This window comes from Antechinus flavipes, chromosome 5 (assembly GCF_016432865.1).
Source record: "Antechinus flavipes isolate AdamAnt ecotype Samford, QLD, Australia chromosome 5, AdamAnt_v2, whole genome shotgun sequence".
In the NCBI taxonomy this organism is placed as follows: domain Eukaryota; kingdom Metazoa; phylum Chordata; class Mammalia; order Dasyuromorphia; family Dasyuridae; genus Antechinus; species Antechinus flavipes.
The window spans coordinates 70151155-70294347 of record NC_067402.1 but is presented as its reverse complement, the minus strand read 5'-3'; the positions used below and the strand labels follow the sequence as shown (position 1 = coordinate 70294347).

At 33.5% G+C, this 143193-nt stretch overlaps 1 protein-coding gene across 2 annotated transcripts; it reads left to right on the top strand.

Moving 5' to 3' along the window:
• Positions 1-24818: 24818 nt before the first annotated feature.
• Positions 24819-125274, top strand: CUL2 (cullin 2). 2 transcript variants are annotated; one of them, XM_052000530.1, is made up of 22 exons: positions 24819-25010; positions 43922-43973; positions 44537-44677; positions 55896-55998; positions 58587-58681; positions 62910-63015; positions 64419-64501; positions 84068-84164; positions 84264-84374; positions 90223-90385; positions 90645-90769; positions 97935-98042; positions 101368-101427; positions 102190-102318; positions 102431-102517; positions 104450-104602; positions 105652-105729; positions 113107-113173; positions 117692-117894; positions 120555-120656; positions 123766-123882; positions 124694-125274. In XM_052000530.1, the coding sequence occupies exons 3-22, from the start codon at positions 44559-44561 to the stop codon at positions 124823-124825; spliced, it is 2238 nt and encodes a 745-aa protein (XP_051856490.1). In that variant the 5' UTR covers positions 24819-25010; positions 43922-43973; positions 44537-44558; the 3' UTR covers positions 124826-125274. The 2 variants fall into 2 exon arrangements, with proteins under 2 accessions (XP_051856490.1, XP_051856489.1); XM_052000529.1 differs by lacking the exon at positions 43922-43973.
• Positions 125275-143193: the final 17919 nt, after the last annotated feature.

Sequence of the window (143193 nt, the reverse complement as noted above, 5' to 3'; positions counted from 1 at the left end):
AATAAGTGAAAAATGAAACAAATTTGCTAATAAGACATAAAAAGGGGTGAAGTATGCTCACAAAAAATGTTTCCTCTGTCATGAAGGATGCCTGTGGAGATTGCAACAACCCAGCTCATCAGGTGTGATTTCCTTATGCTATAGTTGCACCTATTGGCTGATGGCATTGTGATGATTACATTAAATCTTATCATGCTACAAGATCTCATCAACAAATTTCATGATTCCTAGATACATATCGACATAAATAATCTACATAGAAAGAACTAATAAAATAGTGAATGCCTATTGTTCAAACTGGATGAGCAATCTATCAGGTTAGTCCAAGTGAATACATCTTGGACAAGCCTTATACATTGACAATGGGGCCCCAGAAAATAATAGGAAAAAAAGAAAAATCTGGACGGTATTTAAGAAACTGTACAATGATACTAAGGTCAGAATAAAAACAGAAAATTGGAGAAGGAGGAAAATCTTAGTCAGTTTCTCAGACTAAGATCTCATATCTCAAATACATAAAGAACTTTTAATGTTTTCTACTTTGAATTTGATTTTATTTTAATCAATTTATTTAATTTTTATTTAATTCTACTTTTCATGAATTTATAATAAACATATTAAAATATAGAATAATGCTTTATTTTTAATCTATTCAAATCTTTTTATGAGTAGGTTTCCTATAAATAACATATTGCTAGACTCTTATTTTTAATGCATTAAGATATTTTGTTTTTTTAACCAGCAAAATCAACAGTACAATTTTAAATTAGTATTTTCTCCTATCATTTTATTTATTTAGTTTTAAGTTGTTGGAAGAAAAAAGAATCTTTTTTCTTATAATACTTGTCAGCCCAAACTAACAAAATTAATCTAAAAAAATCTGTCTGCTATAAATATTAATGATATGTTTCTTTAACTATTGTAATTTCTTCTATTGCACTTTTCACCTGTTTTTATCTATCTTTGTTTTTGTGAAACATCCTTGCAATTTTTATCAGTTTAATTAATAAACTCTTAAGGTTTTCATAGTTAGCAACTGACTTATATTTATTTGAAAATGTGAATTGTTTTAAAGACTTATCTTAGACTATACTCAAAAAGTTATCAAATTGTGCATACCCTTTGATTCAGCAGTGTTATTACTGGGCTTAGATCCCAAAGAAATATTAAAGAAGGGAAAGGGATTTGTATGTGCAAAAATGTTTGTGGCAGCCCTTTTCGTAGTGGCTAGAAATTGGAAATTGAATGGATGCTCATCAATTGGAGAATGAGTAAATTGTGGTATATGAATGTTATGGAATATTATTGTTCTGTTAGAAATGATCAGCAGCATGAATATAGAGAGGCTTGGAGAGACTTACATGAACTGATGCTAAGTGAAATGAGCAGAACCAGGAGATCATAATACACTTCAACAACAATATTATATGAGGATCAATTCTGATGGAAGTGGCTATCTTTGGCAATGAGAGGATCCAAATCAGTTCCAATTGATCAGTAATGAACAGAACCAGTTACAGCCAGCTAAAGAACACTGGGAAATGAGTGTGGACCACAACATAGCATTTCCACTCTTTCTGTTATTGTTTGCTTGCATTTTTGTTTTTTCTTCTCAGATTATTTTTACCTTTTTTCTAAATCCAATTTTTCTTGTGCAGCAAGATAACTGTATAAATATGTATACATATATTGTATTTAACATATACTTTAAGATATTTAACATGTATGGGATTATCTATCATCTAGGGAAGGAGGTGGAGGGAAGGAGGGGAAAAATTGGAACAGAAGTTTTTGCAAGGGTCAATGTTGAAAAATTACCCATGCATATGTTTTGTCAATAAAAAGCTATAATAATTTAAAAAGATAAAGACTTATCTTTTGGTTTTGAGGCTTGTTTTTGTTTAACAGCTTTGAAATTTACATATGCTTTTTCAGATTTGTCATACTCTAAATGCTTTGGAAATCTCCACTTAATTGCCTTAGAACAGAATACTGTTTTCTGGGACAGATGATTCAGCATTTGTTGCTTTTGCTTCTTACTTTTGTATATTTCATATTCCAGTCTGCATTCACTATCTTCTTCAGAAAGCTTGCTATGATTCTGATAAAACATCGATTGTTATGTTCTTTCTTTTTTCTTACAAAATACAGAGATTTTTACTTCTCATTTTAGTGCTCAACTATATTTGATTTGTTGAAGTAAATTTCATTTTCCTTGACATTTTAAATGTTGGAGGTTAATTGTTGTATATCTAACAGAGTTGAATGTGGAATTTTTCCCCCCCAAACAATCTTGTGAAATACATATATGCTTTTATTTTTCCTGTTGTTCTGGGATATTAATTTCTGATCTAATTTCCAGGTATGTCACTTAATCTGCATATTTTTAATCTCTTTAATAATTTTTGTTCTCTTGTTTTCTACATAATCCATAATGTATTTTATTTTACTTTTTTCTATAGTAAATGTAGTAAATAAGGTTTGTTTGTTTGTTTGTTCTTAGGGTTTCTATTAAATTTTCCCTAATGGTTATTTTCCTCCTATTATGTCTTCCTGATATTTATAGGATTCAATTCAGTTCAATAAATAGTTGTTAAGTACCTACTATATGGCAGGCACTGTGTTAAAACAGTCCCTTCCCCCAAGGAGCTTATAACCTAATGAATAGGATAATAAATTTAAAACTAGGGTGTGTTTTAAATATTATTTACTCCACTCTTAATATTGAAGATGAACAAACTGAAATCTAGGGAAGTGCCAAATCCAAGGTCACAGAGTAAGTTGCTGGTGAAAATTTGAACTCTTTTTTTAACAGCTCATTTCATCCCAAGAACTCCCCTTTCAGTTACTCTACATTTTTCTTATGTTAACATTTTTAATTCTTTTTTTTTTAATTTTGTTGAATTTTGATTATCTAGTATGGAACTTTTAAAAACTAATTTTTCCTCTTTGTTTTTGTTATTTTGTTTTTAAGGTATATAAGGAGGCTGATGCCTCTGAATTTCTTACTCTGCCATCTTGAGTATATATTTCTTTAATTCCCTTATCAAGAAATATTTTGCAATATAGGTACAGTACCTACCCACCACTAAAGCCTTGTTCTGATGTATAACGTTTGTAGCTATAGTCTCACTTGACTCTGGATTTCAAGTTGTTCTGGGTAATCACGATTCTGCATGTGTGATTGCCTTACTTTCTTTCTCTTAGAATCTTTACTTTTTTTCAAAACTCAGCTTAAATAGCTAAATGAAGCTTTTCCTGATGTCCCAAGCACTGCTTCTCACAACAAATTAATTTATTTTGCTTCTCTTCCTATACAATGTAAACTCCTTGAGGGCAGGGATTATTTCATTTTTAACTTTATTTCCCAACACAAGGCCTAGCATATAGCAGGTATTTAATAAAGACTGCTGATTGATAGATTGATTGCTTGAAGTTCTTATCCAGGGCTTTTTTACTAAGAGACTAGGCAGAAATTGATAATAAATAGCAAAGCATTTCATTAGGACAGAATAGTAAAGTGATTAACAAAGGAAAATTCTCAATGTTTTCAGTTTATGTCATTTTATTTTCACATCACGGAAACCACAGGAGCCCTTAAGGCTTGATAGAATTATAGCTTTAGAGCTGTGAGGACCTCAGAGGCCATGTTGTTCAACGGTCTTATTTTACAGAAAAAGAAACTGAGATGAAAATGAATGACTTACCCAGTCAAACAGTAAGCAAAATCATTCCTGACCCATTCTTGACAGCTTAAAAAGGGAAGTCGCTGCTCAGATCAGATAACTCACTTGCTTAGGATTCTGCAGCAGGTGAACACCTTTTATAGTTCTGACTCCCAACAGCCTCTTGTGTCTTACTGATGCTTTTTGTTCTCCCTTACATAATAATAACTAAGATTTATACAGCACTTACTATGTGCCAAGCTCTGTACCAAGCATTTTTCAATCATTATCTCATTTAATCCTCACAACTCTGAGAAGGGAGTTAACTGACTTGCCCAGAGTCATGCAGCTAATGGACGTCTGAGCTCAAACTTGAACTCAGGTCTTCTTGACTCCAGACAGTGTTCCACCTAGTTCTCTATAATGTTCGTTCCTCTCTGCCTCCAAACCTGACATTTATTGTTTTTTTTTGCCAAAATGTTCTAAACTGATATGTTATGCCAAAGCTTCTTCCTCAAGGGAAGTATTTCCCCTTTTCAGTAGTATTGCTTAGACCAGTATGCTTAAAGGTTAATAACACATTTTTTAGTTAGCCAAACACAACACAAGGACTTGTGGGACTCAGATCTTTTTCTGGTCACTTACACCCACAATTTCCCTTCCCAGAAAGTTCCTAAACCCCCTGTTTTAGTTGGATTAGGGTGAGTGAATTTATTTCAACTCCCACCACACTTTTTCTAGGTAGTACTTGAGTCATGCTAATTATTTTGCATTAATAAACTTCAAGAAAGAGTGGACAGAATAGATCATAGGATCATAGATCGAGAGTTGGAAGGGATATCAAAGACTATCTAGTCCAGTTCCCTCAGTTAATAAATGAGGAAATTACCCAAAGTCATACTAACAATACATAATAATAATTCCATCAAAGATAGAATTTGAACCCCTATATCCTGACTCCAGAACTAATGCTCTTTCGGGTATATAATGCTTAGCAAATACATTCTGCCTCTTCTGCAAGATTTCTGCCTTCTTCACATGTAAAAGAAATGGATAAAATACATTACCAAGGAGATACAGGTTCAGAAGAGGAAGGAACAGACCCTCCAAGAAAGATATTCTAAGAGGTGAAAGTGAGAGAAGGATGAATTCAATTTAGGTATGGGGGGAGGAGGGGACAATCTGTGCAAAATCACAGAAACTATTTATGGGACTATCAAATTTGGAGATTAGGAATTAGATCATCTTGGCTGGAATACAGTGTGTGAAACAAAATTATACATAATGAACCTAGAAAAGCAGCATAGACTCAGACAGTGAAAGCCTTTGAATGTTAAGTTGAGAAATGTATATTTTCCTTCTGGAGAAAATTGGAAGCTGTTGAAAATTTTTGAGCAGGAGAGTGAAATGATCAGATTGATACCTTGAGAAATTTATTTTGGATGACAATACTACCTAAATTAATCTATTTATTTAGTGCCACAATCAAACTCCCAAGAAATTATTTTACATACCTAGAAAAAATAATAACAAAGTTCATTTGGAAGAACAAAAGGTCAAGAATTTCAAGGGAATTAATGAAAAAAAAATGCCAATGAAAGTAGCTTAGCTGTGCCAGATCTAAAACTACATTATAAAGCATCAGTCATCAAAACCATTTGGTACTGGATAAGAAATAGAGTACTTGATCAGTGGAATAGGTTAGGATCACAGGACAAAATAGTCAATAATTATAGCAATCTAGTGTTTGACAAACCCAAACACCCCAGCTTTGAGATTAAGAACTTGCTATTTGACAAAAACTGCAGGGAAAATTGGAAACTAGTATGGAAGAAACTAGGCATTGACCTAATACCAAGATAAGGTCAAAATGGGTTCATGATTTAGACATAGTGATATTATAAGCAAATTAGAAGAACATTGTATAGTTTACCTATCAGATCTGTGGAGAAGGAAAAAATTTGTGTCCAAAAAAGAACCAGAACTCATCATTGAACACCAAATAGATCATTTTGACTATATTAAGTTAAAAGTTTTTATACAAACAAAACAAATGCAGACAAGATTAGAAGGGAAGCAATAAATTGGGAAAACATTTTTACATTTAAGGGTTCTGATAAAAGTCTCATTTGTAAATTATATAGAGAATTGACTCAAATTTGTAAGAATTCAAGCCATTCTCCAATTGATAAATGGTCAAAGGATATGAACACATAATTTTCAGATGAAGAAATTGAAACCATTTCTAGTCATATGAAAAGGAGTTCCAAATCACTATTGATCAAGACATGCAAATTAAGACAACTCTGAGATACCACTACACACCTGTCAGATTGGCTAAGTGATAGGAAAAAATAATGATGAAGGTTGGAGGGGATGCGGGAAAACTGGGACACTGATGCATTGTTGGTGGAGTTGTGAACGAATCCAACCATTCTGGAGAGCAATCTGGAATTATGTCCAAAAAGTTATCAAATTGTGCATACCCTTTGACCCAGCAGTGTTTCTATTAAGCCTATATCCCAAAGAGATCTTAAAGGAAGAAAATGGACCCACATATGCAAAAATGTTTGTGGCAGCCCTTTTCATGATGGCAAGAAACTGGAAAATGAGTGGATGCTCATCAATTGGTGAGTTGTACAGGGCCAGAACTCTGGAGAAGTATACTTGAAACAAGGTGTTAACTCAGTGGAATTGATGATATAATGGTTCTCTAGTTCACATATACTTAGTGTAATGTAATGACGTAATTGCTCTAGTTGGCATATACTTAGTGTGATATGGTGATGTAATGGTTCTGTAGTTGGCACATGCTCAGTGTGCTGTAAGTGATGTAATCGTACTAAGGTATTTAAGAGCTGAGAGGACTGGAGACGAGAGAGTGTGTGCTGGAGCTTGATCTCAGACTCAGAGACGCCAGACTCCAGACTCTAGACTCCATCCTTGACCATCCTTGTAGTGACCCTCCTGTCTTCATCACTTCTCTACCTAAGACGAAGGCCCATCTAGAGATCCTCCAGAAAGCTAGTCCAGACATTACAGAGAATGGCTGAATAAGTTGTGATATATGAATGTAATGGAATCTTATTGTTCTACAAGAAAAGATCAGCAGGAGGATTTCAGATAGGCCTGCGAGACTTACATGAACTGATGCTGAGTGAAATGAGCAGGACCAAGAGATCATTATACACTTCAACAACAATATTATATGATGATCAATTCTGATGAATGTGACTCTTTCCAATAATGAGATGATTGCTGCCAGTTACAATGATCTTGTGATGAAGAGAGCCATCTACACCCAGAGAGAGGACTGCGGGAACTGAATGAGGATCAATCATAACATTCTCATTCTTTTTGTTGTTGTTCGCATGCATTTTGTTTTCTTACTCATTTTCTTTTCTTTTTGATCTGATTTTTCTTGTGCAGCAAGAGAATTGTTGTATAAATATGTTTATACATATTGGATTTAACATATATTTTAACATATATAATATATATTGGATTACCTACCATCTGGGGGTGGGGGTGGAGGAAAGGAGGGGAAAATCTGAAACACAAGGCTATGCAAAGGTTAATGTTGAAAAAATTATCCATGCATATGTTTTGAAAATAAAAAGCTTTAATTTTTTAAAAAGTAAATCAACACAATCTATGTTCAAATAAATGAATTTTTTTAAAGTAAAAAAAAGAGAAATTTATTTTGATAGCTGAATGGATGATGATATAGGAAAGGCTGAAAATGGAAGTAAAATTGGGAATTTGTTTTAATAATTAATAGTGCCTGAACTAGTTTTGTTACCTAATAAATGGAGAGAAGAAAACAGATATGAGCAATGTTGTAAAAGTAGAACCAATAAAATGTGGCAACTCATTGGATATGGAGGAATGTGGTGAGGGAGAGGGAAGACTCTTGGAGATTTTTAAGGATGATGGCTATCCTCAATAAAGAAAAGGAAAATGTGAGAAGAGCTGGATTTTTTTTTCATTTTTTAAATAAAACTTTTAATTTTCAAAACATATGCATAATTTTCAACATTTACCTTGCAAAACCATGTGTTCCAAATTTTTTTCTCTCTCCCTTCCCCCATCTCCTTCCTAGATGGCAAGTAATTCAATATATGTTAAATATGGGCAATGAAAAAGATAGCTGAGTTCTTTTTGATATATTGAGTTTGGGATATCTTTGGGACATCCAGAGAAGAACAGCAGACAATTAAATGGTGATATAGGCCTGGAAGTCAGGACTATGACTAGGTCTAAATTTATAGATATGTGAGTTTTCTGCAGAGAAATGATCATTGGACCTATATGAACCAAAAAGTTTGCCAAAAGAGTATAAGAGAGAGAAGAGGTTCTAATATGGAGCCTTGGGGATACACTCATGCATAACAGGTGACACAAGTGATGATACAGCAAACGAGAGAATGTACCTCTTTTTCTTATCTTATCTTGTTGGCTCGTTTTCTTCTTCTTGGAAATGGCATTGGATTCTAGCCAAGCTGCTTAACTTGACATCCTCAGATAATTAATGTTAAACATTCTTGTTTTATAAGTCTTGCATTTATCTTGAATGTTGACCCTAAGTATGGCATGGCAGTCTGGAAAAGTAGGCATTCTATTATTATTTATTGATGGCCTGTGGATAATTAAAAAAAAAAAACCATCAAATAATTGTCATTCATTCTACTAACTGGAAAGTAATTTGATGGCTAGGTGGATTTTAAGAGTAGGGTAAGCAAGCTGAGTGGAGCTAGTGTCCAGGAAGAGAAGGTTATCAATAATGGCAAGTATTACAGAAAGGTTAAGAAGTCAGTCTATAATTTTCTTTCCAATTCTAGGAAATCAGAAATCTAGGAAATCTAAAATCAAGTTTGGAGTCAAAAGAGTTTGATTCAGATGGTTCCAGCCTATAGATCCTGGTTGTCATCCATTTGCAAAAATTATCTATTGGTAAATGATATAATGCAAAGAGTGGTATGCTTGGAGTTACAGGACTGGCATCACCTTAAGCAAGTCATTTAACTTTTCTGGGATTCAATTTTTTTATCTAGAAAATAAAGAGGTTGAACTAGATAACTTTTGGGTCCCTTACAAATCTAAATCCTAGCTTTTATGGCCTTTAAAATACTTATCACCTATGATTTTTCTATTATATTGATTTGAAATATATGCTGTATTTACAAATTAAATGGAAGTTTTGTAAGAAGAGGGACAGTGTCCTGCTTAAACAAGTTCTCTAGTTCCTTCTAATAAAAACAATCAACTAATAAAGCAAAAATATTTTCTTTTTCTTGACTATTTGACTCTTTTCCTCTCTCTCTCCCTCTCTCTCTGTCTCTCTCTGTGTGTCTCTTTTTTTCTGTCTCTCTGTTTGTCTCTGTCTCTGTCTTTCTCTGTTTCTCTCTTTCTTGGAAATGGCATTGGATTCTTGCCAGATTACTTAATTTGGTATCCTCAGATAGCTTGATATTAAATATCCTTGGTTTATAATTCTTATATTCCTTATCTTTAAACCTTGACCCTGAATACATCTTGATAGTCTAATGTTTGGTTGAATAGGCCAATAGTTAATATGTACTGATAGCTTGTATAAAAGCAACAAATTCCAATTAACATTTATTTTATCAATTGCTCTGAAACCGTGTGTATTTGCTTTTTCTGATGACCAGCTCCTTCAGAAATTAGTGGATCAAATTTTATTAGCTTTACCTTTTTTGCCCTTTCTACTTTTCCCCAAATGAGGACTTTAAAGCTGATATTGAGGAACTATTTGTCCTAACTTTCTAAACCAGAAAAAAAAAAAGTTGTTTGAGCAACAGAAAATTGTAATCTCTCCTATCCTCCACAAATTCTTTTCCGATTAATTAAGAGAAACAACATTTTCCCTAGGTTACTTTTGTTTTCTTTCATTACATAACCTAAATCTCTTCCAAATTGGATCTCCTTTGGCTTAGAAAATTCTTATTGAATACACTATGTCCCTTGGATGAATTATTTTTAAAAACTGAAGTTTATAAAGCCAAGTTTGACTTTATTGAGTTACTTTTACTAATACAGTTACAAATAAACACAAAATGTACGTGGATAGATAATCCAGTTTTATCTATAAGTAACTTTTCTGACAATATAGACAAGATTTGGATCAGCTTTAAAGAAAAGTTCCTTTTTCACAGGAAAGGAAGATCACAGTCTATTAATCTGATTCCAACTTCCTGTATTAGAACTCTGGAGCCCCACCCTTACTTTTCTGAGTCAGTTGCACCTCTGACCTTTACTTTTGTTTTTAAAATGAAACATGTTTTACAAGTACAAAACATACAACTCTCAAAGTCCTGCCTTACTTTCTCAATATGTTGAATGGCATGATATCAGAAATAAAGGTAGAGAGGTAGTTTTTAAAGGAACTATCCAGGAAATAGATATTTATTGTAAAGATTAAAGAAAAGATCTAGAGTGACAAATGCTACAAAGATAGATGACATTAGTTTTGGAAAAGTTAGTCCTCAGAAATACACACACATACACACACACACACACATATATATATGTACATATTTGTGTGCATATATATAATTGATAAATATGTACATTGAAACTAATGACAATAAATTAATAATTAGGCAGTAAGACTGGTCTCTAAACCAATGAGACCTGGTTCAAGTCCTGACTTTGATATATGATATTTGTGTGAGTCTAGGCAGGTCAGTTAACCTGTTATCACTTTTTTTTTGTCTTTTATAATGTCATGATAATCCATTATATTTATTTCCTTATATATTTTTATTATTATATTTTTTCCAAATTTATTTTATTTAAAGAAACAGAATAAGAAAAAAGAAAAACAGAAAAGAAATATAAAACAAAATGAAACAAAAGAGAATACTGTCATGTACCCAGCAGAACATTAGAGAGGATTCAAAATATATAACAACAAATACCAGTTCAAGAAAGTACATATATATTAGTAGAAGAAATTATGTTCATGAGTGTCCATCTTTTCTTTATTTCCTTGTAAATTGTTCTTATGTTCTCTCTTGCTCACCTTTTTTACTTTATTCTTTCCCTCCTTTCATCTCTCCCCTATCCCCAAGAAAGGTATAATTAAGAAAGGATATATTTATATATGTAGATATATACATACACACACATACCCCCACACATAGATACACACATATTTTTCCTGTCCCTACTGACCCTTTACTTTAATTCTGCTCATAACTTGCCTTCCTATTATTTAACCTTCTCCAGCCCATGAATCTCTCCTTTGTCTTTTTCTCTTACCCATTGCTTCTCTGTCAGTTTATCCCTCCCTCCTTATTTCTTTATAAATTTTGGAGGGTGCTATACCCTTCATGATATATATGTAGTGTTGCCCATTTAGCCCATTTCCAATGTGAATAGGTTTTCAGAACTATGTGGCCTTCTCCCCCCTTTAATATCTCTGAGTCTGTTCTTCCTCTGCACCTCATTTGTATAACATGCTTAGTATTTTTACCTTAACTCTGCCTTAATCTTTCTTTTGAGCTGTTGTGTTGTTGATGTCAATCTTAAATATATACTATAAATTTCCCATGTAAAAAAATAAAATGTTTATCCATGTTGAGTTCCTTGAAATTGCTCTTTGATATTGGCTTTTATATGTTAAATTTTCTGTTAAGTTCCAGTTTGGTTGATAGAAAGTCATTCAATGAACTTGCATGCCGTTTTTTTCCTCATTTAATATAATTTTGCTGGATATGATATTTTTGGTCTCAGACCTAGTTCTTTTGATTGCTGATAGATATGATCCCAGGATCTGTGGTCTTTTATTGTGGTTACTGATAAATCCTGTACAATTCTCATAGCAGTTATAGCATATCTGAATTGTTTTTTCTTGTTTCTTGCAAAATGTTATCTTTGATCTGGAGGTTTCAAAATCTGGCAATAATATTCTTATGTGTTTTCCACAAAGGATCTCGTTGAGGTGGATTTTTTCTATTTGTACTTTCCCCTCATGTTCTTTCACTCCAGGACACTTTTCTTAGATTATTTCTTTCATTATTGTGTTAAGATGCCTTTTTTTTGGTCACAGCTTTCATGTAGTCCAATTATTCTTATATTTTCTTATAATTTTTTTTTTTTAGTTTTTCCTCAATGTCTCTCATTTGACTTTTAAATTCTTTTTTGAGTTCTGTGATAAATTCTCTTTGGGCAGGAAGCCATTTCACCATTATTCTTTGGGGCAGAAGCTTTTTTTTTTTTTTTTTTAACTTCAGTGTCCTTTTTTGAAGATGAGTCCGATCTGGTTTCCATAATATGTTTTTATGGTGGGGTTCTTCTTTGTGGTCGGTCTCTCTCTCTCTCTCTCTCTCTCTCTCTCTCTCTCTCTCTCTCTTCTCTCTCTCTCTCTCTTTTAAATAAAAAGTATTAGTGAAAGCACCTCTAATCCTGGGGTGGGGATGGGGGTGATGTTGTCTCTGGCTTCTCACGGCTCTCCCCTCTGACCAAGAACCCCAAACCAAAACCTCTTTCTTTCAGCAAGTGCCCACAGCCAGCCGTCTACCCCCCTGTCCCTGCACTCACCGGTGCTGGTTCCTTCTCACCCGGGGTCTTCTCACAATCAGGGGAGGTGAAATTTGCTGTAGTTCCTCACCTAACTTGCCCCAGGGCTCCCCACTAGGTATTCCTGCAGAGCTAGCCTGAAAGTGTTTGCACTTCACAGGGTTAATGCCAGCCCCGGGTCTTTCTTCAGATATTCTCAGGTTGTAACTGGAGGACTCCATTTCTACCCCAAATCTTCATTTTTCACTAGTCTATGTTTGCCCTGAGGTGCAACTTTGTTCTGTTTGTGGGGGAAATTGGAAAAGTTTAAAATTTGCCAATCTTGCACCTTTTTCCCAGAATTCCCTTCTTTTCTTAGCACTTTAAACAACTTTCTAAAACTTCATTTGCAAGTAATATCCTGACTTGTATTGCGAGAGTGATAGTCCTCACTAAGAGTTCCCTATTCCAGTGAAATTATAGGCTTAGTCCCTTTCTTTATCCCTGGTTTATTTAATAATTTCTCTAGTGAAGTCATGAAACATTTTAGCTAAAACTTATTTTCATATATTTTCTTCTTGGACTGATTTTTGTATAATAAGGCAAGTTAACTCAAAGAAGTTTAAATTAGATTAATGATGCAGTGGATGACCTTGGTATCATCAATGTCTGACCAAGCTCTATGCACTCCACAGTTCCTGTGGAAGCTGCCCTTTTGGCCATTAAAACAAATTTTTCTCATCCACCCTTTTATTGGGGGAGGTCATCTTGGGGCTTCTTGGAACTTCACCTTTAGCTTGAGGCTGACATCTTGCTAACTCACTAAAGGGTTGGTGACCCATCATTTACCTTCAACATGACCACTGCTTCTTGGTTATAGGTGAAAGACAAGTGGCAGGTGGACACAAAAGCCCTGAAAAGGGCTCAGAAAGCTCTCACACCAGAGATACTCTTTTTTTCCTTCTCCTCCTTCTCTCTTCTCCTTCTCCTTCTCTTCTTTCTCCCTTCTCCCTTCCCCCTTCTCTCTTTTCCCTTCTCCCTTCTCCCTTCTCTCTTCTTCTCCTTTTTCTCCTTCTCCCTTCTCTCTTCTTCTTCTTCTCCTTCTTCTCCCTTCTCCCTTCTCCCTTCTTTTTTTTTTTTTTTTTTTTGCTGAGGCAATTGGGGTTAAGCTTGCCCAGGTCACATAGCTAGGAAGTGTTAAATGTCTGAGGCCGCATTTGAACTCAGATCCTCTTGGATGCTAGTCTTTTTTGAAGATCCCTACACTCCAACAAGATAAAATACAACTCAAAGAAGAGATATTGGAGAAGGACCAAAATGAATTTATAGAGAATGGCCAGCACAGTGATATACATTTTCTATAAACAAACTCGACTCCTTACTCACCCACTCACCCATCACCCGTAAAAAGAAGCAAATTCTATTATTTTTCCATTTTGCAAACTATCTGCGGAGGTACAGGCATTAAAAAAAATTACTCTTTAAGAGTAATTTGAATTTGTATTTTCATAGATCGAATTACTGAGTTTAATAATAAATATGGACATGATGTCTTAAAAATTACTGCCAGCTGCGTTCATGTTCATGTAGTAACCATATGTTTGACATTATCATTATAAGAGGTAATGTCCATAATGAAACCTGTATTCAGATCCTGCCTCAAATAACCTAAAAAGCAAAGTCACAGTCTCATTGAGTTGACTTTCTCCTGTACAAAAATAGAGTTAAAAGATAGCACATGGTTGTTGTGGGAATCAAATAAGATATTGCTCAATTGATTTGTAAACCTTCAGTGTAAGCCTTTGGTGCTACATGATTGGGAGCTGTCTCAGTCAGATTATGTGTGGCTGACACTGTGTAAAGAAAAGAACAGTCAGCAGAACCTGTTTTCTCACTGCTTTCTTGAGAGGTTGTGATTCTTAAATGTTGGCACTTTAAAGATTTATGTTCAGGAAAACTCAACCTTTGTTGGAAGGACACTTGGTCAGGACAAATACCTTCACAAATGATTTATTGAAGATACAATTCTGTTAATAAAAATCTTCTTTAAAAAGGTAAATGAGAAAATAATGAGAAATTAAGAAGCTACTGGAGAAGTGTACATAGCAAATACTGAATAAACAAGTATTCATTGAATACCTAGTATGTACATAGCATTGAGCTAAGTCTCTGTGGTTGATTCCATGTAATTACATGGTATGGTCATACCCACCAAGTAACTTCTTGTATTAGAGGGAAACAAGACAAGACACATGAAACAATTAGAAAACATGGTAAGGCAATATCTGATTTACATGCCAAATTGAAGATAATCACTCGCTAACATGATTACAAACAATCAGTATTAACCAGAAAGAAATTCCTGTTATTTATATTGACGATAGCATAATTCTTGGGGTAGGCAGGGCTTCAGACAGATTTGGAAGAATTGATCTAATTTTGATAGAGATAAAACAGAATAAATAGAGCTATGCTAGGAAATTTGGCCCTTGGGCCTCATTTATTGTACACTGTGCATCAGCACTCTAGGCACTGTGCCAAGCATTAGATAAAAAAGAAAGAAAAACATGGTCTCTGACCTCATGGAGCTCTTGTTCTAATGGAGGGATAGCATGAAAATAAATATATACATATAAGACTTACAAGGTAAATAAGAAGGTAATCTCAGAGGGAAGATAGTAGCAATGGAGGGAACTTGGGAAGGTCTCTTGTAGGAGGTGAAATTTGAGCTGAATCTTGAAGAAAGCCAAGAGTTACAAATGAGAAGGGAGGATATCAGGTATGAGGGATAGCCAGTGGAAAGGTGAGAAACATCTTGTTCTAGGAACAGCAAGCATAGTGAGAGGAAGATGTAAGAAGACTGGAAAAGTAGAAAGGATCCAAGTTCTGATAAACTTTAAGTAGCAAGCAGAGGATTTTATCTTTTATCCTGAAGGTAATAGGAGACCACTCAGATTTACTGAATATGAGTGTGTGGTTATGTGACATGGTTAGACCAGAGTTTTAGGAAAATCCCACTGGCAGCTGAGTGGAATATGAACTGAAATAGAGATTTTAGGCAGAAGAGACCACCTGGAAGGGTATTGCAAGATTACAGGCTGGAGGTGATAAATTAAAGCCGTGGTTAATAAAGCGAGGAAGTGGAGTCACCTGATGTAGAAGGCTTTCTCAAGGAGTTTAGAGGAGAGATAGGAGAGATATAGGGGTGGAGTTACCATGGCTTTTTAGATTAAATCAGTGTTTTTTGTTTGCTTTTTAAAGATGAGGAAACATGGATATATTTGTCACTAGCCAAGAAGCATTCAGTAGATTAAGACTGAAGATTAAAGATATGAGGAAGAAAGAAGGGACAATCTGCTGAGCAAGATGGAAAGGGGGTGGAATCAACAACAGGCATTAAAGGATTTTCTTTAGCAAGGAAAAAGAGTCAACTCTTTATGTGAAAGAAGGATCAAAGAAGATAATAGGGAAGATTTTGAAGCAGTGTGAAGTTAGGAGGAAAAGCTAATAAGGAAGACTTGGTAAACGGCCTTGATTTTTATTTTCAGTTAAGTTTTAGGCAAAGTACTAGTTTGCCTTACTTAAGCTTAGGCTTTACTTAGCTGAAAGAGTAAACAGGGGAAGGGAATCTGTAGGGAAGTCGAGGAGAGATGTTTGGAATAGCCATTGTAGTGAGTAGGGTAGTGAACTGATTAGGAGTTATTTAAAGATTGCCTTGTTACAGTGAGAGCCCAATTAACATTATGGGACATAGATTTGTAGGGACCCCAACAATATAGTATTGTGATTTCCCTTAACTCCTTCCTGTCTCAGATGAAAAGGAGCAAAGGAAGCAGATGGTGAGAGTAATCGAAAGCTGGGGTTTGGCAGGGCATGATTAAAGCTAGGACAAGGAGGCAAAGTGTTCAAGTCTAGAGTAAGGCTTCTTAAATTTTTTCCTCTAATGATTCCTTTTCACCTGAGAAATTTTTATGACTCTGAGTATATATATATAACATTTTATATGACTCTGAGTGAGTATATATAAATCATAATTTTTCAACCCTCATATTCAGTTGTATAACCCCATGTGGGGTATCAACCCACAGTTTAAGAAACTTTGGACTATACTGTCTAGAGGACAGTATAGAGTTGAGCTGATTTGTCAAAAGGTCACAATAGTGAAGGGAGGACAACGTAACCAGGACGTCATAGATGGTAGAGAACTGTGCTATGAGAAAGGGAAGCTCACATCCCTGAGACACAACCAATGGTCAGACAGAAATGGAGAGGAGATGAAATGTGAGAATGGATGAGATAGGTAGTGAAGGATGGTGGAAAAACTAATCCTGAAGAGGAATCCAATGGCAACATGATGCTGAAGGGTGGTGGGGTAGTTAGGGAATACTAGTCAAGCTAGCAGTGTTTCTAGCATAAGCTAGAAGATTGCTGCAAGGAAAAAGCATATTATTACCTCTACCTATATTTAAATCTTATCTTTGATTACTTACTAGTAACGGGATCATGGGCTAGTTAGTTATTTAACTTTATCACTGAATGTAATATCCTTTTGAAATCTCAGTTTTGATATATCCTGGGTTGGTGTAAGAAACTAAAAAAAAATTTGGGGGAAGTTTTAAAGAAGATACAGACATGACAGGAGAAGACCAGCTGACAACATAGAATAAGTTTAGAAAGTCAGAAAAGCATAAAATATATGTATAGTATTATATATCAACATATTTTAACATTTAACCATAATAATTTATACTTCTCTGGTACAAAGGGAGGATTAAATGATTTTATGTCTGTTTTCCAGATCGTAGGGGTACTACCCCCCTAACCCTCAAGATATGGAAGGAATATATTTTCATGTGGCCTATGTTGTGACTGCTGCATGGAAAGTAATAGATATTTAATTACTTTTATTATCAGTTGTATCATATATACATGATGTGATTTGTAGGATTAAAATTGTTGTAGTTCTAAACTGGGGAAAGTATTAGGAGGCTGAGAAGAGAAGTAGCTATGATTTATTTCCATTGTACTCTGGACCTAGAAAGCATCTCTTGTTAGAAGAAATTCCCAGGACTTGTCATTTCCCAAGAAGCTGTATGTCAACTGTCAAGACTGTGTATAGAAGGATGTCATTATAAGATAAGGTCCCTCTTTAATGGGGAGTCTCCTGAGAGGTGAGAGGTATAAAAATCAGTATGGATATTGAACAATCTTTTCATGCTGGAAAGTCCCTTTGGCTCTTGAGCTTTTTCCTTGGACTAGTCCTTCATCCCTTTCTGGCTCTGATCTCCATTCTTCAGACTTCTTTCTCCACTATATCCAATGGAGGCAGCCTCTTTTCTAGCTTCCCTTTTAGTTTCCCTTTATGTGTACCTTCTCCACTAAACTATAAGTTCCTTAAGGGCAAGTAGGTATTGGCTTTTATTTATATTTGTGTTCCAAACAATTAGCACATGCTTGACACATGTTAAGTGCTTAATTAATATTTGTTTAAGTTGAATTGAATTGGATAGTTCCTCTAAGAACTTTAAGAAAGGCCCAGAATAGTCATGCTTATTCCTTCCTTATTTCTGGGCCCAATTACTTGGGGTTCTGGGCTATAGCCATCGTATTCCAATCTAATCTGTATCTATAGTTACATATGAATTGATATTCATAGCTATCTACAATCTAGAGACACATGTAATACAAATATATATGTATATATCTAAACACATATGAAGTATGCATGTATATACATATTGCTTATTGCTTCTACTCCCTTTCATTAAAAATGAACAAATATCGAGTTGTGCAAATATTATTACATTAACTTATAAACATATTATATGCATCATACATACATATATATTTTCATATATGTATGGATACATGTGGTATGTATATAATGCTCGTGACCTCAGAGACTGGCTCCTTTATTCAATCTTCAGCACTAAAATCTAATCAAATATATCGTTATACCTTCTATATATTGTAAAATATATATAGCTATTATACAAATCTGCAGTATGTAAAATCATATATCATAGTTTTCTACCAAATACCCAATATGCACACAACTTCAATAAGCACCAACTGTTACACTTATATAGCATTAAGGAACAAAAACAAGTCAAAGAGAGAGGAATAAAGCCTGAACAAAAAGTTGATCTAGGATTTGGATGCAAGGAGAGGGGCCCACAATATAATGTATAATTAACCTAGTTAGGTAAGATATTCAAGCAGGCTATCTAAAAATGTACTATTAGATGAGAAAGAAAAATAGGATCTTCATCTTTGGGATTGACATGTCACATCAGACACCTGCAAAGAGGAAGTTAATAAAGAGTTGTTTTCTCTGCATTCGTGGTATCTGTTCCTTTTGTTTTTATTTTTTGCTGATTTGAGGTGAATATGTATCCAGGGATGGGTTAGGCTACCTTGTGAGTTTCAAAAGGTTTGAAATACTATCAAAGGTCCAGCAACTGGAACTATTTGCAGAATCTTCTAATAATTAAAGAGCTAAGTTCTTTGAGGTACCAGCCCAGAGTAATGTTACATATGATCCATCTTAACAGTTAATCAATCCAGGATAGGAAGAGAATCATGTCCTGCAAGCAAGTGATTGTCTTCTCCATTTTTAGGCAGCACTTAACCATGAACTTCATTAGACCCAAAAAGGAAGAAAGGGCCCCAAGTATCAGTAAGTATTCCTCTCACCTAGGGAATGAATGAAATATTTTATGTCAACCAAGTTAAGAGGCAATTCACTATGCCCAAGGGTTGCATAGGAGGAAGAGAAGAGAACAAACATTTTCATAGTATGTGCTAAAGCACTTTTTACAAACATCGTTTTACTTGATACTCACAGTAACCTTGCTGGTGAGGTGCTATTCTGTGTCCAGTTTTACAGTTGAGAAAACTGAGGCAAACAGGTTAAAGAACTTGCTTACTTTCTTGTGGCTAGTAAGTGTCTGAAATTGAATTTGAATTCAAGTCTTACTGATTCTAGGCTCTGTACTTTATTGCCAATCATCTACCTCTAACAGATAGAGGAGAGGTAGGGAAGTGTGCTTTACAGTTTAGGGGGATATTTTTGTCCTTTTCTTACTATAGCATCCTAGTGAATATAAAAAAGCCAATTAATATCAATTGTAAAAGCCAATTAATTTGTAATTTGTAAAAGCAAATTAATATCACTGGTTAATCAAAATGGGTGAAATGTCAACTATCGATTCTCTTTAGGAAGCACTCTGAATAGGGACTTATGAATGATAGTACTAGAATAAAAATCCCTCAATATTATCCCTACAATCCTAAAGGTAGCAGTTATCATTGTCCTTTGGGGACTCAATCTGCTAGGGTAACTTGAGAACATGAACTCAGTCTTATAACTTAGAAACTGAAGTTTCTCCTAATAAAACTGAAGTCATGACTAGGCCATAGAATTCCTTCAACCACAATCTCAACCAAGAGAGGGATTAGTCTTATATATTCATCTATCTTTTGGCATTTCAAAGCAAAGATTAAGAGGCAGTTGTGACCCTAGCCCAAATGGCAATAGGTAAGGAATATAGACCATTATGTTGTTCTTTTGGCAGTAAAAGCAATCATTAGAAAGACTACTTGATGACACTATTGACATTCAGTAAATTGATGGTCATTATAACTGGAATGCTCTGATGTGGAAGGAACAATTCCTACCAGAAAAAGTGCTTTTATTTCATGTGTAACAGATGCAAGTGTACCTCTGTGGATCCTTATACTATAGTTCCTTGACTAGGGTGACATGCTCTTTCTGAAGGCTAGCTCTCTCACCCTAACTTGCCCTTACACTATAAATGCTGGACTCCCAGAGGAGTACTATCATCAAATGACTATAACCTAAACTCTCTCATGGTACCAAGAGTAAGTCTTAGAAATGAGGGATAAATATCCTTTACTTGTTACTGTAGTTAATGAGCCTCCACCACTGGGATTCCCATCTATACAGTCAGTCTATCACAATGATGACACAACTATAGCTTTAACACAAAACATTTATTTAATGAGAAGTGCAAAATTAAACATTATTGTAGTTATCAATACCTATAAATAATAATATAATCAATACATCAAAATTACCTCATAAACTTGGGAAACATTCTTCCCATAGTATTCGAGGGGAAGAGTAAGCACACATAGTAACCTAGCAGGGAGATACATGAGTGAGGACAACCATATACTTGGAGCAACTTGAAACTGGACTTCAGGCTTGATGTTCTTGATCTTGTAAGTATCATTCTGGCCCATGTAAAGATACTTTTGCTAAGGACTCTCCTTCTGATCCTTACCACAGAGCAAATGTTCTCATTCGCTTATGGACTGATGAAACAATGACAAGCTCCTTCAATTAACAATCACCCCTAAAAGAGCCACTGAGTCTCAAGGCAAGAAGTTCTCTTTTAGCAGAAAGTTTGCAAAGATCCACACTTTGGATATCTGGACAATGCAAACAAGCCCATTCAAAGCTTTCTTCTCCAGGATGTTGCATTTTCTTATTAGCATCAAGTCTCTTTTTCTACCCACCGAAAGTGGAAGAGGAGCTAAGCCCTTCAGAAAAGTTTTACCTCTTTCTACCTATAGATGGCAATAGAGAACAAAAGCTAAAAATACAAAGTTCAGCTCTCCTCCAATCAGAAGGCTCCCCAGTCTTTTCTTCTGGTAGTCTGCAAAGGGGGTTCTAATACTAATCCTAAGAGATTGTGATCCTCAAGTGATTGTACCTCAATATAAATGAACCACCAGAACTCTAAAGGGCATTTATTGATGCTGATAACAAGAACAGTAATTACAAAGCATTCTTGTACTCCAATTCCCAAATTTGGGGACATATTCTCCCTGGAGCTGAAGGGGAACGAGGTGCAATGATAACAATAATAACTAACACTTAAATAGTTCTAACTTTATGCCAGGCACTGTGCAAAGTGTTTTACAATTATTTTCTCATTTGGTCCTCACAACAATGCTGGTAGGTTGGAGTTATTATTATCCTTATTTTATAGATGAAGACACTGAGACAGGCAGAGATCCCAGTTACTTGCCAAGGATCACACAGTTAATGTAAGTATCATAGACCAGATTTTAATTCATATTTTCCTGATTTTAGGCCAAGTGCTCTCTACATTGTACCATCTAGCTTGCAAAAGAAATGTAAGAACCTGTGAAGAAATGTGGAGTTCTTCTTTTCTCCTGGAGTTCTTTTCTCCTTTCATGGAGTCCTCATGAAGTTTCCTTTAATTTTATTTTTCTTCTGGGCTCAGGCATCAGTGAATTTCTAGAATCCATAGACAACAAGTGTTCATGATCCCTGATGTCACAATTTTGAGAGAAACTGTCTTTCCATCTCTATTATCTGCCACTAGTACTCCGACAGATTCTGCTGCTGATTTTGATTGCCAGTGAGACCCTTCTAATCATTGTGATGGCCATTTCCAATTTATAGGTCACTCAAGGATTCCCATCTCAGGAGATTCATTTACCAAAGATTAGGAATGAAACAGAAGTCTTATTGTTCTGGGATGTGGATGCTTGGTCACTCCTACTGCGAATCAGCTCAAAGAAATTTTCCTTAATTAAAAGCCATAAGGAAAGAGAAAGAAGATCAGTTGCATACTTATAGTATGCTCACTCTAGTTCTGGCTCATATTCCCTTGTCACCCATCCCTCTGTTTTTTCAACCAATGAGAAGACTTTGTCACCATATAGAACTTGCCATCCACATTTGGAAAATAGTTCCTATAAATTTTATGTTAGACTGGAATCAGGCAAGAAGTATCTGTGCATATTCTATGTAATCCACTAGGAAGGGAAAATCCAAACCAAGAATCATTATTGGCTGTTGGAATCCTTACAAAGTGTTAACTCATTAGAGTTGATAGAGACAATAATTATATAATTTAGCATGGTTCAGTGTGATTGATCTGATCCTGTGAGGAGATGTTATGGGCCAGAACTTGAAACAAGGTACTAAGTGGAACTGAGGAGGCAATGGTTAAATCTAGTTTAGCATTGAAATAATGGTTTCCCAGTGATATCATGATTGGTGTGTACTCAGTGAACAGCATATAAGCAAGAAGTTCTCAGGGCCAAAGAGCACTCTGGGAGATACAGAAGCCCACTCTCGGAGGTGAAGTCAGATTCATTCCATCTTCCACCTTTGTGCTGGCTGGAGGCTGAAGAAAGTAGAGGCAAAGGACAAGCTGCAAGAGCTCTTGGAATTAAGGTAGGAGAAAATAAACGTTTGGATTTTATCAGCTGGCTGCATTTGGAGTGATTATTACTCTGAACTGAAACTAAGGCTGCCTCCAGAAAACTTCCCCAAGAAACCTGCTCCCAGAGAACGATCATATATTATAAAAAAGAAGAGAACACCACAATTGGCCAGTCCTCCAATGACATAATAAAACTGATTTAATAGTACACATATATTTTAAAAGCTAGGTCTACTATGTTTTTGATCTGTAACATGAAGGGCAAATTTGGTATTTTAAATGAGATTGAAAGAAGTATTCATACCAGAAATGGCTCCCTTTAACTTAGTTCAGCCCCTAATTCTCCTGAAATTCCCACCTCCTTCTTGGTGACCTCATAGTAGAGATCCATTCATCCCTGTGGCTTCTTCCTCTTATGAGTTCTCTTGGGATCCTCCATTTGAGGGAATGCCTACCCATGTCAGCCATGTAATGTCTTCCTCCATTAACATGTCAAAATCTTTGAAGAAAAAAAACAAATTTTTTTTTGCTTGTATTTATATTCCAGAGTTTTTTTTTTTTAATTGGGGTACACTGCAGATTCAGTGTATTTGGGATACACTTGGCCTTATGAAGTAGGACTGCAAGATAATATTGGAGGAGACTAATTGTGGAAAGGAAAGGGAAATAGAAGAAGAATAATCATAATGGGGTCAGAGTTTTCTTGATTCTCTATCAAGCCAGAAGAGGAATTTTTATGGTTTGGGATTCTCTAGAGATGAACAAAGAAGGGATTATAAGATTTAGACCCAGAAGGAATCTAGGAGATTTCTAAATCCATTCCCCTCATTTTAAAGATGAGAAAACATGAAGACTGTGAGACCTTAAGTGACTTGCCCAGATTTCTTTATTCCTTGTTCAAGAAAAATTATATTGTAGGGGTTAAGTTTTAAGCAACATTATAGCATACCTATCAATTATATTGGTGAAAGAAAACTAGGATCTTATGACTGTGGGAATCAGGTCATATCTATATGGAGTTTTATATTTGGGAAAGTTTATGATCTTATCATGTTATGTATGTATGATTATGTAGTTTCTGAACTGAAACTAAGGCTGCCTCCAGAAAACCTCCCCAAGAAACCTGCTCCCAGAGAACGATCATATATTATAAAAAAGAAGAGAACACCACAATTGGCCAGTCCTCCAATGACATAATAAAACTGATTTAATAGTACACATATATTTTAAAAGCTAGGTCTACTATGTTTTTGATCTGTAACATGAAGGGCAATGGTTAAATCTAGTTTAGCATTGAAATAATGGTTTCCCATTATTTCGTGTATGACTACATGTAATGATGTTGATTAAGTATGAACATTCATATAAAGTCTTTGAAGATTGCTTTTTAAATTACTTAAAAAACTTTTAAAAATAGCTGTTTACTAGAAGGAATATAAACTTTTAGCAGGAAGAAACAACGATGAGAAGTACTCATGAAAAGAGGGCTGGACTTTTGAAGTTTTGAAATACTACCCTTTTTGACAAGTCATTTTCCCTGCCCTGGGCCTTAGTGTTCTCATCAGTAAAAAAAGGCAACTTGGAAAACTGAGCCAATTTTGACAGGTCCCTGTCCCTGTCCCAGGGCTCGGTTTTTTTCATTTGTAAAAAGGACTAGATGATTTCTAAGAAACCTTAAGATCCGTTCTAAGACTGCAGAACTGATTCTAAAAATAAAGGCAGCCATGCCTCCTGAAAATGACACTTCCATTTCTTTCTCTTAAGGTAACATTTAGAGAGCGATAAACCCAGTGGCTGGCAGAGGGGAGGTGCTTAATATATCCTGATTTCTTCCCCTTCCACGGTGGGTACCCAATTACGCAAAGTTCGGCAAACTGTGTTTGCCCCCGTTCTGGGACAGTAAGGATGAGGAGTCCACGCTGCGGGTGTTTTTGGAGGTGAGAGAGGGGGACTTGGGGGGGGGAGGGTCCTGGAGTTTGTATGTTTCAGTGTCGGGGGAGCACAGTGGAGGAGATGGAAGGCTCCCCCCAAGTCAGATTGCTGACTTGGGGTCCTAGCAGGGCGTCTCTAACTTCCGGAACCCTAAGGTTCTGAATCATGGGCGAGTGGAGTAAGTGGGTGACCTGGGGCCTGGGGCGTGGGAGGAGGGTAGCGGGAGACCCCGCACTTCCTGGGTCCCCTTTCTGGTCCAGACACGCGCCGTCCCGGGAAGCCAAGGACTCCTAGCTGCCTCCGCTCCCTCGGTCTGGTAAAGCCAGCTAGCAGCTCCATTTCTTGTCACTTATTCATTCATTTATTTATTTATTTAGAGCGGCCTTTGCGATCGCACTAAGTTGCACCCTCTTCGCTCGCCGTACCTCGGATTCTACCATCGCCTCGACAGCCGGGAGGGAGGTCGGAGTCGGGAGAGACGACGGGGGTGGGGGGGTAAGAGAGGAGGAGGAGGAGGAGGACGAGGACAGCGACCAGCCGACCCAGCCCGCGGCGGGTCCTCCCCTTCTCCCTTCCCCCTTCCCCTCCCCCTCTCCGTGCCGGGGGCGTCCTCGGACGGCGGAGACCCGCATCTCGTCCCTGTGGCCGCGCGGGAGGCCTGGTGAGTGGCGGGCGCGCGGGGGGCGCCCCGGCCCCGGCGGGCCCCTGCCCGCCTGCCCCTTTCCCTGGCGCTGGACATCCCCTCTGCCCGGGGGCCCTCTCCCCCACCCCCTCGCTCGCGGGCCCGGGGCTGCCGGGGCAGCGCAGTCATGGCAGCGCCGTGAGGAGGGGGCCGAGCTGACAGCCCCGGCCCGTCCCGGCCTGGCCTTGCCCGCTCCCTGCCCCTCGCCCGGCCTCTCCAGACAGGTAACCCCGCCGAGGGCCGGGTCCCACCGGCGCAGCCGAGCCGTTCTCCCCGGGCGGCGGCGGGGGTCGAGAGGGAGCCCTGGAAACGGCCCGGGCCCAGGCCCTAGGCCTCCCCGGGCCGGCGGCCTTGACCGCCCCTTCCTTGGCCCCATTTCCTCCGGAGGGAGGGAGGGGGAGGAAGAAGGAGAGGGTGTGGGGTATAAATATAACGCGCATCTGTGTGCATGCGTGCATGCGTGTAACATACACATGTGTGTATGGAGGGTGTCCCGAGGTCATGTTCTTAAGGAACCCCGCGGCAGGAAACGTTTTCACTTTGTTCCCTAGAGCGCCCCAAGAAGATGGGGGGCTCCTCATCCTCCTCAGCATCCCGGGTCCGAGGAAATGCATGAGGACTTGGGGGCTGCACCCCCAGCACACTGCAGAGGTGCCCACAAGGTGTCTGTCTGTGCACCAGATATGCCATATCCAAACCATCTCAGTTGAGATCCACAAAGTGGGCTTAGCTGCGTTAGTTTTCTGCTCTCTGAAAATGTACATTGTCCAGAGGCTGCATTCAATTCCTGTTGCCCCTCCTTTCAGCTATAGAATTCATGTGTGCCTCTGACATACCCAAGACACAGAATCAAATTAAGTAAGCATTTATTAAGCGCCTGCCATGTACCAGGCACTGTGTGAAGTGGTGAAGATACCAAGAAAGGCAAAATAGTCCCTGCTTGGAGGAAATTCGATAATGGGGGAGACAACTTGCAAACTCTACAGACCAGATACAAACTGGATAAATTGAGGGAAACCTCAGAGCAATGAATGCACTTACATTGAGGAGGATTAGGAAAAGACTTTCCTGTACAGAGTGGAATTTTAATTGAGATTTGAAGGAGGCCAGAAGAAGAGGAGAGATAGAATTCCAAGCATGATAGACAGCTATTGAAAAGGCACTGAGTCTGGAGATGGGGTGTCTTGTTTGAGAAATAGCCAAGAGTCATTGATGTATTATAGAGTAAATGGAAGGGAGAAATAAACTTGTTATTGTACAAGCACAACATTGAACATATGTTGGACATTGGAAAACGTCTTACTTGATTTATAGGAATTTAGATTTTGTGTTCCTTAAGTAGAATCTGCTTTGTGAGAAGGGACTTAATGTCATCACTTAGGACTACTGGTAGCACTCAAAATGCTTTATAAATTGTTGAATCTTATTGAATTAGATGTCAAATCATAAGGCTACCCAAATATTGAAAGATTATGCTTTTGACTCCAGAAAACATATCCAGAAAAGAATAAAGTATCCACTAAAGGATAAATTATGGGCAGAATATTAGTGAAATTGATTTTATCTCTATAGCCACAATTCATTAAGGCATATATCTTTACAGATGGTCAATAGAAGGTTGGAAAGACCATTCTAACCAAGCATACAGTATTTTAAAAAATTTCTCTTTCATATTTGTATTTTCACATGTATAACATAGTCATACATGTCTCTGACCCTTCTGATACTTTTAAAGTTAACTACCAGGCATGTATATATCATTTGTTTCCAGTCACCAACACATCAGTGAGTGTGACTCTTGTATATCTTTATTTCCATTAACTTGACTACTTAAGAAGCTGTTATATTTACTGATGTTTTTATCCAGTTGTTACAGTGTTCAACCTTTTTTGTTTTTCTCTAGCCTCTGTATCATTTAACAAGTGAGTATACTTTAGATTGATTAGAAAGGTTAGATGGTTAAAATAACTTTAAACTGTATATGCTTTTTGTTTCAAGGTTAAAATATTTTGATAGATTAAAAAAAGTAAATGGATTTTGAAATATCTATACCAAGATTAATAAATAGCTCAATTGATTTTTTTTTTTAAAGAAATTGCCTATTTCTCTAACAGATTATTTGGAAGAAATGTTTATTTATTTTTCAGATAATGATTTAATTCGGCATTGTTGGCCTGGAGATCAGCTCTGTAAATCTTAAGAGTAGGCATACTTCTAGCTATTGTTAAAGCTGTAAAAGAAGCAGCAAACACCTGAAATATTTTCAGTAAATTAGCACTGTTATCGACCAGCATTTACTAGCATTTGAAATAGGTGGTTGATAATCTCTTTAGCCACAATTAATGATCCACATTTCTATTTAGAATTCTCCATGTTAAAGAACAAAATTTGTACTTTAACTTAAATGTATAGGTTGATCTTCAAGGTTAGTTTAATGCTTGAGGTATTGCTGTCTTTCAGAGATTATTGCTTTTATTACTACTTTAAACTTTGTTTTGAATTAGAAATGATCTGTTCTGGAAAGTTGGAGATCACAGATACTCAATTTATTAAGTCATGACACACTGACTGCAATTATCAACATCTGAACATTTTGGGGATAATTGTAAATTAAATTAAACCTTTGATTATATAACTTGAAGATGATATTTTCTTAAACTTGCTCTGAAGTAGTTTTTGAAAATAATTCCTCATATGGGAAAACTAGTCCTGAATTTATGAAAATCATTATTTTGCATAATTAATATGGAGTTGTTAATAGTTGTTTTTGGTCCTTCCAATTTTCCATAGACTATATTGGATGATACCTTTTTCAGATCAGTTAACTATCAGGGTTGTAATGTATTTGTGATTAATTCAACTACTTGGCTCTTCGTCTTAATTAGCTGTTAATTTTTCTTGCTTATATTACCTGCCTACTCTGTGTATCTTGTATCCTTCCTTTTTATAGAAATATTGATTTCTGATAGAAAATGAGTACTTTTTGAGCTGTAATTTATTGCATCTTTGCCAGTAGTGGTTGGGGACCCACATTATTCAATAAGCTTAAAGTATATTTAAAGAAATGGATAATATTCCATTTGTCTTATTCTTCTTGCTATTCATTTCATATATTTTAATGCAAAAGATAAAGACATTCAGCATGGTATAGTAAACAGTGAAATTGATTTAGAATCAGAGGATCTGGATTCAACTCCTACCTCCACTAACCCTGTCACCTTGGGCAAGTCATTTAAAGTCATTGTTTTGGCCTTAGTTACTTAATCTGCAAAATGAAAGAGTTAGACTCGATCTTAAAACTACTTTATAATTTTTTGTACTTAAGATTACTTTATAATTTTTTCTTAAGACTACTTTATAATTTTTTGTTTTTAAGACTTTATAATTTAAAAAATTATTAAGGACTCCTCCCAAGCACTTTTGTTTGTGTGGGCTATTCCTATTGTTATTATCTTATTAGAAATTAAAGCATCTTAGTTTTATTATGAAAATAGTTCTAACCTCATGAACCTCCTGAAAGGGCCTTCGAAGATAAATCAGTTATTCTTAACCTTTTTTTTTGTGTCATGGATCCCTTTGGGAGTCTGGTGAAGCTGTGCACCCCCCTTCACAATAATGATTTTAACTGCATTAAATAAAATGCACAGAATTACAAAGAAAATCAATTATGTTGAAATACAGCAATCAAAATATTGATAAACAATGTTCAAGGACATGAGATTAATAATACTTAAGTGGTTTATGAGTCTCTTCTAACTTTAAATTTATGATCTTTTCTTACTGATATTATTCAATTGTTACATTACTGGTTCATCTTTCTTGCTTATCACATACCAAAACAATCCAAAAAATGTTCTCATTCATTGTATTTTTTTATTCTACTATACTGAATTTTTATTCTACTTCTTTGTTAGATCTTTTTTATTCACTGAAGCAGAAGTAAAAATTTACATTTCTAATAGCAATCTTGTTTTGGAGAAAGTTATAGAGATATTGAATTGGGCATCTGAATAGGGGGAAATCATCTTGTAAATAGATGTGATAGCTTAACATTAGTATTTTTAAAAAAGAAACAAAACAAAAATAAAACAATTCCCTCAAATTTCTTTATTTCATTTTGCTAGAATATGCCTCTGAACTTTGGAGCAAGGAAAACTTGGGTTCAAAGCCTTTTTCTGCCACAATGATCATTTGACCCTGGACAAATCACTTAAATTCTCAAGACTCTAAGTAGTTCTGTCAGACAATATAGCAAATTGTAGAGAAAGTGCTCATTTGCTTTGGTAGAAGTTTCATCATTCATGTTGTCCCTATTTCATTATAATTCTAAGACTAGTCCCTATCCCTAAGAAATGACCATAAGAATTGAGAGAAATTTGGAAAGATTTGTATGAATTAATTCAGAATAAAGTAGGCAGCAACAAATCTGCAATTAAATACTACCACGGTAATATAAAATGTCTTAAGAACTTCAAAACTGATCAATTCAAAGATAAATCAAGATTTTGAAAAGGGCATTTTATCATTTTCGCAGAAGAATGGAAGGATGACTAGAAGTATAGAATAAGATTTTCAGAACTGGTTCATACATTGATTTGTTTTGTTAGACTTTATTCATTTTAGGAAGAGGCTAATTTTGGAAATGACAGGAATTTAAGAAATGGAAAAAACAATAACAAAACATTTTAAAAAGAAAATATGCTTATGCCAAAATGACATGGTCCATTTTCCTATTTTTTGTTAATATTACCATTTAAAAACATTTCTAGAAAAAGACTTTGCACAGAAATTTTAATACCTTTTATAGGAAATTTGTTAGATCACTTTATTAGAATGTAAACCCCTCAAGATCAGGAAGAGTCTTTGCTTTTGTTTTTATATCTACAATAATCGGCACATAACAAGTGTTTGATAAATGCTTTTTTCCCCCCATTTATTCATTCCTTGGACCTAAACTATAAGCCTTTAAGAAGGCATCTTTTACCTAACCTAGTAATAGGATGTTTTATATTGTACTTATTCATTGTTATCTTAGGTGTTCATACTAAAAAAGTTACTGAATTGTGATATTTGTATAAATATGATTGTCTGGGGACAAATCTCACCCCATCCATCGATATCTTCTATATATCTTTTACCTATATTTTCACGTATGTCTTCTATAGAGCATTATCTACTCAATGTATTAAAGACTTTCCTTTACATATTTTAGCATTTTTTTCACCACTAGTATGGAAACAAGAGTTTTCCACAAGCAGATCACATCTATCTAGTCACACTCTTGACTGAAAAATTTAGCAAATATTTAGTACAGCTATCTTTATTTCTAAAAGAAAGCATGATAAGGGTGGTTTTAAGCCTTACTTAAAATAAAAGAATACCCTAGCAAGGTGAATTCATTTAACTGGTGAGAACTATTTTGATTGTGGGCCCACAGAGGTGCCAAAAATTTATGGAGTTTAGTTGAGTGATTTGATGTTGCCCTCCAGGATTTTTATAAAAACCCTAGGGCTAGTTGGAATCAGAAAATTGATTGCCGGACTATGTGGCATGATTTGTTCTAGCTAATCTTCTAGGAAGGAATCTGGGGGGGAAGGGGGGAAAGAGAAAGTGTCTTAATCCCTTTCATTCTCCCACACATCTTTTGTTTGGAGGAAGACCTTATATTATTTAAAGACTCTGAAGGCTTTTAGACTTCCTATTAGTATCCTAGTAAGGTCCCTGGAATAGCTAGTGTTATCAGAAGCTGGAGAGAATGGACTTAAATTTAAGGATCTTCAAAGAAGCCAGCAGAAAAAACACCCTTTACCTAAGATTATCCTGAGGACTTCCAGCAAAAGATTCCAGGAGTTGTGTCACCCCTTTGTTACATGCGTTCTCTAAACTTGAGCCTAGTTTTTCTTGGACTCTAGGTATTGGTGGGAGAGCTTGCCATTTTTGAAGGGTTTGTAGCAACAGTTCCTATTATAGCACCTTAGTAAATTACCCTTTTCTAAAAACTAGTTGGGTAGCTAGTCTCGAAGTGGATAGAACACCTAGCCTGAAGTTAGGAAGATTCAAATCACTTGAGTTCAAACTGATCTCAGACTAGCTGTGTGATCTTGGAAAAGTCACCTAACTCCTTTTGCTTCAGTTTCTTCATCTGTAAAATGAGGTCAACAAGGAAATGTCAACCACTTCAGTATCTTTGCCAAGAATACCTCAGATGAGATTATGGAAGAGTTGGACCAGACTCAAGTGACTCAACAATAACATAAGCTAGTTAAATCTGACTAATTGATTTAAACTAATAATTATTGTAGGAAACCTTGTGAGCTACAAATTTAGAGAGAAAAACCCTAATCTCCCAGGGCTAACTCTAGAGCCTTGAGGATGTAGTAGTCATACTCTGGGGATACAGTTCCTCATTGTGAGTTGAGATTGCAGTTCTAGAGCTCTTCCCTGAATTCAGCTTCCCACAAACTCCTGTCATTGGGTTCCTGGTGGTTCCCTCTTTTGAATTTTTGAAACTCACAAAGTTACAATGTGGTCCATCATGAATTCAGTATTCCTTTACTTATGACCAGAGAGAATAGACACCAATTACAAAAGCAACAGTAGGGATACAGTTTATAACATCCATAATTGAACATAACTCAGCAGAAAACTAATCACAGTTGAATTAATGGGGTCTTTGTATGGATGCTCAATTCTAGCTCAAAAGTCAATTGAAAAACCTTTTATAATGTGGCAAGTTGACCCCAAACAGTCATGGAATACTTGCCCTTACTTTGAATTCTACATGAGGGATTGCATTCCATCTAGCACCTTGTGCATACTAATAAAAGCTGGGTTTTTGCTGATCATTTTCCTGTTACATGTAGTTTAGATTGCAGGTAAATGGTTCTTGTAATGAGGACTTAGTAAGAACTTGGTCTAATGGTTAGGGGCTGGTCAAAGGTCTTCATTTTCCACCAGTTGTTTTGCTTAGTTTCTACTTCTGGAAAATTATACTTTCTCCCAAGATAAGCTTATTAATATTAATCTCATCATCATAGAAACTGCTTGAGTTTTGATGTTCATCACTTTAGAGACACTCTGTTGTCTCTCCTCTCTGATTGGAGGATGGAACAGAATACTCAGAGCTTCCCTTTATTGAGGCCTCAGAATTAGCTTTTCATTTCCCACCTGCTATTCTGCTTGGTTCTGAATCCACAAATTCAACACTCCAGGGCTGCTTATCTAGTTGCTCTGGGTTTTCAGCTCTTTGTATATTATTTTCCCCTATTAGAGTATAGAGTATAAACTCCTTGAGGGAAAGGACTGCCTTTTTAATTTTATTATTATTATTATTTTTTAATCCCTAGGTTTAGTTCTATGCCTGGCCTTGTGTTGCATTTACCTTTGTTTTTGTTTTTTGATAGTGAATGAAAAAGCATTTACTAAGTGCCTGGGATAATGGGGAGACCACACTTAGAGAGTAGTGGCACAAAAGGATGTTTTCATCTAGGAAGTTAAAAGAGTGTTTTGTGGTTCAATAGAGCAATCAGTGTTGACATGCCCTTTCCAGAAATAGTAGTTGTGTTTATTTAATTATAATTTGCTTTTAAAAAAGTGAAAAGGTGAGTTAGCTGTACTTAGAAATCCTTTAAACCTCTTCTAAATCTATAGTCCTCTAAAAAATCATGATCTAGTGTGGAGACCAATACAGATAATGGGAGGTGTCATCAATCTGGTTAGTTGGTGGGACTTTCAAAGTTCTAGGGGAGGGACTCTCAACTTGAGATGTATAAACTTGTTTTTAGTGGGAAAAAAAATTTGATAACTCAGTATAATTGGGTTTTTTTTTGTTATCTTATGTATTTTAAGACATTATTCTGAGAAGGGGTCCCATAGATTTCACCAGATGGCCAAAGTGGTCTGTGAATCAAAAAAGATTAAGAATCCCTGCTCTTAGGTCATCAGTCCCTGGAGTTCTGGTGGGAGAAGCAAGCAACTCTTGTGGCAAGTAAGAAAATATAGAGAAACGAGTAGTTCTGATAATATTGAAGATAGCAAAAGTATAACTTTTATCCATTGAGAAATGTAAAGTTGTATATAACTTTAACATACTTAACAACATATTTATATAATGATTTAAGTTTTCCAAAGTCCAATAAATTAGCTCAGTGAATAAATGAAAAGCATTTGAGAGATAATTATCAGCTTCTAAACCTTATACATACTTTCTCATCAGTATTAGTGGATATAAAAAAAAAAAAGTGGATAAAAAAAGAAAGCATTTAACTAGGTACCAAACAATGTGCTACCACTAGGGATACAAATACAACTAGGTTTTGATTAGTACTAAGAATGAACTTCTTGAAGTAGTTGTATATATTTGAAATTGCACTGTATATTTCCTTTGAGCTGCATTTTACATGATTATGACTTCAAAGAATACAAATTAAGATACATGTGACTACTTTCTGGGATTCATTATTTACACTAGCTTTAAAAGCAACAACAGTCTCTGTCTTCAAGGATCTTATATTTTCATGGTATAGATAATACATATAGGGGAATAGTGATGCCATTTCATCTGGATGGGTGAGGACATATAGAGGTAGATTGATACATCCTTTCGAAGAACCATGAAAGTTGATTTGATTGTAACTCCAGAACTGGAAAGGTGGGGATATTGGTCAAGGCAGCTCTTGAAAAGATGGCTAAGGAGTTAGGAGTGAAATGAAACCTGGCTGTGGACTGTTTGAAAAAGTGGTCCAGGTGAGATTCTGCCAATCAGAACAGTGGAACCTGAGGCCAGCAGCTTGAGAGATGAAAAGATTAACACTTTTTACAGATAAGGAAGCTAAGTTTCAGAAAATTTAAAAAACTTACTACTAACTCATGGTTCAGAGAGGTATTAAGTGTTTGAGGTAATATTTGAATTGAAGGCTTTCAGACTTCAAGTCCAGTACTTTATTCACTATGATATCATTATTAAATAGTTTTCTTACATTACGTATTGAACAGATCTTGGCACCGAGGGACTTAATAAATGCTGGTTTTAAATCGAGAAAATAATATAATCTAAACTCTAGGACCTAGATTTTTTTAAAGTGACAAAGCAATTCAAGTTTTCTGATTTTTCATTCCTAGAGAAAAGTACAGACCAGTAAATTTCAATGAACATTGAATTAACACATACTATGTTTAAGAGACTAACTGAATCAGATACTATAGACATAAATAAGAAAAACAACTTTAATTTAGACCTTTTAAAGAATTTATAGTCAATATGAGGAGAATATAAGATATAACATACAAAATAACTTTGACATTTAGAATGTGATCAAAGTAAATGGTCAAAGGATATGAATAATTTTCAAATGAAAAAATTAAAACCATTTATACTCATATGAAAAAATGCTCTAAATTACTTTTTTTTTTCCCCTTGAAGCAATTGGGGTTAAGTAAATTGCCCAGGGTCACATAGCTAGGAAGTGTTAAGTGTCTGAGGCCATATTTGAATTCAGGTCCTCCTGACTTCAGGGCTGATGCTCTATTCACTGCAGACCCAACTGCCCCTCTCAATTACTATTGATCAGAGAAATGCAAATTAAGAATCTGAGGTACCACTATATACTTTTCAGATTGACTAAGATGACAGGAAAAGATAATGATGAATATTGGAGGGTATGTGGGAAAACTGTGACACTAATATATTGTTGGTGGAGTTGTGAACTTATCCAACCATTCTGGAGAGCAATTTGGAACTATGCCCTAAGGGCTTTTAAACTGCGTATAATTCTTTGACTCAGCAGTGCCATTCCTGGGCCTGTATCTTAAGAAAATCTTAAAGGAGGAAAAAGGACCCACATGTGCAGAAATATTAGTGGCAGCCTTTTTTGTAATGGCAAGGAACTAGAAACTGAATGGATGCCCCTCAGTTGGAGAATGGCTGAATAAGTTATGGTATATGAAGGTTATGGAATTTTATTGTTTTATAATAAATGCTCAGCAGGATGATTTCAGGGAGGCCTGGAGAGACTGATCACTGGAACCCCTGGCACTGGGACCCCTCTGGCACGTTAAGTTGTCCCACACCTGTTTCTGGAAGCCTCCACTTGTCTTAATGCATTAAATTCAGAGGCTTCACTTTTAGACAGCTCTAATTGAGAAATTTTTCTTTGAGTTTTTCTAAAACTTCTGTCGCTTGTTCCTGGTTGTTTATGGATCAAGCAAAAGTCTTACTTTTCATGTTTTCTTCAAGCACCTTGCTGCATATCTTATCCTTATTATATTTGACACAGTATTATGTACTTCTCTTCTGAATATGTCTTATACCTACTAATAATTTGCAACTTTGAAGATAGTGATGCTGTTTTTCATCTTCAATAAATAGCAGAATGCCTTAAACTACTTTTCAGAAATTGAAGACAGTTTGTGTTCCCTTCAGATCTTCTCTATGCTTTTAAACATCTCCAGTTTCCTTCAACTGAAACTTGTATTACATATTTTCTATCTCCCCTCACCAAACACAATTAATTAATGTTAATTCCTTTTTGACATGTTCCAGCTTCTCTGTGTCCTTATAATGTTTGTTGAATGGAATATACTTCAGATCTGGAATGATTTAAGAGTACAGGAATTATTTGACCACCCAAACTCTCAGTCTTGCCTAAGCTATAGATTTTTTTTCATAATCTCTTTCTCGTTTTTAAACTCAAATATGAGGATCTGTATTTATTTATTATGATAATTCAGACCAGAAATGTCAGTTTGAGTGGTATCAGTTTGAGTGGAAGAAGACAACATATTTGAAGGAGGAAAGGAGAGAAAACATTAAATAGACAAGACCTGGAGAGTGATTAGATGTAGAAAGTGAAGTAAAAGAAAAAGTAAAAAGCCAGGTTTGGTTGACTGGGATGGTGCGGATGGTAGTGCTATCAAAAAAAAAAATTGGAAAGTTGAGAGGAGAAGAGTAGGTTAAGGGGAGATTATGTGATCAGTTTTGGACATGTTGGGTTTAAGGTGGTGTTGAACAACTGGATGTAGGTGTCCAAGAGTCATTTGGAATGTGTGACTGTAGTTCAGGAGTTTTATAAATGATGAGATTGTGTGTTATATGCATATCTGGACTCATGCATATATGCACATGTCTATGTGGGTGACTTGAGAGTCCTCTGCATGGAAGGTGATAATTGAAGCCATGAGAGTTGATGAGGCCATTAAGTTAAAATGGTAACAAAGAAAAGGACAGAATATTGAACCCCACACTTAAACTTGGAAAAGGAAGATGAATAATCAAGGAGATTTAGAACAGGTATAGATTGAAGAAAAAGAAGTCAATATTAAATAATATCGAAGCCAAGTGAAAAGAAAATAGGAGAATGTAATCAATAGGGTCAGTATACAAAAGTCAAAGAAAATGAGGACTGAAAAAAGGCTGTTGGTTTTGTTAAGAGGTCACTGGTGATCTTGGGAGGGAGAAAGTTCAGTAGAGTGATGGGAATATGAGACCATTAATGGGGGGGCTGATCAGCTAGCTAGATTTGCTAGGTGGGTGGTACAGTAGATAGAACTCCAGGACTGGAGGCAGGAAGACCTGATTTCAGATGCAGCCTTTTTGGTCCCTATGTAAGTTTGAGCCAGTCACTTAACCCTATTTGTCTCAGTTTCTTCATTTGTAAAATGAAGTGAACAAGGAAATGGCAAACTACTCCAGTATGTGCCAAGAAAACCCCTTGCAAATAGTTGGACTCAACTGAAACTATTTAATTCTTAACTTTTAACAAGATCATGTAGCCAAATTGAGGAATTATAGCTATACATGTCTCTGTTCTCCATTAGTGCCCATGTATTATTGTGAAAAGATCTTGAGAAAGACCCCTGGAATGCTGTGTAGACCTCTTGGAGAGAATTTTGTAAAGAGTTTTGTTTATGTTTTATTTATAGATTACTCTTGTTTAATGAGATTTTTTTGCAACAAAGTAAAACAGTAAAATAAAACTAGTAATAAAGTGACCTCATCTGAAAGTTCCTGTAACATTTCAATTCTATATCTCTCCATCCTTTTTAAAAAATTGACAGAAATCTATTTTCTTTCCTGCCTCGTTAGAAAAAAACCCAAAATTTCTTCTAAAATATGCACAGTTAAAACAAATTTCTTCAATGACTGTATTTAAAAACATACACACACATACATATAAGCATAAACATATATATAATTTTGTTATGCTTCTATAATGGATAACATGTTTCATTATCTGAAATTGTAAATGGTCATTGTCTTAATCAGTTCTTATAGCTCTTAAAATTTTTTTTAAAGTGTTGTTATTATGATATAAATTATTCTGTATTTGCTTGTTTCAGTCTTTGAAATTTTATGTTTCCAGAATTATTTATTTTACAATAACAAGGTTTCTCACAAGTCTTAATAAAATTCTAAGCTTTAATATCTTAAAATAGTATTAAGAACATCTTGTACTGTTATTATATAAATGGTTCTGCTGGTTCTACGTAATTTACTGTGTATCACTTTATATATGTTTTTGCATGTATTTTTGACATATTTATATGCCAGAACTTGTTCAGTTTTAAATATTGTACATTCTTTTAATATCCAGTTTTTTCCCACTACAAAAGAAGCTACTATGAATATTTTTATATACAAAGGTATAGTTGGGTAAAAAAGACAGGTATTGTTTAGTAACTTTTCTGTCTGTAAATTTGTCTTTAATTCCAATTTGTTTTCCAGACTGATTTTTTTTTTTTTTTCTGTTCAGTGGTCCACACTAGTGCATTTTTGTGTTTACTTTCCCATAACCCTGAAAATATTTATTACTCTACTTTTTTTATCATATTTGCCATTTTTGTGTATGAGAAGTAAAACCTCACAATTGCTTTAATTTTCACTTTCGTGATTAGGAGCATTGTTTAATATGCCATAAATAGTTTGGGTTTCTTCCTTTGAAAACTACCTATTTGTTCAGCTCTGCACACATATATTGTATCCAGGATATACTGTAACCTATTCAACATGTAAAAGACTGCTTGCCATCTGGGGAAGGGGTGGAAGGAGGGAGGGGAAAAATCGGAACAGAAATGAATGCAAGGGATAATGCTGTAAAAAATTACCCTGGCATGCGTTCTATCAATAAAAAGATATTAAAAAAATAACAATAAATAAATAAATAAAGTGATTATTTATCTAAAAAAAAAAAAAAAAGAAAACTACCTATTTATTTCTTTAGACTATCAATTGATGAATGGATCTTTTTCTAATAAATTTGAGTTTATATTTTCCTTACATTCATATATCATTTCCTTTTGCAAGTGAGACCTTTATTTTAAGATAAATTTGCTGCATAAATTTTCTTGTAGTTAAGTTTTTTTTTTAAAATCTTAGCTGTATTTGATTTGTTTATATAAAACCTTTTAAATTTTATGTAATCAATATTACCCATTTTGTCTTATGTGATTTTCTCTATTCCTCTGATCCTGAACTTTTTCTCTTATCCTTAGACCTGATAGATTAATTTTTCCTTGTTTTTTAAATTTGTTTATGATGTGATCTTTTCTGTGTAGGTCATGTGCATTTTTGGAGCTTATCTTTGTATAAAGTGTGAGACATTGATCTAAATCTAATTTTTTATCTATACTACTTTCCAATTTCCTTTTAATAACTGTGTTGCTACTCTTTGTTGTATAATCTGTTCCCAATAATACCAAATTATTTCAACAATGACTGCTTTATAATGTGATTTGAGATCTGGAACTGCTAGGCCCCTTTATTCCCATTTCTTTTCTTTAATTCTGTTGAGATTCTTGATTTCTTAAAAAAAATGTGAATTTATTATTTTTATTTAGGTCTAGAAAGTGATCTTTTTGTAGTTTGGTTAGTGTGGCATTGAAAAGGTAAATTAATTTAGGTAGTTTTGTCATCTTTATTATTTGGATCTTTATTCCCATGAGCAATTATATTTTTCCAGTTATTAGGTCTATATTAATGTAAACAATGATTTGTATTTGTTTTTACATAACTTCTCATGTTTTTTGAAAGGTAGAATCCCAAGTATTTTATATTTTCTATAGAATTATTAGTGGAATTTCATTTTCTATCTCTTCTTGCTAGGTTTTCTTGGTATTATACTAAAATGTTTATGATTTTTCTGGATTTATTTTCTATCTATCAAATCTGATAAAGTTATGGTTTCAATTTTTCATTGACTCTAAGGTAACAGTGCTAGAAATGCTTGCCATATAATACAAGAAAAATAAATTGAGGGTATAAAATTTTTTACAGATAATATGATGTATATACTTGTGAAGGTTTTATAGGAGAATGTGGTCAGTAATTAAACAGTTTAGGAAAGCATAGGTGGGCTACAGTCTGAACTATTGAATACTTTAGTGGAGTGACTGAATGGATGAAATGTATAGATGCATCAAAGTATTGAGAAATTATGGTGTTGAGACTATGAGACCATGACAAAGATACTGTTCTCCTTTTTATTTAATTTTTTTCGAGGAACAAAAAAATCTATTTTCTTCCCCTGCTGCCTTACCCCTTTTTGAAAAACAAACAACCAAAATCAATAACAAACTGGAAATAAAATCTTTATTTTGCAAAGCCAAGAAAAACAAAGTTTTGCTTCCCTTGATCAAGTCCAAAAGTCTGTATCTCTCTGTCAGGAATGGATAATACGTTCCATCATTGATCCTTTGGACTCTAGTTGGTTATTGTATTGATCAAAGTTCTCAGCTCGTTCAAAGTCGTCTTTACAGCGTTGTTATACAGTTTGTTCTCCTGACTCTGCTCACTTCATTCTATTCATGCAATTCTTCCCAGATTTTTCCAAAAAACATATGTTTTTATTATTTCTTATGTCATACTATTACACTATTTTCCAAAACTATAATTTGTTCACCCGTCCCCTGATATTGGGAAGTGGCTGTTACCAGTGCTTTGCCATTACAAGCTGCTATAAAATTTCTGTACATGTGCATCCTTTCCTTCTTTACAGTGATGATCTGTTTTTCTTTAAAATTTAATATTGGAATAGAGATACAGAATGTAGACCTATAATGAGTCTTAGAGGTTCTCTAGTCCAATCCTTTCATTTACTGAATATTTTGAAGGAAATAGAAGATCAAGGGAAGTTTTTTCAAACTCTAAGGAGGTAAGCAAAAGGTATGGAATTAGCAGAGAGGAATATTTTGAAGGAAATAGAGGATCAAGGGAAATTTTTTTCAATCTCTAAGAGGGTAAGCAACAGGTATGGAATTAGCAGAGAGGGAAAATATTGAAGATAGAGGTGCTGGGATGATTAAATGGAACAAAATCCTAAAAGAAATAGAAGGAGCACTCATGTTAATGATTTGCCTTGACAAGAGTAAACAAGCACTTCTTCCTTAGACTTGGAAAGAAAGAAAAGATGAGTAAAGGAAGAAATTGTTTTGCATGAATGAGTGGAAATAAGGGAGTTCAGGCCTGTGGACACAAAATTGATGTAATTATAACAAAACTGTTGATCTTTCTTAGGAATGCCACGTTTCCTTTTAAAAGTGAATTTGAATTCTATAAATCATCAAATATCTATGAATAAATGATGCATTTATATTAAAAAGATTTCTTGAATGGCAAGTCTTTTTGTTTTATTATTTCAATTTCATATTATATTCAAATGGATGTGTGTCTTTTTGATTTTGGAGTTCCATTCTATGATACAGATCACAGCCCATCCATGCCCAACCTTGTATGATGACTCTTATGTGCTTCCAAAAGTATGATCTACTACAACATTCTGGAGGCCTTCTTCATTTTATACTGCTAGGATTTTATATTGCTAGGATGTCTTTGGAGTATGTTTAATGGCTGCCTATCATTCCTTATTCTTGTCATATGACCAACATGCCTTCTTTTCCTAATATATGTTTTCTTTCTTGTACATCTTTTATATCTATTCTTCAGAGTTCCTTGTAGGTTATATGTTATATCTTATTCATGACCACTACGTACCTCTCCTTTGCCCTTTGTGTGATAGCAATTTTTAATCCTTTCAAGGTAGTTGTATCCTATATCTCACTGCCATTTAGAATGCCAATAGAATCTTGGGTTTGAAAAGATAAACCTTTGCTTTCCTGAAGAAATTGGGGTCTGTAAAGGAGCCTTACAATTTCTTGAAGGCAGTTATGCCAGCTTTCCTTCAGTTCTGGGGTCAACTTACTATCCGCCAATACTCTATATCAAATACGAAAATTAATGCTTTCATAGGAATCACAAGATGTTTAGGTTACTTAAATTAAAATTAATAGTAACTAAAAATTTTTACTCTTAAAGTAATTTAGAAATCAACCAAAATCTAGTTGTGTATTAGTTTTTGCTCTTAAAATTGAGGAGTTACCTTTATAAATTTATAAAATAAATCGCAAAAATCACCATTTGAATTTCTTAGCATCATAACTGTTTTAACTATTTGTTTTTAAAATTAATTTTCTGTAAATAAAACATCAAAATACAAAGTATTGCCATCCAAATTTAAAACCAGTCTTTTGAATGGGATAACATTTTACCTTTTACTTTTAAAATTTCCTTAATTAATCTTAAGATGATCATCTAGGGTTTTAACATTTTAATTTTGCATTAAAGACATACTGTACTTCTGAAAATCTTTGTCATGCTGAAAGAGTTTTTGAGCTTCAGGAGAATAAGAAAAAAAAGAGGTCTGGGCTGTTCTCCTTTTTGTGGATGATGTGCTGATAACATAAAAAAAAAATCAGAACATTTGCCAAACCACCTGGAAGAGATCTCAGCTTGTCCCTGGAATGCATTCCCTCATTTTCATAGAGCTGATAATTGATGCCATGGTTGAACTTTCTAAGAAAGAAAATATAGAGAGGAAAGAGAAGAGAATCAAGATTGGAACCTTGGGGTTTTCCTTTCCTAAGAAAGGTAGAAGATGAATCAGGAGATTTCAAAGTTAACACTTTCAAACTTATTTTATTTTTAGAATCTTATGTTCTAGAAAAACTTCCCTTTATTGAAGAATTAGTTATTATAAAAAAATTTTAGTGACAATTACTTGACGATTTTAAAATTTCTAATTTTTTTTGAAGTGACAAAAATATTGTGGCACTTAAGTAAAGTTGTCTTAGATAAAAATATATAGCACTATTTCTTAGATCAAGTCTAATCTTTTTGAATAGAATACAGTCAAGCATAAAGTATAAGCATCTAATATTAATATGTATATTTATCTTCCCAATTAGAATGTAAATTCTCTTTGATTTGGAATTAGTTCTTCCTATTTGTATCTCCATTTCATAGCACAATGCCTGACATTTAGGAGGTATTTCTTCATATGCTTTTTAGGTGATTGATTTATGTTCTGCTGGCATAAGAGGTAAGAGCCATTTGCTAGGTAAAATATCAGAAATTACTTTGATGAATGTAAAGATCGAATAGACTATATGAATTGAAAAGGTTTAGTGAACCTTGAGTCTTCTTTCAAGTGATCATTCCAATTGTAAAACTCTTGCTGAGCATATACCTCAAGTTTGGCTCCTTTTACCTGAAAATCACAATTTATTTACTTTTATTTATAAGCAGATTGTCTTGGATGGGTTTTTAGTTTTGGTTAAAAGTGTAGGAACTTCAGTCAAATGAATATTTTAATAATATAGAACATTTGATAATTATTCATGTTGACTGAAAAGAATGCTTTATCAGTCATTAAAACAGTTTTTTAAAAAAATGTTACTTTACTGTGACTAGAATGAAACTTGCTTAAGAGTCGTGTAGTATTCATTGGAATAGTACTTTTATATCTGCCATTTCTCCCTTCCTTCACCCCCCCTCCCCACTCCCTCCACACATACACACACTTTTTTCCTGGTTTGTGCGCTTAAGTATGAGAATCCTGGTAGTTAAGGAGATTATCATTTTGTTGTTTTCAATTATTGTAGTCATATCTGACTCTGTGAATTCTTGGCAGAGATATTGGAATGGTTTTCCATTTGCTTTTCTAGATCATTTTTCAGTTGAAGAAATGGAAGCAAACAGGGTTAAGTGACTTGCCCAGGGTCACACAGCTAATGTGAGTCTGAGGCCAGATTTGAACTCAGAGAGATTGAGTCCTGATTCTAGGCTCTATTCATGTGCCAGTAGTTGCCCAAGAGCCTCTTTAGGAGTGAGGATTACCTGCATTTAAGTCTTGCCCCTGACACCTGTTGATTGTGTGACCCTAGCAAAGATCACTTAAACTTATTACCCCTAAAGATTAATTAGTTGAAGAAGTTTTTTCACTAGAAATTTCCTTTATCAATGATTATCATTTCTAGACCAAAAGCAAAAACAAATGAAAAGAAGTTAAACCTTAGCCAACTTAATTATTTTTTTTTAATCTGATACATATTTCTTTTAATGTTATTTAAATGAAAAACTTTGGTAAGATATAGAGTTAATATTTTCTCCTCTAAGCATTTGCTTCTCTTTTTGTTTGTTTGTTTCTTTTTTATTTTCAATTTATGCAATAAAACAAGTATTTATCTAACATATTATGATAAAAATGATGGTTATATATGAAACTGCAAATATACTTGTACAACTTACTGTTCTTTTCAAATATACAATAAGATTATCATATATATTTTTCCTCTTTTTTTTTTTTTTTCCTCTCCCTTGGAATGACTGAATGGGTTGTTGTGGACGGTTATGGTGGAATACTACTGTGCTGTGGAAAGTGGTGAACTAGGTGATTTTGGGTTGGAAATGGAGAAACCTGGATGGAATGGTGAGGGATAAAATGAGCAGAGCAAAGCAAACATTGTATATACAGTAGCAGCAATATTGTTTTGAGAATGACTTGAACCGAATAAGTTATTTTGTCTATTATAAATACCCAAATTAACTTTTATAATTATAGACATATGAAGAAAGACGTTATCTGCATCCAGAGAAAGAACTGATAAATAGAAGTATGTATAGAATAATTATATATATATACGTGTGTGTGTGTGTGTATGTATATATGTGAATGTGTACGTATGTGTGTATGTATATGTTTGTATATATATTCTTATAAGTACTTCTTGAAGAGGAAATAAATTTGTTTTCTCCTTTGGCATAATTTATCCTCTGATAAGCTATATTTGGTGAAACTTCTCTGAAAGAAGTTTAAAGATAACAATGAGATTATTTGAGAAATTAAGATATCTAAAACGTCATTTTCAAAATATATCTAAAGATGTTTTGAGACAATATACTCTTTGTGGTAAATATTTATACTGAAAGCATAAGTTATATTAAGGTTTGTGTTTAAGAAATATGAACATTGTTTTGGAAATTCCATGGACAGACAATATTTTACAGAAGATAAGCCATTTGAGTTTGAGGGTGAAGTTTAAAAGAATATTGCCAGATGTCCTGAAGAATAAAAATTATTAAGTAGATGGATTTGCACAACTACAAAGCCATTCACCTCATTTAAAAAACAACAAAACAATGGAGTTGATCCTAATGTTATTTATTCTTTTAACAGATTTCAACACTAAACTCCCACAATGTCCCTGAAACCAAGAGTAGTGGATTTTGATGAAACATGGAACAAACTCTTAACGACAATCAAAGCTGTTGTCATGTTGGATTACGTTGAAAGAGCAACTTGGAATGATCGCTTTTCGTATCCTTTAATTAGAAGATTGACTTTATTCATTCAAAATATTAAGCATGCACACATAGTTTAGAGTAGGGTCTAAGCTTTTTTAAAAGGTCATAATCTTTCTTCACCTTTTTATAAATTTATTTGAAAAGGATTTTGGTGTTTTAGTGCACTCAGATTTAACTGTTTTGTGGCAATCTAAAAAATCTGTGAGATCTTACGTTGTAGGATATTAGAATGTGACCAAGATTGCCAGTTCTAAAACACTGTATACAATACTGAGCACTTTATTTTAGCAAGAATGATGATGCATTGGAAAGTGTTTAGAAGAGGACAACCAGTATATTGAAGAGCCTTATAATGTTTAGTTGGAGGCACTGGGGATATTTAAACTGGAGAAGAGAAGAATTGGGGAGTATGTGGTTACTATTTTAAATTGTTTGAAAGGCTATCAAATAGAAAAAGGATTTTATTTGTTCTTCTTGACCCCAGAGGACTGAACTAAGATCAAGGGTTAAAAATTGCGTACCCCCCCCCCCCCCCCAAAAAAAAAGGCAGATTTGTACTGATATAAGAAGAAATCTAATGATATGTGGAACTATTGCAAAGTAGAATGGGCTTCTTTGGAAAATTGAGAGATCTCTTTCATTTGAGGTCATACAGGCTAAGTATCCCGATTTTAGGAACATTATAAAAGAGTATTCTTTCTTAGATGTGATTTGGATGGGTCAGTCTCTCAGGTCCCTTCTAACTGAAATTCCATGGCCTCTCATTTTGAGATAAATGAAAACACAAATGTAACTATAGTGGAAAGGAAATTGGATATAGTGGTAGAAGATCTGGCTTTACTACTTCTTGCCCCTTAAGTTATTTTACCAATCTGACTTAGTTTCTCTTTATAGAATAAAAATGATGATTCTTGCATTCTGAGGATCTAGTAGAATAATAAATACAAAACACTTAGTATTGATAATAATAACACATCTGTGTGGCGTTTTAAGGTTTGTAAAGTACTTTATACATATTCTCATTTTTCTCACTCTTGTGAAGTTGATGCTATGATCATCCTCATTTTATAAATGGTGAACTAAGTCTTTGAGAGATTGTGTGACTACCCAAAGTCACATAGTTCATATGTATATGAGCTTGTATTTACATTCAGGTTTTACTAACTTCAGGTCAGTACTTTCTCTTCCCTGCCAAACCACCTTTCCTAACTTAGAGTAGCATATGAGACTTATTTTCTTAGTTTCTAATTGTTTTCACATTTCCTCCCCAATTTCTATTAGAATCCTTATACTTGTTTTTCTAGAGTATCAAGTTTTCTTCCACAACTGTTTGAGTTCTTCAAAGACAGGGTCTGTAATTGCCTTCTCTAATACTTGTCTTTGGTATGTAATATATTGATTGCTACAATAAATGTTTAATTATAAGCATAATATTTCTATTATAGATATAATATTACCATCTAACTGCCTCTTAAATATATGTGTTCATTAACCCATCAAAACATAATAAAAAAGTGACTTTGATTCTATGGACCCTAGATCTTAGTTTCATATGTCAAATCTGTTCTAAATATTTGAATGAAATAAAATGTTTACTAAAGATGAAAACTCATCTGATTGCATTTTTAAACTAAAAATAATTTCCCCCTGAACTGAGTGTGGACTACAACAGCATTTTCACTCTTTCTGTTGTTGTTGTTTGCTTGCATTTTTGTTTTTCTTCTCAGGTTTATTTTTTCTTTCTAGATCAGTTTTTTCTTGTGCAGCAAGATAACTATGGATATATATATATATATATATATATATATATATATATAATATATATATATATTATACACACACACACACACACACACATACATATATTGGATTTAACATATATTTTAACATGTATTGAAATACCTGCCATCTAGGGGAGGGGTTGGGAGGAAGAAGGGGAAAATTTGGAATAGAAAGTTTTGCAAGGGACAGTGTTAAAAAATTACCTATGCATATGTTTTGTAAATAATTATTAATTAAAAAAAAGAAAAGAAAAGAAAATCATTTGCCCCAAGACTCAGATTTTAAATCAGAGATATGTGGAAATACCACTTTTTAAATGGGTCTACTTATCTATGGTTTAGGAAGATTAATAACTGAATAGTGGATGAACTAGAGTGGAGACTGAGGTGGTACACCTAAATACACCTAATTCATAGGAGGATAAGATTAGGTTGTTGACTTATTACTCCTTTAACCAAAATTTCAGAAGGGATAGTTTTATCCTTTTTGTTTACAAAGTAAACATCCCAATTTCCCTTATAATCCAGAGGCTAATTGAAGTAGTTATTTACAAAACTTAATATTGGCCATTATTAATATGTGAATGCAGTTCTTTTTTTGCAAAAAAAGCACTGAGGAATATCTAAACTGTAGTCATTAATACTCATTTCTCTTTTCCTAGGAACCCAGACTATTCAAGCAATTGAATGTTATATTTTTTATTGTTATTTTGCAAATTTAGGTAACTGTTCTTAACAGAGATTTTTCTTAGCAAAAGAAACCTAGACAACAGATCAGATTTAGTATAGTCACAGGATGAAACATGTTCCTAACTAGTCAGAGAGATCATGAGTACAGATTGAAATATATACACACAAGTATATATGTATTTTGGACATAGATAATGTGGTAATTTATTTTTCTTGACTATATTTATAACACATTTGGATTTTCTTGTTATCCCATTGATAAGGAGAAGGTGAGAGAGAGAGAATGCAGACTAGAAAATAAAATAAAATTGAATGAAAAAGAGTAGTCTTTTTTTTGCTGCTTGTTATTATGTGGAATTGGGGGAAGAAGCAAACATTTCTGTCCCTCTTCAGATAAGCTGCAAAACAAAGGCTGTTGGAATTTCTACTGCAGCTTTGTTAGTGTCCTTAAGCCTCAAAATTGAGCTGAAAGGATGTCAGAATATGAAAGATATCCTTTGCAAATTAACTGTCTTCTAGTCTCTGCCATATGTAGAATCTTTGCCCTAATGATACTTTTCTGAATACTCTTCATAAATTTCAGAATCTAGTGAAGAGAAAAATGTCTCAGTATATCAGTTCAAATTGAATTTGTGCTAATCATTGAATAATTGGATGAATCCTTATCCTTTGTATATAAGGGGTAAGAACATCTAATATAAATGGTTAGTCAAATATTGGGGCCACCCTACTCTTTTGATTCTTCTCCTATCTTAACATAGAAAATATTTTAGGTGACAGAAAAATTATATGATTACACAGACTACTTCAATATGCTTTATATAAAATATGTGTGTACTTTTAAACTTATTTTTTAGAGGTAAACTAATCTTTCCATATTTAGTAGTGAACAAAAATATTAGTGCTCTTAACTTTCTTTTAAATTTTCATTAAATTTCATATTTCACTTTTAGGCTGATTTCTTTTAGGATAAAACTTGTCTTTTTTTCTGCTCTGAAGCTATAGTCTAAGAGAATTATTACCAATATATGAGGACTTGTGTTATTATTCATCACATTTATACAGACCAATTGTAATTTTTAATTGCTTAAAGTGGCAATGAATGAGCACAATTCAATAACCTATATAGCTTATCTGAATTATAATTATTTGTGACTGATGCTTGTTCTAATGACAGTGGTTATTTCTGAATTTGTCATAGTCTGTCTGCTACTTTTTTTTTTTCCTAATTTTTGTGATATCCAATTAGATTGTCTGAAGTGTAATTGGCAAACTTTATATGTAAAAATTTACCTTAGAGGTACTATTTAGATATCTTGGTGATTTATCACATGACCAACCCAATGTAGCCAAGTTACAATGAATTTTATTTTGCTGCCTTTGTACTTATCACTAAAGCATTTTTATTAGGGACTTTGGCTTTTGGCTGAATGTTAAGAAATTGAATGTTGAGAAATTATGACTTTCTTAATCAAATATTTGTAATGACCATTGTGGCTAAGGATTAGTTCTTGCAGCTTTTCATTCCAGATTTATTTCCTTTTGTTGAAAACTATATTCTTTATTTTTGTAGTTCATCAATACCTGTTTTCTATATACTAGAAATTTAATAAATGCTTATTGAATTAATGTTTTTCTTTGAATAGATTTTTTTTTTCATTTGGGTGAAGTATTATTTGTTTAAAGAAATTTTTATGTAAAGAAATATCTCTAAAATTGGGTTACTTTGGATTTTTCTATAATTTAGAGGAAGTGGTATAATGAATAGTGTTGGATCTGGATTGAGGAAGACCTAGTTCAAATCTAGCCTCAGACATTTACTAGCTATGTATCCTGGGTAAGTCACTTAACCATTGTTTGCCATAGTTTCCTTACCTGTAAAGTAGGATAATAATAGCACTTACTTCCCAAGGTTATTTCAAGGATTAAGTGAGATTATATTATAAAGCAGTTAGCACATTACTTGGCACATAATAAGTACTTAATAAAAGCTTATTCCTTATAATTATAATGTATTGTACAAGGAACACATAAAATTAGTGATTTTCTACATTAAAATATGATATTAATGTAGCCTCGATTGAGCCAAGTATATAAATGTTATTTTCATTATTAATGTCCAGTGTTTATAATGCTGGTCCCAGTCTTACACAATTTTGACTTGGTTAATTCTTTCTTAGGAGACTGAAAGACAATATAACATAGTAGAAAGAATATCGAGCGTGGAGTTATGAAAGCCCTGTATTTGAATCCTGCCTGTAGGATAGAACCATCACTGGTTCTGTGACTCTGGACTAATCAATTAATAGTCTTTTTCAGCATCACTTTCCCCCTCTTTAGAGTGAGAATAATATACTAATAGTGAACAGTTAATAAGGTTGTGCGGATCAAATGAGGTAATATATAAAAATTGTTTTGAAAACTTTAAAATAAGGCTGTTTAAATGTAAGTTTTTATCAATAATAATAACTTTTATTCCTTTTGGTAAATGAGGAAACTAAGACATAAAGTAATAAGAGGACTTCCTTTTTGGAAAAAGACATTATAATAATTATCAACACAGTATTTATCTTCCCTTTGGCTTGTTTTTGTAAACAAGGCAGCCATTTTTGAGGAGATGTGTAGATAGAAAAAGTGAAATAGTAAATTTCTACTTACTCAACATCAATTTATACAAGTTTGGGGATTTTCCACCAAAGTTTTCCTCCAGTGTTTAATCATGGTGTGGAGGTGACTTATTCTCAAAGATTGTGCCAGCAGAGTACAAACTGGCACATCTTCTTAAGCTGAAAAAGTTGTAAGTTATGAATAAAATATTTTCCTAAGAGGAAAAAAAATGGAAATAAAGTATTCAAGTATGGGCCTGGTGTTATATCTGGAAGCTGAGGATGAGCCTTGCCACATTGGGAGAGATATGACTAGGTTAGCTGTGGTCTGAGATCTATCTGTTTCTCTTCACTGCTCAAGAAGATTCCGTCTTCTTTCACTTTTAAAATGCTTTTTTTTTTTTTTTTTTTTTTTCAGTTGGCCATTTAAGACTTTGAATAGTTCTGGCTCCAACTGATCTTTGTGTGCTTGTACTGTGCTACTTTACATGCGTATTCTCTTCCCTTCACAGTGATTTTTTGCTCTTTTTTTTAGGGATACAAATGCCAAAATGAGATAGTCTCTGTCCTCAAGGACTTTTTATTCCGTTTAGTGTAATACATTCACAGCTAAATGACAATTCATCTTCAATTGCTGTGTCTTTGCACAACTTGTCTTCCATGCCTGTAATGTTCTTGTTTTCTAAAAATGTTTTTTTTTCCCTTCAAAACTGAATTAAAAGAGAAGTCCTTGAGGGATCCTGTCCTGATCTCTCAGGTGATACCACCCATACATCTCTACCTTCCCACATACATACTATGTAGGAAATTAATGTACATTGATCCTGTATGTACTTTATATTTCTTTTTCTCTATATAAATTTCTCCACAAGGGCAAGTACTGTTTTACTTCTGTCTTTGTGTCCCCAGAGCCTAGTACAGTGCCTTACTATCTTAAACTCTTAGTCAATGCTTGTTGAATGAATCCTGAATTGAAGACCTTATGCTAAATTTTAGAAGGGTTACTATCTTCATAGATAAAGTAGTCCCTGAAAGATAAATATTTGGGAATGTTTATAAGGATGTTTTATTTAATATATGTTTATCCAATTTAACAAGCTCTATTTGAAGCATGAACCATCTTTAATTGAAAAAGCTTCAGAGCCTTCTTAGAATCAAACATATATTATCTCAAGTTATATGACATACCCTCTGTAGTTAGTGAAATAAGCAGTATTTGTAGTTGTTTCTAACTCTGTTGTAGGTCTTGGGATACAAATGCCAAAACAAGTTAGTCCCTGTCCTCAAGGACCTTACATTTAGGGTGATATATTCATAGATAAATACAGAATATATGAATGTGTGTATGTACATATATGTATATATACACAAATTATTTGGAAGGGGGAAGATTGACTTTAATAGTTGAAAGAATTAAAAAGTTTTCTCAATAATTAACTGATGGAGTTGTACTAGATAATCTGTAAAATTCTTTCCTATCTATAAGTTTGTGAGAAAACACCATTATAGTTGCAGTTAAAAATTCTTTGGTAATCTTAGAGCAGTTTTGGTTAAATGATGAAGTCAGAAACCAGATTGTATAGAATTAAGAAGAAAATGAAAAGTAGACGCATTTATTTTAGATGACCCTGATGGAGCTTTCAGTTGGCTACTCCTTCATGGTAAGCATTTTGGAATTCTGTAAGGAAAGTAACAAATGTTCATACCTTTGATCTAGAGATTTCACTGTTAGGCATACATCCCAATTAGGTCACTTAAAAATAAAGATAAGCAGTATAAACCAGGGCTTCTTAAATTTTTTTCATTCACAACCCCTTTTTGTCCAAGAAATTTTTACATGACCCTGATATATAGTTATACAAATCAAACATTTACTGATAATAAATCATAATATCACTCCCCCACATTAAGTTATGCAATCCCATATGGGATTGTGACCCACAATTTAAGAAACTTTGGTATTTACAACAAAATGTTTATTGCAGTACTTGTAATAGCAAAAAACTGGAAACAGCAGATGCCCATTGATTTTAGAGAAACAAATAAATGGTAGTTAGGAAGACAAAATCAATAAAAATGGCTGAACTAGCCCAATTACAGAGGGAAAATCCTTGTTGAAAGAGACGTCTTAATACATTGAGAAATTCTTTTGTAATGTGTCTCAGGGATGGGAAGATGTCCCCTAAATTTAAAAAAAAAAAAGAAAAAGAAAAAGAAAGAAAGAAAAAGAAAAATGTGATTAGGAATATCTCATATGCTTAATTTTTCATTTCTTTCAAAGAGAACAATCTTTCTATCCATCCTTACACCTTTATGTTCTTATCCTCTGTCACCTTCAAATGACTTTAGCATTACATGCACATTCCCCAGCTTTGCATTTAAAACCAAGGAGATACTTCTAAAGCATAGGTTGGAGTATGTTCATTCCCTCTCCTCTTTTTAAGCAACTCCAGTGACTTCCTGTTGTCTTGAGGATCAAACTTAAAGTCTTCTGGCATCTAAAATTCTTCATAAGTTGGCCTTCCACTTTTTCAGGCTCAAGATCTTTGTCCCTTTGGGTGTCTGTTACATTGCAGCCACCCTGGCACACTTGCTGAGGCTTGCATGCAGCATTTCTTCTCTAATCCCCCTGCTTTTGTGCTAATTGCCTTCTGTACTTGGCATGCTCTACTTCCTCAATTCCTTTCTTCATTTTCTTGACTTCAATCAAAACTTGGCTCAAATTCTTCTGTAATGGTCTTTCTATCTATTAGGTCTTACATTCTGAAATTATCTCCCATAATTTGTATGGATGAAGTTATTTCCATATCCATGGACTGTTTTTGCTTTTCTTTGTATCTCAGGAACGGAGCATAGTGTCTAGTGTATAGTAAACAGTACATGCTTGTTGACTTGTGATATGTTGACATATGATGTATACATGTGTTGAGGGTATGTTTAATAAAGATTTGAGAGTATAACAGAAACCATGTCCTACAGGTGCACACACAGTCACACAGCTGGCTAAAAGATACAAAGAATACAAGGTCCTGCTTTATTTATTTATTTTTTATTGATTGTCTCTCCACATTGACTTGGTTAAGTAAAAGCCTTGGTTAAGTAGCCTTGAAACCTTCCTAAGGTAGCGTCCTTTTTGCATGTGTTAAGTTCACTCAAGATCACCTGATAAATGCAATCAGAGATAACTCCATTTATTGGTGCTTTGATTACTACCATCAAGCAAAGCACAGAAAAGGAATATAAGCTTACCAACATTGATTGCCATTGTCATGGAGGATGCCCTAAACATAAGTCAAATACAAGAATTCCTGATAGGTTGTGAGCTTCTCCAAATCTTCATTCATGTTGCCAGAATACTTTGTATTGAGTTAGTTAATTCCTGAAATATTCAAGAGCCTTTCTAGTGACAAACAATTTTTCATAAGATATTGTCTTAAATAAGCCATCCAACCCATATAGCAAAAATATATGCAATCATTTGAATTGAGCATTTGATAGAACTTGTGTCATATTTTTATGGATATATTTTATTTTTATTGGTAATTCTGTTTTCATATTACTTTCATTTTAGAATATCTCGTTTCTATTCCCACTGTGCCATTTCATGTAAACAAAGATTTTAAAAGATTTTTTAAAATCAGTAAAACCACCATGCATCAGCTGTGTCTGATATTTTCATTCTTCTTTTCTTGTAGTTGTCTTTCACATTTGTAGTGAAGGAAGATGCATTTTCTCAACTCTTCTTTAGGACCAGATTTGATCAATGTAATTATATAGGATTATATTTGTTGTATTTTTTTCTGTATATATTATTTTAGTTATTGTGTAGATTTTTTCCCTGATTCTGCCTATTTCGTTCTATAAGTTCTTATATTATTCCCATGTCTGAATTCTTCTGATTAATTTCTTATAGTTTTGTAATATTCACATGAGTTTGCAATATTTGTAAAATTCACATGAGTGTATTTTAAATTGGATAGATTCTTCTATTCCTTTTAGGACATCTTATTAAAAGAATAAATGTTAGCTTTTTGAAAGAAGAGGAAGCACAAGCATGATAATTTTGAAAGTATATATAGAAAAACTGCACATGTTTAACATATATTGGATTACTTGCCATCTAGGGGTGGGGAGGGAAGAGAGGGAAAAAACTTTTGGAACACAGGGTCTTATAAGAGTGAATGTTGAAAACTGTATGTTTTAAAAATAAAAAGCTTAAAAAAAAAAAAAAAAGAAAAAGGACCACAGGAAAACACTAAGTAAGGAAACTTAATGTAAACCATTTTGGCATCATTAAGAAAAGATCATGCCAAACTAATGGTGTTTCTTTGTTTTGATACAGGGATTAGGAAAATACTATAGATATAATATGTATATTAAAAAAAAAAAGACTGTTAGAATCTTTCATACTATCTTCCAGATGAAGTAGAGATGTATCTAAAGTTTAAGAAAAGCTTTCCTAGTTTACAGATAATATGAAGATAAGAATAGCTCACATTTTGAATAAATCAGTGTCCCTAAAGATTAAGGACCTCTAGGACTAAATTGCATAAAATGAAATTTAATAGGGAAAAGTATCAGTTTCTACATTTGGATTTGAAAAATTAACTTCACAAATATAGGCCAGTGGAAAGAGATTGAGGGACCAATTTATTTGGAAAAGGTCTTGGGATTTTAGTGTACTGAAAACTCAGTATAAGTAAGCACTCTGATGTGTAGTACTCCTAAAACTAAAGTTGTCCTAGATTGCTACCTTAAGAATGGCTAGAATAAAGGGATTAGAATTTTTTTTTCTCTGTTCACTGTTCTAATCTGATCAGCTTTAGGTGATTGATTTTAGAGACTATTGACAACTTAACTAGATGCCCAGCAGAGAGTATTTTGGGATGATGATAGAATTGTAGAGAGAGAACTGCCACATGAGTGTTGATGAAAAGAACTTAGGATATGTTAGTTGGCAAAGAAAAAAATTTAGGGGCAACATGATTGATGTCTTCAAATATTTGAAGAGGAATTGTTTTTTTGCTTGGCTCCAGAGGGCAGAATTTGGATCAGTAGAATAGAAATTGGAGACAGTCAAATTTAGGCTTTTGTTAAGAAAATTTCTTAAACTTAAAAATTAGACCAAAAATAATTTGCTCCTCATGAGAGATTTTCATGTAAATACTGTAAGACCACCTGCTGAGGATTTTGTAAGGTAGATTATTATTTAGTTCTGGTTGGACTGGATGGCCTCTGAGGTACTGTCCAACTCTTGTATTCTGTGGTTAGCAACATTTTAAGAGGTGATTCAATGTGGGAAATGATGGATATCTTTTAAGGATTCTTTCTAAAGTTTGTTCCCTTTTTCACTCCTTCCTCCTTCTCTCCCCTCCCCTTTCCCCCCTTTCTAACAATATCCTGTACTTTCAGATTGGGCAAGACTGGGAGGAGAAACAAAAATAAGTGTGCATGAATATACACCTTTGAGTACTATGTGTTTATCCTGTTTTCTTATGTTGATTTAGATAGATTACATTTCCTTGGTGAATTTTCAGTTTATTTTATTCTTCTAGCATGGATTTGAACACTATATTCCCATTGCTTGCATTTAATTCCATTGAAACTAAGATAATTGATTCTAGTTCTCTATTTGCAGTATTACTTGTTTACAGTGATTGATATTTGATTACTTAAAGATAAGGTGAAATCCTATCAACATGCTAGCTGGAAATGATTTCTTTTTTACTGAATTCTCTGTAGCTCTCCTAATGGAACTCTAATAGTACTAATTACTCAGTACCTTGTAGTATGGTTGTCAGTATACATGTCTTATCATTACTATATTGCTGTCTCCTTTAGGGCATCCTATTGTCTTATTAATTTTTTGTGTCACTCTTGCTGAATGAATCGTCTAAAAGATTCCTTTTAGTAAGCTTGGCTAATGTGTTTTATATTTTTCAGTGAGAATCATGCCTAAGTAGCAAAGGATCAATTTTTCTTCTATAAGTGAAAAAGTTAAATATAAATCTACTATGTTTATTATACATTAATAATATTATAATTAATGGTGTGCATTATATTTATTGTATGTGTGAATAGTAAAATAAAAAATTAACTTTAAAAAAAAGTATTTATAATTAATGAATATGAAAAACCTTGACGATGGATTTAGAGACATCTATGCTTTATGTGTGGCCTATCCTGAACCTCTTGGTGAAAGACTTTACACAGAGACGAAAATTTTTTTGGAAAATCACGTACGCCATTTGCACAAGGTAATTAAGTAGCATGTTGGTGATATAAGTATATTTTGAAACTATTTTCTAGATTAAAGTTTTTTAGTACAACTTGAATGGCCAGTAATTGACAACTATTTTTAAAATAAAATATATTGTTGGGAAGTAAGTTGTTTGAAGAATGAAATTAACTTATTAAATGGAAAATTACAATATTAGTAGCCAAGGCTAGAGGTGTTTTTCTTAATGACTATGTAATGCAAAATTTAATTTTAAAAAGTGTTCAGCACCTACATTTTCTAAAGGCAGGGTGGTGTAGTAAAGATATCACTGGGCTTAAAATCAGGAGACTTGGGGTTATCTCCTGGTTCTGATAGTTATTAGATTCATGATTCTAGGTAAGACACTTAACTTTCAGAATCTAAATTTCCTTAGCTGCAAAATAATGATAACATATGTACTTACTACTACTACATTGAGTTATCGTGAATAAACACCTTAAGAATCTGAAAAGCGTTACACAAATGTGAGCAGTTGTTATCCTGCCTTTTAAAAATTATGAACTTTTGCATTTCTTTTGTGTAGCTTTTTTTCTGTTTACAGTTCCTTTTTGGGTTAAAAGAAATAGCAAAAAAGATATCTTGAGTAATTGATTGTGGGGAAATAGCAATGAGAACCTTCTCTTCTCTGGCCAACTTTTTAGCTAATGGCCAGCATACACCAGTCTGTGTGGTAAATCTTAAACTCTTTGTTATGTGTTTTAACTCCAAAATAGATTGACTGAATAAAAATATTTATTTAACTGTGAACTAAAATTTGTTTTGAGTATCTGACACTTTTTGACTCCTTGTTCTCACTTCTGTTTTTTGGTGATTCTTAAATAGTCAGCCACTGCTTGTCTCCCCTAAAACTTTTTCTGGCAGTATCTGGTTAGTTCCTTTGATGAGAACATGGTTTGAATGCAGCTAGATACCCCTGGTCACTGTAGATGAGAAGGGTTGAAATCTTTCATCTCTAAGAGAAAAAAAATCATTTTGCTTTTGAATACTATTTGTAAATTATTTCTATTAAACCTGACCCTCAAGTGGTTTGAGTTAAAAATTATGTTAAAAATTTTAAAGTTCTCCAATGTATTTATCCAATACAATGATGTATTATCCAATGATAATACAGATTATCTCTGTATAATTTATTAAAAAATTTATGAAGAATAATAAATCCATACTGTAGCAATAATAAACTTGGATAATAAGCAAGTATATTTTATTGCTATAGTTTTACAAATAGAAATGAGGAAATTTGACAAAAGATATTATTTTTATGATGAATAAAGATTTATTTTGTGATGCTACTTTATATGTAGGTTATAATTTAAGGCTATTTATTCTAAGATTATTTTTTATACATGTAGAAGTATGTTATCAACTATGGTAAGATTATAAAAGCAAGAAGTTCATTCCTTTTTTAAAAGGAAAAAAAAGTATTTTTAATTCATCAGTATTAACAAGCATATATTAAGCATATACTGTGTTCCAGATATTATGTTTGTTGTGAATCCGTGAAATATTTTGGGTTCTAGAACTCAGATGAATTAGTAGAATGGTCTGAAATAGAGACTGAATTTAGTTGAAATTTAAAAATTTTGGAGTAGCCTTTGTTGTCTTAACTGACTCCTTAGTTTTTACTTACAGTGACTTTAAGAAAATGACAAGCCAAGAGAGAAAAGGGTCAGTCTGGGTAACTAACTTGTGATTAATAGAATTAGCTATCAATGATATTGACTTATTCTCAAATTTTTATGTATACAGAAATGTAAAATGTTAAAAAGTATGCACTGGTGCTTTAATATTTCTGTTAGAGGATTCTAGTTCCTCTCTCCCATTCCAGCCTTCCTTTACCATGATTATCAGTTTATTTTTCACTTTCTGGAAAGGAGGTATTAAATAAATATAAAGAAACTTCACTTATTTTTTAATTTTAAATTTTAGCTGATTATTATTCCTAATTATAAATAATTTTTATATGAGATACAGTTAACTTTCAGGAAGATCTATATATGTAGGTTGATCAAAAATGAGCAAATTTTTACCGTTTATCCTTTTTTCTATTTTTAAAAAATAGAAATCCTAGATGAGGGACAACATTGTCTCATTATTAAACTATTTGGGATTTATTCAATTCAATTTCTTTAACACGTTTCACTAATTTTTGAGGTGTTTTTTTTTTGCATATTTGTAAAGAAGTCTAGTGAAATGAGTATTTTACACAATAATTTGGAGATACTATAGTAATAAAATGATTTTTAAAAATACTATTAAACAAGAATAGTTACTTAAAAAAAGAAGTAAGCCATATATATAAAGGAAGAAGGCCTAAACTGTGAGTCAGAAGCCTGGGATTCTGGTTCCCTTGTTATAACTTATTTGTCACATGATCTTAGATTAGTTACTTCATCTCTCTAGAACCCATTTCTTAACACCACAATGCCCGGGGTAGTGATGCTTTCATTGCCTTTTCACAGGGTGATTATAAATATCAAATATAGAAGTGAACTCTATTCAAATGCAAAGTAGAACTTATATGAAAATATTCTTTTATTTGTAAAGTGACTTCTTTTTTTCTTTTAGAGAGTTCTGGAGTCTGAAGAACAAGTATTGGTTATGTATCATAGGTATTGGGAAGAATATAGCAAAGGGGCAGACTATATGGACTGTTTATACAGGTAAATATATTTTTAAACTGTGAGCCCAGAAACTATTGCACACATTCATATCCTTAAGATGATGGTTTACTTCACTTGGTACTATTTCCTGATGATACAGATTGCTTTCGAAGAGTATAAGAATTACCTTTCACTCGGGTCCATTCTGCTTGCCAACAAGTTTTATGGCTTGGTGTTAGATTTTGTAAGGGGAAACTCATCTGTGAGTAGAGAAGAAAACCTGGCAAACTGGGTTAGGTGGCATGTCTGGGCTCATACAGGTAGTGTCTGAGGCCAGATTTGAACTCCAGGAGTTGTCTTCCTGACTCCAGCCCTAGTGTTCTGTCCACTGCACCACCTAGCTATTAACTTCAGTAAAAGTCTACGCTACCTCTGTTTGTAACGTAGTATAGGACCACTGATCGAAGACCCCAAATAGGCTTAAGTCACTATTTGTATTACAGATATATTTGAACCTTATGTAAAATGACTTGTTAAATAGTTTTGGAAAAGCACCAAATCTCTAAACTTATTTTTCCTTTTACATTAAGCCATTTATAACATTTAAAAAGTCAAAATATCTCAAACATAAATTCATAGTTTAAGAATAATACATAGTTTTGGGTGATTTAATTTTGCCGTTACCATGTACAATGGCCTATGATGAATTGAAATTCAAATTAACCTCTGAAGAGGAAAACCTTCTCTAGCAATTAAAGAAAATCATTTAAAATGGATTTTTGAAAGTACATTGTACTTACAAATATTTGTGAAGCCACTGTAATAAAGTTAAATTTTATCTGATAAAATGCTAAGTGCTAGGGATCTAGTAGTTAAAAGTGACACAATCTGTTATGAAAGAGCTTATGCGTTTATTTGTTTTTGTGAGGCAATTCCAGGGTCACACAGCTAGGAAGTGTTAAGTGTCTGAAGCCACATTTGAACTCAGGTCCTCCTGACTTCAGGGCTAGTGTGCTATCCACTGAGCCACCTAGCTGCTCCAGTTATCTTTTCTTTTTTCCTTCTCCTTCCTTTTTCTCCTTTCTCCTCCTCTTCCTTTTTTTTTTTTTTTGCTGAGGCAATTGGGGTTAAGTGACTTGCCCAGGGTCACACAGCTAGGAAGTGTTAAGTGTCTGAGGTCAGATTGAACTCAGATCCTCCCGACTTCAGGGCTGGTGCTCTATCCACTGTGCTACCCAGCTGCCACCTAGTTTTAAAAGGAGAAATATGCCATATGCAGAATCATGACAGAAAGTTTTATGTTATAAAGGTGAAGACAAAGTAGTCAAAGTCTATTTGAGATGAGAGGTACTTCTTAGAATTGAGAAATTCAGAGAAGACTTGAGAGAAGTGTCATCCTTGAGAACCTTTAAGGGCATTTTAGGAAATGAGGAAGAAGTGTTTTTCACCAAAACATATAACTTGTGGTTATGCTTAGAGGGACAAAATTTGGTGTCATCTGTGGGAAACATAAAGAAATTCATTTTGTCTGGTATATTATGGAGTATTATGAAAATAGGCAGGAAAAGTTGACTATCCCATGACACAAAAGCCATTGTCCTAGCACCATTTAGAGAGAGGGGTGTAATGTCATGTATTTGTGAATTAGTGAAACATAATCTCTGAAGCAGCAGAATTACAGGTGATTCACAAGAAAATTAAGTGCTGCACTATGGGCATAATTAGTTATAACTTGAATTATCCTTTCCTTGATTGATTATTCACTCTTTTTAAATAAGAAAACTATTTAGGCCAACACTATCCATCTCAAAAAATCCTAGTTTATATGACGTACCAACAAAGAAAGATTTGTATAATTTCATAAATTATTTTCATATTAGTGATCATATGATTGTAATTGTTTTATGTATGTGTTTTTCTTCCATCTGAGGCATTATGAGACTCAGTCAGTTATGTGTTTTATTTTTATAAAGTAATTAATTTTAGACCAAAACAAGTTAACATTGTGATTGATCATTATTTATAGTTGGGTCATTATCAGTCATTAAGTCATCTTCCATAAAAGTTGGTGTCCTAAAATCACTTTACTTCTAGGTCAAAAATTACCTAGGATAAACCTTGTTTCTAATGGATCTCTAGAAATTCTTTTTTAACAGTGAAATTTAGAGAAAAAGTATAACATCAAGAAAATTCTTTTTGTTTACTTTAAATATTTTTCATCAAGGGTTCTTTCACATTGACTTGATTCAAACACAGATTCTATCCAAATAAGTGCTTTGGGAACTTTTTGATCTTAATCTTCCCTTTTAATAATCCCATTTAACTTCTTTGGAAATTGGAGAAGGAAGTAGGCTACCAAAAACAAAGAATTCTTTCCACACAATGAGAGATTTCTAAACTAGAATAAATTATAGTGAATACTCCTAGAATTCCTTTGAGGTGACCTTCTTACATATTTTTGCCATATTTATTTTGTTTTTCCAAGGTTCCTCTTAAGTTTTGTTTTTTTGTACTCTTATTAATAAAAACATGGGATTTAGAGATTTAGAAGAAATGCTAGATAATCTAGTCAAATTCGCTAATTTAGATGAAGAAATTTAGGTCCTAAACCTGATTAAGTTGGGGAGAGCATTATCAGTGTCTTTTCAAAATGCTTTTCTCATAATTCCTTATGATAGGGAAAACTATAATCTAGAGATGTATTGCCCTTTACCCAAGTTCACCCAGCCATGTTGTCTGATTCAAAGAATAGTACTCTTTCCATTAGACCATACTGCATCTATTTTAAAATGATAAATTGATGTTTATTGGAGAAACTTGAGAACATAGTAAGAGTAGCACAATCATCATACAGATCACATTCTGAAATTGGAGAAATATTTATTAGCTTTCCTTTTGTCCTTGCCTTTGACTTTTGGTTGGTTGGAAACTATACATGAATCCTGCTGTACATTATTATTAAGCCATACTTAGAGGTTATATTATAACTGTTTTTAATGTTTTTATTTTTTTCCTTATTTAACTCCCTTTTATGGTAGTTTAATGTGGCCTATTACAATGACTGATTATATGGCCTTTCATTTTTTTGAATATGGTCAGATGATCCATGTTATGGAAAATGAATATTATCTAAAATAAATGTAATATCCCTTCCCTCAGAATATGATAACAGGAGATCTGCTAGAAGTGTAGGCAAGTTGTCCTTAGAAGAACTCTAGCCAGCTAAATATCCAGCAGAACAGAATAGTAAGCTTACTGTTCAATCAGAATGAATGTCCAAATAGGCTGCTTGTTTGAAGAATTTCTTTAGGTAGTGATATTAAAGTATAAAGAATTCATGCGTCTGATTAAATAATGCAAACAGTTTTGTGTTCTACAGCTAATTAAGCTTTCTCCCTCAAACCTTCAGCATCTTTCCATTACTTCTTTGTTCTGATCTCCCAGATAGTACCATTCATATTGTCCCTTTTTAAGTTTTTAGTTTTTGTTTTGTTACCTGATCATTCCCTTTCATATAGGCTGAGGAGCAGTTGCTATATGGAAGGATGTACATGATATTGAGATCTGGGTTTATATTCTATCTCTAAAAATTTGTCACCATGAATAACTTACTTAATCTCTAAATCTCTTTTCTCCATTTGTAAAATGGGAATAATAATACTTGTACTACCTACCTCACAGATCTGTTGTAGAATAAGCATTTTGTAGAACATAAAGTACTATATCACTATTAACTTTTGTCATTGACTAGTATTCACACGATTCTTATATCAGTAAAATTAAACCAGACAATCTGACTCATGTTTTTTCCTCCCATTCAATTTCCTCATTCCCACGTTCATATTCATTAATGTAATGCTGATCTTAGTTTATTTTTTCAGGTCGTTAATGTGTCAGTGATTAAGTTATTGCCCACTATAGTAAAGTACATTGATAAAACAAAATATTTACTAAATCTTATTTGGCCTGATTACCTGATCAACCTTCTTTAGATTCTTGAATAGAAAAACTGTTGGATTATATGGTGGATGGATTAATAGATTTTATTGTGCTAAGATATGGAGATATTTATCTCAGAGCCAGCAGGGAAAAAATGGGGTAATTACTTTTCTTTCTGTTATTCTGTTAATTCAAATATTATTATTTACTATTTTAAGAATTTCTAGTAGACTATGCTGTTACTCAAATTCATGTTCACAGTTTGATTTTTAGAGTTTTCAGTAAATAATTTGCTTTACCTATGACTTTTCTTTTTGTTTTATCTGTTGAGAATGTATTTTTCTTTCAGGTATCTCAACACACAGTTTATTAAGAAGAATAAATTGACAGAAGCTGATCTTCAGTATGGTTATGGTGGTGTAGATATGAATGAACCACTTATGGAAATAGGAGAGGTAGGTAATTTCTTAAGTAATTGTAATATGAACATGTTTATAGAGATTAGAAAACTTATTTGAATTAAACACTATTATCAGTTATTAATTTTTAAATGAAAGATTCATTAAAATCAGTATTAGAGAAATCAAATTATTTTGCAGTAACATAAAGCTATTGTGTGTATCTGTGTATTATGCGAGTAGGAAATAGATGCTTTTATTTATATGAAATGGAAATAGGTCCCAAACAAATATATTAGTGTTTCTAATTGAGAAATATAGTCAATCCTCAACTTTCCAGGAGTAACATTCCTAGAAAACAATGCTGAAATCAATAGTGTAAAAATATAAAACCTAAATGTTGATATATTGAACCTATTGGAAAGAGAGGGTTAGGTTCCCATGATGAGCAAAAACTGTAAACTTTTGCTGGAGATTACTGAAAATACACTTTTCTGCCTACAGTTCTTTCAAACAAAAATTAATTCTGATAATATGCACTGAAATAATCATAAAATGCAGTACGCAAAATAAAATTGCTAATATGCAAAACATTCTCACTAGTAATTCCTTAGAATTCTGTGACCTGTGCTAATATCTTAATTTAAAAAATGATTTCAGACAATTTTTACTTTCCATAACATAAAAATCTACAGTACCGTAAATACTATGCAGCAATAAAATTCTTAAAACTCAAACAGTTTTTAATTGCATTTTACCTTCACAGTAACACAGTAGTGTTAATGTAAGGGCATTGTACTATATACTATATTGCTGTAAACCTCTCTACTTGGGTGCTTAAACCTAAGGGAGAGATTGCTGGGATTTAGTTGTTGCTGTCAGAAGATGACATAGATTGGCAAATAATCAATTTGTTGACACCAAACTCATTGCGGACAGTGGCTACAGACACTAACACTTTTATTTTCTCACTAACCCTATCGTTGACTTTACATGCTTGGACTTAAAGTCCAAAGGATTTGCATTATACTTTGGGGGCATACTTGCAACACACAATTTGAGTTTTAAGGGCAAACAATAAAATTATGTGCAAATACATGAGGACCACTTCACTTTGCACTGGTGGAGTGATGAAAACCAGTGAAGTGACTATTCAGATACCATTTGAATGTTTCATGCTTCTCTCATTTTTTTCTTCACATAGCTAGCTGCGAATATGCACAGTTGCCAATATGAAAGTGAAAATGAGGTTATTGATAAGATTACATGAATGCTTGAAGTCATGAAAGTTAAATGTGTAGATATTAAATGTTGGCTTATATATGTGTGTTTTTGTGTAAGATATAAGCATGCATGTACATATGCCTAGAATATACACACACACATGCATAGATTTATTTGCATTTGAAAACTAGATTTACAGTGATTTTCACTTTTAATGTATATGTTGTTCTTGGCAGCTAGCATTGGATATGTGGAGAAAATTGATGGTTGAGCCACTTCAGGCAATCCTTATACGAATGCTCCTTCGAGAAATAAAAAAGTGAGTTATTTATTTTTTGCCTCTGTCTTATTTCTCTTAAGATATACAATATTGTTTTGAAGGACTTAGTTATAATAGCAAATGAATTTTTATGTAAATTGATTAGCTCTAAGCTTGATTTACTTTAATGAGAACTTTTTCTGAAGGTCAACATTATTGTAGTGAATCAAAGTACTTAATTTTTTGAAACCTTTTACCATAGACATCTTAGAATCTCAGAACTTGATAGGATTTCAAAATCCATCAAGTTATATTTATACTAAGAATCCTTTCTACATCATACCTGACAAATGGTCATTCTAATTCCATTTTGTTCTCCATGGGCCCACTATTCATGGCGGTAGGCCAGTTCCATTGGGAGCAGTTCTAATTGTTAATTTTTTTTTTATATCAAGCCTAAATCTGCCTCTGCACCTTATATCATTTCTCCTTATTTTGTCCTAATTTGCTAAGGAAAAAAAATTTGATAAGCAGTAATATTTTTTATTTACACCTTTTTCCCCTCCACAATAAACTTGTGAGGTAGTCTTACAGATGAGGAAATTGAGGTTCAGAAAGGGGAAATGACTTGCCTAGGTGCCAGGACTGTAAACTTCACAGCCAGGACTTCCTCCAGTCCCCTTTATTTCTCAATCTTTAATTATGTAAGGCTGCAGTAATGTGCCGGCTTCTCCAGGGTCAACTTCTCCAGCTTTATCACTAGTCATAAAATCATAGACTTTATAGCTGGAAGGAAACTTAGAAACTGCTTAGTCCAATGCCCTTGTTTTATAGAGCACTAAACTTTGGGGTGGTGTCATCTGTGCTAACTAGATAGCAGGGGTCCTTGTCATTTACTTGTAACCCACTGTGGGCCAGAGCATGCCAGTCTTGCCCATGGCAAAGATAATGGAGTCATTTGTCATTTCTTCCTCCAGTGGATTAAGGCAAGCAGGGTTAAGTGACTTGCCCAGAGTCACACATCTAATGAGAGTCTGAGGCCACATTTGACATGAGCCTTTCTGATTCCAAGCCCAGCTGTCACTCAGTCATCTTGCTGCTTCTAGCTGAGGTCTTAGGAAAGTGAATTAGGAGAATTAATGTTTTTGCTGGGAATACTTTTGAGATTATAGAGTTCTGTCTATAGAGTATATTAATGTAAACCCTGGTTGAGTACTGTGATGACTGGATTTGGAATCAAATCCTAGCTCTACCTCCTTTTTGTCTGCATATCCTAGATAAGACACGTAACCTCTTTCAGCCTGTTTCATCATCTATAAAAAGGAAGATGTTGAACTAGATGATTTCTAAAGACCCTCCAGCTCATTCAGTCAGTAAGCATTTATTAACTACCTACTATGTCCAAAAAATGTGTAAAGCACTGGAGATTCAAAAACAAAATTGAAGCAATCCCTGCTATCAAGGAGCCCATTTTCTATCAGGAGTAACAACATGTGTATAAATAAGTATATAAAAAGTGAATTTGGGAGGAGGGACCATATAGAATGTGTTACTTAAGCAGGCTTTTGAAGGTAACAAAGGATTCCAGGAACTGAGAATACATTCCAGGTATTAGAGACAGCCATTGGAAAGGCATGGAGATAGGATAAGGAATATTAGGTGTGAAAAATTGCAATAAGGCCTGATTGACTGAATAATAAGGTATGAAAAGCCGAATAATGTAAAGACATTTGTAAAGGTAGATTGGGGCCAGGTTGTGAAGAACTTTAAAAGATGAACAGAGAATCCTATGTTTTATATTGGCCACAAGAGTTTTTACAGTGAATGATATGATCTGTAATTTAGGAAAAACCATTTGATAGTTGTATTTAGGACTGATTGGAGAAAAGAGAGATTTGAGACAGGGAAACCTTTTAGGTTGCTGTTATAGTAGTCCAGTCCAGAGGTGAGGAAGGCCCTCCTTGAATTAGATTGCTGCCCATTTAAATAGGGAAAAATAGGACTTATATAAGATACACTGTGAAAACAGATATGATAAGCATTGGCAACTCATTACATATATGGAATAAGGTAGAGTAAAAAGTCATGGATAAAGCCATTGCAGTCTAGGTGACTAGAAGGATGCTGATTTTCAATACAGAAAAGTTCAGAAGTGAAAGTTAGTTTTCAGAAAAAGATGAGCTCCTTTTGTTTGAGATACTTAAGGGATTTAGAAATCACTTCAGTAGTGCTGGAATAAATTTAATGAAGATAGACTGTGGTCCAGACTCAAGCAAGATCAGTTTATTAACAATGATAAAGTTTGTTAACAAAGCAAGTTAGATTGCTAACCTCAACAAATCCAGTAAACCTAAGAGGAGGGGGACCCTTTTTATTAAGACACAATAAAGCTGGAATCTTGGTAAGCATGGAGAAAAGATTGTAGGGATGGAGTAGGACCATTAGCATTGGCTATACTGAAAAAAATGGGTTGGAATTCAAGTGATGTTAACTCCTTTTTAACAATTAAGAAATGTTATTTATTTATTTTTTTTATTCAATTGCATCTTGTAGTTTTTGCTAGGGGATCACAACAAACAGACTTGCTGTCTTGGAAGGGATTAAAAACTCCCTCAGCTACACAAAACCATAAAAGAACAGGTGATATATATATATATATATATTTTAGGGATGTTAATTTTATAGGATTTACCCAAAATCCTATAAAGTTATCCTATTTCCCAAAATGGGGACAGATAAAGCAGGAACATGTCTCTCGAGATTATTTTAGCAACAAAATCAGAAATGCCATGAGAGCTAGAAAAGGTTTCTACCCACTGTGTGAATTGGTTAGCAATAACAAGACAGACTTCATGATGTCCAGCCTTAGGCATACAGTTGACATCAATTTGTAAATCCTCAAAGGATGCATAAGCTAGAGCACACCTCTATAGGTTTTGGCTTGGAAGACATGCTGACTGTGTGTCTGACAACTAGGACAAGAGGCAGCTATGTTGATGATAACCGAGACAACCCAAGCCCCTTCTGATTGAATTCACAATTCCTTGAGTACCAAAGTGTTCCCTCTTCTGAATAGACAGAATACCTGGTGTTAGAAACTTTAAGGAAGGGATGGTTTGTTCTCTGCAGATATCCAGATCCCAGTACCTGTTTTGCCTTATATCATTGTTTCCACTTCTCCACTTTAGAGTCATTATAGGAAAGAGGGATGTTAATTTTATCATAAGGTGAGAAATTGAAAACATGTGCAGGACCTTCCAGAGCAGCAAGCCTGGCGGCAGCAGCATAATTGTTTTCTCTTAATACAGGATTTGTCTCTCATTTGTGGGCAGAGTAGTGAACAGTGGGCAGGATGACAGGAAATTTCAGGGCAGATAAGAGATCTTTGATGAATTCTATATTTGCAACAGTCTTACCAGCAGATGTTAAAAAATCCCTTCTGTAGACCAAGCATCCCAAAAGCATGGCAAACATCAAATGCATATTTTGAGTCCATATAAGTTGTGGCCCTTTATCTCTTGGTCAGATGAAATACCTGGGAAAAGGCCATATTTAGCTTCTTAGGTGCTGAGATTAGAGGGCAGAGAAGCCATTCAGAAAGTGACATACTTAAAAAGTACAGTAATGCCAGCATGATGAGTATCCCTTCTCATAAAAGAGGACGCATCAGTAAAAAAAAAATAAAATCAAAGTTCTCCAAAAGGGTATTAGAAATCAGCCTTGTCTACTAGAGAGGAATAGTTATATGATGGTTCCCCAAAGACTAGTAAATTGGGGAACAATGTGGCAAGTTTGAGGACTGCACAGTGCTTGAAGATGATGTTTTCATTACTCAGCAAAGTCACTTTATATATGGCAAGTCTGATCAAAGAATGCCTCAGTCTAATGATAGAATAAGAGGGCCTCAACTTCATGAGGACACTGCACTATCAAAGTGGAACCCCAAACCAAATCACAGGTCTTCTCCACCAAAATAGTAGTGGCAGCTATGGTTCAAAAGCAGGGGTGGTGCTCCAATAGCCATAGCATCCTAGGGCTTGAGTTAGGACACCAGAAGCTAACCACTAATCCCCTCCCCTTTGCTTATGAAAAATAAAAAAAGAATAAAAGACTTATTGTAACTTGGGAGTCCCAATGCTGATGCAGTTATCAGGGCCTTTTGAACTCTGCCAGAGCTGAGATATGTTGATGATCTAGCATCAGTGGTTCTGGAAGAACCAGGGGATGTGATAATCCCACTGAATGAAGGTATCCCCTGTTTGAAGTATCAAGCTGCTAAAGGATGCCTCTCAGTGCCACTTAGTGGTGGGTGTAGAGAATTGCTGGAGGGCCTGAATGAATTTAGGAGAAACAGAAGTCCTAGCAACCAATATAAACCCCAAATAGTCCACTTGTGCAAGACACTATTGCACTTTCAATTTAGAGACTTTGAAGCCTCTCTGGTGAAACTCTAGCAGTAAATGATGGTTATCTTTCTGGGGAATCCCAGCATCCAGTGCCCCAGTAAATCATCTGTACACAGGATCAAAGTATGAACTGTAAAAATGATGGAAGCTAGATCTTAAAGAAAGAATTGAGAAAATAAAGGATTTTCTATATACTCTTGAATATTGATGCAGATGAATCCATGTTCACTGTGAATGTTTCCAGGTAAAGGCAAATAAATGCAGGGAATCTGAGTGTATGGGGATTGAACAAAATGATGAGCAGAAATCCACCACGGTAAAACAGGTTGTCTCACAAGAGATTGAGGAAATAATAGTAGCAGACTGTGTCTGAGTATGACATAAGCATTAATTGTATGCAAGTCCTGAACAGAATGATGAACACGTTTGTTATCAGGGCCTAGCTTAGGTTTTTTAATAGGAAGAATTGGCATATTGCATGGGAATTTATAAGGAATAATCTTTTAATGTGTTAACAGGTGAGATGCTCTCAGTGTCTTCCCAGAATAAGGGATAATGAGAGATAGATGGTAGGGGTCTTCCTTTGGTTTTAATAATAATAAGGGTAGCAGATTTTAGGAGACCCATGTCCCAAGATGAAGAGGCCTATGAAGAATTGGGCATAACAGAAGAGATGCTAAAAATGTTTCCCAATTGCCTTTTGACTATTTTGAATAAGGACTAGGAACAAGAAGAGGGAATCCTTATGCAATTGTAGTGACAGAGTACCACTGGGGGAACAGGAAATAGTAGCCCTAATTTTTCATAGAAGATCTCATTCCAGGGGATTTAGCCATAAAGAGAAAAGAACAATTTAGGAATATGCTGAGACTTCCTTGAAACCCTATGTTTCAACATATAAAAGCCTAATAAAAGCAGAATTGGAGTTGGGTTTACTATTATAATTTGAGGCTTCAGTACATAGCAATCATAAATAAACATATCATAAAAAAAATCAAAAAAAAATAAACAATCATAAAATGTGTTCCTAACCTTAAGAGTGACGCATGGTTTACTGTTTTGGGAAGAGAATGGACTCAGAGTAACTGGGGCCAGGACATCACGTTCTAGAAAAATAAGAGTACCCTTCAAGATCCACAATCTCTTCACCCTCCCCAAACCTTCATGTATTATTATTTTTCTGGAAACCTCTAGAGTTATTCCAGTTTTTATTGTTGGAAGTCCTATTTTTTCTTTCTATAGTCTATGACAATATGGCCCTTCTTTTCGCAGTAAACACTACTTTTACAAGAGTTTCTGAAACAACCTATAAAGGAGCAAGAATGGTTTGATCTGAAGCCACCTGCACTGGAGCATTTTGTTTCTTCCTTATTTCCTGAATTTCTCTTTATTGATTTTCTTTCTCCTATTTTTCTTGCTCTCTATCTTCATAAGCAAATATAGTAGTACCTTTAAGCAGATCTATAACTATTTCATATTAAGCAAAGCATCTTTTATGGAAATACTTTACTATTTGGGGATATGATTCATTAATAGTGTGTGCTAATAATATATGTATCTCATGATTATTTATTGTTTAGCACTTTTTGTACAGTCTATCATAAAAAACGTTAGATGGCTTCATTCTCCTTTTGCTTTGTCTCCTGGAACTTATTCCAGTTCTTGGATGTTTTGCACAATCATTCACACGCTTAAGTAAAGATTGCCAAGCTTGTAATCTGATATCATGATCATTGGAGTTCCATTGAGGTCTTAAAAAGGCCAACTGGGGAGACCCCTGGGGTGGGATCTCCCCCTCCACTGGAGCCAATTTGTTGTTTCTATGATGGCTGGCGAGTAGAGTTAACATTAAATCAGTTACACCTCCCCACGTTGGATTATAACTTCTGTATATGGCCTGGAAAAGATGTCTAACTACTTCCAGATCCTTATAAAACCTATGGTACTTCTCCAAATGGAGAGATAGGAGTATCCAAAAGGCTTGTGTTGTGTAAGAAGAACTGCATTGCCCCTATGGGAAATAGTTTCTTGAAGAGGGAAACTGCCTCCATTTGAAATAAGTGGAGAGTAGGATGGAGATGCAGAAAGCAAAAGAGGGGGAAGAAAAGTGAATAAGCAACTGAAAATGGCAGAGCAAAATTGGAAGGAGAGGTAGCCGAGAGAGGTTGCACTGGGACAGAGAAAGAAATAGAAACAGGAGAGAAGCTGACAAGGCAGAGTAGAGAGTTTTGAGGATAAGAACAAAGGAGCAAAAGAGGACAAAGGAATTGGAGAAGAAAGGGGTAAGGCAGGATGTAAAGTTAGGGTGAGGATGAAGGAAGAAGTAAAGAAGTAGAAGACGACAATGACTAAGCAATGTAGTGAAACAGGGAGGTTGAAGGACACCTGGGGGTGTTGAGGCAGATTCCATCGGATGACTTAGATTTAAAGCCTCAGTTGATTTGTTCCATAGTGAGCAGTATTCTAGCTGCTTTGGGTTGTTATCTGATTGATACACAAACACATACACACACATAAATTTTGTATATATATATATTCATACACACACACACATAAATTTTATATATATATGTGTGTGTGTGTGTGTGTGTGTGTGTGTGTATATATATATATGACTGACCTTAAATCTTTCAGCTTATAATAAATCAGAGTTACCAAATTGTGTCCAAAATGATTCATCATCTGAATTTTCCCCCATTATAACTCAGATATCACAAAACCTAATTGCTTGGTTTTTCGTTGTTCCTGGATCATTTGAGAGCACCCTCTTGTATAATGCTTTAGGGAATTCTTCTCAGGGAGATACTTTTGGCACACAATTTTTCTGTTTTTAGCACTCTCTTGCTTTCCCTCTCCATATATATATATTGGGTGTGTGCATGTGTGCGCACACACATAAATATTTATACTCTTAAATGTGACCAAAATAAAATTCATGAGACACACACAGAAATAAATAAATATAAGGCTAATGAACTTTTGTGAAGTGTCTCTATAAATCTCAGGACAATGAATGTGAGATTTCCTTTCCTGGTGTTTGAAGCTTCAATAAAAGTCTTAGCTTCTTCCTTAAAGGCTGAATTTTACTTCTTGTCAAGTTAAGGTACTGTTGGGAGAAGTTAAAAAGATTTTGTGTACGTAACATTTCCACTCTTTCTGTTATTGTTTGCTTGCATTTTTGTTTTTTCTTCTCATGTTATTTTTACCTTCTTCCTAAATTTGATGTTTCTTGTGCAACAAGATAACAGTATAAATATGTATACATAAATTATATTTAACATATACTTTAACATTTAATATGAATGGGACTGCCTGCCATCTAAGGGAGGGGGTGGAGGGAAGGAGGGGAAAAGTTGAAACAGAAGTTTTTACAAGGGTCAATGTTGAAAAATTACCCATGCATATATTTTATATACAAAAAGCAATTATAACCAAAAAAAATAAATAAATAAAAGAAAAAAGATCTTGCGTTACCAGTCCAATTTCCAATTAAGATACTGGAGTCATTAATAGAAATACAGTCTTCAAGAATACCCTTCATTAATACCTTTAATAATTTTTTAGGAATTCCCTTCAAAGCCACATGGTTTAGGTGAATAGTCTAGTTACAGGCCTGGATCTCAGTTTATAGATCTTAATAAGGGTTCAGGAATCCTTAGCAGGGAACCAATGCTTGTAGGGTTGCCAATATATTCCGTCCTCTTCTTTGGAGACCCAGCTTGTGAGTTAATAGAAGACAGTATTAGGGCAAAAGCTGAAAGCTTTTTTTTAAATGAATTAAAGGGAATGTTGTCATATAGCAAATGTCAGATCCCAGTAATGAAATTCACAAAAAAAGGAAACAAAAGCCAAAAGACAAGTATATTACTAATCCCAGTTAAATCTTGCAGAGTCTATACTATACTCCCTAGGCTGAGGAGGTGAAGAAAACATCTTGATTTAAACAGAAAAACTTAGCAATGGAGCCTCAAAGAGAATCTGTTTGCCACATTTAAAAAAAATAACTTTTTAAGACAGTAGTGGGGTTTAAATGAATTTGCTTTATGTTTTACTTATCCTCCCTCTGACTAGGAAGATGACTCCATCAACTCTTCAGGCTCTGAAGAGTGTCAATGGTAGACTCCCTATGCCTATTCTCTATCTAGGAAGAGAGTGCTTCCCCAATTTTTAGGCTCTGAAGCGTATCAGTATGGTGTACACTTTCTGATTACCCTCCAACCTTCACTAGAGGTCTTTGTTCAGAGGAAAAGAATTCCTTTAAGGCTTTGTCCCCAGGAGGTTTACCTAAGCTTTCTAGTACCACTTTATTCCAAATTATCACATTAAACACAAAACAGCACCCCAGACAAATGTAGACAGACAAAATTGTCCCTAATCATATGCTTACCTTCTAGCTCAGAGAAGATTTAGGTTTCAGGAGAGAACTAGGTCTCAATCTGCAATTCCCTAGGGAAAAACCTTCCCTTCAGATGGAAAGTTCCATCAGGACCCAAAAGAAAAAAAAAAGGAGTTTCAATAAGTGTGCCTAAGAAACTAGGCTCTCTCCCTCAATCTTGGTGGCACCTCCAAACTATTTCAAGTAAATTTCGTAACAATAAATTGATGTATAGACTCTAAGCAAGATCAGTTTATTAATGATGTAAAGAATTATTAACACTATATTTCTACCATGTTTAACTACTTGCCATATGGGGGAGGGAAGTGGAAGAAGGGGGGAAAAACTGGAACACAAGGTTTTGCAAGGGCTAATATATTCTGTTGCAGAATTATCCATGCACATGTTTTGAAAAATAAAAAGCTTTAAAAAAAAACCTGTTAACAAAATAGCTCAGACCACCAGCCTCAGCAAAGCCAGAAAACCCAAGAGGAGGAGACCATCTTTATTGAGAAACAATAAAGACGGAATCTTGATGGGTATGGAGAAACAATTGGAGGATTGAGACAGAAACATTAGGTTTGGCTATACTAAAAAATTGGTTGGGATTCAGGTGAAGTTCTCTAATAATTAATAAATGTTAATTGTTTTATGGGACCCACCTGTATCTTGTAGTCTTTGCTAAGGGGTCACAACAAATAGGCTTGCTGTCTCCTTAAAAGAGATTAAAAACTCCAACTACATAAAATCATGAAAGGACAGATATATATTTTTTGAGGATGTAAATTTTGGGGACTTATCAAACAAAATATCCATGGATCATTTATTCATGGATAAATATCCAGGAAGTTATCCCAAGTGATACTGGCATGAGACATAACAACTTTTCTTTTAAATTAACATTAAGCTGACTCATAGAAAAAGCCAAATCCCTAAACTCAATTTGAAGATATAGATTAATACTGTTATACACTCAGTTATAAAATTAAGGCAACATTAAATCAATTATATTATAGAATCAGTACAATAAAAATCCATGCAGTAGAAACTAGAAGTAATATTACTTTTGAATCTTTCCTTTTTCTTTGAAGAAGCAAGATTTGAATTCAAGAGAGAATAGAGATTGGTATACAGGAATTGGAAATTGTCTTCAAAGAGATGATAATTATATATATATATATATATATAAGCTAATAAGGTCACCAAATGAGATACTGTGTAGGAACAGAATAGCCCAGGAAAGAGCTTTGGTATATGCTTATCTTTAGGAGCCATGATATGGAAAGTGAACCAAAAGTGAGAATGAGAATGAAGTAGGAGAGAAAAACCAGAAGAGAATTAATGCCACAAAAACTCTGAGAAGAGAATATATTTGGGAGTTATCAGTGGTAAATACTGTAGAGAGAGGTAAGAAGGATGACAATTATGAAAAAAAGATATTAGGTTTGGCAATTAAGAAGGTAAGGTAATTTGCACAGAGAAATTTCAGTTGAGTGATTATATTTGCATCCACATTGCAAAGAATTGAGGAATTAGATGAAAAGAAGAGAATGTGATGATATAAATAGCTTTTTCTAGGAGAAAGGGAGGAGAGATATAGAAGGATACAATGAAGGGATGATAAGGGATTTCTTTTAAGAATAAAGAAGAACAGAGTGTGCTTGTAAGCAGCAGGAAAGGAACCAGTAGATGGGAGAGGTTGAAGATTAAAGAATAAACAATTGTGGGGACATTCTGGCAGGGAAGAAGGAGGGAATGGTATCAAGGATTGTGCGTAGAAGAGACTCCCTTGGGAGTAATGTCACTTCATCACAAACTAGAGTGAAAGAGAAGAGAATAATGTTAAAAGAATTTTGTGATAGAGAGAAGAGAGAGCTCTTGGAGAATAATCTTTTTTTTTTTTCTCCCAGTAACATGAACATTCATATGTTAGCTGAATGAGAAGACAGGGGATGCTTTCACAAAGAGAATATTTAGGATGGCCTCTTTGAGGAATGGAATAGATAATCTAAAGTAGAAGGAAAAGAATTATTTTGCTGAGGTGTGGCTCATTTGAGATTAGATAATACTGATTTTTGTTCAATTGACTCAATTGTGTGATTTCCTTCTACTCCTCCAGCAACATGGGATATGTTTGAAATGAGTCTTACAGTCTCTTACTAGGATAGTAATTTCATCTCTGTAGGCTTTCATTTCCTTATTTATAAAATGAAATTATGTGCAGAAGAAGCACATGATGGGAATCATCTGGAACTGGGCTTGGACAAGACATGAGCATCAGTTGAACAGGAAAGCAAGAATTCATGAATAGAGGATATTGTACAGCTGGATTGATTAACTCTAAGGTAGAAATTGAGAAGGGAAACAAATCAGGTAAGACTAGCGTAATAGTCCAGGAGAATATTAAAGGATGGAAGATCCCAAAGATAATATCTCATCTGTTCCTTTAATTTATCTTGAAGGAAAGTGATTTAGGTTAAGTGACTTAGGGGAAACAAATAGTAATTGTGAGAGGCATGGTTTGGACAAAGTTCTTTCGCTTCTAAAGTAAGAGCTCTTGTCACTGTCTTATCCTGTCTCACTTATGTAGTCTGCTTCTGGAGATAGAGGGCTTAGGTTAAAAACCCCTCTCTGTTTACTATCCCTAAGATTTTAGGCAAGGTACTTAGCCTCATAGGCCTCAGTGTTCTTATTTCTAAAATAAGGTATTCTCTATTGATTATCTTGAGATCTTATCCATGTAATTTGTTTCCCCTCAGTAGACTATAATCTTGTTGAGGATAGGAATTTTTTTTTTTTTTTTCATTTTTCTCTTTGTGGCCATGACATCTTTTACAATAAACCCATGTTGTTATTTATCCTTTATTGAATTAAATTGACTTGCAGAAATCCTCAATAACATATTATATTAAAACTGTCGTCTCTTATTAAATGTTATTTTGTTTTGTTTTGTGCAGTTAACTGTTATAGTAGTATTTCCAGAATTTTCATTGTATATTTTTTAGCTACATCATAAGTAATAGATTCTTGTGGTAAACTCTGAGGGAATTACTATAGTGGGATGGTAGAAATATAAAAATATTCTCATGAGAAAAATACACTTAAAGTTTCAAACATGTGATCTACAAATACATTTATGGAAATATCTAGAATACAGTTTTTGGAGAGAGACAATGAAATGCTTACAATAGAGGATTATCTAAAAAGCCTGAGTATTATTATGATCATATCAGAGCAACATAGTACCATCTTTGCCAATCTGCTGGTATAAGGTGAAATTTCAGAGTTCTTTCAGTTTGTATTTCTCTTATAATTAATAATTTAGATAATTTTTATATGGATCATAGAACTTTGAAGATCAGAGAGTTCTCAAAGATCATCTAATCTAGGGTTTCCCAAGCTCATTTGACCACAAAACACTGCTGGTTTTTGAATGGAATCTGAAGATAGAATTTCCTATGACATAGGAAAGATAAAGGAGGTGGGGGTACTCCAGAATAAATCAAATCAGTGTTAGAAGAGCTAGGAAATTAAACCTGTTTTCATAGTGAAAAATTTTATCAAGTATCTTTAATACATAATTTTACTTTGAATATTTTAGGGGGAAAATTATTATGATAACATTTTCTCATGGCACTCCTGTTTGTGTCACTCAAAAGACTCCAGGGGACATTGTAATAAATTTTCATCTGGAATGAATGAATGAAACATTTATTAAGCTTACCATGTACAAAGCACATAATCCCACTTTTCAAATGAGAGAAAAAGGAAACCTGGGCAAGGTGAAATGATTGTCATAGTTAGAGATGGTAAAATGCTTAGAAATAAGTACAGTTTCCTCATTTTATGGATAAAGAAAGGAAGGCTTAGGGAAGAGAAGGAACTTGCCCATGATTTGTGCCCAAGATTGCACATTGTTAATGGCAGAGCTGCCCAAATCATTCATTCATTCCTCTGATTTTATTATATTACTTATTTGAGTACTAAACAGTTTTCAGAGTCTTTTAAATGTAATTCATTTGGCCTGAACAAACTATGAATTGCAAAGGCCAAGGAATTAGAAAGACCTATTAAACAGTATTTTCAGGCATTCCTTAGTATATCCCAAGATTGTAGGAGTTTCATATAAATATTCCCATGTAAGCCACAAAAACACTGAGATGTCTTTCCTGCTGCTCCAAGAATTAGAGAAGGCTTATAGTTCTTATTGTACAGACTCTGGAGGGGAAGCATGGTCTTAGTAATTAAAAAGAGGGCTTCAATTTAGAGTGTACTTGGCTTCTTACAGGAATAGACCAACAAAGGGATCTTGAAAAATATGGTCTGGCAGCTTTTGTGCAATTTGTATTAAAGAGTTAAAAAAGAAGAATCTTTCTATTTTGTGATTAAGCTTAGAGCCTTCTTGATCATTTTTCTTAGATTGGTCATCTAACCCAGCCTTTTTCCAAACTTCTCTGTTTTTCTTGTGAGTACCATCATTTTTCTAGTTAGTTAGGTTCACAGTCTTGGAGTCAACCTTGACTCTTCCCCCTCCTTCACCATTCCATATTCCTGTCAATTCTTTGGACTATTGCAATTATATTCTAATTGTTCTTTCTGCTCCCAGTGTCTTTCTTGTTTATTCTCCATATAGTGGTCAAAATAATCTTTCTAAATCACAGATGTCTGTTTTACTCACCTATTCAAGAATTGTCAGGGGCACCATGATAAAATGCAAACTAATTCGGTGCTTTTTACAACTTGCAAGGTTCTAGCTTTTCTAGTCTAATCTTAAACATTACTTCCTTTCACACACTTTACAATGGTATGAGAAGTACTCAAGACAAACAATAATTTCAATATTTCTTCATTTTGTGACAGCAGTGAATGTGTTGCTACTGACACTAGGCTGACGCAGAATGTCTGATCCTGACTAGATGAAATTGGATTAAGCTGGGTTCTCTACCTTTAGTTAATTCTCTTTGATATGAGTGCTGGATATTGTATAATATAAACACATTTTATAGTCTTTTTCTTATGTTTTAAATTATGTGGTTTCTGAGAATGGATATTATTTTTAAGATAACATAGAAAAACTATCTTTTTTGTTTTTTGTTTTGAGACAATTGGGGTTAAGTGACTTGCCCAGGATCACAGAGCTGGTCAGTGTTAAGTATCTGAACCCTGATTTAAACTCAGGTCCTCCTGACTCTAGGGTCAGTATTATGAGCACACTTCAATAACTGTTTAAGATTGAGTCAGCTATGGTGAGGAACTCAAGAGTTTGAAGCATCATTAGGAACAGAATATGTAGAATAAATAGTACATAATAGAGTGCTGAACTTAGGAAGACCTGAGGTCAAATCCTGCCTCAGATACTTCCTAACTGTATGACCCTGGGAAAGTCAATATAATGTTAGTTTTTAATATTATTATTCAAACTCAGTATCAAGTGGGATTAGTCACACCAAAGTACAGAGGAAGATGCAGTCAAAAAGAAAGTGTAATGCCAAGAACTGATAAAATATTACAGTGAAACTACCTAATTATCTCTCAGAAAATAAGTAATAGTCAGAAGCAACTAGCAACTGGAGAGATACTTGTTCCACTTCAGTGCAATATAATCTTGAAGTTCCAAGAACAATCAGGAAATTAGTTTTAAAAAAAGAATAGCTGTGAAGAAAAATATAGTTGTTTCGAGCAAACAGTACCAAAACTGGAGTGCTAAAGATTGGAAAAGGTAATTGTTATAACTGAAAGTCACTTTTTCATTTAAAGTTATACTATAACTTTATTCAGAAGCCTGGGTGATCCTGTCAGATATTGATGTTATATTCAAATATTTTGAGAAATTTTTTTTACTTCCATTGAGCCTAGAAGATGAGAATATTCCTGTTCTTTAATATAGGCTCAAATTATTGAAATAGATTACAAGTAAGCCCTGAAATCACTGGTGTAAATTTACAAAATTCAATATATACTTAGCAAATGTTTGAAATGCTATAGTCATTGTGAAACTTTTATAGATGACTATAGATTTAAAATTTCAAAAAAATTATAAATTTGATTTCACTTTTTTCCCCTTTGTTGTCTCTTTAAAAAATGTATCCCACTAAGAGAACCTACCCTTGTCCCAAAGAAATAAAGTTAGGCAAAACAAACCAATATTTTTGAATTTTCTCACAGCATATGCTTCATTTAATTCCTAAAGTCTCCATAGAGAAGGAAGTATATACTTTATCACCAGTCTTTTATAGTCAGAGAATTCTCAGTTTAGTATATTTTTCCAATTCAAAGACCAGAATTTCTTTTTTTTAAAAATGTAATTGCAAATATGCAAGATAAAACTCTTAAACTGTAGATTTCACAATTTAGTAATTTTGCAATGATATATGCCCTAAAAATCGACCTGTTACCTTGATTTATAATCCATATGTATGATGGGTAAAATCTGAAATAACTTGAAGAAACAAAGTTTCAATCTTCTGAGTGTATCATATTAATCAATTGCATAACAAATTGGGACTGGGTCCATCAGTTGGCATTGTACCTTGAATATAGGGGAGACAAATGTTTAGCATTAAAAGATAACAATTGCAAGGTATAAACTGGGATACAAAATTAGGTAATCTGATTTCTAATTGAAGTAAACATTAGGGATTTTCTGAGTTAAGAGGAAGATGAAGGTTTTTCTGAAAACAGGATGTCACTCAGTTACCAGTTTTAGCAAGCAGGTGGAATTTGAAGAGAAATGAAACTTAAATTTCAAAATGGAGTTCCTTTTATAAGATGAAGTCAGTTGGTTCACACAGTTGTCTTAATTTCTCCCTCCATCTTTGATGTTGCCTACTGCTGCCCTTATGTATAAGACAAATTTATAAGATTTTTAATGTGTTTGTATCAACAATACATAGCAAGAAAAGACCACTGGAAAGCATTCTCTCCATAGCTTAGTACAATAACTAAAAAAGCTTAAGAACAATAATAATGCTATCACCTAAAATGATAAACCTTTAAATACATTCTATAAATAAATTAAGGCTACAGATCAAACCTCTTAGAGGGTTAACAATAGATTAATTTTGAGAGGGGAGATTTATATGCCACCAACGTAACCAAGAATATTCAACAAACATATACACCATTAAACAAAAGGCCAAAACAATATAATGATGTTCATTAATATTAAATAATATCAAGTATCCTTCTATCCCAAGTAACCTACTTCTAGTACCCATTTAATCTGCCCATTTTATCCCATGTGAAAATATCTACCTCTTGAAAATATCTTCTCTTAAACCTTCATTCATTTACAGCTCTGAAGGTGGTTCTGCTTCTATGGTTCCAAGTTACTTGTAGAAATTCTTAGTTAATTCTGCTGAAATCTGGTGGTAACAAAACTTAATATAATTTAGAACAACTTCCTAAATTTGATTCTCCAAATCTGAAACTTTGGAGAATTTCAGTTTTTGTATACCACTCTCATTTCTTTCTTTATCTAAATTACCCTGAACCTGTTAAAAAAAAAAAAAAAATCTCAAAAAAAAAAAAAAGAAAAAGAAAAAGAAAAAAAGAAAAAATCATGAGAGCCTGCCTTGTAAAATGAATTCTTCTATTTTTTAAAATTATCAAATAGATATTATAAAATGGGAATGTAGTTTCACTTTCAATTATTTCTTTTATAATTTTAATATTATATTTTCCCCAATTGCACGTAAAAGCAATTTTACCATTCTTTTTTTCCCCTTCACATTTAGAGTTCAAAATTCTCTCTCTCCCTACTTCCTCATTGAAAAGGCAAGCAGCTTGATATAGATGATACATGTGCAGTCATTCTTTACAATTGTTAATGTAGTTTTATTTGTAAAATCCTTAATGCTACTGTGACAACTTATTACTAAAACATATTCATTCCTTTGAGAAACATTTGGAAGCCAATCATATTGCCATAATTGCATTTAACAAGAGGATAAATTGAGGCCTTCCAACCCAGTTAACATTTGTTAATAGGGATGTGCTATCTGTCAATAAAGGGTCAATGGCTTGCCTCATTTTATGCCAAAGACCTCAAACAAAAGGACAATTCCCCTTTTATAAGTTTTAAAGTTTTAAAGAACAGGGTAGATAACATCATAAGATTCAAGGGAATATAATTGGTTATAGATCTAAGGGGCAGGGTGCAACATGATTGGTTGGAAGTTTGGTAATGGGGACTAACAAGGACCCCATACCCTTTCTTCACTCATGAGACTAAAAAGTGCTCATCTGAATCTAGATGCAAAAAGTGGGCTAGCTATTTGGACCACAAATCAGACATCCTTGAAGAATAGCTTGGTGGCATAAAGATTTCAGACCTGATTCCCTTGCATTCGCACACATTTCCCAAAGTCATTTAAATTCCTTGAGGCAGGAGGGCTAGGTTTTTAAGCTTATTATAGACCAGTTTAATTCTGAAACAAATTAAGAAAGGAATAGCTATGACTTAAGCAAATGCAAGACAAAAGCAATTATTTAATAAATAAGATCAATAAGAAAATTATACTAATCTTTTCAGTATACTTGTGTATATATTCTAGTTCTTAGAGAGAATAGTATAATCCTATTGCTTTCTCAAAATCTGCTATTCAATTTAGGAAATTTTTGTATCTCATTATTTTGTTCAGTTCTCTCCTTAGGAGTATATTATCTTTCTAATCATTTAAATGTTTCAGTATTAATCTCATAGTGAGGGTTTGTTTTTTTTTTCCCTGAGCAAATCTACAAGTTGCAGTTGTTTCTGGAAGTTTTCTGTGAAAAGAAAAAAAAAAGAGTATTATAACAGTGTAAAGACTGTTCCCTCAAGGGCACAAACTGACCTGACATATACAATAACAGAAAAAAACTCCCTTAGCTCTATTTGATTCCAAGCATAAGTCATTTTAATAGCCAGTCATATAACAAAGCTCCACCTTTTTCAGAGTATCTGACCAGGCTCAGAATTAATCAGGTGGAAAAATTTTCTGTCCAGAAGAAAGTAACACCCATGGCAAAAATGAAGCAATAAGATCCTACCTTAGGCCAGCCACAGCAAGGTTGCCCCCTCATTTTTTCCCTAGGGACAAGCATTCACCTGTAGCATTTCTCAGACGGCAGCATTTGCCAAATTCTTCTTGAATAGTGAACTGTTGGCTTCATGACGATTTAGACATCCTATCTGTAATTAAAACTCAAAACAATGTGAAATTCTAGTTTAAAGAGTTCTTATCTCAAATAGCAAAATTAAACTAATCAGTTTAAGGGTGTGGTATTACTATTCACAAGTTGCAATTACCATTAAAAATAAGCACATATAGGGGCAGGTAGGTGCCACAGTGGGTAGAGCACCAACCCTGAAGTCAGGAGGACCTAAGTTTAAATCTGACTTCAGACACTTAACACTTCCTAGCTTTGTGGCCCTGGACAAGTCATTTAACCCCAATTGCTTCAGCCAAAAAAAAAGAAAAAAAAAAAGAAGCACATATAGGTTTTACTAGTTGAAATCATTTCTAGACTATTGTTATTTATTTCATATGTTGATTGTTAACTATTACTTCTCCCATGTTCCAATAATAGTGTCGGTAGTTTTTTCAGTGCTTCATTTCACTTATGTTCTGAGTTTAGTAAATAAAAGAGAAGATTTTGTTTAAATTTGCCAAAACAAGCTTAAAAAGAAAATAAGGTAAAGCTAATGAAGTTCTGTTAAGGAATTAAAGTAATGTGATTTTTAGTCAAACCCAGTATAAAGATATGGCAATTCCTACAAAGGAGAAAAATACAAAGCATCCTGGACTAATATTAAACATTTAAGCAAAGATACAGTAGATTTCAGCTAATGTTATTTTGACCAGAAAGTATTCTAACACTGGATCTGGATTACAGAATCCTGAGCTACAGTCCAATAATGTTCCTTAATTACTCCTAACCATGAGAGAACCTGCTTCTTATTTCTATAAAAGAGACATTGACATTTCTACTTGATTGGTTAAACTCTTATAATTATTGTATAAAAATTTATAAATGTAAAGAAGTACATTTTAATTGTAATTCTTATTAACCTCTACAATAGAAGAACAAACAAGTGTCTTGGTATTTCTACCTTTATACCTCTGTAGAAAAGGGCAAGATAGCTCAACAGCCCTATACTCCTGGAAAGAGGGAATAACAACCATAATGAAGACTGATGATGTAGAGTATAACCAATCCTGAGGAGTGATGTCGTGATGCTAACCAGTTCATTCCCCTGCCTTTCTAATTTTTGGTGTGGGAATGTTAGTGGACTGGAAGGAACTGTGCGTTTGGGAAGTCAAATGACCTGAATTTGAATCCCAGCCCTTCGACTTGTTTGAGAGGGGGCAAATCACTTTCACGTTCCTGGACATCAGTACTTCATGTATAAAATCAGAGTGTTGCACTAGATGATCTCTAAGGTTCCTTCCAAATATAAATCTATGATTCTATGATCCCTAGAGCAAACACTAAACCTGCTTTATTTGTGTTGATACATAATGCATGTGACTAAGCAACGATATTTTTAAAAGTTCTTAACAATTATTGGATTCCTTGTTACTTGTCAGTGTTATTCATATGAACTAATCTTGTAACATCATTATTTGTCTAGATTCTTCCTTTATAACTTTTAGCAAAATTATGTTTAAACAACTTGATGTTAATGGAGCTATGTTTAATATAGAAAGGTTTAACTGTAGGATGAACATTAATACACAGCATTTGATGCTTATTTTAGTAATTAAATTTAAAAAGTATCACAGGCAGCCATAGACTTTGTTATGGTTTTTTTTTTAATTTACTTGAATTCTCATGAATTTTTTATGCTGTTGCTTATTTTAGTGATCGCTGTGGGGAAGACCCAAATCAAAAAGTAATCCATGGGGTTATTAACTCCTTTGTTCATGTTGAACAGTATAAGAAAAAATTCCCCTTAAAGGTAAAAGACAACTCATTCCTTTTTTAAAAAAATTATGAAAACTTTAATTAAAAACATTATTCTTGTTTTTGCTAATATTTTTTTCATTATTCTATTTAGTTTTATCAGGAAATTTTTGAGTTGTCTTTTCTGACTGAAACAGGGGAGTATTATAAACAAGAAGCTTCAAATTTGTTACAAGAATCAAACTGTTCACAATATATGGAAAAGGTAAGAATTAAAAATATGTTCTATTGAAGATACATTTATATAATAAATGATTACTACAAATGCCACATTTTGAATTATACTTTTTGTTTCTGAAAATAAATGTTCTAGTTTACTGTTACTCAGAGTTTGAACTTGTTTCACATAGCACAGACCTACCAATAATATTTTTTACTGAAAAATTTTTTATGTTTTGTTGATATTGATTCTTTTTTGGTAAATTTTGGTGATTTGATTAATTTGTTATATTATATAAATACCAGAATCATTCTTTACCAAATAGAAAACTATATTCTCTTCTGTAGCAGTGAAGACAGTCTAAGAGAGTTTTGTTTTAAAAACAAATAAAGAGAAAGAAGAAATGATATTATCTTATAGAACAAGATCTTATTTTAGGTTTTCAAATTCTTGGAGCACTGAGATAAGAGAATAATTATTGCTATTAAAATTGTCTTATTTAGTTGGTCATATAGAGTTATTTGATATGTGCTTGCTCAGTATGGGTTCTGTATAAATTTTGATAATATAAATATTGTGGTTCATTCACAGATTTTACAATAATGATAGAATGATTATTAAAAAAGGTTTTAATTAATATTATTTATCTTCTGTAGATAGACATTTCAATACTGCATAAAATAATATGTTATATGGATAAAGGGATTTGGAATTTTGTTTGAAGAAAGACTGTGTAGTCTGACTCGTGATTATACAGTTGTGTAGGCGTAGCCATTTGACATAGTCAAATGAACACTAGACTAAAAATCAGAATATCTCACTGAATTATAGTTTTGGCTTTACTGCTATTGAGCTGTGATAACCTTGTGCAACTATTAGTGAAACATAAGTGGAAACATATGCAAAACTGCAAAGCTAGGGAAAGTTGTATTTGGTTTCCTCATTCTTTGCTTTTTGAACCTTTATTATTCATTATAATGTCTTATTCAACTGCTTCCCAGATTCAAAGTGCCCTTTCTACATGTGCCTTATGTTTCACATTAATAAATGTGACTAATAAGTCATTCTGTAGCACTCTTGCTTTATTACTGTGTCACTGTGGGTTCTCTAGATCAGTCCTGTGCAGCAAATGGAAACTCTGGGCTTCCCCTTGATTTTTAAAGCTTTATTTTCATGAAAGGGGAAGCAGGTTCCATGTGACCTCTGAAAGGTAGCTAGTGCTGGCCTCATATACCTTTCTACTACTTTTTTGTATATCTTTTCATCTTTATTGTATTTCCTTCCCTCCAAGCACCCAGTAATATCATTATCATGTATATCATAGTTAACCAAGGATCATTTGAAGCTATGTAATTAGAATAGCCATAATTGTTTTTTAGGAGTATAATCTCTATTTAAATCAAGGTCTAAGCATATGCCCATAATTGTCCAGAAAGATAATATAAGATACTAGATCAAATGCTTTCTTAAAATCTATTTAATCTATACAAAATTTCCCCAATCTGTTGGATTTTACACACACACACACACACACACACACACACACACGCGCGCGCGCGCGCGTGTGTGTGTTGTGTGTGTGTGTGTGTGTGTGTAGAGAGAGAGAGAGATGGTCTGACACGAAGTGGTTGTTTTTATAATTAAGTTGCTATTTCCTTTTTCTAAGTGATATATGTTTTATTCTTCATTTCTATGCTTTGTTTTTCACAACTCTCTTGTTGCTATTGTTTTTATGTTAAGTTCATACTCCCTATACATTAAAGAAGAACATTTGTACAAAACCAACATTATGGTGGCCAAGTCTTACAGTGTATTCCACTTCCCATAGCCACATTTCATTGAAAGAAGAGCTAGGGGTGGTTTTTTGTTTTGTTTTGTTTTGTTTTTTCATATTAATGTGATTTGTTCTTTTTATTTTAATTTATTTTGAACTTCGAAACCAAATAAAATAAACATTTAGCTTTTCTTTTTAGATAACAAATCCCAGATGCAACTTTTAAAGCTATTTACTTGTCTGTGATTCTTTTTGCTTTTCTTCTGTTCTCTTTTGCACATTTAAATATGTTCCAATAATCTTTTTTTTTTTTTTTTAAATGTCTTATTGATTGTCTTGAGTCTATCACCTTTCAGTCAGGAGATGGATAGCTGCTTCATCATAGTTCCTTTGCAATTGTAGTTGGTCATGGCCCTCATCAGAAGTTTTAAGTGTTGCAGAGTTATTTTTCTTTATAATGTTGTGTAAATTGTTCTCATCGTTCTCATTTCACTATGCATCAGTTTCTACAGCTATTTCCAGGTCTTATATTCCATTACTTTTATATGCCATAATTTGTATAGCTATTCCCCAATTCATGAGCACGATGATCTGTTCTTTTTTTTTTCCTTCAGTAGTATTGTAGTTTTACAATTACATGTTAAGATAGTTCTTAACATTCATTTTTTACCAAGATTTTGAATTCCAGATTTTTTTCTCTTTCCTTCCTTACTTTTCCTTTCTTCAAAATAGCAAGCAGTCTGATATAGATTATATATGTATTAAGCACATTTCCATATTTGTCATGTTATAAGGAAAAATCAGAACAAACAAACAAAAAAAAACCACAAGACAGAAAAAGCAAACAAGCTAAAACAAACAAAAATGTGAAAATAGAATGCTTTAGTCCTCATTTAGTTCTTTCTATATGCAAATGACATTTTCCATCCCAAGTCTATTGAAATTGCAATGACCTGTTCTTGATGAAGCACTGGTAACTCTTTATGATCATTGTTTTTGTTTCCTGATGTTCATGATCACTAGTTCTAGTACCAATAATAACCTGAAATGTAATCACTCTAGATTTGGGGCTCATCAAAGGCAACTAGCCTGTCTTATTGCTTATATGAGGTGTTATCTCCCTGTTAGTTATTTCTGTTTTATCCTTGCGAGTCCAGATTTTCTCTGTGGTCCATTATTGTCAATACATTTAAACAGAATATGAAGTTTTAACCCTTTCTTGAGCCTTTGCTTTTCATAATATAATAAAAGAAGAAAATAAACAAAAGCATTTTAATTGTCCTTAACATTCCTTGCTAACCTCAGCTCATTGATAGTCCTGATATTATTTTTATAGTATTTTGGCATGATTTTTAAAATTATGCTTCATAATTTGTCCTTGTTTTAATCTTATGCATGTGTTTTTAAAATTTTAATTCATAAGTAAATTCCTTGCCAGTCACACTTGTTTTGTCAGACACTACATTTTCTTCTTTACTGAAATTGTTTTTAAATCTTCAGAATTTAATTTTTTCCTTTCAACTTTATTTTTGTTTCCAGCTTCTGTCCCTCATCCAGTTCCCCCACACACACTTTGAGAAGACAATACAAAACACATTACAAAAATGAAGTTTTGCCAAACAAATCCCTACCTTAGCCATATTCTGAAAAAGAAGAAATTTCAATCTGCATTCTGTGTCAATCAGTTCTCTTCCTGGGGGTGGATAGTATTTTTCATAATGAGTCCTTTGGAATTGTTATAGCTCACTGTATGTATCTGAGTTACTAAGTCTTTTAAAATTGATTACCTTTACAGTATGTCTTTATCTTATTAGTTGTCTTAAATCTACTTTTTCATTCTGGATCAGTTAAAATAATTCTTCCCAGTTTTTTTTTTTTTTTAATTATCCCGTTTATCATTTCTTATAGCACTATAGTATTCCATCACATTCACATAGCATATTTGTTCAGCCCTTTCCTTAGTTGATAGGCATCTCCTCAGTTTTCAGTTCTTTGTTGTCACACACACAAAAAGAAACCATAAATATTTTTGTACATATGGATCTTTTTTCTTTTCCTTTGATTTCTTTGGAAATATAGACCGAGGAGTAGAATTGCTTGGTGGAAAAGGTATGCAAAGTTCAATAACTCTTTGGGCATAGTTCGAAATTGTTTTCCAGAATGGAATAATTCACAGTTCCACCTACAGTATATTACTGTACTTATTTTCCTATATTCTCTGTAACGTTAGTAATTCTCCTTTTCTTTCAACTTAGCTGATCTAGGAGTTGTGAATTGGTACCTCAGAGTTCTTTTAATTTGTATTTCTCCAAGTACTAGTGATTTAGAACATTTTAAATGAATATTAGTAACTTTGGTTTCTTCCTCAGAATCTCATTCTCAAGAGTTTCCATCCTTCCTGTGTTGAGTTTTCTTGTGATATTTTAATCCATAGGATCTTATTTTTCTTTTTTCTCTAAATAATTTTGGTTTATCTGTAGTATGGATATATGAACTGTCCCTAGATGCTCTAGTCAAAGCTATTTACGTGTGTGTATGTGTGTGTGTGTGTGTGTGTGTGTGTGTGTGTTGTGTGTTGTATGTGTGTGTTCCAGATTAACTGGAAAACTTGCCATTCATTAAACTTTTCCTTTATCCTTCCTTGCGTTGCCTTTCATTCCTTTTCTTCTGCCTGGAATTCCCTTCTTATTCAATATGTACTGATTTAAATTCTGTCTACTATATAAGGCCATCTTCAAATTCCTTTTTATATAAGAAGCCTTCATTTATTCCCATCCTTCATAATTATATCTCCTTATTAGCTGATCCAAAGTTATTTGGTATCTTTTCCATAGTACTAATATCTTAAATTAAACTATTTATATTCTGTCACTTCTAGTTTCAAAGCTTCCTGCAAATTTTAAGCAGCTAGGTGGGCAGCAGATACAACCCAGGCCTGAAGACAAGAAGATCTGAAGTTCAAATCTGGCCTCAGATGCTTCCTAGCAGTGTGACTCTAGATAAGTCACTTAACCCTGTTTGTCTGAATTTCTTCACCTGTAGAATAAGCTGGAGAAGGATATGGCAAATCTCTCTAGGATTTTTGCCAAGAAAACCCCAACTGGAGTCAGGATTAGTTGGACAGGATTATGTATATTCATATCCTAATGTCTAACAGTATCTTGAGGCAGCTAGATGGCACAATGGATAGAGCACTAGCCCTGAAGTCAGGAGGCCTGAGTTCAAATCTGGCCTCAGACACTTAACACTTCCTAGTGGTGTGACCCTAAGCAAATCACTTAACCCCAATTGCCTCAACAAAAACAAAACAAAAAAACAAACCAAAAAACCCCCAGTATCTTGTATGTGGTAAGCATTCAGGAAATATTTATAGAATTTAATTAATTGACTAATTTAGCATTTTTAGCTTTCCCTTTTATGAAATAAATCTGTTTTGATTTTTTTTTAAATTTTTATTTAATAATTACTTTATATTGACAGAATCCATGCCAGGGTAATTTTTTTTACAACATTATCCCTTGCACTCGTTTCTGTTCCGATTTTTCCCCTCCCTGCCTCCTGTTTTGATTTTTAAAGAAATGGCATTGTTTAGATTTTATAATGTGACAGGATGATTGTGGGGAGATAAATGGAGGTGATATTCAAACCATCTCATTGTATTTCTTTATAATACACTTTTCTTTATAAGTGGTCTCTAACATAGTATAAAGAACATCAGATTTTAAAGTTTATTCTATCACTATTGACAAGTCACTTACCTACTCAGAACTTCAGTTTTTACATCTTTAAAATAGTTATGTTAATAACCATTTACTTCACAGATTTTTGTAAATTTTTAAAAAATAAACCTTAAAGTCACATATACATGTGCATTATTATTATTCATATAACATGAGGTTTGATAGGTCATAGTTCTAACTGTGGTCATAACTTAGCAAATGAAAAGCAAATTTAAATTGTTTTTTTACTACTCTATATTCCTTTCCATATTTGTGTGACTAGTTGATGATTGATAGCTTCCTCACCTTCATTCCACCCCCTCCTCTTAATTTATGTTTTGCCTTATAAAGCAAAGATCAATTCTTACAATTCTTACTATATATATGTATATATCTCTAGGTCCTAGGTAGATTAAAAGATGAAGAAATGCGATGTAGAAAATATTTGCATCCAAGTTCATATAGTAAAGTGATTCATGAATGTCAGCAGCGAATGGTGGCAGACCATTTACAGTTCCTACATGCAGAATGTCACAATATTATCCGACAAGAGAAAAGAAGTGGTAAGCTATACCAAAAAATGTTACGTAAAAATCAGGAAATCAAAATTAATTTTTTGTTGTTTTTACAATTTAATGTTAATACATCTTATCACTTAACTTTGTTATATATTTGGAAGATGTTCTTCAAAGAACTTCATAAATATTTTTTCATATTTTGTAAGGAAATGTAGAGTTTTATATATGAAATCATTTTCAAAAAGTACATCTTAAAAATAATAGGAATTGATGAATTTAACTTAATTTTTTTTTTTTTTTACAGATATGGCAAATATGTACACCTTGCTTCGTGCTGTGTCAAGTGGTTTACCTCATATGATTCAAGAACTACAGAACCATATTCATGATGAGGGTCTTAGAGCAACTGGTAATCTTTCTCAGGAAAATGTGAGTTTTATAAGAACCCTTAGAAAACTTTTCCTTTGATCTCATTTATCACTGAGTCTTAATCTGCTTTCATATGCTACATATGAAAATATGTAGAGAGAAAATAGAGAGAAAACTCTACATTCTTCCTCATCTTGTTTTTCTAATCATTATCATATAATAGTAACAACAATATAGTAATATAATGTAAACATGTAAAATTTAAATATTTTTATAAAGAGAAGTATATTTACATCAATGATTTAGAATCTCTAATAGGATTTCCCCCTTTTAAAAAACAGTGGATAATCCAGCCTTTTTGTTAACATCGGTTTGGGTCTCATAGCAACTGATAGTCAACTTTTGTGGAAGTAGATTAGACTTGCAGTAGTAGCAATAAAAAACAGGGTGAAAAGAGAACAAAGGAATCTCAGTGTTACTCATCACCTATGTTCTGTGATTCTTTTTACAGCATAGTGGCCCTTGTCTCTAAATATGCAACTAGTAGTTTTAGAATTGTTATTTTGATTTATGCTCCCATTATATATATGTGTGTGTGTGTGTGTGTGTATGTGTATACACACACACACACACACACACACACACACACACACACACTAATAAATTAAATTGAGTTTTAGAACATTGTATAAATTATATCTACACTTTGTTCTAACATTTCCTTTTTTCTGAGATTTATGCTGTTAATTGATCATAGGCCTAGCTTCTAGAACCTAAGCTTCCACAGTTACTAGGTTTTTGTCTTTAATAATATCGTCCAGGTATTTTCTTTTTCTTATCTCTATCTGACTTGCAGTCAGATATTTCAGCCCTGTTTTTCTTGAGATCGATTAAGTTGTCTGCCATCCTACATTGGAACAGGAAGGCTCTCCTTAAATGGTTGTTAATGAGCATTGTTGATCTTCCCTTACTGATGATGGAAACTATTTTTTCTTTTAGAAAGTATTATTGTGAAACAGATGTTTTTGTTTTTGGTTCAATTGGTAAGCACTTCTCATATTCACCATGATATTTAGGGCTTACACTTGATATGCATGTTTAATCAAGATGGACAGATCAAACTTCTTGTGTACCTGTGATTCCTCCAACTTTTTGATCATAAATCCAGTTCCCACAGCTAGAGTGAGTTAGTTATTAACCATGCCCCAGGTTCTGGAACTTTGGGCCTTAGGTATGGGAAAAACCAGAATTCTTTGCTTGGTTGACTTTGGCATCAATTCAGTATTGCTAACTATATACTCTGACCTTATTTTGGTAACCAGTGACTTGTCTGTATAGTGCTTCTTTTAATAATTCTCCCCCTTATTTCCCTGAGTTTTAGGGACTTACTTGCCCGGTGTCTATTTCCTACATTGCTTTTGGTTTCGCCCTGATGTTTGTTGTCAGACTTCCTTTGTCCTCACTGCCTTTCTCCTATTTCCTACTGCCAGATTTCTCTCAAGCCATGAATATCTATCTGCCTGATGAAATTTCCATGGCCTTTGCATTTTCTCTACAAGAAGACTCCTAATGCTATTTCTGGCCATTTTTTTTAGCCATCTTTCTGCTGCCCAGGGGATAATCAGTGGGGAAAGCCCTCTCTTCCTTCCATTCTCAAGCTAGTATTAGGTAAGGGTGACCTTTGCAGAAAGATAAAGCATTAGAGTTTAGTTAATTCTATGCTTTTTTCCTCCTTAGAATTTTAGTTTCCTTATCTGAAGGGTTAGATAACATGATCTTTGAAAATCCCTTTTGCCCTAACCATTTTTGATTTTATACTTTTTGCTTACATCATCCTCCCAGATGTTGAAATTGTCATCATCCCTGATTTGGCCCATCCAATTTATGACACAGTTTCCAATAGTAAATAGTCTCCATAAAAATGGCCATTTGTTTATATGTGTAAAACTGGTCTGACTCACCCCTTGATGGCCATCTTTTTATTGCCCTCTCTACGGAAAAAAAGCTCTTCTCCCCTTCTTGGGCCTTCCCTTTCTCTGAGTTCAGTGTCTCTTAAAAAGAGAGCTTCTGGAAAGGGATCTATATTTGTGGCAGCCCTTTTCATAGTGGGTAGAAACTGGAAATTGAATGGATGCCCATCAGTTGGAGAGTGACTGAGTAAATTGTGGTATATGAATGTTATGGAATATTATTCTGTAAGAAATGACCAGCAGGATGAATACAGAGAGGCTTGGAGAGACTTACATGAACTGATGCTAAATGAAATTAGTAGAACCAAGAGATCATTATACTTCAACAACAATACTATATAAGGATCAATTCTGATGGAAGTGACTATCTTTGGCAATGAGAGGATTCAAATCAGTTCCAATTAATCAGTGATGAACAGAACCAACTACACCCCCAGGGAAAGAATACTGGGAAATGAGTATGGACCATAACATAGCATTTGCCCTCTTTCTGATGTTGTTTGCTTGCATTTTATTTTTCTTCCCAGTTATTTTTACCTTCTTTCTAAATCTGATTTTTCTTGTGCAGTAAGATAACTGTTTAAATTTGTATACATGTATTGTATTTAACATATACTTTAGCATGTTTAATGTGTATGGGACTACCTGTCATCTAGGGGAGGAGGTGGAGGGAAGGAGAGGAAAAATTGAAACAGAAGTTTTTGCAAGGATCAATGTTGAAAAATTACCCATGCATCTGTTTTGTCAATAAAAAGCTATAATAATAATAATTTTTAAAAAAAGAATAAAGAAAAAAAAAGAGCTGCCTCTTAAATTTAAATTTCATAGTAAAGTATTAAGAAAATCATTATTCCATTTGTGGTAGAACCTTTAGTTTACTTCTGCTTTCCCTTTTTCTTGATACTGTCTCATCCTTGCCTCCATTCTATAAACAAAAATAGAACAAAAGTAAAAACAAGCATTTGCCAAGTAGTTATCATATGCCAGGTACTGTGCTAAGCCCCATGGAGAAAAAGGCAAAACCCGGTTTCCTCATCTGAAGGTCTCAAAGACCTCCTACTACAGAGGAGCTTGCATTTTAACTAGTTCCCCTTTGTATATCTTTTGGATATTTGGGTCATTGAGAAACAAACTTTAGACAGAAAATCTTCCTCCAGGGTCTTAGGCAGAGGTCCTTAATGTTTTTTGGTATCATGGCCTCTTTACTGATCTGATAAAAGCTTTAGATCTCTTTTCAGAATGTTTTTAAATTCATAAAATAAGACATGGAATTACAAGGGAAACGTTTGGTTGAAATGGGATTATCAGAACACTGAAAAAAAAATCAATTTAGTGTTACTACAGTTCACCAAACTAATTCACCTGGCATGTTCTTATACTCCTTAAACTGTTGGCACTCTTCCTATTTTCAGGTAAAACTTATGTCACCTCCCTAAGACTAAAGTGACTGAGTGTCTTAGTCTTGCTCAGGGACTTCAATATTTCTTGTCCTGAGTCTGTGGGAAATGGAAGCTTAGGACAAGGTTTGAATTTCAGTTTTGCTTCTTGTTTATATGACAAGTCACTTTACTGCTGTACCTCAGTTTGTTCATCTGTAAAATGATAGGATTGGATATTATAACCAACATTTGTAAAGCTGTTAGTCAATACATATTTAATAAGTGCATCCCATGTGCTGGGTATTATATAAGTGATAGGGATATGGATAGGAAAAAAGTAAGTCCCTGCCTTCAAGGAGCTTATAACCTATTGTGGGAAGACAACATATGAAAGAAAGTTGAAAATTAGGGGGTAGGAGGAGAAGGCTGGGTTGAAAGGAGATACCTGGTACAAGGACATGGAAAAGCCAAAAAAAAAAAAAAATCCAAATAAATGCTTCTGAAGAAGTCAAAAGAAGTACAAAATGAGTATAGCTAGATAGGAAATGAGACATCCATGATGACCATGACCAATGTTTGTAAAAGCACTTAGTGCCATTCTTGAAACATAGTAGCTACTTAGTAAATGCTTGTCCCTTTCCCTAAACTATAGAGAAGTTTTATTTCAACTGTAAATCTGAGCTTAGGAATGCTGCCTCTTTATTTCATTTTAGTTTAGTTGTATGGAGGTCCCACATATTTTGAGGTGTAGATGGAGGCCCAATGTTTATTTATCCTTTGTGAAGAATGCAGTACTTCAAGTAAGTAGTAATAAGGAAGTGCTACAAGTCTGAAAGATTGTAACCACATTCATACTTAGGCTGCTTGATTTCCCTGTCCATGGTGCAGCATTGGTAACCCAGAAGTTGGATTGTATCTCCGTCACATGTATAATAGGACTTTGAAAATCTTGCTTGCTTTAAGTAGCTTGTTGCTCTATTTTATGATAATTTTTTTTGTTCCTTTGGTGCTACAAAATTTCAAGATGCCACCCATTTACAAAACACCATGGCCCTGATTTCTCAGATCTTATTGCTGTTCTGGATTCTATCCTAGCATATAATAGATTATATTTAGTGACAGCTAATTGTCACAGTGGATATAGTACTAAGCCTAGAGTCAGGAAGGACTGTATTCAAATCTATTAGTATTTTTAATAGCTTTGTATCCAAGGGGAAATCATTTAACCTTCATTTTCTTCAGTTTTTTCCTACTGTAAAATAAGTATCATAATAATGCCTGCCTCTCAGTCATTGTGGGTATCAAATAAGATAAAATTTGTAAAGTACTTAGCACATTGTCTGGACTTAGTCTATTCTTAATAAATCCTTTCTTCCTACCACCCTCCCTCTTTTCTTTCCTTCCTTTTCCCCTTCCTGCCTTCCTTTCCTTCTTCTCTTTCTTCTACCCATCCATCTGTCAGAGTTTAAAACATGATAGGTATTGTAGTTCAATACTCAATACTATTCATTCATGCAGTTGAAGTGAATTTTAGAGCTTACTTTTGAAATTTTTTAAAACAATGAAATTTGTATTATCTTTGCCATGTAAGAAAGAATGATTACAAGTTTATACTTAGATGAATGAGTAAAAGAAAGGGAAGGTATCAAGGTTTCCATTTTTTTCCCTTTATGTTTTAGGCTGATGTTGTATCCCTTTTATCTTTATCATGTAGTAAAGTCACTTACTTATAATAATCAGATGCAGCAGTTATTGCCATGATAGCTTTATTTAACTCTTTCCAAAATTCCTTTTTTCCTCCCTTCATTATTATTTGTCACTTAAAAAAAAATTATGTATACTGTTACTTATAGCCAACACTTCTCCCTTAGAATTGAACATAGCATTATCAAAATTGTCTCTGGATAAGCTTCACCCCAAACAAGAAAGGAGAAAACAACTCTTACTCCTTGTAGAAGTAGGAGGTCAACAAATATAGAGCATTGCATATTTTTCAGATTTTATGGGAAGGGAGGGAAAGAATTAGAATTTTCAGCTCTGTAAAAGCAAAAGATAGTCATCTCTAAGTTGGGTGGGGGGAGACAAGAAAAAAAGAAATTTATATGAAAATTTTGTTATATGTTGGAAAAGAATAGCAAGTTTTGCATAATAGATTTGCATCTTTTTTATTTTATTATGCATCTTTTTTAGTTTACTATGTTATGGAAATGCCTATTTTATTTAAAAAACATCTTTAAGTAGGGAAACTAAAAGACAGGATCTGTAATAATAAAGCAGATAATTTTGTACCCTTGAATATTGGAATTTAACACTTTATGTGTCTTCTCTTGACCACTAGTGTTAGGATCATCTTAATCATAACATTTTAACAATTTATCCAAGCATTCCTTAAGTTGCCTCATCTTAATCATAACATTTTAACAATTTATCCAAGCATTCCTTAAGTTGCCTCCTGTGTGCTAGGCACAGTGCTTAGGAAGGACCTTAGAAGTAATAGAGTCCAACTCACATATTTAAATCTATCAACAAATATTTGTTTAGTGCTTGCTTTGTGAAAAGCATTACATATAAATAAGGGGAAACAAGCCCATGTGACTTAAGTCATATATCTAGTTAATGGCAGTACAGTAAGTAATCTTGATATGTTGAATCTAATGATCTTTCCATTAGTTTAGTATTAATTCTTATTTGATAGTGTCCACAAGCATTCTTTATTTTTCAAATAGTTTTTTCCCCCAATTACATGAAAATAGAATTTTAAACATTTTTTTAAAATTTGAGTTCTAAGTTCTCTCCCTTTCTCCCTTTTCTCTCCCTGAGACAGTAAATGATCTAATATAGATTAGACATAAGTAATCTTTTAAAACATGTTTCCACATTAGTCATTTTGTAGAAGAAAACTCAGAAAAAAAAAATGAAAGAAGGAAAAAACCAATTGGTCTGTATTCAGACTCCATCAGATCTTTCTCCAGAGACAGATAGCATTTTTCATTGTGAGTCCTTTGGGGTTGTCTTAGATCATTGTATTTCTGCGAAAAGCTAAGTTTGTCATAGTTGATCTTCACACAATCTTGCTGTTGCTTTATACCATGTTTTCTTGGTTCTGCTCACTTCACTCTGCATGAATTCATATAAGTCTTTCCAGGTTTTTCTGAAATCATCCTGCTAATCATTTCTTAGAGCACAATTATATTCCATTACAAATCATAAACCACAACTTGTTCAGCTATTTCTCAATTGCTGGACATTCCCTCAATTTCTAATTCTTAGCCACCACAAAAAGAGCTGCTATAAAAATTCTTGAACAAAAAGGTTCTTTTTTTCCTTTTTTAAAAATTCTCTTTGGGATACAGAACTAGGAATAGTATTGCTGGATCAAAGGGTAGACACAGTTTTTTTACCCTTTGGGCATAGTTCCAAATTATTCTCCAGAATAGTTAAACAGCTTCTAACTCCTTTCAGTAGTGCATGAGTGTCCTAATTTTCCTATATCCCTTCTAGCATTAATCATTTCCCTTTTCTAATATATGTGATAGGTGAAAGATAATACCTCAGAATTGTTTTAATTTCCATATTAAATCAGCAATCAATATTAATTTTTTTTTAGCTCTTGCAAAGAAATATTTTGTCAGATACCAGTCAATTGATGAAAATGCCTATTCAAAGATATTTTGAAGCATTTCTCAAATACTTTAATATATTGTTGGCTATTCACATAAAAATTGCTGAGATATAGTTTCTTTGGAAAATGCTAATGTGTCTTTACATAGTATGTTTTTTTTATAATAGCTTGCTTAGAAAAATTTACTTTTAAAATTAGTTGAGATATCAGTATAGTTTAATTTATATTATTTGATTTATATTGAATCTTTATAGATGCCAACTCAATTTGTGGAATCAGTTTTGGAGGTGCATGGTAAATTTGCCCAACTTATCAACACTGTTTTGAATGGTGATCAGCACTTCATGAGTGCCCTGGATAAGGTAATTTTTATAATGTATAAAACAAAATTGCATAACTTTATCATATGTCATACTGTACCTGAATTATTATGGATTAGTGTTCATGTATAGCTTGATGGTGACAGTGTTAATGATGTTTTGAGTAAAATGATGTGCTATAGTATACATAGCATTGATATGGCCTGGACTAGTCATAGAAATGAACAATTAAAGTTTTAAAAGTCAAAGAGACACTTTAACTTGTTAACTAGCTTTTAGATTTGTTCAAAATTTAAAAATTAGAGGAATCTGACTATAATAAATCAAAATAATTCCTATCTGTTTTGAGTTAACAATTCATAATTTCTGTAAATAATTATCCCTCTGTGTCTTGATAACATCGATCTTCCTTTGGTAGCTTCCTTGATTTTTCTTTGTATTTTGGGGCTCATTTATTATGAATAAATAAGTTCCTGGGCAATATATATATAGACCTGTGCCCATTTGTACATAGATTTAGGTATCTTCAAAATAACCAAATTCCATTCTTTAATGGAGTGACAATCGTTTAGATTTCTATAGCACTTTAAAATTTTAAAAATCTTAGAAAGTTTTTGAAGAAGATATAGCACAAGTAGTAATATCTACATTTTATTATAGCAGGAACCTGTAGCTGAAGTAATTTAAATGATTTGTTTATGGCCAGATGACTAATCAGTATTATATGAGACTTCAACCCTAGTATCCTTACTTCATGATTTTTCTATCGTGTCGTACCTACTCGTTTAGTAAACCTTTGTGGAAGGGTATTGGTTTCAGGTAGAATTTAGTTCATTTTTAGTGAAATGTGGTGTTTATGAGATTCCCATAGATATGTGGCTAGAAAAGTTTAAGTTATGATGATTTTAGATGAATAAATAATTTTTACTTAGGTATTGAATTGGTACATAAAACATAAAATAGTCATGTCTGTAAATAAAGTTTTTTTTCTTCCAATGTTTATTGATGGATTTGATTCCAAAGCCCTTTAATTTATTTAGTAGTCAATCAGTTCATCAAACAACAAGCATTTATTAAACATTTTTGATGTTCAGGTACTAGGATATAAATATAAACAATATTTGATGAACGTGGCCCTCTTCAACAATGCGAATGAACCAAATCAGTTCCAATAGAGCAGTGATGAATTGAACCGGCTACACCCAGTGAAAGAATTCTGGGAGATGACTATGAACCACTACATAGAATTTCCAATCCCTCTATTTTTGTCTGCCTGCATTTTTGATTTCCTTCACAGGCTAATTGTACATTATTTCAAAGTCCAATTTTTTTTGCACAGCAAAATAGTTGTATGGACATGTATACATATATTGTATTTAACTTATACTTTAAATTATTTAACATATATTGGTCTACCTGCCATCTGGGGGAGGGGGTGGGAGGAAGGAGGGGAAAAGTTGGAACAAAAGGTTTTGCAACTGTCAATGCTAAAAAATTACCCATGCATGTATCTTGTAAATAAAAAGCTATATAATTAAAAAAACAACAACAGTAAATCAAGCCCTATTCTCAAGCATCTTATATTCTAACAACTCTCTCAGGGTACTGGTAGTAACCCTTTTAAGGTCATATACTCATATTACCCTCCACTGTTCACATAACTCTTAAGAACTCCATTCACCCTACTTCTTGTTAAACAATATTCATGATCATACCCTTAATCATGAAGTATTTACTAATAGAAAAGTAATATTCATAACAGGCCACTTGTGACCCTTTCTTAAGCTATAAATAGTATTAGAGAACACGATGAAGGTTCTCCACTCAGATCTTCATATTGTAGAGCTTGCTTATTCTTCTAGTCATCAGAATTTGCCTCTAAAGCAGCCCTATAGTCTTTTTCCATTAGTCATCCATCTAGTCAAAGATGCTGCTTTGGTGTCTATCTCTACTCTGCTTTCTGCTTTTGTCAGTTTCTTAATTCTGGTCTTTTGGCTTCTCTATGATATTTTTTAACATTGATTTTGACCTCCTGATTCCTTGGTCTCCTCTGTCTCTCTTGTTTTACCTTCAAGTTTCTTCTAATGTAGTGACTCACTTTTAGCTTAAATTGAGATATCCACAATTTACATTTCCATCAAATATGACACAGTTAGTATGCAATTTTGCCATTGTCCCCAAATGATTCTTTGATTTATAATTTAATGGCTTTAGACTTCAATGTCGTAAAAAGCAGTCACATATAAAATGATGGCTAGAAAAACAAACAAAAAAAGCAGCTATTGTTACAATAAGTAATTACTTTTATCTCTAAAACGATGTTCACTCTGATCCTTTTGGAATACATATCTTTCTTTAAATATTTTCATCTGATGATATGGGTTTTTTTTATGCCTTTGGTATTCCCATTTTATCAATATTCCCAGTATCCTTTCCCCCTCTGATTGGAAGGTAAGGCAAAGAAGGAACAAGATCTTCCCAATCTTCACTTACAGAGAGCTCTCACAGCCATCCATCTCTTCATTTCTCACCCAATTATAGCCTTTTGGATGGTGCTGTATCATGAGCATTCCCTCATACTGAGTACACACACACACACACACACACACACACACACACACACTTTTAACTTCCCTTTTTGTGCTGTTTTTTTTTCCCATTTGATATTAGGTGCTTATCATGTGCCTGGGCATACTAGAGAAAACAAGTGCAAAAAATGAACCAATTCCTACTCACAGTGAGCTTACATTATAGTGAGGAGAAAATAGGCACATAGAAATCTATACACAGCATCAATATAAAATTAATAAGCATAAATTTGTGCAAGGTAATTGAATTTAGGATAGTTCAGGAAGGAGGGCTCTAGCAATTTGAGGGATTAGGAAAAATTTCATTCAGTAAGATTTCATAGCGTATGAGCTACATCTTCAAGAGAAAGTCATAATAATGACATGCATTAAGGAAGGGGAGTGTATTCTAGATGTAGAGAGCAAACAATACAAAGGGATGGACATGAGATATTATGAATGAGAAACAAAAAGAAGGCCAGTCTTACTGGATCAGAGAGTGCAGGAGGGAAAGTAATCTCTAGTGAAGCTAGAAAATATTGGTTGGAGTTGTGTTGTGTAGGGCTTTAAAACAAAGCTCAACAGAGAAGTTTATGTTTGATATTGGACACAAGAGGAAAGCATAAGAGTTGAATGAGTAAGGCTATAACTTGGACCTGTACTTAAAGAAAATGACCCTAACATCAAAGGTAAGATAGACTAATGGGGAGAGACTTTGAGCAGGCAGACCATTACAATACTGCTGCAATAATCAAGGGAAATATTAATTTTCATATCTCTTATTTTGTATTTCTATATAGGCTCTGACTTCAGTAGTAAACTATAAAGAACCCAAAGCTATTTGCAAAGCGCCTGAACTGGTAAGGAGGCAATTATTTCATTATGCCTAACTAACAAATGTGAGAAAATTCAAAATGTCACTGTTAGCAAATATTATATTTTTTCCATCATTTTAGCTTTTTTGAGATAAAGTAATCGTTACATATTAAGAATAGAGATCAGAACTTATGGCATTCTTTAATCTGTTGTTTGAACAAATGAATTTCTATATTTTATGTATACTCTTAGGCTACTACCCAATCACAAAAGGAAATTTAAGATGTTATGTTTTTAAAAGAAGATATGACTGACTTTGAATCAGTTTTTTTTTTTTTTTTTTTGCATAGTTCCTTACACATATCAAACTTAGCTTGGTAAATTTATTTCATCTTAAAATTTTGAATTATTTAAAATATGATAAATTGGGGCAGCTAGATGGCAGTGGATAGAACACCAGTCCTGAAGTCAGGAGTATCTGAGTTCAAATATGGCCTCAGATACTTAGCACTTCCTAGCTGTATGACTCCAGGCAAGTCACTTAACCCCAATTGCCTCAGCCAAAAAAAAAAAAAAAAAAAAAAAAAAAGGTAAATAAATGTGTTTATTCTTTGATTTTCTTCTTTTTAAATATATATTTGGGGAAAGTAAAGTATATATTTTTCTGATTTATTTTGTATCATGTCCTGTATAATGCCCTCATAATGGAATGTATATCTCACTTATAATCTTATTTATGAATAAGATTTGATATATATGTGTTAGTTTACTAATGATTAATAAATTTTTTTCAATTTTTTTTTGAGCTGGCTAAGTACTGTGACAACTTGCTAAAAAAATCAGCAAAAGGAATGACTGAAAATGAAGTGGAAGACAAGCTCACCAGCTTCATTACTGTTTTCAAATATATTGATGATAAAGATGTTTTTCAAAAGGTAAGCAACAATTTGATAATAAAAAATTGTTGTAAAGTTTTTTTTTGTCATTTTTAAAGTATGCAAGAATTTGAAATGACCATTAAGTAACCCCTTCTTTTCCTTCCAATAGTTTTATGCAAGAATGTTGGCCAAACGTTTAATTCATGGCCTGTCTATGTCTATGGATTCTGAAGAAGCCATGATCAATAAATTAAAGGTAACATAAAATCCACTCTTTTTGAATAATATATCAGTATTATGTAGTAATTCTTCACATTGCTTAAAACTATTTTCATAATAGATATATTCATGTCTGAAAAGAAATTTATGAAACAAATTTTAAATGTGTATTCACTTTATGTAAGGTTTCTACAATCTATTAAAAAAAACTCACCTAAAGATTCTTTGAAATTGCATCTTTTTAGAGTGCAATTCAATTAAGGCATTTTTCCCCATCCATTACAAAATCATTTAATTTGCTATTAAAAACTGATATCTTACTCACTTTTTATTTGTAATATATCTGAAATTTTTTGGTTTTTTTGCTAAGGCAATTGGGGTTAAGTGACTTGCCCAGGGTCACACAGCTAGGAAGTGTGGAGTGTTAAGTGTCTGAGGACAGATTTGTACTCAGGTCCTCCTGACTTCAAGGCTGGTACACTGTCCAGTGCACCAACTAGCTGCCCCTGTCTGAAAATTTTTAAAACAAAATTGGATATTATGGTTTACTATTTTAATAGGATGTAAAGAATGACTTTGGAAATAAGGATTATTTCATTATTTATATTTATACCACCATAGCCTAGCACATGACAGTAACTTAGTAAATGTTTGTTGATTGATTCACTGGTAATGTTTCATATTTAGCATCAGTCAGAATACTTTACTCTATAGAAAAGAGTTAGAAATAATATTTTTGTGCCATCCTCATGTGGAAATACTGTTACTCTTTTCATCAACATGGTATGTATTTATTTGTTTTATGCAACAATGGAGTTTATTTAGTCATCCATTCATTCTCATATCCATCCTTTTTATCCTTGTGATACCTCTCTCTTAGATTTGGGATTCAAAGATGGCTTTGAAATCTGTTGGGTTTAGACCAATTTAAAACAGATTTACTCTTTATGGCATATTTATCATGTCCTTTCTTAGTAAAAATTACAGAAATTACCATTCCCTTTAACCTAGTAATTTGGTTATGTGTTATGTTCCCTGAGAATATTATAAAAAAGTAAATGAGCTCTCTGTTTAAGCATTTTTATTAACATTATTATTAACATTATTAACATTAATAATAAATTTGACATATATAAAGGTACAACAATAGAAAAATAATGAAATAAAACTCATGTTATAGAACTCTTACAATGCAATTAAGATTGGCACATATGAAGAATATTAAGACACACTGGAAAGACATTTAAGAAATGGGCAAGTCAAAAAAAGCAAAGTCAGAACAAGGAAGTACACAGGAACTATGACAAGATAAAAAGTAAATGGAAAGAGATACAAAGGATTTTGATGGAATCATAGAGGGAATGACTAAAAGATTAAGGAGTTATGCATTGAACTTCATTAATTTAAATGTAAATTGATATAAGGCAAGTCCATTTGGTTGTATTTTCTTTAATATTAAGATCATAATAAATCATTTAAAGGATAAAAATATTTTGCACTCTGTTTTAAAAGATATATGCCCAATGTATTTTTTCTTTTTTTTTAATCAACTGGAAACATGACACTTTTCTCATTTTGTGTCTGTATTCAATTCAATAACATTTATTAAGTACATACATATTATAGAATATTTATTTCTTCCCAGTAACTGATATTTTTATTGGTAATATGATAAATTGATGTATTTTTTTTTCAAGTGTATAGTCATCTGTTTAATTTTTTTATTAAGTCACATTTCAATTTTATTAGATTACCTGGGGAAATAGTATTTCAGAAGTAATCATCTTACATTTGTTTTGAAAATTAAGAGTATTTTGGTTTGAAAACAATTAGTATGGCAATTCAGAGGGTATTTCTTTATAGGGATGTGCTATTCATCTTTATGACCTGACAAATGACAGATTTTTTTAAATTAATCCCACCCAAATCTTTTCATGTTAAATAATATTTTTAAAATCTATCATTATAGCAAGCCTGTGGATATGAGTTTACAAGCAAACTCCATCGAATGTATACAGACATGAATGTCAGTGCTGATCTTAACAACAAATTCAACAATTTTATAAAAAACCAGGACACTGTAATAGATCTGGGAATTAGTTTTCAAATATATGTGCTACAGGTATGAATAAATATTTATACTGAATTAATTTAAAATATTGTTAGTAATTTCCTGAATGAATGAAAATTATTTGTGAAGCACTTTCTATGTGCAAAGCACTCTGCTAAGCCTTGAGGATACAAATAAATATCAGACTTTCCCCTTCTCTCAAGGAATTCATGCATTTATTGGGGAAAATATCATATATAGAAGGGCACAACTCTAGGGCACATAAAAAAGTCTGATACTCATTAAGGTAGGATATCAAGGCAGATGGCAGTGGCTAGGGACCTTAAGTACTTAATAGGTTAGATGGCAGTGCCCAACAGTAATCAGGAGAGTATTGCAGGAAGGTTTTGATAAGGTCGGTGGTCTTCCATCTTAGAGAAAGAATTGTATTCATTGACTCCTTTTTCATCTAAATGGTATGAATAGCCAGGTGTGTGTGTGTGTGTGTGTGTGTGTGTGTGTGTGTGTGTGTGTGCATGCGCATATATATGTACAGGAGTCTAACCAACCAGTTATTATTTGCTTTTGAATTTAGAATGGGGGAATGTCCCTAAGGATTGAAGTGAATTAGAGGGCTCTCTTGGTTCTCTCCCAAAGATATAGGGATTGGGGATAAGAAGCAGTGTTCAGTGATAGAAAGAGAAAGGAGAGCTTTGGGGATGAGGTTTCCTGAATTGTTTGCTACAGCAGACTCTTCATCACTGATGAAATCTGGCAGAAGGCATCTTCAAGTGGAAAATGAAAAGGGCCTTTTCATTGTCTAGTCATAGACAATCCAAGAGTATCCAAGAGCAGTCATGGTGTAGGACACTAAATATGTTTTAGTGTAAAAATCAGTGTATTTTTCTTTTAAATTTATATTATTTTTATTTAAAATATATTATGTTAGGACAAATTTTTACTTTTTACATGATTTGGGAGAAATGCTTTTGGGTATTAAGTAATATAACTTACTGTCAGGCTTTAAAAGGGACACAATTTTGGTTACAAATTTATCTACATTTACTTTAATGTTAAATTATAAACCATTCAACTTTAAAGATGATTTTTTTCTTCTTCAGGCTGGTGCATGGCCTCTTACTCAATCTCCTTCCTCTACATTTGCCATCCCTCAGGAACTGGAAAAAAGTGTTCAAATGGTAGGTTAGCTGAAAATTCTGGAAGTTTTTAATGATTTATGTCTTTACTGCTCTCTTAATTTATTAAACAGCTGATCTATCTTCTGATAAAAATTAGTTTTAAAGCTGGAATATTATTGGGGTTATATTCACACAAAGAAACTACTACCTTTTTTATAATCTGTTTATAAAATTATAAAATAAGAGTAAAAAACAGCCCAGGCAGCTTTTTCTGAGGAATTTTTTAGTTTCCATAGATTGTAATATCTATATAATTCTGATTTTTGATATCAAAAGTGCTAACAAAAAAATCAACTATTGGAAAAATACTTCTCTGAAATAATCTTTTTTTTGTTAAGATATATAATATAGCATATCAAACATTTAATCTGTTGAATATAAGAAAATTATGAAAATTACAACTAATGTTTGCTTTACCTTCTATGTTGCACTGAAATTATTTACACTATTTTGGTGCCTCATTTTCTCTTATTTTAGGTTATTATATTTCCTGTTTTAAATTTTGGGTAAGTGCATATTAAGAAAGATAAACAGGTTTTCTTTTAATAGATTGATCAGATCTCTTAACCTAAGTTAAAATTATTTTTAAAAGCAGTTAAGAAAAGCAATTAAGCTTTGTACCTGAATGATATATCTTATTTGTCCTTTGTTCTAGAAAAGGACTATGACATTAGGAAGGTTATGTCATGACATGCAAATGAGTTGGATTTAAGTGCAGTCACCAGCCTCACTTTCTCCTCTGGAGCCATTTGAGTCCATTGTCAAGTATAGATCAGAATGATTAGAGATGGCCTTAAAAGAGGCCATTCTTTGATTCATTTCTTACCTAGCCTTACTCATTGGTTGGGCAGTTGCCTCAGTTCAGTTGAGATCTAGTAAAGGCCTGAGTTTAAAAAAACCAAGGTGACTTACATACACAAATACATATATAAGTATATACATATACATACATGTATGTGTGTATATGTGCTATTTACATTCACTCTTGAGTCAGTAGGGCCCAAACAGTGACCAAATGGGGCCTTTTTTGGGACTTATTGTTGTCCAATCAATGAAAATCAGAATGATTTGGGTTTAAAGCATTGTTCTTACAAGAGAAATCTAGCCAGTAAACCTCAAGATATCTATAAGGTTTCAGTAATCAAAATTTGTATTTCTTTGGACAGAGCACCCATAGCCCAAGGGTCTCATACCCCTATGTGGACAGAAGGAAGGAAAAAAAAGAAGGCAAAGAAAAGAAAAGAAAATTTGGTGGTTTTGGTTTTAAAAGGGAAAGAATACTCCTAATAAAAAATAGTAAGGGGGAAAAAAACTCCTAAGGGCATTTATGGATGTTGTTAGAGAAGCTTAAATAAATGGAAAGAGTACAATCAAGTTCTGTTCTTAGATTTGACAGAGAGTAGAAATAGAGACAGCAATCTCAAGCTTTGTCATAGACTGAGCCTAAGACTTAGAGGGCATTTAACTATATCATGATAGTGCTTTCTTAATACAGATCAACAAACTGTAAGAAACATGTAATTCAGGAGCCATTTATTAAGCTCTTGCTCTATACAAAGCACAGATTAGAAAAGATATATTATCAAGAGTCATTCTTTGCTTACACAAGGTAGTTTCAGTTATCTGAGCATCTGCTGGAGGTTTCTACTTAAAAATAAAACACCTTAATTTGGTTTTTTAATGATTTCATGCTTTAGAAAGTAAAGAAAACAATCACCCTATCTGCCACTTCACTTAATTTTGATCAAAAGATCCTTGGGCAGAAAGTGATCATATTATAGAACATTAGATCCATTCTACCTTAGATTTGAAGAAAACAGTTGTTAGAAAGTTAAGAAAAATGATAGATGTAGTCCTTGATCATATGTCCCTGATTCAAGGAAAGAATGCTCAGTGATTGAAGACAAAAAAAAAAAAAAAAAAAGTGATGCAGTGGTCAGAAGTGCCAGCGAAACAGAAAAGAGAATGGGTTAACCAGAGAAAGAGATGACTTTATAGAGTTAACTTTCTGATGAGCTTATCTTAAAAGAATTAGCATGAAAGATTAAAATTGAAGTAAGGCCATGAAAATCAAGGGTTGGTTGTTGTTGTTAAAGATGCCATAGAAAGTTAAACCCAAGATTTAGTTGTGCTATGTTTAAAAAAAAAAATACTGTGGAAAACTGTAGAAGGCTGAAACTCTTGAGTTTTCATTTTCTGTAATGGAAATAAGCTTGAAGTCTTTCCAGTAAAAACAGGAGTGAAACAGAAGTGTCGATTATCGCCAGTATTATTCAGCAGAATAAAATTTAAAGTTACTTGAAGTAATTAACAGCTTTAACAAAGTTGTAGGATATAAAATAAATCCACATAAAATCACAAGCATTTTTATCTTTTACTGGCAAAGCTCAGCAGCAAGAGATAAAGAAATTCCATTTAAAAAGAATGGGAAACCCCAGGTATAGTTGAGCTGAAAGAATGTATCTATCTTCTTTAAATGACGCTAAGTCTCTGTCAAGGTCCAGATGCATTATGAGCAAGAGACTGAAAGCATTTACAAATGTGGCCACTCAGCTACTACCAGTAACCTTTGAGGGATTATGGAGAACAGCAGAAAAGCAAAGTCTTTAATTTTCAAAAAGAAAACAGAAGTGTTTTTTGAAAACATAACTAGTCAGCTTGAAACCAGTTTCCAGCCAAAATTTGGGTCTGGATTGTAAAACATGGTTAGTGAGCCCTTAAAGAAAGTCATCACTGAGACAAATTATGCCAAGCTAACCATTTTCTTTTTTGATAATGTTATTAAATTCTTTCGAAGGAAAGCTATAAAATATGTATCTGAATGTCAGGAAGTTATTTAGCAATATCTTTCATGATATTCTTATGAACAAGATCAAGAAGTATGGACCAGATCATAAATAGTAAAGGCAAGTCTTAATTTAATGAATTTATGTCACCTGGAGGAAGACCTATAGTGCTAATGCAGTAAGATTTTGACCTGATCCTTGTCAATATTTTTATAAAAGATAATAGAAAAAGCAGCACTCATGTGGAAAAGATAATTGATCCTATTGCATGGTCATCAGAATACAAATAAAAATTCTGATAGGCTCAAACAATGAGCTGAAACAAGATGAGATATAATGGTCAAAATAGGAGGCTCAAAAGAAAAATCAAATGCATAAATACAGTATTGGTTTGATGTAGATCATATTAAAAAAACAACAACAACAACAATCCGAAGTATCCAAGACATGGATGCAGAGACACAGGATCTGGAGCTGGAATCATATTTGAGGAATAGCAAGGAAGCCACTGTAACAAAATCTTGGAGTGAATGGAGAGGAGAAAATATAGGAAGGGGCCAGTTTATAAGATTAAATCCAGAGAATTTTATCTTTGATTCTGGAAGGAAAGAAATAATTTTTAAAGCATTGACTTTGTACCAGGCGTTGTGCTAAGCCTTTTACAAATATTATTTCATTTGATTTTCATAACAACCCTGGGAGATAGGTACTGTTATTATTACCATTTTATATTAACTGAAGCTTGAATAGACAGAGAGTAAGTGCCCAGGGTCACACAGCTTAAAAATGTCTGAGGCTCAATTTGAACTTGGGTCTTCTTGACTACAGGTCCAATGTTTTATCCACTGCACCACATGGTTAGACTTTGTTAAAAAAAAAAAAAAAATTCTGGCAGCTTAGGAAAAGATGGACTGAAGTGATAAGACATGAGGGAGGGACACCAGTTAGAAGTCTATTGCAATAGTCTAAGTGAAGATGGGGCCTATGCTAGGTGCTCAGTGAGTGGAATGAAGGCATTTGGGTGATTCTGTGTGTATAGAAACAAGATTTTTCAACTATTTGTATATATAAGGTTAGTGAGTGTGAGGAACTGAAAATTATATAAAGGTTGTAAGCCTAAGTGATATGGGAGGATGGTTATGCCCTCCTTATTAATAGAAGGATAGGGAAGAGAAGAAGGTAGTCTGTTTTGCACATGTTGAGTTTGAGATAACTATAAAAGATAAAGTAGATGGCAAACACTGTTAAAGGGTGCAAAGAGTTGAGAAAGAGTGAGATAAGACATTCAGGTTTGGCAATTAAGAGATTACTAGTAACTTTGGAGAAGACCATTTCAATTGAATGATGCCATCAGGCGCCAGATATCTTCATTACTTGATATTTATCATTTGGAAAAAGCATTGATCTGGAGACTCAAATCTGTGTTGTTAGAGAGTCTGGAACTAGAATGAGTGGAGATTATGGAAAATCTAATTTGTTTCCTACCAAGTAGAACTGTACAGAACCAGAATTTTGCTACTTTGAGGGGTAATCTAGTAGAGGTTGGCTTCGACTTTGATTGTCTGTAGTTTTTATTAACATTCATCTTATAGATATTAGATTTTTTTTTAAAGAACATACATGCCAAATGTTTATTACTGTTTTAGCATGCAGGGTGGAAGGAAACATCATCATTTCACTTTTCATTATTTAAGTCTTTTGTTTCATAAGGTGCTGTTTATACCTGTTTTACACTACATGGCAAAGGGACAAGTATTCTGTTAAATGATTTTCAATAATAGTTTTATATTCCTATAATTTCTATTTATGTACAACAAATCATCACCTCTTTGAACCTTTATTTCTTCCTTTATAAAATGAGGGAGATGGTGGTTTCTAATGTCTGTTTCAAGTTTTAAAATTTGCATCTCAGATTGAGAACCTCTTTACTTGTTTTCATTAAACATCACTGGAAGAAGTTTTTCCTTTTGACACTGTGGAACAGTAATTCCCATTTAAATTGAAATGAAAATCCAGCATTTATGTTTGCTTAATTTGCTTCATGAAAATGTATACCTTTATTTAATACCACTCTATTTTTGAAATGTTGATCTCAAATCAGAACTGATTAAAGTTACATTTACTTTAAAAGTGATCTTTATTGTTGTGATTTTTGAGCATAGGCATATGATTCATGGACCTGAATGTTACAGAAAAGTTGAGCTTTCTATCAAATAAACTCAAAAATTATAAATGGATTCTTTGTGAGAACATTTTCAAATTTTTTGAGTTCAATTTAATGCTCATTCATTAAATTTGCAAGGTTTTTCTTTTCTATAAGGATTTATCCCATCATTACTAGATTACTGTTAGAATTGCAAAATCATTCCTCACATAATACCATCTTTCTTATAAATCTTAACATTTCTTTTTGCAGGGAGTCTTAAACAACTGGTGTTTGTGGACTTTACCAAAAAAAAAAAAAAAAAAGCAAACCTCTTAAATATTTCACTGTAATTTGTTTCCTTTGGAATTTCTACATATTTTGATTTTATGCATTTAAAAAATTATTCTATGAAGAGTTCCATGGTTTTTAGTAAACTAACAAAGGGGGTCCATGACACAAAAGGGGTATGAATCCCTGCTTTAGAGTTTATCAATTTTCTTAATTCCTTTAACAATGAGTTTTGTCTTTAAGCTTCAAATAAAATTTTGCCATGAAAACTAATTTTTTCTGTCCTATCATTAATGAAAATTTATCAAATACCTAATAAATTAAGAATACTGTGCTAGGTCCATAAAATAGGGATAATATACTGCATGGTAGGTGGCTTCAAAAAAGTTATAGTAGTATACAATTTAAACCTCCTTCCCATTTAAATAATTTTGAAGACCTTTTAAAATTGTCTTTAGACTTTTGATAAAGAATGCTTTGTTTTGCCAAGGTTTTTAGAAATACGTTAATTTAAGACATTTAAAACTGTTGGCCCTATGTTCAGTGTAAAAGTTTCAAGGTCAAAATCTTACCTATTTAAGCTAGAATACACTATAAGTCCTTACTTGAAGGATTACAGCTTAATTTCTTTGGGACCCCTAGACATTTCTTAATGTTTCCTTCTAGGGCAATTTTGCAAATGTTTGATCTAGTGATTGAAAGCTGATCGTCTTTGTGACAACCAGTTCCCATTTGTTGTAGAGTGGGTGGTTAAGCATGCTGGTTGTCGATTTGGAGCAGGTGATGATGAATGCTGCCTCAGCCGTAGGACTGCTAAATACTTTTCAGTAACATATGAGTAAGATCAGAATGTAAAGCATACAGTTAGCTGGCCCACCTGCCAGAAGCATTTCTCATTGTCAGGAGAAAGTAGAGTTCAGCAAGCAAGAGTAGCAGTCTGAGGAGAATTTGTGAGTTTAGTGTTCTGAATTCTTGGAACAGGCAGTTTATTCTTGTTTCTATAAAGCAGATACTTAGCAGCTATACATAATAGAAATTCCCAAGTTCTCATATAGATCCTTTTCTGTTATATGATGTATATAGAAATGTCATTTTTGGGTATTTGTAAAATTCAGAATAAAATATTTTTAAGTGTTGATAGTGATGTCTGGAATTGATTCAAGAATAAGTATAGGTCTGGTATGTAAACTGCATTCATCACATTATTCATGTTTAAGTAATACTGATTTTATTGATTTTTTAAAAATTTGATTTGATTCATGCATTTAATAAAATAGTAAAACAAATCATGATTTCATGATTTTCATGAAATAGCAAAGGTGAAATTTTGTTTTCAAGAAGTTATTTACATTTCTATTTCATATGGGTTATTATACACCATTTCATTAAAAATATAGACTTACATGTTTTTAATTATGGTCAAACTGATTTTTACTAAGAAATACTTAAAATGTAATTGTAAATTTAAAATCTATATTCATACACTATTAAAGTTGGTGTTTAACCTTAAGGAAGCTATGATTTCATTGGTTTGTATACTTGATCTACTGATGAAGGTGATAATCTCTCTGTACCTTAATAGATGGTTTTTATAAGTTGGCTCCCACTCCCCAAAGGAGTTATTGTAATCCTTCAGCAAAAGACATAGACTCTCACACTCATAATTTTTGTAGCTTGATAAAACATGCCACAATTTATGCTACATTGATACAGCCTTCGAGAACCTCCTTTTACTTCTATGCCATATGGTATTGAAATAGAACTTTATTCAATGAATAAGTTTGCTAATTCAGAATCATTTAAAAATGAGAATTGTAAAAGGCAGTATTCTGACATATTGGTTCACTTTTAATAGTGATTTATTTAAATGTACTAAAAAAAGCTAGGTGTTACCTTACAAGTGATACAGATATATACAAGCTTTCTACTTGTATTTATTTGTATGTTTTTAATTAAATGTTTTACATAAAGTAATGGGTATTTAATTACACCAGAAATATTTAAAATTTTTGTTCAGCTTGTGAAGAATCATTGACTATTAGTTTCTGAATCAAAGGAATAACAAATTTTAAGACACTAATAGCAGAATGAGAATAAACTTGTTTTATCTATAACTTAGTTGCTAAAATTGATTTGAAATTTTGTTTTGTTTTACAGTTTGAATTATTTTACAGTCAGCATTTCAGTGGAAGGAAGCTTACATGGTTACATTATCTTTGTACAGGTAAGGTACAGATTATTTCTGGCATAATAAACGCACAGAATCTGTGAATTGAAAGGGACCTCAGAGGCCAATTAATCTAATCTGAGTGTCTGTTACAACATTCACTAGTTGTTCTACAAGCTTTATTTCAATACCTTTGGAGAAAGAAGCATCCCATTCTCCTTTTGGATAATTCTGATTATTAAACTATTAACATTTGTAGATTAACATTTTCATTTCTGATTATACTATCCAACTTTTCTTCTTTCAACTATATTTTAAAATGTAATTCCTTTCAATTAGCAAAAATCTATTTTCTCTTTTGCCCACACAACAAATTTGTATGTTTTTCAGGTCCAGATATTTATATTTCAGTCAGTACCTTCAGTCCATCATGAGGGGTTTCCCCTTCTATTCTGTGTTAGTTTGTCAGTGATGAAATTGAAGTATAAATATAGTCAACAAGCATTTTAAAAATAATTACCACATACTAGACACTGAGCTAAACACTAGGGATACAAAGAAAGGCAAAAAATAGCCTCATCCTTTTGAGGATGGAATAGGGACTGGCTCTCTGATTTCATCAGCATTGGGAACTTCCAGAGAAGGAAACTCCCTCCAACAAAGCACATCCTCTACAGCTTACAACTGGCCTAGATCAGTGATATCAAAGTGAAATAATAGGGTGCTACTAACTCATCATAAGGATGCCTGCTATTGATTTAGAAAACTACATATTAATGTTACCTAAATGCTGTTGTATTTTTGTTTTGTAAAATATTTCCCAATTACCTTTCAATCTGATTCCAGTCATGTTGCAGCTGTGTGTGTTTAACACCTGTGTCTGGCCTAGAGCGTAAATGGTTAAGTGACTTTCCCAAACATTACCCAGCCAGTAAATGGCAGAGAGGCCAGCTCTCTCTAGATTGCGCTACCTTCCTGTGGCTCTGTGCCGTGTCTCAGGTTGGCCTGTCTCTGCCTTCCTGAAGTCAACGGAAGGGGGTGCAATATCTGAGTGTCCCACTAGGTGGCACTCTCCTGAAACTAACAAAGTAGCTGAGTAGCTCTTCAGTGTTTCCATATCTTACTTGCCTGCTTCCTGATAGTCAGCAATTCAGATCCATGCCGGCTGGCTTCTGTCTCCTGGGGGAAGAAAAAGTTGTTATTCATCATGGAATATATTATCAATAGTTGTAGAGCTATAACTATAGCTTTTCTCTCAGGTCATGCTCAGCAATCACATAATTTTTTTCCTGTTTCAGCTACCCCATAGATACAGTGAGCAACCTCAGTTACTTAACATATTCTGGTAACACAGATTATAGAACAAAGCAAGAATAGAAGGAAAACAAGGTTAAGCATTCCTGGTTGCCTTCTCAGATCTTTACTTGGGGTCAGGGTAGTTTTTGAATGACCTCATGCCTACATATCCTGGAAAGGAAATAGGGAGAACTATATCCCGCACTCTAGCCCCAATTCACAGATTCTGGTAACAGGAAAGATTAGGGGAGAACAGTAAAGGAAGCAGCCTTTCTTAGCTCCTCACTATCTCTGCTGGATTCATGGTAGCTGCCAGTACACTTTGATACACATGGATAATCTCATTGGATTTTGAATATAATCCCATCATGTCACTTCAGCAAGATTAAAGATCAACCAATGAGTATCTACAGCAAGATTCAGATTCCAAATCCAGCAATCTACCCCCCCTGCTCTACACACCACCTTTATTCCCTTGTACATGGCAAAATTTTAAATTTTTTTAAAGTTATGTACCATGTACCATTTCAGCTATGTAATAAATTGAAAAAGTGATTGTATCTTTGAAAAGTCATTGGTTGGCTCTAGCTAAAGTATATTTTCACATAGGTGTTCAGTAAGTTGAATTGAATTTAGTCTCACAATACTAAATTATGGCAACCTGACAGAAGTATAAATACCAAGGTGAATTTGCTAAAATTTACCTGGACAAGTTTTGTGTTGGGCACAGAAATACATTTTTTAACTTTTTAAGGAATGAATGCATATAGGTATGAATATAGGTATTATATTTTTATTAGATATAATTACAGAAAGATTGTAATCCAGATAATTACCATTACACTAAATTTTTCATCATTGGTACTAAAATAATTATTTCCTTACCTTATTTGTAATTGAAGGGATACAGTTTATAATTTCAGCAATACATTTTGAATTCTATTATTTTATCTTTCATTCAAGAGGTTAAGGTGTTCTCGTTTGTGTAATATCTTGTGGAGTACACAGAGGACATAGTTACTATTCTTATTGAGTGACCATTTAGTTGGCATTTCTTGTCTATGATTTCACACAAGTTTAATAGCCATAAGCGTTAGTATGGTTTTATTTTTATTTAATTTTAAACTTCATAATATATTTTTGAATTCATCATTTTGATATTGGGAACAAAAAGAACTAAAGAACTAAAGTTACTAACATTATGAATTTACATTTTGATTTTTATTTTAATTCCACATTTATTGAGCTATAGTCATGTGCAAGATATTGTACTAAATGTTGTGACATATATATTCTTATATTCTTATACTAAGTCAATATTTAACATGCTAAAAATCCACGAGGAAATGTGAAAGACCAGAAAGAACTTCAATTCAAATAGCAATAAATTTACATACTTATTTTGAGAAGTCTCAAGATAAATTCTGTAGTGATAAAAGCTTAAAGCAAAAATAAACCTCAGAATGGTGAGTCCTTTTAAACATTTTAGATAATAATCCAATAGAAGAAATTCAAAATTCATCAGACTTGCTTTTTGTACATAGTGTCATTTAATTATGTTTTGTAACATAGTTCTAGACCAAAAGCAAATTAGCTATTGGCATGTGTTCTGAAAAACCTTTTCTTAGTTCACTCTAATTTGCTTTTTACTCCCTCAAGTGTATTGTGGTTTGCTCTCAGTGATCTTTTTAGCACTCAATGAGAGGGAAAAACGCCTCAATATTCTCCTTATTGTTTTCTATTTGCACTAGGTCTGTTCTTATTATGGATTTTAAGGCTTCTGGCTTAAACAGCTTTATTATAAAGAAAAATAGGGGAGAGCGGCAAACAGTTTTTAACAGAGACTGAGAATAATTTTGTATTGGGATCATCCATTAATTTGAAAGGGAAAGATAATAAAGAAAGAGAATATAGACTTCCTCTTTTCCTGTCATCAGATGTTACTGTGACTCTCCAATTATACATAACTAGATACTTAATATCCACACTGGTATGGGAGGGAGAGAAGGGAAAAGTTTCAAACTTACATGCAAACTGCAGATGGATTCATTACATGACATTTATCCTAAAGTTAGTTCTTTTTTTGAACCACTTGGGGGCACTGGAACAATTTGTAATTTGGCAGTTTTTAAACCACAGGTGAGAATGACTTTTGTGACCTTGGCACATACTCCTGAGGCTAAATTGGTTCTAAAGTACTTAAGATCTTTCTAGGGTCCAAGAACTTTTTTTTGTGGACACATCTAATCAACTGTAGTCTAGTTGTATTGATTAAGTGACTTTGTAATGAGTCATAACAATACAAGCCCAGAATTGACCCTCCATAAGACCATAGATTTCAGAGATGGTGTAGATATATTCTAGTCCTACTGCCTAATTTTATAAATAAGGAAACTGAGGGCATAGATAATAGTGAAATAATTTGCTGAAGTTCCCACAGAGGCAGTATTGGGATTTGAACTTGAGTATTCTGACTACAAATCCAATGTGAACCTTTTTTCTAGGTCACTAGAATTTTGAGGACCAGTGGTACTTTGAGCTTATTTGAGTTCAGACATGTAGTCATAGAACATTGATAGCCTAAGAACCAGTCTGGGTCTTTGGGTTATTAAGGGAAAAAGACTTAAGTAATATCCTGGCATGTTTATGTTTTATCATTACTTTTTTTTCCTTTTCTCAAAATGAAAATCTTTAGATTAGCTGATCAGAACTTGTATAATTCTTCCCGACCTTCAGGGTCCTCCCCAAATAACTCTGAGACCTCTAAAATTAGTAAGAGACTCTCATGGCCCCAGAAAACTCTCTAAACCTTTAAGTTGTAGGACAGTACTGATCTATGATGGAAGACAGGGTTTCTCTGTGACTCTGCATCTATGAAATCATAGGTCTGGATCCTACTTATTCTCTCAAAGAAGTAATAATAAGAAAATCATCATTGATTTTGATGAGATGCCCTTGAACAATATTTTGATACTCCAAAGGATAGCAAGCTATATAAATTATTTGTTCATGTTAGAAAGCAAACTTTATATATCACAGGAAAAAAGCTTATTATTGCCATCTTAAGTGTGTTTTATGAATTACTTTAAACTACTGCCTTGAAAATGTTTGATGTTATCTAGTATTTGATGATCATTGGGAAAAAACCATTCTGATAGAATAACTTAGCCAAACATTTTTCCCCTTTTTGAGGAGAAATTATGAAACTATGAATTATGCCCAATTGATTTGGGACCACCTGACACTTCATAACAATGATTATTTTTATCCTAATTGCAGGTGAAGTTAAAATGAATTATTTGTCCAAACCCTATGTGGCCATGGTGACAACATACCAAATGGCAGTACTACTTGCTTTTAACAATAGCGAAACTGTCAGTTTCAAAGAGCTTCATGACATCACACAGATGAATGAAAAGGAATTGGCAAAAACTATCAAATCATTACTTGATGTGAAAATGATTAACCATGATTCAGAAAAGGTATGTAATATGATAATTGAATAAATTATGAATCTAGGTCACATTTGCCATTTATGTCTTTCTTGTCTTGTCATTAAAATAGTTGGGAAATTGGAATTACACACACACACACACACACACACACACATACATACACACTTATTGGTATTTCTTCACAATGTTTTCACAGGTTTTATATCATAAAAATTTAGTTTGGTCTCAAAATATTGATTAGCATTTGTACATTTCATTAATATATTCATTTTACTTTGCATGCTGCTTTTTCTGTTATTTTATTGGTTCTGTTACAAAATTTATTAATTTGTACATTTTAGGTTCATATATAGGCATTCCTTTTTTTAGTTTGTACAATAAAAGTCAATAAACCAAAATGTGCAATAACCAAAAAAACACAGTAATAAAAGTGTTGGACTTGGACTCAAGAAGATAATGAATGAAAATTCTGGTTCAGACATTTACTAGCTATGTAAAGCCAGGCAAATCACTTAATGAGCCTCGGTTTCCTTTTCTTTAAAGTGGGAATAATAATAGTATCTATCTTACAAGATTGTTGTGAGGATCAAATGAAATAATATGTGAAGTACGTTGTAAACTTTGAGGCTCTTTATAAATGCTAGCTATTCTAGTTAATTAAATTTTATAGATAATTAGGAGCATGACCAGAAAGCTTCTATATATTTCAAATTTTGTGTACTTCTACTAAAAGTTTACTTTCGTACATCATAATTCATGTCATCATAAACAAAATGTTATTTAAATAAAGTATGTTTGGATTTAAAAGAGATTGCATAAAAGAATTTATATAATTAGTATGTTTCACTAATTTATCCTTTTTGTAAGAAAAGTTTCTACTAAAGGACTTCATGTATATTTCATCATGTCATTGAGGTGCCCCAGATTTCATAAAAACTATATCATTTGAGCACAAACTCTAGGCCTATATAAATGCTATAATGGTCTTGAGTATGGATCAAAATCAAATATTTTATAGTTTTTGGCCAAAGATCTTTCTAGATAAGTTTGGAGACATTTATCATTTGAAAGTTGGCCAACAAATGATAAATTTTGGAGCAAAACTTATCTGAAAAAACTATTCTCTAAAGCATATCAGGGTTGTATTTTATGTAGAAGTATCCTCCTTGGTATATAATAAATTGGCATTATAGGCCAACTTAAATTTGTATTTCTAAGGAAATAGATTACTATATGACAAAGAAAGATGAAGGAAAACTAGAATATTCAAATAACTTAAAAGAAATTTAAATTCATAGTGTAGCCTGAAACATCTTTCCCCCTCAGAAAGTAAATCTAAGTCTAGTATGATTGTGTCTCACAGATTGGGAGGAAACATAATACAGATGCTCTGTTTTTATGATAAAGTTAAAAGCTAAAAAATTAATTTTTCCCCTTGATATATTTTACTGAAGTGCCTAATATTATGATGAAAAGTTGCATCAGCTAATTATGCATTTCTATATAATACATATTCTGAAATTAGAATTTTCTATAATCATGTAGAAAAATGATACTTTACAACTTTAATGCATTATCAAATATTCTATACTACTTGAAAGTTGTTTCTTTTAAAATGTTTCATTATTACTAATGCTTTGGAATTATATATAAATGTGGATTTTTGTTTGCATATTAAACATTTTACTATAATTCCAACAGTAGCTTGGTAGCATTTCTAGACTCTTAATGAGAAAATTCCATCTGCATATGCTTTTTTTTTTTTTTTTAATTTTGGTAAAAGTTTTGCCACCTCAACTTTCTTGGACTTTAAAGGACAATTGGCATTCTTAAGCTGGTTTAATCAATTTCATCTGAGAAAAACTGGCTTGATTCTGCATTTAACCTGTAGGGAAAATGTGATGGCTATCACCAGTGAAAGGGATACACAGGGGTCCTCAAACTAAGGCCTGCGGGCCAGATGTGGCAACTGAGGACGATTATCTCCCTCACCCAGGGCTATGAAGTTTCTTTTTTTAAAGGCCCACAAAACAAAGTTTTTGTTTTTACTATTGTCCGGCCCTCCAACAGTCTGAGAGACAATGAACTGGCTCCCTGTTTAAAAAGTTTGAGGACCCCTGGTAGAGCATGAAGGAAAAATTCATTATGAGAAGATAAATTAAAATAGAACGTGGTATTGAGTGTTTTGGGGAATATTAGTACAACCATATAGTGGTGGTGATTATTTTTAGATGTTTATTGTAATTATTTTTGAAATTTTTTATGCAGCATTCACAACATTTATGAAAATAAAAGTTTCAGTCAAAAGCTATTTGATGGTTTGTGTGCATCAAGTGCCTAAAAATATCTTCTACCTAAAATCTAAACATTGCTTTTAAATTCAGTAAAAGTAAAATGAGAGAATCAGCTGAGGGGAAAATGAGTTTTAAATTAATTTATTAATGTATCTTGGATTATTTAGTTTTTTTTTTTATTTAAATTTATCAAATCCCTTAAATTGACATGTAAACCCAAGGAAGAATAACTAGTTTGTTAAATGAAATAAGTGAAATAGAATTGTTAACTGAAAAGTTAAATAAATTTAATTTAGTACTTAGTTATTATGTTGAATTTTTATAATTATTTTTACCATGATCATTATATGATGATATTACTTATAAATACATATAAATACTTTTTAACTACAGGAAGACATAGATGCAGACTCTACTTTTTCATTAAATATGAACTTCAGCAGTAAAAGAACAAAATTTAAAATTACAACATCAATGCAAAAAGACACACCACAGGCAAGTATTTCTTTTTAACTTTTCTCAACTTAACTATTAAGGTTGACTTTAGCAAATGAAAGTATAAATCATAATGCATAACTTTTTGTATTTTAAATTGATGCTATGTTAAGCGCATCCTTTCTATACAATCTATCATCAGCCTTATAATTTAACTATAATTGAAATAGTAGCTCTCTCTTTTAATATAGTTTCAGAAAATATTGTCTAAAATAAATGGCAAGATCTTTTTTTTATCTTAAGTTTAAAAAGTGATTAGTTTTTCTATATATTCTCCCCACAAACTTGAAATTTTTGGAAGAATAATTACATAATTCATCTTCTTTGTCTCTTAATCTATGTGTTATGACTCAGTTCTTTCAAAAAGAGTTGCCACCTTTTATGTTATAAGAATGCTCTTTAATCTGTAGTTTAAAAACAAATCTTTTTGCTTTAAATAAAATCATTTTCTTGAATTGCCCTATATAAATGAAATCCTATTGTTTAGGCCCCGAAGACTATAAAGATGACATTTTTTTTCCATTCCAGTGATTCTTGACATGTAGCTCATAAACAAAATCTCCAAATTGTTCAAGGTGTTCATGAGATTCCAGGTAGCTTGCCTTTACCATCACTTCTAGAGTGATCAGGTCCTCATATATTATGTGGCTACAAGGAAATGAAATTCTATTGTTAAAGATGAGTGCTTCTGAAAACCAAGGACCTACTTTTGGATTGTGATGAAACTGTCAGGGGTCTTGGAATCAAACCCTTGCTACTGACATAGGCAGGTGGTGTAGTGGATAGAACACTGGAGCTGTAGTCCAGAAGATCTGATTTCAAATCCTGTCTCTGATATTTACTAGCTGTGTTACCTTAGTGTTAGTCATCCTATTCTTTCTCAGCCTCAGTTTCTTTTTCTAGAATGGGGATAATAATATCAACCAATAGAAGGACAATTATCTATCACATTAGCTGCCTTCCAGAGTTTTTGTAAAGGTAAAATGAGATATTTATAATGTGCTTTGCAACTTTAAAGCACCATATAAATGCTAGTTTTTATTATCAAGAACAACAATAAAAACATATCACTTTTGGGAGCCAGTCTTAATCCCCATTAAAATGTAAATTCCTTGAGGGTAGGAACTGTTTTTACCTTTCTTTGAATCTGAAGTGCTTAGCACAATGCCTGGCACATAGTAAGCGCTTAATAAATGCTTATTAGTTTAATCCTTTCCTTTCTTCATAGTCACGACATGCCCTACTTTGGGAGAGAGTTGCAAAAGAGATATATATATATATATATATGGTGTGATGTTCTGATGCTTTGTCTATTTTAGTGGGAAAAGAGAGACTAGGGTGTGATGAGCATCTTTTAGAGCTACACCCATTTCTCCCTATGTTCAGCTTCTATCCTAGTTGAGCATCTCTCACCTCTCACTAGGATTATTCTGTCCACCTCTTGATTTGCCTCCATCTTTCTCCAATACTTCCTCCATACAGCTATTTCTAAAATACAGATTGAACATTATCCCTCCAGTCAGTAATTTTCAGGAGTTCTTTGTTGCCTCTGGGATAAACTTTAGATTCAAGTCTGACATTTAAAGTCCTCACAAAGATTCCCACCTGCATTTTCATTCTTATTTTATATTAGTCTCCTTCCCATTCTCTCCATTATAGTTAAGCTGCCTTGCTAGCTATTTTTCATAACATTTCATTACTTGCCTATCTTTCTCTACAAGTGGTCTTCTTTATACAAGAACACTACCTTCTCATTTCTATCGTATAGAAACTTTGTATTCATTCAAATAAGAATTTAGATACCCCATGAAACTTTTTCTAATCTCTATCCCATTCCCCTCTCTTTCCTACTATTATGAACATTTTCTCTCTTGAAATTACTTTGGATTTACTTATTTACATACATGTTGTATCCCTCCAATTGAATGTAAACTCCTTGAGGTCAATGACTATTTCATTTTCATCATTTTATTCCCAGCATAGTACCTATCACATAGCATGTGCTTAATAAATATTTGTTGAATTAAAGTGAATTGTATGGGGCTACCAGCAGGGAGTTAGAAAATGATTCTTCTGTGTGATAAAATAATGCACCCATTTTCTATAGGCAATGTGTTTAAGAAAGTATTGTTTGAAAAAGAGAAAATGGAGCCTGGACATTAATAAACACATGCTATGTTCACTTTTTTTTTCTTTTGAGGTTTTTCCCTTTTGTTCTGATCTTTTTTCTCCCATCATGATTCATAAAGAATTATGTATTTAAAAAATTAATGTACATATATAACCAGAAAAATTTTTTTAAATGTAATGGGGTAAAATATATTTTTTAATAACTTTTTATTGATAGAACCCATGCCAGGGTAATTTTTTACAGCATTATCCCTTGCATTCACTTCTGTTCCGATTTTTCCCCTCTCTCCACCCCCTCCCCCAGATGGCAAGCAGTCCTTTACATGTTGAATAGGCTACAGTATATCCTAGATATAATATATGTGTGCAGAACCGAACAGTTTTCTTGTTGCACAGGGAGAATTGAATTCAGAAGGTATAAATAACCCGGGAAGAAAAACAAAAATGCAAGCAGTTTATATTCATTGGGGAAAAATATTAAATGAATGAATGAATGAATGCCCCAAAAAGTATATGGCTAAAAAGAGGAAACATTTTGTAGTGAATAGGTGGCTATTCTTGAAGTCAAGAAGGCTTAGGTTCAAGTTCTTCCCTGACACATGCTGTGGACAGTTCACTTATCTTTTCAATGCACAGATATACTAATAACACTGAATTACGTGAATTACAGATATACATTAAAAAGAGTCTTTTCACACTGTTAAGTTCATTGTACTGGTACTTCCTATCATCTCTATTTTCTACTCCAAAAGAAAGAAATCCCCATTAACAACTCTTAAGCTTGAACTCTGGAAATTAATTTTTGATATGCTTTATTTTTTATAATCAGAGAATATGACATTGGTAATTTTGAGAGGCATGAAATAACTTCAATATTATTCATTAATTTAAATTTTGAGTTTTGAATTAAAATTAAATATAAGTTGAAATATTTACTGGATTTATATCTATATCAACATATCTTTTCCTGATGATATAGGAGATGGAGCAGACCAGAAGTGCTGTAGATGAAGACAGGAAAATGTACCTCCAGGCTGCTATAGTCCGCATCATGAAAGCTCGAAAAGTGTTGCGGCATAATGCTCTTATTCAGGAGGTAAAGAAAAATGGAAGTGTAGAATACAAGATTGTTGTAATATGCTAAATTCATTTTCACTAATTGCTTGGCTACTATACCATGGCTGATTCTGTTAGGTTTTCTTCTTTAAAATACCATTTGTCTCAATAATATCATGAAATGCTTCTTTATGAGAATTATTATTTTTGTTCACATATATTGACAAATGCTTATTCTGAATAATCAAGATTAGCTTTGCCAATGGTCCTTGATCTCATCAAATTATATTGCAGAGTTCTTTTTGTCTGAGTAATTATTTAAGGAGGATTAACCTCAAAAAGCACATTATACTAAGCCAAGTGCCAGATTTTTGTGATGGTCATTAATAATTTTTAATCCCACTTATCTCTTCCAGCTAATTAATTTTTCATTAGGTTTCTGTTTCTTAATATCAGAACAAGAAAATGTGCATTCATAGTTGTTTTGGTTTTGTTTACATGAGATTTAATTTAGAATAAATTTCAGATTTGTTTAAATATCTGCCTAGAGTTATTTATGACTGTGTTACTCATAACAAAGATGGGAACATAGAAATTAGGGCCTTCCGCTCCCATTATATTACCTCCTAAACTTAAACCAAGCTAGTTATTTATGTAACAAAGTATTAAAAATTTGTTTACCTTTGTGATATTCGTTTCTGAGGTAGATAGAAACAGTGATTAGTTGAAAATAAAGTGAGTTTTTAATTAGAAACTGAGATTTTAATAAAACAAATATTAAACATTTGAGACACTGTTATGTTAATATGGCTAATTATTTAACACTGACTTGAAACCTCATTCTTCCATAGGTTATTAGTCAGTCAAGAGCTCGGTTTAACCCAAGCATTAGCATGATCAAGAAGTGCATTGAAGTTCTGATAGACAAACAGTACATTGAAAGAAGCCAAGCATCAGCAGATGAATACAGCTATGTGGCGTGATGACGCCAGCTGCCCTGCAGGTGTGCTTTTAAGAAGATCATAACAGTCACTATTTGGTGTGTTCCTGTGGGAAGAAGCAGGCTTGTGCCTCCATAATTGGTCACTTGGCAGCCCCTGTTTTTCTGCTGTTTACAACATCACCAGTGCCACGTCATGAGCGTCAATGAAAATGCCTATAGATATTTCAAGCTCATGTCATTATGACATTTCTTAAAACTTTACTAAATGAATGAGTGAAGTATTGCTGAAATGTGGAAATTTGGTTGGGTACCATGCTTTTTTTTTTCCTCCCTCACGTTTGCAGTTGATGTGTTTTTTTTAATGTATCTTAAAGGACATAAAGTAAAAACCTAAATATTGTAATATGACAGATAACCTAATAATTGTATCTACATTAAAATGACAAACATGATATTGCTGCTTGTCGAATAAAAAAAAAAATAAAGAAATGGAATGCCTTTTTATGTTGATGACTGCCAGGTTAATTATGGATTGAATATATAAATGCCCATGACCCTTCAGAGTATTTAAAATAATATCATTATATTTAAATCATTTAGTTCATTTCTACTATAAGTTCAGACTATCAGTAAAAAAAATCTCAGATTTCCAATTCATAGGTGTTAAAATAAAGTATGTATTTTGTTTTAATTGATTAGAACATTTACGAAAAACATTTGATAAAGTTAATTATGTTATTAAATATGTATGTGTTATATAAAATATGCATGCATTTGTAAAATATTTTTAGAATCAGAATTAGGCAGCTCTGAATTAAGGGGGTATAATCTCATCAGGAGGATCTGGTGATGTCTTAAATCACAGAACCAAAGCTTGAGTGGTTTAGGTGCTCACCACAATGTGGCAGAAACAGATTCCATTTGTTCAAGCACTTTTATGTTCATAAAGATCAATATTAGCACAAATCCATACTTTCCATTTATTTTGATTTCCTTGTTATCTTTTATTATTCTCAGCTGCTTAATGTTCTTACCACCTATATTTTCCTTTAACACTTCCGTGGCTTAAGTCTCATATTTCATGGGTGTGTTTAGAATACGTGACATACAGAGCCTTTTCATTTTCCAGTATGCTGCGTCATGTTTTAATACCAGATACTACTTCTATGTCAAGACATGAATTTTAGTCTTCCAATATGGATTTTGTTTATTGCATGTAGTGACTAACAATTACATTGAAATTCTGAAGCATTTTGGGTACATGCATTTCATTTTTAGGAGTTAGTATCTAAAGAATTAAATAGGCTATGTATATTAATTTTTTGGTGAATAGGTATATTTTTAAATTCATACATCTGTGGTATAATTACTATTTTGTTACTAGTCTTCTCAAAAGACTTCTTAAATTATTTTGATATACTTTTTAAAGCTTATACTTTGCAGTCTTCTTCAATATATTTTAATTTTACACTTTAGAAATATACCAGCTTCCTTCAACAGAAAAGAGAGACAAATCAGATATTGATATATATTCATTCTTATAATTAAAGACCACCATTGTTTACCAAGATAAGTCATTGACTAGTTTTTCTAAAGTGATTTCTCTGTAACATTGTTATATTTTTAGCTTAGAATCACAGAACTGAAAAAAACTTATTGGTTATTTTATCTAACCCACCTCTCATTCTATAGAGGAAACTAATTTCACATTACGAAACTGAAACCTAGAGCAGTGAAATGATTTCGTTGAAATCAGGCCATGAGTAAATGATAATTTCAGGACTAGAACTCAGTTCTTCACTCCTAGTCCACTACTGTCTTCAACATCTCACATTTCCTGGTTGAATTACATGTTATTATTTTTTTAAATGTTAAATATTGTACTGGTACAAAGTGTCATAGAAAAAAAGGTAAATGGAAAAATAAGCATTTAGAAATCATGAAAAATCTGTCCTAATGTAGAGAAATGTTTGACAAAATTTTCATCATCTTTTCTTCTATATTGAGATATAGGTGGCATGTTGGATGAAGTGCTGAACCATGAGTTCAAAATCAGTCTCGGACTCTTACTACCTTTGTGACTCCGGGCAAGTCATTTATTCTCTGCCTCAGTTTTCTCAGCTATAAAATGAGGTTAATAATAGCATCTACTTCACAAGATTGTTGTGAGGATCAAAGAAATTAATATTTGTAAAGTGCTTGGTACAGAGCCTGCCATATAGTAGGTGCTTAATAAAGGCTTGTTCCTTTCCCCCACATTTCTTTGCTAAGGCTAGCGCGAAGCAAGTATACCTTGAATGAATGTTACTCAAGAAGTTAGGGGGAAATGAGCTAGATAAGTTAAGAGCAATGTTTAGAATTAATTTCAGCACCACACCCTTCCCCAAGGAAAATAAAGGTAAGAGTTGCAACGTTGTCAAATTGGGTTAGGCAACTGAAGTCATCATTGGGTATGAAATATAGTTCAGTGTAATAACCTGACTGCTAAATCTGAATGACACTGTTGTATAACTCCAGAAAGGATGACAAACACAAAATGGAAGAAAAAGAAGGATTTTAAATTTTAAAGAATTGAGGTACAGTCTCAATAGGTTTTTTGTTGATAATGAGGCAATTAGTGTGTATGTTTTCTAGCCAGACACCGTCTGGCTTTTGTAAGCAAATTATTTATTTTGAATTGTTTTGTAATATTTTCACTGTTAATAGAGTCGCTCTTTCACTGTTATTAGAGTTGCTCTTTTACTTTAAGTTTTATACCAGTATTTTATAAAACTACTTAATGTAAACCAAAAACAGACATTTAATTTAATGACGACTTCCCATGTGTTGGCTTTTATGGGCATTTTTTTTTCTGATGTTGTGGAATTACCACTTCAAGAAATTCAGCTTTTAAATGCTATATATCTATTATCATATCTGCTATAATAATGTCTTTCGTTGAAAATTGCAAGTTCAGATTTTTAGCATGTCTATTTCCTCAATAGTATTTTTGTTTTAGCTACTACTCTGAAGAATATTTGTTAGATTAATTTTAAGTGAGGAAAAATATATGATTTATAGATTTTAGGAAAAATAAGATGTGATTGCTGAATTGCTGTTGGGGATCTTTGGGGAATCGTGGGGAATAGGAAAAGTATGAAACTGAAAACTGTCAAGCACCTCCATTTCAAAAAGAAAAAGAAGGTGGGTACTTTAACTATAATCCACTGAGTTTGTTTCTAGTTGGACCAGATAACATCTGAGTTCTCCACCCCAACATTCTATGAATCCATGATTCTGATTTGCTATTTGTAATTTATTATTGTCCTCAGATCATGAGCTTTGCAAGAACATATCAAGACCTTAATTTTTCAAGTAAAGAAACTAATTCACAGAAATGTTAAAAATTCCTTGACCCAGTTCATTCATGTTAATAAGTGTTTGACAACATAATGCTGTATGTTTGATTTTTTAAAATAGAGTATAAATTAAGTTTGTGTTAATATGTGCTGTTCAGCAGTATGGATTCTAAAAGTAAGCTTGTTTTATTGATCTTCAACAGTTTAAAAACTATGGAAGTTCTTTTGTAAGCAATGGAGAGCTTGCTGAACCGTTTTTTCCCTTGTATTTATACATAAAGTATTTATAAAAATTCTCAGTTGAATATGTAGGAAAGATATGAAGACGATGTTAGGGTTTATTCCTAGAAGCTTTATACAAAAGAATCTATGGCAGTGATAACTACCAATTGTTAATTCCATATAGGAATTAAAAGTAAGTGAAATAGGAAATATCTTTGTGGGGTATTTTACTGTAAAGGTGAAGATTCATTAAGGTGGGAGTCATTGTTAGGGGAACTGCTAAGGGAATTGACAGATTTTTAGATCCTAATGTATTTCAGTTGTCAAGGGAAACTTGGATCAGGTCCTTGTTCTTCCTTATGACTTGAGAACTAAGAACCTGTTTCCAGTGCTTACATAACAATAGTAAATTTGACATGTAAGGGAGGTGAACATTGAGCCAGCTCCATATTCCTTAAGACTCATTTTATGAAGCATCAAGCAAGCAGTTGTTTTAGTTGGACTTAAACTTTCTCCCCATGGCAGCCTAAATGTGAACTATAGTGATTCTTCATTCCACTTACAAAGGATGTTATTCTTGTAAGAATATAATATGGAAAATCAGAATCTTAAAATCTAAGGACTTTGGTTAAGTTAGTCCTAACAAAAATGAGCTATAAAACTCTTCAACCAAAAGTTCTTTTTTGAGCTCTCATGTCAATGAATTCTCCTTCCCCAATCAAGTAGAAAAATTTTCATATTCACTATTGTAGAGTTCTATAAAATCATCTCATGCTTCTATTTAGGTCACTGGAAGCATATTCAATAATTGTATACTTTGCTCCAAAGTTCTTTTGTCTTCGTGTTTCACCCCACAAATAGTCATCCTGGAAGTGCAATGCAAAAGAATTAGAGTAAATGATGATCAAACAACATGATAGAAGTTAAATATTTCTATGGAAGAATAAGACATAATAATGTGCAATTTCATCCAATAGATTTAAGAATATAAATGTTTAGCTTAAAAGGGAACTAAAACAGAGTATAGGAAAGAACTTGAATGAGAAAGGTGATTCACTCTTCTCACTGATTGTTATATCCTTACAGTTACTGCAGTTGAAGAACCATAGTCTGGACTTAGAAATAAGCAACCTGTGAATTGGTTTTTGATAGAACTTGTAGGTCATTGGTTTTGACATATACCATCATATGTCATATACTTATAACCATTGTCCTTTTGGGATTATTAGAACAGAAGGAAAAAATATGAGAACTATCTGCAACATGCCTTAATTGACTATTTGAGGGAGGGGTTATCTATGCATGTTCTCGTGGATGGAAGGAAAATATCATGGCCCTTTGCAATTTACAGAGCAAGACCTATACCATGCCCTGAGTCACCTGGCAGAACAAGGAAATGTTAAATTCCAAATCCCCTGAACAATATTTTTCTGTATTCATACTGCCTGAAAGCAGTAGCTCTGGGGTCTGAGGATCTAAGTTCAAGTCCTAATTCTGTTAATTTCCTGTGTCTATGACAATGTAGTCATTTAATCCTATATACCTCAATATTTTTATGTGTTAAATAAAAGATTTGGACTAGAAGGTCTCTGAGGTTGCTTCAAGCTGTAGATCTATGACTTTAATTCTATGATGTATGGAAAATGTCTTTCCTTTTTTAATAGAACCTCGATTTATCTTTCTCCTTTTTGATCTTTTGGGACTTTTCCCTCCAGATTTTAGTTCTACAAAATTTATACTATTTCAATGTGTTGCTTATTCAGCACTTTGTGCTTTTTATAGGTAAGATGCTAATTAATCTAAATACTCTGAGCTTCAATATTGTTATATACAAAAATGAGGGCATTGGACAATTTGGTCTCTGAACTCCCACCTCTAGTCTTATGATTCTTGAAAGCATATAAGAAATTACAGAGTTCCTGCAGCAGCTAAAGGACACTGGGAAGTTCATCTTTCTTACATGGTTTTTCGGGGTCTTTTAGGGAAGAAAAGATAAGCATTATTAGAAGATAAGCAAAGAAGTACTTTGAGCTAAAACAAAACGGGTTTGGCATAAACCATATATAGCATTTAGCCAGAAGGGGAAAGTGATGCAACAAAAGTACTCTGACAAGAAAAGAGATTGAATTGCAAAATCCTTGCTTTTTAGCAGGATTTAGCAGTTCTTGCAGTAATTGGAAGTAATAATACATGCTTTTCTTATTTGAGACAAAATGAACATTATTCTAAATGACAGTTCTTGTCATTTTAGCAGTGGTATAATAGTAATTGTAATAGCTAACAATTCAGCATTACTCAAGTTTATGCCAATATTTCTTCATAAGATTCAGATAAAGTATGCTCTTAAGTATTATTTTCAAAGAGAAAATTTTTTAAAAACCCATAAACCAGAGGCAGTGTATTTACAGACACAATATTGTTATAACTGGTTGTCACAGTTGGACATAGTTTCCACACAGGATTCATTCCTGTGTGGACTTGATTAACATCGTTCTGTTCTATGACCATAGATCTCACCTCTAATTTTGCCCAGCTAACTAAATGGGATTAATTTTTATTTTAATTATCCTAAAAATGCATGCCATTGGTCTCAAAGAGCACTGGGAAAGCAAAGACAAATCTGTTACATGAAAAAATAAATAAAACATAGAATACATAAATAAATTTCTGTTATCTCTAGAGAACATTGAATCAAATATTATAATCATCATTAAATTATGTTTGCTAGCTTGTTGCAATAGCCCTCTGAGAAAGGTTATCTGTATTGTTCCTAATCTGCAATTAGGAAGCACTACTGATGATCTTGTCTGTTATTATTTTTTTTAAAAAGGTCCTTCTACTTGGCAATAAAATTCTGTACAAAGAAATCACAATATCCTGCCCATTCAACAAAATAGAGATTAAAAATGAGCAGAGGATCCTTGAGGTTACTGACCTTAGCAACTTGCTCAACAGCTGGTTCCATAAACCTTCATACCCTCTGACTCTTACCCATTAGAACACAGGGGAACCACATCCTCCTGTGTATATAAGTAAGGCTGTATGTAATATATGTCTGTTCCATCCCTTAGTCTGATACTTTTGGTAGTGTTTTTATTTTTAATTATTATATCAGTTTATTTATTTTTATTTCTTTGACTCTCTTTAACTATACTCTTTCCTCCTCATCTCTTGGTGATGAATTTGTTTTTTTCCATCAATAACTTGATCTGTCAAATCACCTGTTGGCTTTTATGCAGGGTTTAATGATGTGATATGTGGGACTTAATCCTCTTGAAGTTTAAGTGACATTATTCATTCTCTCTTACCCATATATTGATACATCTCTATACTGTTCCTAGTATTTACTGCATCTTTGTCATTTTTCTATGCAGGCAGTGCCAAAAAGAGTTGACTTCTATAAAGCATAACCAACTAAGGACATTATGTTCAATCATGATGAAATACAGATGTATTACTTTAAGGTAAACATTTAATTTTGAAGATTGAATTATATGATTTTAAAAAACAATTTCCAGATGTCAAAACTTAAGGTGTTCAACCTAAAATAGTTGAGAAAGAGGCAAATAGAAGGGTAACCAACATATAAGTATCTGAAGTCATATTTGAACTCAGATTTTCCTGAGTAGAGGCTCACCAGCTGCTTGGAATAAAACACAAAAAGTGTTCAAATTTGCAGTGCTAAATGAAACCTGCACTTCTAAGTTGTCATTCCATCCTCAAGCAGAAAAATCCAACAAGGTGAGGGAAAATAAATCATTTGGAAGAGGTACATTTAGAAGTAATGAGTAAATTCATATATTCTTAGTCTTTTTAGCTTGATGTTATTAAAGTCACTACCATAGTATTACAAACATTTCTTAGTGCCAATGTCAGATGCAGAATTCTGGTCTAGATGGACAATGGTTCTAAATTTTTGTAGCATTTTTTTATACCTTTGTTTCCTCATCCCCTATATTCCTCTTCCTAGAAACCTTACTATTATCCTAGACATATAATAGAATACCAAATAAATTCCTAAGGGAGTATTTCAATCCTAGACAAACTCCATTTCTTGCCTGCCAGTTATATCTCTGTCCTCTCACTTCCTCTTGTGATGCTAACAGATTCTGCTTTGGGCTGGAGCTAATGAGAAGGAAAGATTTTCTCAGTGAGACGGGAGACATAGCTGATTCCTTCAAGAGAGGGAAATCTGAAGCCAATTCAAGCTCTATCATCTCTCTTTTCTTGTTTCTATCATCCCCTTTTAATTGAGGTAGAACATATTTCAGTACATCTGTAGAAACCATAAAATATGTAGCATTTCTCTAAATTTTCACAACTTAGGTGCCTTATTAAGCCCTGAAATCTGATACGCAAGTGAGCATTGAGGTAGATTTTTCTTAGAAGGGGTGGAGAGAGAAATAATAATAACTATATAATATTCTATAATACTTGAAGATTTGTGAAGTGTGTTAGATGTGCATCTGTATGTGTTTAAAATCTAATTCAAGCTTTATAATCACTCAATGAGCTAAGTACCACAGAAATTATTATCTCTGTATTATAGATTTAGAAATTGAGGCACAATGACATTCCTTTTGTAAGATAGATAGCTACTAAATATTCTAATTAGGATTTTGCCATAGAATTCTAAGGCCATCATCTCTTCTCCTTCTTATTCACTGGCCCCAACACGTGTCTGTTCTTCAGGCTAAATATCTCCTATTCGTTCACCAGTACTCTCACATAATTTCAAGACCTCTACTATTATTAACACACCCTCACTTAGATAAATAGTAATGTGCCAATGTTCTTCTGATCATGAACTCTTAGGATGTAAGGATAGTGTGAGTCTTACATTTTGCTAGTATTAGAAGCTGCTGTCATGATAACTTCAGTGCTTTTGAAAGACACTGAAATACCATCTCTGTTGAAAAACCCTTGGCTTACTGGTTTACTTCAAAACCTGAAACTATCCTCCTAGTTTCTCCTTTTGATTTAGGTATTAATTTGCAAGTATGTGATCTGAAATGGGACACAAGTCATTACCATTTTAGCCAATCAGGTATTACCAGATTAGCCTGCAGATCAGGTGATAATATCCTGAAAGAATAACCCTACAGTGGTGAATTGTGAGTGCAATATCAGATGAAGTCTGAAACTCTAGAAAAATGAGCCCTGACACAATATAAAGTAGGATAACTTGTATATTGAGGTTAGTGGAGCTGGGATTCCAAGGAGAAAAGAAAATGGAGGGACTTGGGAAAAAAAACCAAATCTTTATTGACCTGACAATTTTACCAACAGACAGCCCTAAGTGGAGGCAATTAGTTTTCTAAATTTCAGCACATGGAACTTTGTATTTAGAAACAGCTGACTTTTTCCTTCTCATTGTATGATTTCCCCACATCTTATTTAGAAATGATTTTCTTTGTTGTTGAGTAAACTAGAGCACAGGAAGAAAGCTGAAGTGTTGAAGTCACTCAGAAGAATTTAAAGTTCTCTTCTCAAATTCATCAGCATCTATTTCAGTCTGACTGATATATACATGCCCCAGATAGAAGACAGTAGTGGTTTTAGGATCCAGAGCCCTGGGATGAGAATTTCTCACACAGTGCTTTAAGGTTTACAAAATGTTCTGTCATTTTATATGAGGTTTCATTAAAATATTTTAATCCCATGAAGTATATATTACAATCATTTTTATCCTCATTTTACAAGTAAGGAGCCTGAGCTTGGGAAGACGAAGTGATGTTCATGACTAGGCAATGTCAAAACAAGCTAGGTCTCCTGAATTCAAGTCCATTATACTTTCCACTATGCCAAAATGATGATACGAATACATTTGGTTTTTCTGCAGTCTTGGGCAGAATCTTTTTTTCAACGTCTTTGATAGTTTTTATTTTAACAATGATAAATAATGAGATTGTATTAGACATTACTCTTATAAAAGTTATAGTGATTACTAACAAAAATATCTCACACTTTCATAATTCTTTGCATTTCAACATATGCTATCCCCCTTGAGCTTTTCAATAAGCCTATGACATAGGAAGGGCCCTTGTTATCACCATTTGAGGCATAGAGAAGTGAAATGATTCAACAGAGTTACCTAGGAGTGGAACTGGAAGTCACTAATTTCCTGAGTCAGCTATCATTCTTCACTCCTTTCTGGGTTCTTATTATGAACACACAATCATAAAATCTGGAGGGTTCTCAGATGTCATATGTTCCAACCCATTAATCAAAACGGACTGTCCTCTGTAATCTCCCCAAGAAATAGTCATCTAGCTGGCAGGAAAAATAGATCCATAATTTAAATGGAATATTGAAATATATTCTTGAAATATAAAGAGGTCTATAGGAAACCCTCTACCATCTAGAAAGATTCTTTATGGAGGACATATTGCAAAGGAGGAAAAATTGCAAAGAATGAAAAGGCATGGCTGTATTGTAATGTGTACTTATGAAGGGAACATACCAGTATTCATCAATTTCTTGAAGAAATTGTACTTTAGTAGACTCACCACATCATTATTGTCTTTCACAATTTTTTTTGACTAAAATCATGTCATCCAACATATTATCTACCCATGTCAACTTTATGTTATCTACAGATCTGATCAATATGCCATATATGTCCTCCTACAAGTCACTGATTGAAAATTTCATTAATAAGGCCAAGGATGGAAGGTGATATCTTATTGGAAATTCCAACCTTTATTCTTCATTGACTCTTGATTATTCAGCCTGTTCTAAATCCACTCTCAGCTTCACATTTTCCATAAAGATATCAGAAGAAACCTGTAAAATGTCTTGTTCAGATCCATTAGTTTACCCTGTGGAAAAAGAAAAGATGTTTTTGACATGTCTCAATTTTTAACTCATTTAATCTTAATAGACCTCAGTTTTCTCATCTATAAAATGAGGTGATTGGACTAGATGACCTGTGAGGTTTCTTAAAGCTCTAGAGCTTCAGTTTTATGTTTCTCTGAACTCATATGTGTTCATAGTAATCCCCACTTTGTTTTCTAAATTCTCACAAACAATTATGCAAAAATGATGAATGCTAGTATTTTGTAGGAGTTAAACTCTATGGACTATAATCTGAGTAAAATCTACTCAAGAACTCTACTTTGACTCTAGTCCTATAATGACTTCATGTCCCCTATTGGCTTTTCAAAGACATCCCAAGCCCCTGCATGAACTAGGTACTCTGTTGCTACAATTGCTAACCTTTGCCTTTCCTTCCATTTCCTTTTAAAGGCATAGAGTTAATAGCTTTATGTTGTGCCAGAAGACTGGACCAGAGATTCGTAGATCTTAAGCTTTATAAGCAACTTAGTTGTTCCTTACCCTACACACCTTTCTTATTAGAACATTTCTGTTCTTAGTTCTTATCTGTTTCATCTGGATCTGGCTTCATATTTTGGAGCTGAATGAAATTATCAACACACACACACACACACACACACACACACAACACACACACACACACACACACACACATTTTTTTAATTTAAATTTTATTTTATTTAATAATAACTTTGTATTGATAGAATCTATAGCTAACAATATGCACTTATTACTTTCCGTTGATTTTATCTTAAATTTTCTCCGAAGCACATGATTTTTATACTGGTACTAAAGAAAAAGAAAATAAAGGCCTAGATTCTAATGACAACTAAAGATTAATGTGTAGTAATGTTCTTACTAAATAACTTAGCCCATTTTCATTCAGCAAATATGATAATGATGTTTTATATTCCCCCAAATCATGAGAAACTATTGAATTCTCCTAATTTTTCCTTCCTGTGTTTTCATAGGTCCTTTGCCGGAAAAAATTATACTCTGACCCACACTACTTAAATAATTGGGACCATAAAACTAAACAAATATGGTATTGTCAAGAAGAATATCATAGGCATAAATGAGAAACATAGATTGGAGATGAGGAGGAGGACAAAAAATATTCTAATGAATCACTCTTCACTGGCTTATTATATATGACTCTTCTGAGAGAATGGGATTATGGGTTTTCTCCCATAGTGCTCTCTGGCCCTAAGAGCTTCAAGGGAGATGTGAATTCGGATATCTCATACTAAACCCTGAAATTTCCCAAACGTGTGAACTCCAATGAGTAAAGGTGCAAACACAAGCATTGTATCAATTAGTTTTACTTAGTACCTTATTTCAGGTTCTGGCCTAAAACATTTTCTTGTAAGAGCAGATCAATAATCTATCAACTCTAATGAGTTAGCAGTTTGTAAAGATTCCAACATCTCCCCCTTTCTTTTGTTTTAGAACATAGGGTGGTCATGATCTCCCTGACTTCTCAAGGAGGTGAGAACCCCCCAAAAAAGGTGATCACGCCTTCCCTGACACCTGAGGAAGGGAGATGAAAACACCAAAGGAAATAGGAAGTCAAATCAGATTAGTGGGTTTCATCAATGTTTTTTGAGATATTAAGATGAAGCAGATTAGAACTTCCAGCCTATAATACATATCCCTACTAAGATATCTGTTACTCTCATTCTTATCTAGTTTTTATTTAAAAGAGCAACTAATACATAAAGAGGTAAAGTGGAAGGAATTTCTCAGCTGGCAGTTCTTTCCCTCCCCTCCCACATTTAGGGAAAGATAAATACTATAATTATCAGCCTTCTGATACAAGGGAATTGCTGTAATAGGCAAAAAAACTCAACTGCTTTTGTACAGCCGTGGGCAGAGGTCCAGGGATGCCAGTAATTAACTTTTGAAATGCCTTATCCTCTCTTACCCCACCTCCAACTTTGAGGGTATAGAAAAAATTGAGTCTCTCATTGTTCAGAGCTAAGATCAATGACTTTTGTCAATCACCTTGTTTAGGTATCCTCAACATCATTTGTTCCAAAACCCTCAGTTTTCTCCTGTTAGCTTAATTAATTTAGTAAATATTGTGCACTTATTGCTTCTGAACATTATAAGAGATTCAAAAAGAAGAACTCAGTACATCAAAATTATCAGTACATTACCCTTCTGTCTTTGCAGCATTTATCTAAGATCTGTTCCATTGCTCACTGAGGGATGATTCAGATTTCTTCCAATTCTTGTTTCCTAGTTGGTTCATATGGAATGTTTTAATGATTATGCCTTCTAAAGAAAGAGCCTGAGAACAAGGAAAAGAGGGAACCAAGACCATATTTTATCATTCAGGAAGTTCTAGTAAAAAGGTAGACAGGAGAGAAGATTGAAGCTAACTTCTAACATGAAATTTTAAAAATGATTTATAGATTTTACTCATCCTTGTTTGTCCCCCAACTCCACACTGGCCCAAAGAACTAAGGTGTGACTTTCTTCCAAAACACGATGTCATGATTCATGCCTTCTTAGTCTCTGAAAGATTTTTATTTTCATCTTGGAAGGGCAAAGATAAAACCAAAGGCAGGGGAGAATCTGTTATATCCTACTTAATTGCTAGAAGACACAGATATGAAAGAAAGGTCTCTGAGTCAATAAATCTATAAATGATTCAGGTATCACACCTGTAGGCATCTTGGAGAAGCTTATTTTGCATATGATGGCAGATTTAGGGCATAAAGTAACTTAATCTTAAGTTATTTGACTGCTAAGTAACTTTTTAATGAACAAGTGAAAACAATGTAGTCCAAAGTAAGCCAAAATCATGAATTAGATAAATTGCCAAGTGGGTATGGGAATCCCCACTCTTCCTGTTGGGAAATCGAATATAATCCAGTCCCTGTTAAGGCAAGCTCCTTAGCATTGGACAATACCTCTATTGAATGATTTCTGTTGAACTATCCTTTTTTTTGGCTTGTGGTAGAATTGTACTCTCTGTCATCTCTCCATAGTATCTCTGGCATCTAAGAGAACCAAGACTAGACTTGCTTATTGCTAATGTTGGGTCACCAAAGGAATGGTCTCACAACTCAATGTTGCTCAGGAAAAGAGCCTTCAATGACTCAGTGCCATTGGTTTCCATGGAGAAATAATCCAGCTCTGGAGCTGCTGCAATGCCCCCTCTGTAAGTCTCCTTCCTCTTGAATTTTGAATTTGTATCCCATGAAGATGCTTTGAAAATCCTTTTTAAAAACCTTGGCACTAGGACTCAAATTGATAGAGTAGAGGTAGTAATCTAGCCAAACTTTCTCAATATTCACCTCCAAACAATTTTAAAATATCATGTAAAATCAAATTCTAGAGTGGCTTAATCAACAAAAAGTTAGGTGAGAGATTTTTCTAACCCAATACAGTTTAGGAGTTTAGAAGGGAAGATTTGTAACACTAAGTAGAAGCTGGCCTAGAGAACACATGGGCTCAGAACCAGGGGGACCTTAACTATGGTTGTGACAGCAGCTGCAACAGTTTCATGAACTCTCAGTCCAGAGATATTTGAGGGAAGAGAAGAACTCTAGCCATTTGCCAGCAGGGATCCTTCCTCAGTAAAGACCAGTACACAGACCAAAGAAGCATTGATCACACCTCTCCACATAATATCCTACCTTGGTAGCACTGAAAAATTACAGACTCCCCAGACCTACCTCTGAAAACAACAGAATGAAAAAAGCTGAAGCTTAGGATAGTGGCCCATCCCCATCCCAGAAGTGAGCAGAACCCATATTTAACATGAAGTTCAAAGCAAAAAAAAAAAAAATTAGGCTGGAAAGAGCAAACAATAGAAAAAGAATTGGACCATAAAAGCTATTATGGTGGCAGGGAAGATCAGAACACAAACTTATATGACAACAAAATGAAGATACAAGCTACACACAGAGCTACAAGCAAAGCCTCAAAGGAAAAAATGTTAATTGAATACAAGCTCATGAATTCCAGGAAGAGCTAAAGAATGAGAGAAGAGTGGTTGAGGAAAAATTGGGAAAAGAAAGGAGAGCAATGTAAGACATTTATAAAAGAGAATTAATATCTTGCTAAAGGCACAAAAAATACTGAAGAAAATAATTTTTTTTGAGGTTCCAAATAAAAGGTATTTATTGGATGGGAGATTCCAAAGAATACAGTAGAATAGGTTAGTGGAAGCCTAAATGAAATAGGTGTGGTTTGGTTTTAGACTTCTTGTCTTTTTATTGCCAACACCCTAGCATAGCCTTCACCTCTACCAATCTATGTGTGTTCTTAAAAAATAAAATAAATATATATATATGTGTGTGTGTGTGTGTGTGTGTGTGTGTGTGATGCATATATATTTAATATTTTCCCCAAGTTAAATTTAAAACAATTTTTTCATTTGTTTTTAACATTTTTGAAATGCAGATTCTCTCCCTTATCCTCAACCCCAACCACCATTAAGAAACCAAATGTTATGCAAAACATTTCCATAAAAGTCATGTTGTGAAAGAAAGCATAGATCTCTTATCCTAATAAAAAAAAAAATCTCAAGAAAAATAAAATTTAAAAAGAGAGAAAGATTAAGCTTCAATCTATATTCAAACACAATCAGTTTCCTCTCTGGGTATGGAAAAGATTTTTCATTATTAAGTCCTTCAGAGTAGTCATGGATCATTGTACTGCTAAGAAGAGCAAAGTCATTTACTGTAATGGGCTGAGGCTTGAGTTGATGCACTGAGGTCCCAAGCACGTGAGGCTAAATAGTAATTGGACCATACTCTATTAATACATAAGCTTGGCGAAAGAATGGCCCCTGCCCACTCTTTGTGCAAGTCCTGATGTGTTGTATAGGAAATGACGATTTTGGTGGGTGGAGGCAGGGGAGTGAGAAGGGAAGCGGAAAGAGAGACTGCTGGCTGGTGTCTTAACACAGCTTCTCATATTGCTATCGCCACTGCCCTTCACCTCCGATCCCCCTCTGCTAGCTGGCTTCCTGTCGCAGCTGCCCATATTGCTATCGCAATCCTTCTTCACCTCTTCACTTCAATAAAGTTTGAAGATTTTTCCCTTAACCTGAATTCCTGACTCTGGCTGATTTTAAATAAGTGGTCATCACAATTTACAGCTGGTCATCTCGGAATATTGCTATTAGTTTGTTTATAATCATTTCACTTTGTTTGAGTTCATGAAGGATTGTCCAGGTTTTTTTTTTAAACATCCTTCTCATCATTTCCCATAGAACAATAATATTCCATGACAATCACATAGCACAGTTTATTCAGCCATTCCCCAGTTGATGGGCTTCCCCTCAATTTCCAGTTTTTTTTCCCTGAGAAGAGAACTGCTACAAATATTTTTGTGTGTATGTATGTATGTATATGTATGTGTGTGTGTGTGTGTGTGTGTGTGTGTGTGTGTGTGTATATGTATATATATATATATATATATATATACACACACATATATATGTCCTTTCCCTTTTTCAAAAATTTCTTTTGATATTCATGCTTAGTAGTGATATTGTTAGGTCAAAGAATATGTATGAATTTGTAGCTCTTTAGCCATAGATCATATCTTTTGATTATTTATCAATTGGGGCATGGCTCTTATTTTTTCATAAATTTGACTTAATTCTCTATGTTTGAAAAATAACAATTTATCAGAGAAGCTTGCTTCAAAATTGTTTTTACAATTACTCTTGCTAATTTCCCCCCATTTATTCTATTCTTTCTCTCCTTTTACCCTGTCTGTCCTCAAAAGTGTTTTACTGCTGATCATTCCTTCCCCCAATATGCCCTGTCTTTTATCACCCTCCTCACTTCTCATATCTCAATCCCCTCCTATTTTCCTGCAGGATAAGATAAATAACCATATTGAGTATGTTATTTCCTCTTTGTACTAATTCTGAGAGTAAAGTTCATTCACTCACCTTTTCCTCTTCCCCTCCACTGTAAAAACTTTTCCTAGCCTCTTTTTTATGGCAGATAATTTACACCATTTCACTTCTCCCTTTTACTTTCTCTCATCCTTTAATTTCATCATTTTTAGATATTATCCTTTCAACATTGATTCACACCCTCTGTCTATATATACTCCTTCAAACTGTCATAATAATGAGAAAGTTCTAATGAGTTACAAGCATCACTTTCCCATGTGGCAATGTAAATAGATAAACCTTATTAAGTCTCTAGTGATATCACTTTCCTGATTACCTCTTTATGCTTCTTCAGAATCCTATATTTGAAAATCATATGTTCCATTCAGCTCTGGTCTTTTAATCACAAATGTTTGAAGATCTCCTATTTAATTGAATGTCTACCTTTTTCCCTGAAGAATTATACTAAATTTTGTAGGGTAGGTGATTCTTGGTTGTAAACCTAACTCCATTGCTCTCAAGAATATTGTATTCCATGAACAAACAATTTTCAGATGATGAAATTGAAACTATTTCCACTCATATGAAAGAGTGTTCCAAATCACTATCGAGCAGAGAAATGCAAATTAAGACAACTCTGAGATACCACTACACACCTGTCAGATTGGCTAAGATGACAGGAAAAAATAATGATGAATGTTGGAGGGATGCTGGAAAACTGGGACACTGATGCATTGTTGGTGGAGCTGTGAACGAATCCAACCATTCTAGAGAGCAATCTGGAATTATGCCCAAAAAGTTATCAAACTGTCCATACCCTTTGATCCAGCAGTGCTACTACTAGGCTTATGCCCCAAAGAGATACTAAAGAAGGGAAAGGGACCTGTATGTGCCAAAATGTTTGTGGCAGCATTGTTTGTAGTGGCTAGAAATGGAAAATGAATGGGTGCCCATCAATTGGAGAATGGCTGGGTAAATTGTGGTATATGAATGTCATGGAATATTATTGTTCTGTAAGAAATGACCAGCAGGATGAATACAGAGAGGACTGGCGAGACTTACATGAACTGATGCTAAGTGAAATGAGCAGAACCAGGAGATCATTATGTACCTCAACAATGATACTGTATGAAGATGTATTCTGATGGAAGTGGATTTCTTTGACAAAGAGACCTAACTCAGTTTCAATTGGTGAATGATGGACAGAAGCAGCTACACCCAAAGAAAGAACACTGGGAAATGAATGTAAACTGTTTGCATTTTTGTTTTTCTTCCCGGATTATTTATACTTTCTGAATTCAATTCTCCCTGTGCAACAAGAAAACTGTTCAGTTCTGCAAACATATATTGTATCTAGGATATACTGCAACATATCTAACATATATAGGACTGTTTGCCATCTAGGGGAGGGGGTGGAGGGAGAGAGGGAAAAATAGGAACATAAATGAATGCAAGGGATAATGTTGTAAAAAAAATTGCCCTGGCATGGATTCTGTCAATAAAAAGTTATTATAATAAAAAAAAGAATATCATATTCCAAGTTCAGTCTTAGTAGCTTTCATGTAGAAACTACTAAATCTTTTATTATCCTTCTTTTCCTAATTTTTCTTCTATCTCTTATTTGATTTTCACAATCCCTTTTGAGCTCTTCCATGGAAGTCTGGTTCTTATTCCTTGGAGGCTTTGGATTTTGACTTTGTTTTCATCTTCTGAGTATGTATTTTGATCTTCCTTGTCAGCATAGTAATTTTCTGTCATCACAGAAACTTTTTTTATTGTTTGCTCATTTTCCTAATTTTTTTTTTTTTTTTTTTTTTGGTTTTTAACCCATTGTTAAAAGTAGGGCTCTGTTTCCAGAGTGGAGGGTGCACTGTCCCAAGTTTCAAGAATTTTGTGTAACTTTTTTTTCAGAGATGCTTCTAGGGACCCCATCACAAGCCCTCTTTTCTGCCCTGGCACTGTTAGACATGTCCCCTTATAGCCTCACTGTAGCTGTAAGATCTAGTGCGCCACAGATCTTTCTGCTGAACTTCCAGGTCTCCCGTGGTGTCTGTGGGCTGAGAAGTCTAGAAGCAGGCAGTACTGGTGCTGTTTCAGAGGTCAGGCCAGGCTGGGGCTGGGCCAAGGCTGACGCTGGGACTGCCC

Excerpts from the sequence above, each read along its gene's own strand:
- CUL2 (XM_052000529.1), top strand. The coding sequence starts at position 44,559 with ATGTCCCTGAAACCAAGAGTAGTGGATTTTGATGAAACATGGAACAAA. Across the intron at positions 44,678-55,895 it reads ACTTGGAATGATCGCTTTTC|AGACATCTATGCTTTATGTG; the intron begins GTATCCTTTAAT and ends CGATGGATTTAG. Across the intron at positions 102,518-104,449 it reads CCATGATCAATAAATTAAAG|CAAGCCTGTGGATATGAGTT; the intron begins GTAACATAAAAT and ends CTATCATTATAG.